Source organism: Siniperca chuatsi, linkage group LG16 (genome assembly GCF_020085105.1).
Source record: "Siniperca chuatsi isolate FFG_IHB_CAS linkage group LG16, ASM2008510v1, whole genome shotgun sequence".
Classification (NCBI taxonomy): domain Eukaryota; kingdom Metazoa; phylum Chordata; class Actinopteri; order Centrarchiformes; family Sinipercidae; genus Siniperca; species Siniperca chuatsi.
In genome coordinates, this window is record NC_058057.1 from 19,490,571 (window position 1) to 19,634,749 (window position 144,179).

The following is a 144,179-nucleotide window of genomic DNA, read 5'->3' on the forward strand; positions in this document are numbered from 1 at the left end:
ATGCTTTTGATGGTTACATACATGATAGCATTCTAAGTCACTGCTTCACTGCTCTGATGATGCAAAAAAGACTGAAGCTATAGGTTAGAAGTCCCAGGTAAAAAAGTCAGCATCTTCCCCAGTTGATGGATGTTGAAGTCAAGGAAATAAATGGATTGTATTGCAAGATAGAGCAACTTAGCCCTAGTACAGTACTTGAAAATGTCATAAGTCAGTCAATTGGACTCCTCAAGCCAGAGCCATTTCTGATGTCTCAATTATTAACCAAATGTTTTACAGGCTTCATAAAACTGTTCAAGCAATTGAGGCTAATACCCGTCATGACTACATGAAGTTTTTAGGTATAAAAATGTCTTGTATGTTGCCCTGAAAGAAAGAGTTAAAATTCAAAATGTCACAGCAACCTTCTAATTAGTAAGCAATGTGTGGCACTTTCACCCTTTGTACTCAATCTACCTGACCCTTCACCAACAACCTGATAGGCAAACACATGCAAGCAAAAGCACAATGTTTTACAACCTGGCGATCACAGTTCCACCCTTGTCCTTGGAATCTATCGCATTCAACCTGTTCAACCCAATCCTTACAGCAATGTGACCAGGAAACACGACCAGATTTCAGTGTTAACAACATCCTGGTCGTTACACCTCTGCCACTCAGAAATAACAACAATAACAACTTGACAAAGCAAACGAGTAGGGTCTGGCAGTGATGTGTGACTAATGTTTGCACTCTGTCATTTTACCACTGAACATACAGTTCAGTTCAAGTTCAAGTTTGAGCTGTTAGTAGCTTATCCAGTGTGTGGGCACTGCTTGGGAATTTTACAGTGGATAATGCACTAGATGGGTGCAGTCATGTTAACGTTATGATTGTAAACAGCTGCATGGGGACATTTTCTGTCCAAGACTTCAATTTATTATTTAAAATTGTGACACAGATCTGCAGAGATGATTCATAGCTGAAAGAAAAATAGCTTTTGTTTTGACAGGAGAGATGTGATCAGGAAGGGGAGACAACGAAAACAAAATGTTTGGCCATGTTTGAGAAATGGCTGACAACGGAGGACCAGTCAAATTGACAGCCAAAGTGTTCTCATCCTTGCTGACTTTTTGCCTCTGTGCTGATGCACAGTTTGACTTTTTGCAAAAGTTTGAAATCATAAGCTTGGGCCTATACAGTTCCATCTGTGTTTGGAGTAGTTTTTAAGTATCATGCATTCCAGTTTATGCCATTTATCATTTTAACTGAGCAATGAGCCATGAGAGTCTGTTTTACTGCAGCTTACTAACAGCTGAGGTGGAATTAGGTATCACATAAAGTGAAAAAAAACCCAAAAAACCCTTTGAGCAGCAACTAAAAAACACAGTTGCTACAAAACACTTGCACCATAATGTGGTGATTTTCAGCCCTTGTGCTGTGTGTCAAAATGAACAGATAGCCATCAAAGGTGTGCATTTATAAGCAGTTTTACATCTTTGAATTCGACTCATCCAATAAAAATGGAGGACTTAAACTATCAGATTAATAGAGGAATTTTACAGAAAATAACTATTTCCAAAACCAAACCTCAGCCAAATTAGAAGGCCTGTTTTATTATCTGCTATTAAATCCTAATTGTCAGATGAATCTTTACGCTCTAAAAAGTTAAAAACCTTCTGTCTCTGCACCATGGACTACAACTCTTACTTTTATTTCTGACCAAAGACCTAACCTGGAGGCCATTTTGTTTGGAGTGTGGCATTGAAATCTGAACTTTGTATGACACTGCACCACCCAGGGATTGTTGTTGTTCAAGGTTCAGGCTTGACAGAGAACATACTTAGTGTAATGATGCATTGGCTGTGTGTCTAATGAAAAAATAGATTATATGTGGATGCTTGCCCACTTCATTGACTTGTTAATGAGCATATTTGTTTGCATGTATGTGGGAGTCTGCATGGTAGTGTGTGTGTGTATGTATGTGTGTTTTGAATATATAGCAGGGGAGCATGCAGTATAGCCAGCCTGAAGAGGAGGGGTTAATGAGCCAATCACAGTCCATCAGGGAAGCTATCAAGTGCCCAGATGAGTCCACTGGTCAGTCACACTGTCTGGTTCTTTTACTCTTTCCCCAAACTCCTCCAGCCATACCTCCCTTCTCTTTCTTTCTTGAAAAGTCTCCCTCCTTTCCTCCATCTTTCCCACTCCCCACAGATTAGTGTTAATGAGGATATTAACCATGGCAGTAAACACAGTCCCTTTCTCCAATCCATTTGGCAGTGAGGAGGTGAAGGGAGTACGGGTCTCACTTTCGCTCTCTTTTCTAGTCCCCTTGGCTGCTGAGGCAAGCACTACTAGTGTGTAGTGTGTGTGTGTGTGTGTCCATGGGTAGAGACTGCTTTGAGGTTTAAGACTTGGTTTTAGGGTACAGGTTACAATTAGGTTAAGCATTTAGTTGTGATGGTTAAGGTTAGGGTAAGGGGCTAGGGAAAGCATTATGTCAATGACTGGGATAGTGAAACAAACATGTGGGTATTTATGAAGTGGTAGCGAGCTGGAGCTCAGGATGCTTACCTGTGAGGCAACCCACTCCCTAGCCATTTAGCAGTCTTTCAGTGCGCCTTAACTACCGCTGCAATATTTTGTGCCCTGAAACATGGACCTCATCCCAATTTTGTTTATTTATAAAGTTTGTTTTCTCCAGGGGAGGAATCGACCATTTCTATCTGTAGAGAACAATACATTTCCCCGAGGAGTGCTGGAGTGGTTTAACGAGTACCTCAGGTTCACCTTTGTACTCCCCAAAAAACAAGCACATGCTCTTACACACGCAAATGGGATGCGGTGTGTTAGTGCGGTGCAAACCCTGTGGGGAGGTCGCTTTGATAGAGAGATTTATGTACCTCCCAAAGGGCCTGAAGCAGTGCTCGCAAAACAGCCACAAATCAATACCACACACATCTGTCAGGGTGTGATTAAATTCTCATATTCCCTTGACATCACCCACCGCATACAGTCAAACATATATGAAAGTACACATGTTCACACACACACTAATTCCCTTAAATACACTCTTTGCACTTGGAAGGGGGTATATTAGGAAAAAAACGAAATGTGAGAGGGAGTTCAGGCCTGAGAAAAGGTTAGCATGAAGTGTTATATTTACCCCAAGGTACAAAGTCTGTATGTGTGACCTCAAAAGCACAACTTCACATCGAAACAGAAACTTACAGGCTATTTTCCTTGACCCTGGTCAAAGGCTTCAAGTGACATGTTGACATTTGTCCTTAGGGTATGTGCAGTTTGACTACAATTTTAAGGCCACGGTGGCACAAAGAGACAAAGACTGACCTAAATAGATGGATGTGTGCATTGCTCTTTCTGGACACAATGGGCTGCCACAGCTGAAGTACCTAAGGACAGAGAGGAAAGAAATTCATCAAAAAGCAATCATCAGAGCTAGGTGGTGACTGATCTAGCGTGGCATCCATTCATTATGTAAATCTCACAACCTAGCTTTCTTTATCATCAAAGACCCTCATTCTGAAAAATTAGCCACTCTCCGTCTGTGGAAAAACAACAGAACACCAAAACTGGACTGTTGCTATGGAAACTATGTGGAAGAAACCATTTTAGGAGAGCGGGCAGCAGGGGTGTGTGTATATATATATATATATATATATATATATATATATATATATATATATATATATATGTGTGTGTGTGTTTGTGTGTGTGTGTGTGTATTCCGTCAGCATGAGGAGAGCAGTGTTAGCAATCAACAGGTGTACTGGCAACAGCAATATCTGGGCCCCAAATGTAATGGTAAATTAGATTTACGATGCTGTGACATCGGACAGTGGATTAGTCTGGCAATACGATGCCGTCTGTGTCAACTAAGATTGAGTATTAAAGTGAAGGTGCTGTACCTATTGTCACTGCTGCAGATGGACCTCATTATTAGGAGATTAGTCCACGGCTGCACAAAAAAATAATCCTATTCATTGATGTCTATCAACATTGCAGAGCTGCAAGGAAGGAACCAGCTCACACTGTCATGTAAAGCAAATGTGGAATTCCTATTGAGTGGGGAAAAAAAAGAGGCTAAAATAATACAGCAGGGTATGAATATTGCACGATATGAAGAATACCCCTAACCCTCAGCATCATGCTTACTTTTAGCCAACTGCAGCTAACACCAACTTGATAAAAGATTCAAAGGAGAGAGAGAGAGAGAGAGAGAGAGAGAGAGAGAGAGACTACCTTCAAGGGCACATCAAACCCTGAACGATCATTTACATTCATGAATCAATAATCCTTGTCGGATGAAAGGGGGAGATAAAGGGTTGTCTCATCTTTGGGGTAATTTCTGTGTTGAGGGACCTAATTTTCATTACTCGGGATGAAACGCACCAAAGCGTAGGAAACCTCCATTTGCCCAAGCATCGGTCATCTCTGATGGCGCCCTACCTTTTCATTTTGGAATTTATGAGGGCTTTTTATTCTCCCCCTTAGCCATAATTTAGCAAGGTTTGACAGCAAACAATGTTCTTCATGCCGGCATCCAGGATGTCTGTGTCTGGAATATAAAATGTGATCTGTAGCGCCGGCAACTGTGTTCACAATCTGATAGGAAAGTGTTTAACACATCAACATCGTATGGGAGGATCAGATTCCGGCCAAGCAGTTTGTGTTTCTTTGTACCTTTGGTTAATGTAAGCTTGGGGTTAGAGCCAGCTTCATCCGGGATTTGTTCTCAGGCCATGAAGGATTATCAGCACAGAGAGTTCCTCTGAAGTGGGCTGCTTCTGTTGACTGACAAGAACACATACACACACACAAGCATACATTGATGCACACTAATACCAGATGTCAGAAATACATTACACAATCGGATTCTTCCTTGTAGAATTACATCTTCATCAAATGCGAAAAAGGAAAAAGTGTGTTGACAAGAAATATAGCCAAGAGTAAGTGGGAGGAGTTATTTTGGAGGTCCAGGGTTCTGGAGGTAAAAGTCACATTCATTTCCTGCATAGACATTGTTAGGTGGTTGGCAGTTAATAGCCTGGTTCCAGACCTCTGAATCGCTGCCCACATTTAAGGTTTGTTCAGCAATAGTTTTGGTCTTGTGCCCACTGACTGTTGTTACCGTTGGTTAGAGAAATAGTCAATCAAAACGTAGTTGGCAGGATTAACGATCGGGACATCATTTTTCTACATAGGAAGCTAGTTACCTACAGTAGCTACATTCATGAGAAGTAGCATCAGCAAAATGGTGACAAGCGTAGATGAGACTGACTGGAGCTGTACAGGATGTTGTAAGTACGTGTACAGAAATAGTAACACTTAAATCGACATATTTCTTTGAAGAATGTGACAATAATAAGCCAATACGCTAATTGCTCCTCGCAATGGCTACCGCAGCTTCTGGGTCTGTTGGCGGGACAGATATGTAAAAAAAACCCTATATAAAAATAAAATAAACATAGATTTCCGTTGCATTTGCCACTACTGATTAATTAAAGCTAAAGATTACACTTTGTAGAATACATTTAGCAGTTAAAAACAGTTCATCTTCAGACAGTGACAATGTTAGATCAATTTAACAACTATGTGTGTTCTATTTGTGTTTTGTTTCCAGTTATGATAATGAAGCTCTCTGAATTTGCTATCAATTTGTTCTGATTTACGTCTCTGAAGCGTCATAGCAAAGGGTGCTGAGGCTGATGGGTACCAAAGCATTTGCCATAACAAAACTGACAAAAAAACATGACTTTTCAGAAATTAAGTCGAAATACATACAACTGATGGCTATAATATAAATCTATGGTATTGTTTCATTATCCTGGAGATTCCTTTGCAGCTATGTTGGGGAACATTAAAATGACAATTTAAAGAAATCTTTCTTTCAAATGCTAATTTACAGTGGGGAAACATACTTCAGGGACAAGTGCTTCCTCCCACTTTGCTACTCTATATTTGTATACATGTACAGCACACCAGGACAACCTCCAGGTATCAGTCTCAATCCACCACTGTGTTATAAATCACTCTGATGTGAAACTGCTTACAAGAATCTACATTTTTCATTGTAATATTCTTCCTGATTCATGTGCCATAAAGCAGCATCATGAGCCTAATCCAGCAGCCACCTGGGAGCCTGGCTGGTTGTCACAGGATAAAGAGGAGGAGGAAGAGGAGGAGGAGGAGGAGGAGGAACCATTTGGGGGAAAAAATGAGAGAGCGTGGTGCACTTCAAATGATTGGGTGAGGAAGACAATAAAGAGGACGTGTGTGCATGTGTTTGTGTGTATGTAGGGGGCACAGATGAGCGATAGATTGGGCATCGTGCTCTGTCACCTACTCAGGCCCCACAACAATGTCATCATAAGCCAGTGCCTGAGCACCTGTCACACACGATAGATGGAAGGCAGCCGAGTGGAAATACCTGTGTGTATACCTGAGAAGTGAACATTGCAGTCCTTTCAGCTACTGATAAGTGTGGGCGTTAACAGCTCACTCCCAGCGTTTGCTGCTGCAGCTGGAGCCTCTTCCCTTCTCAGCCACCTCCACAGGGGGAGATTGGCATGCACTGAGTTCACCTCCATACCTGTATGGTGAGGAATTATTCAGATCCTTAACTTGAGCAAAAGCCTTGCACATAGTTTTTTCTTAAGTAACAGTATTTGTAACAAAATGTACTAAAGCATTGTACTTAAAGCACTCCTGTGTTGGATCCCGTCAGAGTATTAAATAATTGATGCCTTAACATGTAAACAGCAGCTTAATTTTGCAGCTGGTCCAGGTGGAGCTAAGCTTAAAGGCCCTGAAAACCCATTTCCTTAATCAGCTTTATACCATAAGCGATGGGGTCCTACATGGACACACTATTATCAGCTAAAGTTAAACCCATACTGGTAATTTCACATGAAAGATTTCTTTATTTTTGTCTATGCCTTTCTCTGGTTTGAAGTCGGTGGAGGTTTGTTGGGAAAATATATGCACTTCCATTGACCAATCAGAATTTAATGTAAGAATGAATGTAAGAATAAGAATTTGATGACAGTAGTGGGTTGTGTTGCCAAGGAGACCACACCCACACAGTTCTGATGAGAATCAAACTTAAACTGTTGCTTATTTAGTCCAATATTTATTGTTCCTGAGAAATATAAAAAAATAAAACATTTAAACCAATTTTTCAAGCGTTTGACAAAAAATCCTAACCCTTAACTCAGGTCCCCTTACTTGTTTTTTCCAGGAGCTTTCAACAGCTGTTTTCACTCTGACTGCGACATGTGGTTGATGGAAAAAGTGAGAAAGTGGAATTGTTTTTGTTAAATACCTGAAAGACCGTGAATCCTTCCCAAGTGGGTGGGATTTGGGGAAGATCATGACATGCAGCTGAAAGCTGTGTAAAAAGTAAGTTGAGCTGACTTTTGTTTTGTCACCAAACTACTATTTCCAAGATGAAGAATAAACTCGCTTGTGAGGAAGCCTGACCACAGGATGGTGACAGGAGGCAGACTCAGAGGTGTTGTCAAAGACTAAAAAAAGGTGACTTATTTACACAGCGCAGCCAAAGTACACATGTAACAGCAGTCAAAAGAAATAAAACAAACTACTAAATTATAAACTTTGCTTAACTGCACTCAACGGTAATCCCACAAGCACCCAGCTACACAGACACCCTTGTCTCCAGAATGACAAACATCTCCATTAAATAGGCCCTATCACTTTAGTCAGAACCATGTTTCTCTCAGGGGTGTCAAAGTCGCTCACACCTGCAACAGGTAAATGACAAAATGTTACTTGTATTAGACAACATTATCTGTACAAACAAGTCTTCAACATTCCTCACCATTTTGCAAAGAAAACTTATAATAATATCAGTCAACATGACATTTAACTCAATACAAGCCCCCCCATACTTGGATTAACCCATGACATCACTGATGATATCATGAAGAGCATAAAAGCAGGAAGTGTTTGGTTGTAGTCCCCTTTTTCCTCCAGGAATGCATGGTGAGTATGAGTACAAAGGAAGCTAATGGTTAACACAAGAAAGCAATAAACAATGCCTGAACTTAAACAGTCCTTGTCTGTGTTTTTATTTAACCAGAAAAGGTTGATGATACAAAAAAAAATCACGCTAAACACAAACAAACACTGGGTATTAAGCGGTAGCAATGCTATGGATTAAGGTGGTACTGGCTAAACAAACATAACAAGGTAAGAAATACTAATGTTTAAAAGAGACCAATAGTATGAATTTACCCACTTTGTCACAACGCTCAAGTTTTTGCTTTAACTACTTTTTCTGATTTTAGATGATTCATCTATAAAATTTGTTTTTCATCCTGAGTCTTTGTTAAATGACTAACTACAGCTGCCAGATAAAAAGTAAAAAGTACAATTTTCCCTTTAAACTGTGAAGTAGATGCGTAAGGGAGCATAAAATAGAAGTACCACTAAACTGTACTTAACTAAACTTGTATACTAGTAAGTCTATGTAGCTATTCCTATTGGCTCCATGTTGTTTGTGTCAGATTCATCTGTCCAATCCCATCTGTTAATGTTCTTCACACAATAGCTTTAAATATTCCTTGATTTGTTTTGCTTGATAGTGTTTGTCTGGAGGCTGTTTTGTAGTATCTGGTTTTGGTCCATACTCAGAGTGTGTCCTAGCCAGCACAGTGATCAGTGTGATCTCATGAAGGATATTGTGGCTTTGCGTCTGAGCATAGAGCTCCTGGCTGGATATCTTGTTGAGCCAGAACACAAGGCAATTGTTTCTTAGGGATCCGTTGTGGAAAGTCACCCGCTTTTTCATGTCTCGACAACTTTCAGATCCACACAGAAAAGAACAAATTTCACATTTCTGACTGCAGGAAAGAACCTCAAAACAACTGTTTGGTCATCACAAAATTTTAATATAACAGAGCAAATCACACCATTGTGCAATGCATTACATTTCATTTTTTGTGCTTTTCAAAATGCAGACTTTATGCTGTCAAACATAGCTTGAAGTTAACTGCTGTCTCAGCTACAAAGATGCCCTAAATATAAAAATATGGATGTGACAAGTTTGAGGCAACATGTTTTTGAGGGATTATTTCCTGGTGGAGATTTCATCTCTTCCTGTGAGTTTCAGGTGAGTGACAGTATAAGGAGCATGAGATGATATGTATACTGATATAAACACTCTGCATGGACACAGAAACACTGGCAAACCCCAAATGAAGGCTTCCTCTTTAATTTATTCCACTCTGTGAAACTTGATTTTCATACTGTAAAAGAATGCATGGAAGCACATGGCTTCTTTTGAGGGGAATCCCTGTTATATTCAACTATGAATTCAACTACAAATGCATGTAACACAAGCAGTTTATTTGTGGAGCCCTAAATCATAGATGTAGTCGTTAAGGACTTCACAAAACCCGTGAACAATGAATAAAAGTGAACCTCAATAAAATAATGACAAACTCAAATGTAGGGAGAAGAGAAATGTAGACAAATGGTTCAAACATATACAGTAAATGTTTATTTTTAATGTGACTTATATGAAGGCAGAGAAGGACTGAATTTAGGCAAGGAACACATGCCCATCATGCTCGGCTGGAAGCAGTACCATAAGTGTTAAAAAAAACCTTCACATTTTAGTCAAGACACCATCATCAATTTTTGGCAACAATAACATTTGTTAGGCCGTATGGCTCCAGCACAAGTCTGTACACACTTTCCTCTGAGCTCACAATCCCGCTGGCAGAGATCCACAACAGTTAAATGGATATAAACTCGTGTTGAATAGACAAACATGCTGAATTCACATAAATCTAAATCCTAATACAGGAAGAGGTTGAGGAGGTGGAGGGACTTAAACTGCTGGGAAGCAGGCGGTGGCTGGAGCAAAAAGGATGCAGTGCTGAGCTGTGGAGTATGCAAAAAAAAAAAAAAAAAAAAATCTAATCTATTTATATGGATCGCCTAGCTGTCTGAGTAAGGTCATAGTTATATATGATTGGAAGGAGCATGTGACTTTAATGCCGGGAGGCTCTGTGGATGACTGCACTAAATTACATATCTGGTGCATTCCAGGCAAAAAAGTGGCAGCTTCAAGCCAATGGGATTTTTCTGTTATATTTTAGTGTCATCTACAACCTGACCTTTAACCTTTACATTGTTGTGTTTATTGCCATACCTTGCACTCAAGAAAACATCTCAAAGACTTTTAAAAAAAACATATGCCTCAACATTACTTCATGGTTTTGCTTACACCAGTGGTTCCCCTTAAAATGATACAATCAAAATTTTTCGTCTTATTCCCTGTTTTGTTAATCATCTCGTGAGCCCTCAGATTTATCAGGCTCTGTTACAACAGACCTTAATTTATCATCATCACCGTAAACCTGAGAGACCTCCACCTCCCCCCAAGCAAAGCTGTGTCCTGCGCATCTTTCTCTAAACACTCTCCACTGGTTATTCTGCTCACCATCTCCCTGAAACACTCTAACAATATTGCTGTTTCTGCAGTCCTCTGTGACAAAAACTCTCTGACAGCCTATCAGCAGTCCATTTCTTACTTCACCTTTTGGTGTGACATCAACTTCCCAAGAGCTTAATTGCTCTAAGACAAGTGAACTTTTCATCAGGCTCCTCCACCATGTCTGACAGATCCCACTCATCAACTGTCGTCAGCCATCATTAACAGAGAGACAAAGGAACCGCTGGAGGCTCTAAAAAATCTTGTATCATGCTGGCCAATGACTTCGGCTTTTAGCATTGTTCTGCCAAACATTCATACACAAAATCCATACACACTGTCAGGAAACAGACAAGCTGCATCCACATCCACTGATGGAGAAAGCATGAACCTTCACACATGACAGGCTGTCCTAATGTATATGCCGTATGTAAAAGGAGGCAAAAAGTAGTATATACTCTCTTGAGACATCCCAGTGGCCTTTTGGTTAAGACACATACTGTATACCTGTTTGAATCACTCTCTCTCTCCCCTTACCTGCCGTCAACTCTCAGCTGTCCAAAATGCCCCCCAAAATACTCTCCATACACAAGAGCAATGACTGAAGTAAGGACAAAAGAGAGGAAAACATTCTAATAATAACAACCACAATCTTCATTTGAACAGAATAAAAAAGGCAAATAAATGAGGCAAAAGACTAAATTAATACCGTTTGTTAAAGTGTGTTTTAAGATAAGTTTTAAAGGTGACGAATGGAGTATTTTCATTTCATCATTGTCATCATTGGTATGATTAGCCAGTCCCATCAGTGCTAGTGTTGCTCAAAACTGAAGTACCTTTCCAATTGTTCACAACCAGATTTGACAAAAAGGTGAGACCCCATACGAGTTACAACATTTAATAAGAAAAATGAGAAACAAAAGCATAACATAAAACAAGACATAAAACAAATCTGTAACACTTAAACACAATAAGGTACACAAAATACCTTGCCATTATAAAGTAGGCACCCTTGTAGCTGCAAAAAGGATGCTGATACTGTCTCTTTTCCCCTTTTATTGTGTTTTTTCTCTGTGTTGAAATTGATTTTTCTCTGCCATTACGACACTGTTTTGTCCTCTTGTTTTGTGCCATATAACAATCCACTGAAGTGCAGTTGGTGGAACACAAAGTCAAATGCAGTGTGACATCCAATATTCTGGTGTAATAAGTCAGCACTACAGTACTTCCACCAATAAATAATCTAATGTAATGTTAAAATGGCATTCATAACTCCTTTAAACACCCAGACAGGTGTTTCTACTTATTCTAGCTGATTCTTGCTCTGCTTGGGTTGAAGTTGGGTAGAGCTATGCTGGGACTTAAGTGAAGTCATCAATCTACAGTAGATGTATCAATAAAGCTGCAGTCAGACCAAATTTTGACTTGCGTGGTGTGGCAAAAAGCAGGAGAGGATAGGAAATAGTGTGGGTAGGGTTAACTGTAAAAAAAAAAACTAGGGGCTAGTATAGCAGGCTAACAACAGAAGTAAAAGTTGTGAATTACAGCGTTTTATCAAACACTTTGTCATTAACCTCTGTCACTGCCCTTGCACTCACTGCAGCCAAACAGCATCTTCTCTGCTGCTTGTATTATTTGTCCGTGCAGTTATGAAATATCAACAAACAATATTTCCTGAGTGAGAGGCCCCTCCCACTCTCTCACACAGTCTGGACATTGGAGAGCCTCACAATTTCACGTGGCAAAGTTCAATCAGATTGAACTCAGCGCAAAGCTAAAGACGTGGGGTCAAATCACAACTGGAAGTGAATGTGTTGTGGCGCTCCACAAAGAAATTAATGGGAAGTGAAATCCATCTGACTTCACCATGAGAATGAGAAAGATGTAAGTTGACCCACCCTAACAGGTGCAACAAAGCTAACAGTTTCAGATAAAGGCCCACTAAGCACAGTCTTGAAACACCTGTACAGTCAGGAAAAGAAGGTCTAATCAAGCACAATAAGCGAAAACACTTGTGTTGGTGTGCCATGGTAAAGGATGACATAACACTGCGGCAGCTTATTTTCCTCAGGGGGTTTTGAAGTTTAGGGACCTGACCGACAAAAGACTTTATCGTTTTCATACACTTCAGAATTGCCAGGAAGGTCCTGTCTGTGGATTTAAAGTTGCTCTCTGGCTTGTACTCGGCTTATCTTTCTGTGAGATATGGTCAGACAAAGTCAAATACTTTCACTACACAAAAGGAAAATGACAGAAAACTGAGAAAAAAGAATTTAAGAGCCTGAGCATGAAAACGCTGATGATTTAAGTCAAAAACTTAGGAACTGGAAAGACAGGTATATGAAAGCAGCCGATTAGTATTGATAATACATATTCTGAAAAATAACTTTTCATTTAATCTTTCATAACCACAAGCAATTTACTTCAGCCTGTTATTACAACACGTACACACAATAACCACAGGCAACTGCTCCTTAAAAGGTACAACAGCGTTTATCTAACCTTAGCACTGATCAAAAATCAATAACTTCAGCCAATAACCACTATCGTCTATTCTAAGCAAAATAAGCATACAACAATCAGCAAGCATATAAGGTGTGTGTGTGTGTGTGTGTTTGTGTGGGTGGGTGGGACAATAGAGAGGGGGGTGCAAGAGGGTGGCGGACGTGACCACGTGGGTGGTTGCCACGCACAGATCCAAAATGGCGGGCATACCCGCAAAACTCAAACAAAGGGGGAGAGACGAAACAGAGCATAGCTAGTTATGCTACTACTCTATCTGGGTCGTTTGAGATGCGTGTGTATATATATATATATATATATATATATATATATGTTTAAAGGTGTGTGGGTTAGTGGAGAGGAAAAAGAAAGAGAAGCACACAGAGTAAGGCACAAGAAATCTCAAATGCCGTGGCAAAGCACGATAGCTGTCCCTTTATCACACAGTAACCTGGCAGCAAACTTTTGTTCAACAGCCGTGTTACTGGACTCTGAAAAAGCACAATTATTAGCCTCCACAATGGCTACCTACTAACATAATTAAACGGTCCCGGTGGGGTGAGGGGTAGTGGAAAGTTATTTGTTGTCACTTTAAACAACAAATAGGTAATTTGGTAGTGCCTTCCAAAGCTATCATATTCATATTCATATGATTATCAATCATATCGTTTTGTGATTTGCCACCTCTATGGTTAAGACTTGATTAAGTTTAGACAACTAAAACTCCTTGGTTGAATCTGCTCTAGTCAATTAACAATGGATTAAATGACCCTGTATGATGTGAAAGAGGTTGCCTGTCATGACAAATCCACAGAGATTTATCACCAGACTCTGTAGCTCTCCTCTGCTCTTTGGGGTGTTTTAGCGTCTTTCAGCTCATTGTTTTCCTTTTCCGGCTTGCAGCTTTACCGTTTTCTCTGTCTCACCACGATCCATAAATCTTGTTTCCAGATGCAGCAGGCAGCTGCCAAGCTCCAAACAGCAGACAGACAATGTGAGCGAATAGCTGGTGAACATAATGGAGTATTTGGGAGCTAACGAGCCAGATATTTCCCTCAGGAGTCGGTGGAAACCAAAACAGAGCTACTGTAGAAGGAGAGTGAATATTATTAGACTTACATTCATCAGGTGGCAAGAAACAGGACTCCATATAAATACTAATGTTGCTCCATGTCTTTTGGATGTGTAGAGAGGCAACTGTGTGCTAACATCTTCACCGTATCAATTTAATAAGATGGTAATATGTCAAGCTTTGGTGTGCTGCCCCCAAGTGGCCACATCAAATACATAAATTGATGCAGATTTAAAGTTAGGGAAAAATCGTGGCTTTGGATAAAATAAATCAACACTGACTATTGGTAGGGAACAGGATGAAGACATTAGTTTCTGGTGTCAAAGTCAGGCACTTTGCACACCTTGATATCAACTCTAAGAGGTTTTGTGGCAGTTTAACAACAACAACAGAGGACAATAATTATTAACATGACACGAGGACGCTTGTAAGGAAAACATAAACATAGGTTGGTTTAAGCATTTGAACAAAAAAACGATGCTGTTGTTTTTCTGGTGAGGACAGCCTCTAAAATTCCCTAGTTAACCTTGAAGCTTTTTGTTCCCACATTGGAGTTGAATCCCCTTAACGCGATTGTCCCCACAATTTAGTTAATGCAGGTAAACCCACTCACTCACACACACACACCTCAGGGCCATGCCCCCAGCAGATGGACTCCCATGTGTCCCCAGGCCTGGGGATCCAGCAGACAGCCAGCCTCTCTGTATCTCTGTGAAGTCAGCACTTTAGTGTCAGATCAAATAATTGGATTCCCATTTGTCAGCAGAATACACGTGTACCCCCACACTCAGCAGATCCCAGCAGGAAAGAGGGGGGGATGAGGGGATGGAGGGAGCGTTATTAAAATTTCCATGTGAAGGAGGATTTAGACAAATTCTTCAATTGTGTGATTTGCCAAACAGGGAAATATTATCACTAGATAGAAGATTTGTTTAATTGTAAGACCTCATTCACAGCTAAAGAGCACACTTCTCAAGCAGATTTTCAAAAACAGTACTGACACACCAGATTTGAAGACACTTTTAAAGTAGACCCCTGCAGTGCTGTCAGAGACTTTCAGGACCTCACTGAGATGCTGACACTGGTCTAGTTTCAGTGGACGCTGGTAGAGGCAGCTGTTAAAAGCCTCAATGCAATAAATTCCCCTTAGGGAAAAAAAATCGCTGTTGAAAATCTGAAAATTTCAATGATTCAGTGACCCGTTGAGGCTAAAGTGGAGATTATAGTCTAATGTGATATAGATATAGATAGACTGTGAAGACAACAAAGTCACCACATGACAAGTTAAAAAACTGCACCTGATTATTGTGCATACAGGTAATATCTCGATTAAAGCATTCACATTGTTTACAGTAACTTGATATCACTTGTAACCCAGGTTGACAGAAACAAACTGGTTTGTTTGATAATCAGGTTTGTCTGACAGCCTACAGAGAGCATTTCCATGCCTCAAAATAAGAGTAGGAAAATAGACTTCACTGGTGTTTCCTGGTTTTCATGTTGTTGAATTTATTCTAATTATCCACAACCTCTAGCCATGCAACATTTTTTGTAAACTAGCAACTGTGACCTCTCTGTTGAATGTGTCATATCTAATGTGGAAATGATATGGTAAATTGCGTTACTGGTATGTTTGCTAGTTATAACTGAATTATTAGCAAATTTTCAAAGGATGTGGTCACTGAGATAAAACTTCCACTGGCTGTCTTTTGTTCTCTGTTTCCTTTCACTCTCTCTGGTGACCTTCTTGAAGCCAGCTTATAGTGGCCATTAAAAGAAGCAGCTCAAGGCATTTTTCCATCAGTTCAGCACTCAGCAGGTAGCAGCAAGTAAAACATTGGGCCAAAAGTTGAATCAATTTGAACCCAGTGTGTCAAAGTGTCACAGGAAGTGATGTGAATGAGAGACAGAGATGAAGAAATATTGGCTTATATATGTAGAAACAGGCTTCATGCTTGTCTGAGTTTCTACAACTCCTAAATTTTACCTGCATTTTGTAAAAACAAAAAGTGATAGTATTGATATTCTTGCAGGGCTGTCAGGTTTGTGGATTCATCTGAGATTAAATAATTTAGAAATTTTACCATCCCATTGACAAGAGTAACAATTTTTCTATATACTACTATTTTATCTTCTCATTAGTTATTGTAATTCTGTCTGGACTAGCACTCATCTAAATTACGACTTATCTTCAGGCAGCAGAAACATGCAGTAAAATACAATGCTTCTGCAAAACTAAGATACACACATTACCTCTGTTCCATAAAAATGGTTTATTAAATGTTTACCAAGTCAGTCACATGCAAGAAGCTCAATTTGTCCATGGCTCACTCAATAAAACCTTTCTTCTTTTTACCCCTGATAATATTGCTCATAAATATACTATCAGATATGGTTTTCAACCCAGATTTCCTCAAACATGCAACCACTGTCGAGTTCAGCACGGAGATTTTGACCAGTTATGGAGATTTTGTTGAATTTTTTGCTCAGTCCCACATTTTGGTCCATAGTGAAATATTTCGACGACAACTGTATTGGATGTAATGCCATAAAATTCGCTAGAGATGTGTTAACATGCCATCTGCGCATTCAACTCAGCTGAGCCAAAGTTTAGGCTTAGACTGATGGAAGTTGAGCCAAACTTAACATTGTAGAGCTGTGTGGTCAAACCCTTTCATTTATGGAACATGGCCTTTCCTCTAGTGGCACCCTCAAGCCTTTTTTTTTACCCCACTAGTGGTAAATATCAAAATCAAATTTTTTATCCACCTAACAATTTTGTTTCTTTGGTGTGTAATGAGCATTGCGGCCTTATGGGACTACTAACAAAGCAAGATACTATTGGTCTTGTTGTTTTTTCCCACTACTTTTGCTTTGATTGCTACATTTTATGGTCTGCTTACTTTTGTTTACCTTCATCTGCATGTGTGTTTGTGTGTGTGTGTGTGTGTGTGTGTGTCAAATGTGTGGCAGAGTTGACTAAGGGTATTGATGTGATAAGTTTTGGCACAATTAGGTATCTGGTAATTGAACTCCTTGTTAACTTAATCATTTCTTCTGCATATCTTTCTGTGTCTTTTTCTAGCCTGTTTTAGATGTGCAAATAAACCAAACCATGTTCTCAACATACTTGAATCCCAGCAAGATTTGGTAGTGCAGAGTAGCTGCTGCAGAGTTCAAACACTACACAGTGTGATTAGCATTACATGTGAATGATCATTTTTCATGTGCACAGAAAAATACAGTGAAATATGGTGGTGGGGATTAAAGGGGGCACTTTATTTGGAACTAAATTGTTGCCTTATGGCAACATTGCATGAATACTGACTACGTAACCAAATTCTGTATTACTCTAATATTGCTTTTGCTCATAAATATTGTACTTGATATATTTCTGAGCAGAGTTATCATTTATAATAAGAGTAGTTCTCAAAAATATGCTGCCTTACCATAAAACTCTTTTCTATATTTCTTATCTTGACTTGAAATAACTAACACCATGAGGAAATGGGAACACAAATTACTGTAACATTCATATTATATTAAAACACTTTGAAAATGGTATCATACATCATCACAGTGCATAGAGACACCAACTCTGCATTTCAGAGTAAATGGTTCCAAACATGACATTGCCATATGGAAACAGTTACATGTTATAAGTTTAAAAAAAAGTGAAATGATCTAAGCATTTTTTTGATGAAAAATGCATCTTAACTAACAACAGATTGTGTTCATAACGTTTCAGATGTATGTCTGATTAGTATGTTTGATGCAAGATTATAATGAAAAAGCAGGTTCTTGTGAATGTGGGGATACGGGTGACAGAAGAAAAATGGAAAGTAAAATTCTAAATGTGAATGTGTGAGTTTTTCCAACATAAATCTCATAAGCCCAGGAAGAAATATGGTTTTGTTACCTACTAATGTCAGAGAGGCACAGAGAGGCAGAGGGAAGAGGAAGCCAAGTCACTTTAAATTATGTGTAACAAATGAGGATGGACAACACTGGATGTCCAACTCTGCAGGTAAAACTTACAATGAAAGTTGATCCATCAGACTGTCAAGAAAATTCCGCTGTGTGTAAGTGAAAGTGTTGGTTAGCGGTCACTTAGCAGTTGTTCTATGCAGGCCTTTTGTGACCTGAGAATTTGGATGGAGCAACTAAAAGGCACAATGAGAAATCCTGAGGCTGGGTGGCAGGACTTTTGTGCTGTCAGGGGACAATCCTTGGATTCTGTGCTTCTTCAGCTGGTGATCTCTGACAGTTTCTAAAACAGAAAGGGGAGTCTGGCATTTTTTCATCAAGCAACAATGCTTCCTTCTTTCTTACTCTTGCCTTTTTTTGTTACTGGTTTTCAGTCCAATGTTAGCATACTTGGCTAGAGAAAACTAGGCTTCACCCATTGGGATTACTTCTGCCTTTAGTGCCACTATCCCAAAAAATGTTTGTTAAAGGTCCATTGTGTAACATTTAGGAGGAGCCATTGGCAGAAATGGAACATAATATTAATAAATAATAAGTATTTTCATTAGTGCATAATCACCTGAAAATAAGAATCATTGTTTTTTCGTTACCTTAGAATAAGACGTTTATATCTACATAAGGAGTGGGTCCCCTTCCACAGAGGCCGCCATGTTGCACCGCTATGTTTTCACAGTAGCCCAGAACGGAAAAACCAATCACTGGCTCTAGATTGGGCCGTTCACATTTTTCGCGAGTTTCGCGGCCACCGTAGTTTCTCCTATACGCTTGGAAGGGGAGGGTGAGGCGAGCGGTACTCAAATGGTTGCAAACTGCAATTTCACCGATGCCACTAAATCCTACACACTGGACCTTTAAAGGAATAGTTTGACATTTTGGGAAATACACTTATTCGATGTCTTGCAAAAAATTAGATGAGAAGATAGATACCACTCCCATGCCTCTACTAAGTATGTAGCTAGAGCCAGCAGGTGGTTAGCTTAGCTTATCTTAACTACTGCAAAAATGGATGGAAATGAATGGTCCAACAAATATGTAAAATGAGGATCATGCAGACTTAACTCTAAATTATGTCAATAATTTATATAAATGTATAATTAATTCAACATTATTCCCTTTATTATGCTGTACCTGTGATGATACATGAGATATTTCTAGGAGGCTAAACAGACACACGTTTAGAACCAAAATGGGTCAGTTTCAGATGTTGAACAGGATTTGCTGGACTTTTTTATGCCTCAACAAGGTCAGACTAATATCTCACTCCAAGTGTGGGGACAATCACAGCTCTCTGATCCATTTCTTCTAAGCATTCCCAAAAGGTCAGAACCTGTGGTTAGAAATTCATGAGACTATCAAGCTTGTTGTTGGTTAAGACATCCGATTTACACCTAGCCGATATGTGTTGGGTGACCTGCAGTTGCCTAAGGCCCTCCTTGTGCCATGAGTGCACTATATTACATGGGGTAAAAGTATTTTTCTCACAAAGACTGTAAGTCTGGAATGAACCCCAGCTAGTGTAAAGTTCATGCAAAGTGTAAAAAGACATATTAATCTACTTTGCAAATATACACACAACATGAATTTTTAATGATTTAAAAATTGTATTTGGTGTTGCCCAGTACCACAAAAAGCTTTACTTCTGTTTTATTTGATTTTACTTTGTCTGGTTTATATATCATTGAAATATTCTCTTATTCTATGTGCAAAATGAAATAAAACTTTAATAACAGAATATAGCCTCTTTTCAAATTAGAGCACCCCTTGCCACTATATGTGCTGCTTGTGCTGCATTCATTCTACATATTCCCTAAATAATGTACAAGTATACACAATTGGCTGCTGTCGAAGAACACAGAAATACATATTTGTTATCACAGATATTCTTAAGTAATTACCTTCTTTCATTTTTTTTTACAAAGTACTGTTTTTGACATTTAAATCTGGTATCTACCTTTTGGTTGCATATCACTAGTGCATCCTTGTTTCAGTGCTGACAGATTAAAAACACACAGTGTCATTCTGCGCATTCTGTCAATACAGGTGATGCAGGGCTTTTGCAGGTTATGTGAGCATAAAGTGTAAATTATGCACCTGCATGATTGCCTCTGTATTATTTAATTCCAAATCCATACCAGTTAGGCCAAATGAACCAAAATGAATTCCATGATGAAATATAAATGTTCATTAACCATATGAATCAGGCACTAGGCGGCTGGATAATAAGTAAGACCTGCATGCTGCCGTGTCCCAGCTCAGTCTCCCACCCTCGCTACTTTGTCTGCAAGTCTCCCGGGATCCCAGAGAACTCATCTATCTGTAAGGAGCGAGAACAAGGTTTTTGATTTTATTTTTGGCGTGTATAAATTATTCAGAGTGCATCCCCCTACATTTATCTACGATGGAGCCCGGTGTCGAACGCTCTCCATCTAACTCTTACTCCATCTGTCTTTCTCTTGCTCACTCGCTCCATCTCACAACCCCCACTCCTTTCAAACACACACACACACACACACACACACACACACACACACACACACACACAGTAGATAAGATCTGTCTTTACCTCATCTCAGAGGGGCCTTGGCAGGCACTCTCAGGAATATTGATCATGACACCCTTGTGTGGCAGGCGTTCTCTGCAACTGCGGCACACAGCAGATAGAGCAGGAACTCTTTTAGGACGGCTAGACTGGGATTTTAGCAAGCTCGGTGGCCCACAAGGCACAGCAGGAAAAGCCTTTACATGGAGGTACCAACATTCTGTGGCGCTCTCAGGGGCTTGGATTAGTCGTGGAGACTCTGAATAGTGTCACTGCATTATTAATCTAGAAGGAGGCTGAGGCTTACTTTCTGTCTTGTCCTACCCCACAGGCTAGACAAACCATTCTTGGCTCCCTCAGACCAGCTAGGAAGAACCTGACAGAGAACGAAGACTCGACTGGTTTGGTTTCGACTGCACTAACTGCTGCTGAGGTGCTTCTGAGCAACAAATTTGACGCTGAATTGCCCAAATGAAGCTGCTTAGCATCTGACAGTGGAACACTGTGATTGCACTGGGAAGTTCCCAGGTGGGAATCTACTGTATATAGGAGTCAGACTGTGAAGTAGAGCAGAGCTAAAACAGAACAAGTATGCAAAAGAAGATGCCTGCACAGCAAAAACATTCCCTGGATGAATAAAGGCTCAGCTGAGTTCATTCTGTGACAATCTGAAGACACAATTCTGCACATTACTGCTTTGCATCTTATTATTCAAGTTGAACTGTCACATATAGTATGTACCCATCACAATCTGCAGCAGGGTTACAGTATATTTATGTTGTATCTGCAAAAGTCAAAGTGAAGCCCACACACACATTCCTGTTTTTGAAGGAGCATGTCACAAGCAGATAATTGTACACAGTCATGGTAATTTTAATCCCTTAAAGCTCACCTGCAGATGGGTCAGTCTTTACAAACTCATGCTGTGCAGCCAAACATAGGACATCCCAACGTTTACAAACCAAATGTGTCAGGTTGCATTTTGGAGAAATGTGTATAAAAATGTGAAAAACAACTACAATATTTGAGCCTTGGGTTTGAATATTTCACTCGGGTAAACATCTCATACAGTAGCTTAAATGAAGAGCTGGAACAAGCCGATACACATTATATATGATACTGTCAGTCAGTGTGGAATAACATGGTTTTTCTAACCTTAAAGCTACTTAAAGTGAAAAAGGGGAAAACTGTATGTGAAGTGTCACTACACTTAAATAACAACAAAAACATAAACTCACTTAACCGCTAGCTGTATCCAACCAGCCATGGAGCTCGCTGTCAGCTGTTTTCTTAGGGGCTTTAGCTTCAGTAGAAAGTAGTTTCCATGAAAACTGTTCACAATGAAGTATATATGGATTATCCAGGGACATTTAGCCTCCTGCAAGAACGTTTTCATATTCTTATCCTAAACCTCTTTTTTTTGTGAGGTTTGCTGTGTGAGTGTTCCAAGTTGAATTCACAAAACCCTTATAACAGCACAAACGTGTAAATCGCTTGTTTCAACTTGATGATTGCCACTGTTAATGAGAAGGCGCCCATTTGTGAGCTTTGGTCATTAGCATAATCCACACACCCAAATTGCTATATAAGGCTACATGTTCTGCTCCATTTGTGGGAAAGTTTCATTCACAAAAATGTCTCACAAGAGTAAAAAGAAGAACTTTACACAGTAGTACTTGAAGTGCTGTTTTTTAAATCAGCAGTAAATTTAACTGTCAGTTGTGATATTTGGGGACCAAAAGGGAACAAAACATTAAAAACGCTGTCAACACGATGTCATTACAGAGCTGTAGGGTGACAGAAATAAAGAAGAAATGGTTTGACATTAAGTCAGATGCCAAAAATGTCTTGCTAAAGGAAAGTGGTCCACAACTTAGATGGGAGATGGTCAAGGGGATGTGACAGTCCTCAGTTCCTTGACTTGCATGAAGACCCTGAGGCAGCTATTGGAGTGTGACAATTTTCCTAGCTAGTATTGAATTGTTGTAGCTGTAATGCCAAAACATTTATGCCAATACAACCTAAGAGCAAAAACTCTGCTGTCAAACTCTAAGCAAACTGGCAAACCACAATGCACAACACACTGATATGATAAACAGAATGTTAAAAGTTAAAGTTTTATTTTATTTAAGTTGAGTTTGGTAACATATTGAAACACTAAATTCATTCAAAATTCTAAATACAAGAAAACTGGTGAATGGCACAGGTTCTCTTAAATCACTTGTACCAGCAACTTAAGAACAAATCTGTTCATATGAGTGGATATTGCATGAGGCCCATTGTTTCTGGAAAGACACGTTGGTAATGAATTTTTCACTGCTGTGAGCACCACAATCAAAACTGCATTCACTCCCACTGTGTTGGGGTGGATGCAGAAATTGCAGGGACAGATATCTCAAAAACCAGGACAAAGAAAACCAAAACTATCTGTATGGTGAGATACCACTGGAGGTAATTTTGAAAAAATGCCTTTTTATAATTTGGGTGAGCCGACCCTTTGAAGAGCTTTGAGTAAAAAGGTGTTTGCAGCATGCAGTTTGTTACACCCAGACTCATTACTGAACCTTCGCTGTGTGCCCCTTTGGCTGTGTTACATTAGAATTATGTCATATTGCATGGAAACTGACAATCAGCCTCTCATTGAGTAACCTGTGATTAGCCGGGGAGCTTATTTACTTTGGGGTATTGCATATGTTATGGATGTTAAGTAAATTGGCAAACATCTGGGATGATATGAATAACCTGAATTTTCCACTAAACTTGGGAAATGAAATAACCCCCACTGTGCCGCTGATGAACAGCGTGCTCAGGCATCCTAATAAATACTTGCTCATAATTTCAACCCGCTCGCATGCTGAGAGAGGGTGACAGGGGCGGCTGGCGAGGTCTCACTGCTTTGAATGGGGGCATGAGAATTGAACACCATGTGTCAGATTTGGGTTAATTTACTGTCTGTGCTCTCAATTCAAAAGGCAAACTGAAACTGCAGTTGATAAAGTAATATTCCTTAATGTTTAATTAATTGATAGAACATTTTTCTTTTTTGAACATTTAGATATACGAGGAAACACACTAGCTAAAATGTTATTTGACCCCAACTGTAATGTGAGTGAAATTAGACCATAGTGAGAATAAAACAGAAAGTTATATGCTGTATGCCCTTTCAACAACATCCACAAAGGGAGCAAAAGTGCCCATTGATCTTGAAAACACTGTCACCAAGGCCACAGAGAAATACGAGCCAGTGTAAAAGCCAATGCACAATCTGCAGGGCTAACAATAGACTCGGAGGGATCAGGCAGGTAGGATGAAAGACAGCGATAAAAGAAGGCAATATGACAATTTTTCCAGGTCATCAAAAAAGAAGAAAACCCACAAAATTGTACGAGAGCTCATCCATGTGTTAACATGTGCAGACACATTCTGCCCAGCAGACGTGTCCTTCCTCACACATGTATACACAAACACACTCACAGTCTGCAGCCAGCAGCCTTAACTATACCCGAGATGACAGTGGCTAGGATCACAGAGAAGCAGGTAAGTGTCGGGTCAAGGGCGAGGCCATCATCACAGGGAGACTGGAGCTTAAGGCAGTAATCTAACAGCATGTCTAATCGAAGCTTCAGACTCCATGACTTCACCCATCTGCATGGGGGGGGGAATGGAATTATAAAGCCTTCACTGGGCCAATAAGCTTCAAAAGCCAGACCTACATGCTCATGTCTTACAGGAGAACATGCCTCACAAACTGACTTTAGAGGGATAGAGAGGCTAGAGACCAGAGAGAATATTGTGCTTTAAAAGAAAACAAAACACGCTCAGATATCAGGTTTTTAGTTATCTGCCAAAATCAAAGAGTTATACCCTGAAAATAGCTAAAAGCACTCTCCTTTAATCCCCCCAAAAGAGAAACAAAACTAAATGATGGAGAAAATGTCCTCTGTAGAATTACTCTGATGACTAACATGGATGGGAACATTAGGGCTTATTCATAATAAGGCTTATAGGTAATACCTTTCATCCAAGGCCCCTTTAAACACCTGCTTCCTTTAATATTAACTGGATAATTGTGGGGCGATGTCAGATACATGTGCCTGAATTAACATATGATTAAACTGTGCATAATCAAAGTGACATTGAAACCTTTTTTGGAATTTGGATTTTTTTGGGGGGTCTATTAAAAAAAAAAGCCAGGCAGTGAATTTATCATAGCTGGGGAAATTTATGAATTTATGAAGTCTTCAGCTGGTTGGGTTCCAACTGGCAAAAGTGGCTACTTTTCCATTGAAATACCATAAGCACAGTCCATCACTTCCCTGGTGTTAATGAAAGACATTTTTTTACAGCACTTCAATTATCATACTCCATGCTGTGCAATTAGAATTTTGCCTTTCTGCATTATTCGTTTGAGACAGAGACAAATGTACAGTAGATGAGAAGAGAGGCGGCCAAAATAAGCACAGGCGGGAATTGACACGCTTGCCTGGCTGCTGCAGGGACTGGAGCTGTGATCTTTTTAGTCATGCCAGTGTCGTTCGTTCGGTTGGCCCACCACTTTGGTCCATACTGAAATATTACAACTATTGGAAGGATTGCAATGAAATTTTGCACAGACATTCAGAGGATGAACCTGACATTGGTGAAATTTTTAGTTTTTTCGTGAAATATCTCAACATTTATTGGATGGATTGCCATGAAATTTGATGCAAATAACCATGGTCCCCACAGGATGAATCCTAGTGTCTTTGGTGATCTTCTGACTTCATCTAGCGCCACCAGCAGGTCAAACTTTTCATATCTAGAAATGCACTTCTTAGAGAAAGCCTGTTAGACGAGAGGTGAAACGTCTTCAAGAACCTAAAGCAAATTCAGCTGCCCATGACTTAACGATTCTAGATATACCATGACCTGGATGAGATAAGTTTTCACTTATCCAGTGAATTATTTAGACATCCAGTGGATAGATTGCCATGAAATTTGGTACAGACATTATTGCTCTCCTTGGGACGATTTGTAACTTTGGTGATCCCTTAACTTTTCATCGAGCTCCATCACAAGGTCAAAATTTCAATTTGTTCAGTACTGCAAAACCATCAGCCTCAGCTGTACTTTGTTTAGGGCCAATTGGCAGATGTTAACATGCTAACATGTTAAACTAAGATTGTTAACATGGTAAACATTATACCTGCTAAACATCAGCATTGTCATTGTTAGCATGCTGACATTAGCATTTAGCTCAAAGCATCGCTGTGCCTAAATACAGCCCCACAGAGCCGCTAGCATAGACTCTTAGTCTTGTTACTCGAGGGGTTTTCTCTTTCTTATCAATCCAGCCTGATCATCTGAGTACAGATGTCAAATGGACTTGAATGAGGCCTCAATTCCTCTGATTTACTAGGTACAGAGATGACAGCATATTCCTCACCCCAGCTCTGCCAATGGCAACATGCACTCAAGACTTGGGCCATAATCTGCCATCAGGAGGAATGTATGTAACCTGTGCAATATATGTAACTACATAGGTGCTTTTCACTTTTTGCTTGGTCATCAGGTTTTGATGGGACAAAGGCTAAAGGGAGTGAGGGGAGATGGAGGACTGGGAGGTAGAAGACAGAGAAAGGAAAGAGATGCACGTCGAAAAGAAAGCCAGATGAAGAGAAAGAGCACTTTTCTCTCAGCATATGTCCGGTCCAGACACAAGAGAACTTTAACTAATGCCGAGGCTATTCTGCTGTCACACAATGACACCATAATTACAGAGCAAGGACTAAAAGAAGACAGCCACTGCCCACTTAGCCTGTACAGTGGGAAAATCAGCAAGCAGGGGCAATTATACAACTCCTGCTCCACATCTGAATTTAACCGCCTCTGTCTTTACATCCAATCTCCTCTGGATCTTGAGTGTGTTTTCCTTAAGATAACAGCCATTTTTCTCTCATGCCCTAAAGATAGCAAATATTTCCTCACATATGCACATCCAAGAAGGATGAAGTAATCCCTATTCCTGCTGGAGGCTGCCAAATATGTTATGGCGTTGAGATTTAATCACCAGTCTATAGACATGCCAAAGCCTTCTGAACGATCAGTAGGAATGATATTTCTGTCATTGTTGTTGCCCTGCTCAGAGGTAGAAGCCCTCGACGACATATAATGCTTTTTTCTGTTGAGGAATGATAACATCTCCAGAGCTTTTATTAGTGCACCTACTGTGATTAGTGTTTGGCACTGTGCATGAATGGTTGATGTACGGCAGCCCTAGGGGATTATTATCCCCACCACATTCATCTCACCAAGACCATCGATTTGCAATTAGTCCAGGGGTGATGTTACACACTCAGGTCTCTCTTTTACAACCAGGTACAGTATCTTTTGTGTGCTGTGCTCAACTATTGTTGTTGAGTCCCACTGTGTCGCCCCGGGCTCTAAGTCAGTGTGGATAAAGTATTCAGCAAGTGTGGTGTTGTCGACTTCCACCGTGATCGTCTGAATTGCTGTGTGTATAAGTATGCAGGTGGAGTGGCGGTGTGTGTCTTCTCAGTCTCCCGCTCCTCCCCTTTCGTGAGGTACGCAGGCGGTTTTATCAAACCCTGACTGGGAAGACAGATGGCTTTGAATAGGGGAGCCTAATGTAAAAGTGTGTGGAGTATGGCGGAGTGGGAGATAAGCAGCAGCCAGCCATTTCTCTCTGGCTGTGTTGAGGTACAGGGCCTTAAATCACCTGTTATCTCCTGCAGCCTCAGCCAGACGCTAATGGTCATCACAGCGGGCTGAACGCCGCAGGCAGCAGCAGCAGCAGGGGGAGGCGGGGCAGGGGCTGGAGCTATGGACTCTCATCTCCACCTCTGCTGCAGCAGGCTTCACGTGGACACACACACAGAGGGATAGTGGATGTTTCCGCAGCAACATTAGTCTTTGTGCTGTACAGTGGCGCAGACGTCCCGTTGACACGAAGCCCATTAGGTTACTGTAAAGTATGACATCACTATCCAGGCAGAATTATAGCATCAAAGGCTGCATTTTAAAGGAATATTTTGGTTTCTTACAAGTTGGGCCTTATTTTCTGAGTTTTGGCCATCATTCTAACATTTTACTCACTAAAGTAATTGCTGAGATCTGGGAAAACAGCACCATCGTAACAGCAAAGTCCAATGGGGTAAGAAACACGAGACATTCTGACAAATTATGAATAAACCCAGAGTTTAGCCAGATTATCTAAACCCGGCGAAACAGCTGTGGTAGCTAATTACAGAGAGTAACTGTTCACACAAGAAGATCAAGTTAGACAGAGGGTCTCTTATTAGTTTATTTGTGAGTTCACAAACACATTCACCAATCATGTAAGTTTTAGTTCAGGTGTGATCTCGTTTTGTTTATCCTCCCGACACATAATCCTTAATATCAAGTCAGAAAATTACAGAAAGAGACAGAGAGAAAAAAATAGCATGTAAGAGAGTGAGTGGATGAGGATGAAATGAAACAAAACAAAAAATGGAACCCTTATTTGATCTGTATTTCATTGTGGTTAATTACTAAATAAAAGCAACACTCAGGTAGTGCTGATTTCATCTGCTAAATGCTGAAATGTGATGACAGACTGGTTACCTTGCATGTTGATGACCTACTGTAATTAAAAATATGTATATTGTTGTTGGAGGCGTAACAGGGAGTGATGAGGAAAAGTGCAGCACAGACAGACGGCCTCAAGTTAAAGTTAATTACCACAAAAAATGTATTTCCCTTAATAGCATATGAAGTTATATAATTAGTATTCAGGGTTTTTTTGCCCAATCGTTTTCTACCAGCCCAGTAGCATATGATCCATGGTCCGGTACTTGTCTATGGCCTGCGGATTGATAACCTCTTATCTGAACCACTTTATTTAATGGTAAAACTAAACATTAACAGTAATAATTCCTCATGGCACAGGAAAACCACGTGTGCGCACAACTATGGTAAGTACAGTTGGTCTGTCAACTTCGATGAATGTTTACTACGTACAGTTTGGGGAATAATTTCACAGTTTTCTGGGGGTTTGTTTACAGGCCCTGACGACTTACTGTGTTTTCTCAGTCAACTTCTTACTATGAGCAGCGGCGTCTGCCATACATGTACACACACATTACAGATTTCTGTATTTCTCTTTTTCCTCTCTGCTTTTCTCGCTGGTTTGAAGTAGGTGGGGCTTTGTTGGAAAAAGGTGATGCCACATATGTCTGTGCACCAATCAGAGTTTAGCAACATTTGAATCAGAATCTGATGATTGAGCTGTTCAGTCACTGTCGATCAAATCTGATGAAACCACACCCACACATTCCTGATGAAGCATTTTATCTGAGTTTTCACTGTTGAACTCGTAATAAATATAAACTAAGTATGTAGTATTTTAACTTTGATTTCTGTTTAGTCATGAATATTTAATGCTATAGAGAAATACTGAAGACTCAAAGATTTCAGAGGCTTTAAAACCTGGATAATTGCTCATGTTTCTTGCCATGCCAGACACATTCCCAGATCTTAAAAATTACTGACAGGAAAATAAAAAATATGAATATGAAAATAAGATGTATGTTTTGTAATAAACTATACAATTATCCTTTAAAACATCATCATATGCTATCATAATATTACATTCACTGCCATCATTACCATGTATTAATATGCACTATTATTATGACATCATTGTCACAGTGCTAATAACACACTTGGTCTTCATCAGGCTGGTAATATAAAGTGCTTTGTCTGTTTTACAACAAAGGGAGCTACAGAGAGTCGAGTGACTGCAGCTCCATTATCAGTGAGACATCATAGAGCTCTCAGACCAGCTGTGTTCTTCATAAAACTGTCAACAACTCCACTGTTGGCACATACAACGCATGAAATTGTTGTCAAGCATGTTCTGCTGATATTTCTGACAACAATCCGCACACTACTCTCAACCCGAGTTAAATATTTACAGTGATACTTAATTAGTTACTTAAAATGTGTTTGAACGTTTTATCACCTACTGTTATTCTTGCAGGATGATGGCAATATGTAGAACTTTTATGGATTGCTAGTAGTATGTTACATGAATATGAACATAATATACAGTATGTGTCAATAGATTAGACTAATCTTTTCAGTCTTTTAGTAAAAATAATCTAGGCACAATTCATGGCAGAATGTACAACTGAAAGCTTAAAAATATAGTGTTCCTCTACAATTAAAGCAGTCAGGCCAACGATAAAATAAATAAATAAATCCTTGAAAACTTTGTGTCAAAATTCACCGCAAGGGTCTAACAATCAAAAAGAATCTAATTGGTTTTAACTTGACTTCCACCTGCAAAAGGAGAGTGGAGTGGCTGTGTTAGACCCGCTGTATGAAGCAAATAAGAAAATACACATTCTATATTTCATTCATAAAGATAGGCGATGTGGTAGCAAAATGTTTTTGTAGAATTTGAAGAGGTATCTGTTTTCCAAATAACAATATAGTCCTCCAGTGTGTCAGCACTCCATTAGAAACACTGATTTACTGGATTCACAGCAGGGATCACAGTTAAGTACAGTATGTGTGCCAAGCAAAACGCCTTTGTTCCTGTGACTGATGATGTACTCCTTGCCGGCTTAAGTTGGCCCTGTTCTGTGCCAAGTATCAGGTTTATAGTGAGTTGAGATAACAGGTGGGATTAAAAATACAGAGCTAATAAAATCCAAACTGCCAATTGCTGAGTTGATTTAAGGTGAAGAGGAGAAAGATTGACACCCTACAATTTTCTTTGCCTTGTGAAAACCTGACATTTTCTTGTTTGAGTGCCTCCCCTCAGCTTTGATGTGGGCCAGGTACCGTAGGGCAGACTTTGTTACTGCTGCTGTGCCAACAAAGTACTGATTGGAGCCGGCCAGGACTACAATAATCATTTCCATTTCTTCTCCCTTTTTCATGAGTCAGTCAGAATTAATTCGACTGCCCTTTACAAGATTAGAATTCCACAAGGCGATGGCGTACCCACTTATCTCTGTATAATATGAATTCCATCAGAGTTACACGGCCACATTGAAATCTTGGTCCATATTCTTGGAGCATTAAAGGACTGGTTCACATTTTTTCAACTTGTCCATATGTACAGTGAAAGTTATTGGTCACTATAATTGTTCGTCCTCACCATACTGGCAGTGAAGCGATTCCTTCCTAAGGCGAATCCAGTGTAAGAGATGGGGAAGTCTTCAAATTTATGCAAAATTTGTCTTTATGGATGCCATTGCCATAGACTGAAGTATCTCAACAACAATGGCATGGATTGCCTTGACATTTTGTACAGACATTCATGGTGCCCAGAGGATGAATCTTAATGACCTTGGTGATCCTCCAGTGCTACCATGAGGTTGACATCTGTGGTTCAGAGTGAAATATCTCGACTATTGGATGGTTTGCTATGAAATTTGCTACTAAAGTCCCTAGAGGATAACTTCTAATGACTTTGGTGATTCCCTGACTTTTCATCTAGTGCTGCCATCATGTCAACATTTGAATTTGCCCAATATTTTGGTTTACAACTTCATGTGGGAGCTGTGCAACAATTAGACCACAAATGCAGAGAAAGAAACCCGCCTGCTAAAAACCTGAATGCTCTCTATTAGGAGCAGAGTCCAATTAACAGAATAATTAACTGAACTAACGTCTCTCTTAAAACGACTGTTACAGGCCACTGTGACAGCAACAAGTGTATTTTAATTAAAGTGCCCTCCAGTTAGCGTGTGCATTTATAAAGCCCACGAGGGAGTCTTTCCCAGTGAAAAGAGATGTTCAATGAACTGCTATATGCTGTGTGCATTGTGAACGCTTTGTCAACATAGGCTAAATTGGTTGCGGATTGTTGTCAGGCAGGGGAAAAAAAAAAGCAATAAAACTATTACTCTCCCTCGCACACACCAAAAAGCTCATCTCTGCTACCAGTGCTGCGACTTTCCTTATGGGTGTCCAATGAAGCATGCAGATCAGTGTTGAAATTAAAGAGGGATCTGTAATGAAACTCCCAAAGCCCCCTCAGTAAGAAAGTAACAAGACAGCCCATAAATAAGACACAGAGAACGAGATCATAAACGATTTCGACACGCAGGAAGTAGGAAGAAGGAAGTAGGACACTAGACAAGAGCAGGAAGCTTTAATGACGTACCTGCGTTGTGAAATGTCATGTCGCTGTCACAAGGCATATTTAAATTAAGGACGGTAATGTCTCCGTTGAAGGTACTGATGTTGCTCTTCAGTTTGAAATGTAAATCAAAGACAGAAGAGTTTTGCTCTGAAATTAGAATATGGATTCACACTCTTACTGAATGATTTATAAAACAAACTACTGGTACTTCTTGAAGGTAGGAGGTAGCTCTAATCCTGGGATGCCAAAATGATGTCAATTTTACAGGCAGTGTCCTCCTTTTTGAGGATATATCAAAAGATGAGAACTTAAGGTAATGACTTTTACGCTTCAAAAATAGATGGATACCCTTCAGGAAATGAACTCTTCAAATATAAAAAAAGCTTTGATTTTCAGTTTGGAATGTGTGTAATGTAGTTGAAGCATGTGCAGCCTGACTGAATGAGCAGGTGTCGCCCGTTAAGAGATGGAGGAGCAGATGGTGAACAGAATCAGACCGTAAGGAAAAAATGCTGTGTTGGTTTCTCAAGTTTATTCGATCTGTGGTTATCAAAGACAATGCCCAAGAACATAACTTATGAAAAAAAGGTCTTCATGATGGGGACTCTTGAGTTTGATATGACATAGCATTTTCATTTTTAAACATAGGCATATTTTTCCTCATTTATTTTAAAACAGCAATGTTAAAAGTAAAAAACAAACAAACAGATGGACAGAAGAGACAGCAGAGATGCCGAAAAGGACATTATCTCAGTGGAGTGCTTCTTTTGGTGAGCCTCGGGACGGCTCCTGTGTCTGTGTGTGTGCGTGCACCATGAGTTCACCATACTCCACATAATCTTACCATTGTTCACTAGAGGTCACCAGCGGAGTGACTGGAGTTCACCATTGTTCCAAGTGCTGGGGGCTGAGGACAGTCCCCACTGTCACCGCCAGTCTCCCGCTGGCCACACAAACACTATTCAGTCGGGAGGAAAGCCAGAAATAAAAACACACACTGCTCACCAATAACCAGGCACCAGGTCGTGACATGGCCCCTTAGACTTAAACAGCACACACGGGCACACTTGATCACTCATACATCCATCCACACATACGCAGCAGACATGTGCAAGCACAAGCAAGCACACACACACACACACACACACACACACACACACACACACACACACACACACACACACACACACACACACTGTACAGTATACAATGCACAAGCCCCATACACACAAAATTAAGACCGTTAAAAACACTTGATAAAAGCACAATATGGTATTATAAAATAAAATTAATTGCACATGTAGAGACGAGATGGAGGAAGCACAGTGAGTGGAGCAGGAAGGGGGGAGGGACAGCGGTGAGCATGGCAGAGAAAAGGATACAGTACATTCAGTAAACAAAAAACAGGAGAAAAAGAAAAAAAAAGGCAAGATCAGAATCAAAAAACACTGAAAAGAATTAAATAAAAATCAAAATACGTTTTTCCAGTTTGTCATTTTTTTTTCCTTCAGTCATTGATTTGAAGCCAACTCTGGGGTGTGCCAGTCTTACAGTAGTCCCAGTCTTGTCTCCGGAGAGCGAGCTCGGTCAGTTGTGTAGATTTTAATTGTTTTCTTGCTTTATTTAAAATCAATGTTCAACGTCTACATCTCTACAGACCCAACGTCAGAGCATCGGGCGGGGGAGTAGTGGTAGGGTGCAAGTCTTCCATGACCTGACATATGCACAGGCATTTACACAAGTGCACACACACACACACGTTCGCGCACACATACATACACACACACACACACACACACACACACACACACACACACACACACACACACACACACACACACGCTCTAACATAAACACACAGAGTGCATTCTCATTCCTATCACCCCTGGGTACAGGCTTTTTCTTTTCTTCTCAGCTTAGCGTACTGACTACACCTCTTGTTTCTGTACAAAAGCAGCCTCCTTCCCTGGAATCGGAGTCTGCGTGTTTCTCCTCACTCCTTCTCTTCTTTTATTTTTTTTTCATTTCTTCTTTTACTTCTTTTGAGAGTTGAGCAGTTTGTCTGCTTCGGGGTACGTCGGGTACTTCACGGTCTCAATTTTCTCTTTGACCTTGTAGGAAGGGTAGAGGCCAGTGCGGCCCAGTTTGCGGTTGATGCCTTTGGAGTATCCGTCCCAATGGTTGCCGGCCACCCCGATCACGTCGCCGGGCTCCAGGGGAATGTCCTCGCTGTTGCGCGGTTGGTGAGGGTAGATGGCAATCTGGTTGTGGGCGTTTTGACCTCCAAAGTAGTAGATGTCATCCAGGGAGTAGAAGAAGGAGGAGGCGTCTGGGTGCAGCATCTGCATAATTTCATAGGCCACACGGCAGACCTGAGACAGGAACAAAACCGGCAATTAGTTTCATACTTAGATCTACAGATGTACATAAATGTATTTGTCTTTATAACAAAGCTGTAGAGGCAAGAGCACAGGCTGGTCGAGGGACAAAAGGATTTCTCACTGTAAGACATATACATTTTGTTTCAATCCTGATAAAAAAGGGATAAAATGTGCTAAGCGACTCATTCCAGTCAGATCCTTGAAGTGGACTAATAAGACCTGAGTGCGAATAGGAATTATGTGGCTCACACATTATTTTGAAGGTTGGCAGGAAGCCCGTCCACGCCGTGTTATAGATAATCAGAATAATGGATGTCAAATGCCATTGTAATGTCAAAGCCGTAATAAATGGGCTAATTGTTTCTATGCTTTGAAAGGTGAGTGAAAATGGGACAATGAGGTTGTTGACAATCATATGATTGTGATTATCGAAGTCCATTTTAACATAAAAACCTTTATCAGTTTGACCTGATTTAGTTTTCTAAAGCCCTTTTCATAATTCATAATATAATCAAGGTATTTTTGTTTTTATCTGATCTATTTTTATTTGTAATTCTTTACCTGCTTTCAAAAGTGTGCTATTAAAGTTAAGGTTATTGTTAAGTTACTTGGTTATTCATATTCTTCTTCATACGTGTTATTATTGTTAATTCAACAACAAAAAAACAACAACTTTCAGCTCGAAAGTCCATTATTTATCTTGGAAACAGTAGTTTGACAAAAAACAAAACAAAATCTAAGCATACGGTCCAGAGCTTTCAGGCACATCTGGTGGTCTTCATCAGCGGATGGAATTAGCTCTGTTTTCATGGAAATGGTTAAATTGTTATCACGTGATCTAAGCACGGATGTTTGGTCAAGTGACAACAGGTGATCACATTTAGGTCATGTGATAACAACTAAACCATTTCCGTGACAACTGAGCAAACGTTGATGAAGGCCATGAGATATAAGTGACAGAAAATTTCCAGTAAGTGGACCTTGTGTTAAGAGTTAAGTCTTGTAAGTCTGGGAATAACTACATACCAATGTAAATATATTTAACAACAACAACATGAACAAAACAACAATAATTGCACTTTTTTTACTATATATCCAAACATTATTAATCCATCCATGCCTCCTTGTCTACTAGCAAGTGCACATCAAAATTCCAGTCAGCTCTCCAAGTTAGTTTGGACTGCTTTCATCTCAACATCAAATCCATCCCAAACTTCAGTTTCATGCGAAAACACATCAAAATACCATTTCATGCTGTCTCTAAATGTGGACTGAGGAGAGTGGGCTGACCTGTGAGGAGAAGGTACAGACCAGGAAGTCAGTCTGAGACAGGAAGTGGATGTCCAGGATGACTCCTCTCAGTGAGTTCTCGGTGTAGCGGTTGTGAAGGCCTGCCGACCACGAGATGGAGTTATCACTGATGAACTCATAGTCTGGATACCTGGAAGGGACAATAAGGCAGGAGTAAGAATAAGTCACAAGACAAGAGAAAGTAAAAAATGCATATGGTTAGATACTTAGACAAATATAAGGATACAAAAATACTCTCACATACCCATTGGACAGACTCATAATGGACATTAACACACACACAGACACACAGACACAGACACACACACTCCTGGACACTGACTTGGTCTTGGCCTCCTGCAGCAGGGACGGATCGTCAGTGGCCAGGTAAACTCGTTTCTTGTCAATGTGGACACGTCTGGCCAGATGTTGGAACTGCTCCTCCACATGCAGCATGTACTCCTCTATGGGGTGGAAGGCTGCCTCCGTCCCCACTTTATCTGTCCTCCTCACATGGACTCTACAGAAAGACAAACAGGGAAACAGACAGGGTTACTGTGAATGACAATCTTTTCATTCTATTTCACTGCTTTTTTTTTTGGTTTCATGTAACTTTTGAAGCTGGTGTTGAGTTTTGGACATTTACACTCTCAAGTTAGTAGGGAGTATTAAAACAGTTATGGTGGTGGTGGCCCTCATGCCCTCACAATTAAGTATGCAATATAATGCACCTGTTCACTTGGTTGGTATGTTTGGACAGCGGGAGAACAATGGGTCTTACAAACTTAAACAAAATTTCAAGGTAATAAAAATTCATATATCAAACAAGAAGTCTGTGGCAGTTGGCTGAGCTAAAGTTACCATAAACAAATTGAACCACAACTGGTAGCTTCTGTCTGACACCAGGGCTATTGTTAGTGCTAACATTCACAAAATGAAGGATAACTTCCCTATAACATTTTTCCATTATGATGGAGAGAGGCCTTACACTTCCACCAAGCCTCTTCCAATTAGGCTGCCAAGAACTTCCTGTTTTACACCATGAAGCAATGTTTGTGGTATAAAGCAAAACAGCTTTAAATTCACCAGTGTACTTTTAATAAGCTGCTTAAATGCTGAGCCATGAAGAATTAGTGTGATAAGAATAAGTGTGATATCGCTTAAAGTTTCACTTTAAATAAAGAAATGGCATCTTGTCTGCTTCCTCCAAATAAATGTATGTGTTTAGGCATATGTAGGAAAGAGCACTTGGACAAAATAGAAAACTTTCTCAGACATGCAGGATTTGCAAATGCTTGCATTGATCTATTGTCACGTGCATAACAAGACGACAAGATTTGTAGGCTGTCCTAAAGCATTGTATTAAAGAGTGGATGATCTTCAAATGAATCATAGTTAAAGGAAAACAAGGTGAAGGAAAATCATTGACTGCAGATAAATCAATAACAACACTGAGGACCTTACTTCTGAAAAACCTACAGTGGTAAAACTAAAAGGGAATGACATTCATGCACCTGTATGTTTTAATTTAAAAAGTTTTTTTATTCTTATTGAGAGAACCTAGTTTTAACTCCACAGTCTGTTTTGTCATTGACGTGTATACATGTGTTGTAACATTTTAAAATACTTGATCACAACATTAATTCTTTTGCTGCAAAAGTAACATCAGCCCCCCCCCAAAAAAACGGCACTTCAATGGCATATTTGGGGTTATCTTTCTATTGTTAGTATAAACACAAAGAAAAAAATGAAATGGACAAAAGACACAACAAAAAAGGAAAAAGAAAAGGCAAACAGTGATAGAAGTTTAAGAAATGGAGTAAGACATAAAGACGGGCGGACAGAAAAATTACCAACACAACAGTTTTTTTTTTCCAGTGTCCTTGTCATAGCTTCCAGTAAGCAAGGACAAAGAAAGAGTGCTGTCTCCGGCTGTACATATGAGAAAAAATAGCACATCTTGTAAACAGAACAAAGGATGGGCGAGAACAGAAATATTTCCTTTCCTGACACAGAAGCATCCCTCAAACTGATGGACGCTGAAATTTTATTCCATCCAGAACTATTCAATTACAATATTACCCAGACACATCTGCATTGTGACTTCTGGCCTTGAGGAGCAAATTAAATTTCTAAATCTAAGAGGAAAAATTGTTTTTTTCAACCTTCACTTATTGAGGGAAAATTTAGTGAATATGTACACTCCCCCTCCACATTCACATAGTTCCATCTGGGAGCTGCTGAGTACAACCAGTTGTCTACTGCTGACCAAGGAGCAGCTCTACTGGAACATCTCGGGTCAGGAGCATTTTTAAAGACACTCTGGTTAAGAATATGTCTTTTACTTCCCCCATTCAGAATTTCCCAGTTGCTTTAGGGTTTCAAACTGCTTCTCTAATCTCAAGGCTGCCTCTAAGTCTTTTGTGAGAATGAGGTAGAGGTAGAAAAAGTAAAAAAGAAAGAGTCAGACGTTTAGTGAAAGAGAATAAACAGGCTGTACCTAATTTCTACCACTTGCCAGTGATCAATCAGTGACTATTGGGGATGCTCGCCGGAGAAATAGACCCTTTATTTACGCGGCAAATGAACCCCAAAGAATGGAGTGCGAACGAGTGAGTGGCAGGGGTGTCGGAGTCTTTCATTCGGTCTCTGTCTCTCTGATCAGACAGAGGTCTTGACTCCAGGCTTTTCCATCCTTTGTCAGGCTCCCTCTCTCCTGCTTCCACGCTTCTTTCATGTCTACTGTTTGTTGTTCTTGTGAACCCTCTTTTTGTCTTGCCCTTTTCTCTCTCCGTCAGAGCAGCAGAGGCCGCACTGAGGCACTGCTTAGCTCTTATCCATCTCCTCCCTCCCTTGGCCCCCCCAGCACTCTCTCTACACACTACCGCCACAATAATTCAGTTCATTTCTGTCTATTCATACAGTACTGGCAAGGCAGGGCAATCCTCATGGTGGGCGTAAAAGCCTACATTAATGAATCAAAAAACACCCACACTAGACACAGCAAGTGCTGATTCTGGCAGATTGTGACAATGACACATAGACCAAATACATTTCTTGTTTGACAATGACCTCAGTGCTCTGGATGCCTATCAGCTGCCTATGAAGAAGAATACAGCAACTCTGGGCTACTTGGCTTTTGAACTGTAGCTGCCATTAGCATTTAAATCTTTAGAAAACAGCTCATACCATATTACATCTATACTTGCTGTAGAATCACTGCTTATGCAACATTTAGTTTGACATCAACACATGTCAAAAGTTGTTCTTAAGATTTACCTTTACTGTTCATAGTTACCGATGGGTGAAGTAAAGGAAATGCAAACATAAAGTGTCTTGATAAGGTGTTGGGCCACCATGAGCTACATATGACTACTTGTATGTGAAAGGGATTGTTCGTAGTGAGTGTAGGGAATTATCACTTACTCTGCAGTTCCCCTCAGCATCTTTCAGTTCATTGTTTTGATTTTAAGGCGTGCAACAGTACTGTTTTGGTTCACTCTCATCGTTCTCATTCACGTAATTTCCCCAAATCACACTGTATGTTGTCTATCTAGCTGCTGAACATAGGGGAGCATTTTGCAGCTAACAGCCAGATATTTCCCTCAGGAGACCAAAACAAAGCTAAAAGGAGAGTAAATATTGTACTTGCATTTATCATGTGGCCAGAAAAATGACTCAAAATGAATGATAATGTTATTCTGTATCTGCCTAATGTGTAAATAAGCAACTGTTTGCTAAGAAGTTCATCATCATCAACTCAAAAGGTTGTGTTTGCAGCTTGTTTTTGCAGTTAATGCAACCTTAAATTTTCAGAACAATACAACTGAAGCATACTTTTATTACTAAGATACCACTTCTTGAATAACACTCATCATTTTCTGATTTTGATCAAAAAGTACCTGGATTTTTTGCAAAGTTTTTTCATCTACATTTTTTTGTCCCCATGCACCCATATTCTGTTTCCTGCTGCATGTCTACTACTGTAGTTTTGTAGTTTACTCTAAATTACCCTCTCTGGCAATGATTAACAGCTCAGAAAATCTTATGATATTAATTGAAAGTGAGTTAAAAAAAATGGTGAAGAAGCACGTACCATTAAGGCTGAGTCCTTACCGCAGCGGCCAGGGTTCGATTCCAACCCGGGGCTCTATGCTGCATGTCATTCCCTCTCTCTCTAAACCCTAGTAACCCTACTTTCTTCCTCTCTCTGACTATCATTACTACCATTAGGAAGCATTAAATGGTGGCAGGATGGAGCTGTGCTGATAGCTGCTTTTAGTCAGTGGCCTCCAGCCTTCCTGCAGCTCATGTTCTAAGGGAGCAGCAGAGAGAGTGGTGTTGGTGACTGAGGCATGGGTGGTCGGCTGGCGGTTGTTGGATGCTCTGGGGACAAGCTGAATCTATCCCTTTTGGTACTCTCTCTATCAATCCCTTCATCTCCCACTGCTGCCAGCTTCTCGCTTTTCTCTTGCACTGACACTATGGATCTCTTTCAACCCCAAATTTACATCTCACATTCACCCTCCCCTCACTTTTCCATACACACACACATATCGCCTTCCCCCACAGTGCTGATAGAAGTGCACAGGCACTTTGTTGCAACATCAGTGCAGAGTGGAATGGATGTATCAAGAGCTGAGGAGGGACGGGAAGAAGTGGGATAAAAAACTTTGTTCTACCCAGCACTTCATTTTCAATAACCCTTTCCCCAGTGATATGGAGGGAGAAAAGGGTGGGATATATGAGTGTATGGGGGTGTGTGTGTGTGTGTGTGTGTGTTGGGGGTTGGAGTGGGAAACACACAAAGCAGTGATAGAGATGTGTGTAAAACTATGAGAGCAAGAGAATTGTGGGTAGGGATGTGCGCCCAGGGAACGTGACGGAGAGGTGAGTGTGAAAAATCTTGAAGCAGGATGAACAAATGAAGAAGGAGCAACGATCACAAATGAGAGGATGTGAGAGGACGGGAGATTGAAAAAGTTGGGATGAGTCACAGAAAATAAAAAACGAGAAAAAAGGGGGGAGGAGAGTCAAAGAGGGATTGGAGAAAGAGATGGCAGCTGCCAGGGTGATGAAAGGCAGAGAGGTAAAAACCAAAGAGAAGAGCATCTGAGAAAAGAGAGACAGAGAAAAAAAAGGGAGAGAGTGTAACAAGAGGGAATGAGAACTAAGCAGGGCAGGACAGGAAAAGTAAGGAACAACAGCGACGATCGCTTGCAGCAAAATGTTAAGAAGAAGGTGAGAAAAAGGAGTTATGAAGGGCGAGAAGAGGGCACAGAGACTATGAACATATGGATGTGAGAGATATGAAGGGGATGACAGAACTAAACCAGGCTGACTTCACAAACTATTAGAATATAACTCTTAGCATTTGTTTTAAACTACTTCCTTTACCAGGCGGGTGGAGTCAGCCTCATGGGATGGTGCAGAAACTTTAGACAATCTCAGCAAAGTACCGGAAAGTCATTGCACATACTTTCCCATGTCTAACAGCTTACCAGCCATTATGTGCATTGTCCTAATATGGTAAATCCCCTCCCATCTGCTAGACCAACTAGTTTAAAACAAGTGAGGAAAATTATTTGCAAAGACCTATTTGATCCAGGTTTGAAATGCTGCTCAAAGATGGGTGGAATTATTTATGAGTCAAGAGAGGCTGGCAGACAGCACATGAATGTTCGTTGACTGAGCGCCTGACAGGGATACAGAGAAAAATAAACGAGTAAATAAACAGCTAAACGGGCCCAATCCATTTCTTAGAAGCTGCTATCAAAAGTGGCTTACAGTATTGTGACTGCATACATTCCCACAAGGGATGGTCCTCATGGGAACTGAGCACCTCACACTGATGAATTCTTTCCAATTATACTGGACCATATGAAGTCCCAAGTCAGTTTCAAGTTGTGAAAGCAGAATCTCTGGAGACAGCACAATGCTGAGTAGTCACAATCAAAGCTGAGACAATCAAAGACTGAAATCAGACCTAATAATGGCATATGTGGAACAGTTGGTATCATCTCATCTATACCATTTATGCCAAATTTCATGAAAGGTAATACCTAGGTGGTGTACTCAGATATAAGGACACTGAGGTGCATTGTATAGTATTGTATATGGAGACCATCCTGTCTGCAGTGCTAAAATGAACTTCCATGTGGATTGTTAAAAGATAAGGATAGCATTATTCTATATTTTTAGACATTAGATGGATACTATACTATACTATTACTATAATACTTAGTATTTGACCAAATACCTCCAAAACAAATGACATTATCATCATTATCATCATCATCCTCAGCTGTACATTGTGTTTAGTGCTTTAGCAAATTTTGCATGCTAACACGCTAAACTAAGATGGTGAACATGTAGTCTTGTTCTTAGTGTCAACAAAGACCAAAACCAACAGTGTGTTAGTCTGTCTCTCAATACTTATCGACTTCTCTCCCTTGTCTGTGCCCCAAGCCTGTTCTTTCCTACTGAAAATGTAAATCTTTAAAAACAGGTCTATAGTAATTTCCCAAAACAGCAGGGCATTGTAGTTTTTTTAAACATTATTCAAATAGGTGTAAATAATACATTAGTTGGGGCTCTTTTCAGTGGAGGACTAATACTGGGGTCAACTCAAAATAAACTACTAAACTGTTCCTTGTAATGAAGGAACATGTCATCCAGTGCAACAGTGCGGCTCGTTTATGTGTCTTTAATCATTTTTGGACAACAGTGGAGCTCTATGGCACAGAGGAATAAGCTATATAAGGCTTTAGCTACACAGACAGTAATTGTTAGAAGGATATATTTATTATTGTTTCTGGTCTTTTCATGGCATTTGATGACAACAGACAAAGAAAAATACAGAATATAAAAAACCTTATCCTTTAATTAACAAAGACCATTGAAGATAAAGAAAAATCTGCCATGCTATTCATTTTAATGCAGTCATCAACTGTGTCATAAGCTTCTCCTTCCTTGTCTTGTTCGGTTTTACTGATCAGTCAGCTATTTAGTCAATATTCAGCTTTAACTGCTTTAACAATAATATCAGATCAGTGTTTGGTATCAGCAGATCCTCAGTATTAAATGACTGCTTGGATTGGACTAGAGATCTCATGGGGACATAATACATAAAACAAGACAGAATCAGAAATCATACCACCACTATTATAAAAAACAGAGTGATGAGTACAGAGTGATGAAATTTCTTTAAACAAGTTAATTTGCATGAATATGAGCTGTATGAGTGTAAAGCAGTGAAGTAATGAAAGAGCAAAAGCCTTCCAAGGATAAATAAGGTAGAAAATTAACCAAACAAAACACTACCATCAAATTAAGTTACTTTTCATGCTATTGTATTAACCTCGTATTAACCTCACCCAAAGCAGTGTTTGTATTCCACCACAGCCCCTACGGCTAAGTCTTTGTTTTCTTCTTCCTATGTCTTCTGTTTGCTTTGATTGTGAAGCACTTTGTAAACGTAATTGTAGAGATATGCTATAGAAACAAAGTAATTATTATTGAAGTGTTTATAACCACAGAAAAAGGAGAAGACAAAGCCACACACACTGAAGTGATAGCTGAGTATCCTTACCCGATGATGGGGTGTTTGAAGCCCAGCTTGGCGGTGGTCTGTTGGATCTCCTTCTCCAGCCACGCCTGTGGGCGCACCAGGTACTTGACAAACTGGGACACCCACCAGACGGAGGGGTCGCCGTGCAGACGATGCAGGCGTGGGGCCAGGTCCTCAGGGATTGCCAGGGGCAGGTAGGGGGGCCGAGGGTGGAGACTGTCGACTATAGGCAACTCCACGACCTGGACGTCCTTATCATGGGCCTCTCCTGGATGGTCCAAAGAGGAGCATGTTGAGTATAAGACACTCAAGATTCAATACTTATTCAACATTTTTGACAGCACAGCTTAGGTTTAGGACTGTAACTAATGATTAAGTTTATTATTGTTGATGCAAACATTATTTTTATCTATTTATCAATTGTTTAGTCTATAAGTTGTCAGAAACTAGTTAAAAATGCTCATCACAGTTTCCCAGAGTCCAAAGTAATGACTTCAAATTGCTTGTTTTGTCCGAACAGCAGTTACAGAGTAAACAGTAGAAATACGTTGTTCGCGTTACAAAGGTCTACCAGGAATGTGCGCTTGCACCAACCAACACACGCCTCGCCAGATGACGTTGCATTGTGGTCCAGCAAAAGTTTAGCCTGGTTCAACTTTGGGGTGCCAACGCAGTCCTCTGCGTTGGCACCCTGGCATTTCAGTGTCTTTTTTACTGAAATACAATAATAACTATAAATTATGTTACTCTGTTAAAAATGTAAATATTGTGATGCAGTGAGATATTTCAGCATTATTCCTAAGCCCTATTATATTCATTCCTGTTTCCCGCATGAATCCAAATCCCCCAACCCCTGTGAGTCCAGCTTTTGTGATTGACAGCTGCTCTTTGACTGTCCTTGTTTAAAGGCCAAGGTAAGCTCCTTTCTATCAAGGCTGTGTAGGGCCAGGTGCTGATGCAAGGACCTGGATTGGAGGGGTTGGGGTGGGGGGCTGGAGGTCTGGCATAAGCCCCTACAGGCTGGATCTTGCTTGGCAGAAGCCTCTGGGCAGAGGGTTGAGCTGGGCTGATTACGAAGGTCACCTCTCTGAGTGGCAGAAAGCCCCCCGTGAACTGTCAAGGCCAACTGTCCATACACAAAGGCACATACATGTGCATGATGCACACCTGCATGTGTGAACAAAGGTAGAAAACATACACGCATGCACGTACACACCCGCATAAATGTACACGGAAACACACACACGAGAACATGCAACTGTACAAGGTCTTGTGGACAGTAGGAAAAAAGGTGATCCAACAGTGACAACTAATGGGGATCCAAATAAAACAACAATAAAAAGAAATGTGCATTCACACACACACACACACACACACACACACACACACACACACACACACACACACACACACACACAAAAAGGCCCAGCTAATCTCATCTCACCAGAAGGGATATGCCTGGCAGACAAAACCTTCACTCTCTTTCAGTCTTAAAACCCGAGGAGAGTTTTTTTTTGTCCGTGTGTGTGTGTGTGTGTGTGTGTGTGTGTAAACCCCTGATTTACGTAGAAACAAGTTTGAGGCCCGTGTTCTGTCAGACTAAAGTGGCTTCTCTAACCGACACAGACAGGCCCTAATACAGCTGCAAACACATCCACGACACACTTCCAAATAAATGGCATAATGAGTCATTAAAAATGGCCTTTCACAGAAAGGGTACATAAAAAAACATGTTAAAAACAAGGACAGAAACAGAGGCTTCAATTTGTGTGTGTGCATGCCTGAGCATGAACTGAATATAAATTGGTAGAAGCATTAAATATTGAACAGAAAAAATATTCCCAGGCCTGTCTTTGCTTATATAACAGCATTGGCATGATTCACATAAGGGGGAATGGGCATATTTTGAGGCCTGCTCTTCTTGGCACAAATGTACAGATATGCAGTATGCCCTCCCACAGCTACTTAATTAGATCACAAAGCTCTTCTAAATTTCATCTGAACTCCAAAGCCTCTGCATATATTTCCTGTATGCATCATGACATATAGCATACAGGTCTGCACTAACACAGAATTCCTACACTGTATTTTAAGCATATGATGTATACTGAGCCTAATCAATATTTCATTAGATTAACATAGCTATGAAACTGGAGAACCAAGAGTAACACCATCCAGACACAAAATACGGAGCCTCTCCATTCATAATACATTTGAGACTGAGTTTATGAACTTGGAGAACTCTTGTTCCAGTCTTTACATGGTAGGGAACATTATGTTTCTCCTGCTGCTCTCAGACTCACTCATAAGGCAGTAATATCTCTACGGGGAACCTCAAAGGAATACACTCTCTTTGGCAAATTAGCTCTTTGATCAACGAACTATTGTTCCACAAGAAGACTGGTTTTCCCTTTGTGTGTTCAGAATTTAGTCTGTTATACCAGGCCTGTGAGATGATGCTAAGCTCTCTCATGCTGTCCATTGAACATAAAAGTTGTAGTAAAACCAGTGGGCTATATAGACAGTAGGGCTGGGTAGATTCAGATTTGTAGTCTTAGTTCATAGTTTTTGTATAGCTGCTTGTGTTTAGATGGTGTAAAACATTTAAGAACTTTGGTTTCTTTGGTCAATGGTTTATATTGACTATGTATTGTCTTTATCTGTATGTTGCTGTGTTTATATCTGTGTGTTTCTATGTTGAACTGGCTGTGAAAACAAATCCCCCTCTGGGACAATAAAGTCTAAATCTAAATGAAAACAAAAAAAGGTTTTGTAGAAAAATATGTTTATATTCCTAGAAAGTATTGTTTTGGTGTCAGAACCAAAATTTGGGTATTGTATCAGCACCAGTATCCAGTCCCAAGAGAGATACAAGATGGATCAACCTTTATCAGTATTCCCATTACATAATCATAATCTAATAAAACAGATTCAGATACGTGATAGTAGTTCCTAATTAAAACCAAAATTTTGCCAATTTGAGATAGTATTTAGTGTTTTATCTAGGCCAAGTTTTTGTAAGGTTGCTTGTGTTTAGACAACACTTAATGTTTGACACCTTTGGCTTCTTTTGTTATATGAGAAAAACATTTTTATATTTCTAAAAGATATTGAAAAAAGTACTGTTTTGGTCTCAGAACCAAAATTCGGGTATTGTATCAGCACTAGAATCAAAAACTTCAAACAATATCCAGCCCTAAGAGTGGGACAGGCCACTGAGTAAGACCAACTTTTATCATTATTCTCATTATTTGCTGATAATTACATATTAAATACATATTTTTATCCTTCCTGTAACATCGACATACAACTTATTTTCTCCTCTGAATTGTCGTAGTTTTGTGCTTTCTCGTCTTTCTCCTCTCTCCTTCTGTCACTTTTTGCAGGTATTCATGCCACTGGAGCTATCTGCTCCTGCTCTCTCTCTCTCTCTCTCTCTCTCTCTCTCTCTCTCTCTCTCTCTCTCTCTCTCTCTCTCTCTCTCTCTCTCTCTCTCTCTCTCTCTCTCTCTCTCTCTCTCTCTCTCTCTCTCTCTCTCTCTCTCTCTCTCTCTCTCTCTCTCTCTCTCTCTCTCTCTCTCTCTCTCTGTTCAAGGTTTCTGCCTGTTAAAAGGAAGTTTTTCCTTGCCTCCGCCGCCAAGTGCTTGCTCATGGTGGGAATTGTTGGGTCTCTGCTCTATATGAAAAGTGCAATGAGATAACTTCTGTTATGAACTGGCGCTATGTAAATAAATAAATAAATAAAATCGAAATTTTTATTTTATTTTCACTTTTTTCGGACACAAAGCAAATCATAGAGGGGTACCCTGTATGTTATGAGTATTTTAATGTGGATTTTCTCACGTTGTGTTTTTCCCATTTGCGAGAAGAAAATCAGCAGGCTCCATAATGACTTTATCACTATCTTTGATTTTTCCCCCAAGCTAAATGTTTTCCTGACAGAAATATAGTCAGTAGGGTTGGGCGATGTATCGAATATATTCGATATATTCAAATTCGAGGGGTAATACTCTAGTCAGCCATAAAGTGTGTAGATAAGCTCAGGTTGCAGTATAATAGTGAAAGGCTGTGTGTTGTGTTTGCTAGCGCAGAAAAGAAATAAAAAGTCCTTGTTTATATAAGGTTACTACGGCGTCCTCTGCTCTTCGCAGCAGTAGGTCCAGACTCATAAAGCTAGCTAGTTAACAGCTAACTTTATGAGTGGTCTTTGCTGTCAATCATCTGGCTGCTCTGATTACTCTACCTGCGGTTAAAGCTCCACAGCTCCAAAACGTATTTGGGAGACCTCCGGTTTTAGGCTATTTTAATTGACCTTAATTAGCCTGATTCGAAGCTGCCAAGTAGCTAACGTTATCTGTTCGGGTCTGTAGCAACTCTGCTGTTAAAAGACAGAGAAGACGCCGTATTAAGGATACGTAAACAGGGTCTTTTTATTTATTTTCTGTGTCAGCAGAACATACACAACACACAGCCGTCTAGTAACGTTAACTATTATACTGCAACCTGAGCTCATCTACACACTTTATGGCTGACTAAAGTAACGTGAGGGAAAGTCTCACTTTCATAACAACACTGCTTCTCACCCACAAGGCCACCTTCCTTAAACGGGAAGGCTCGGCCAGTAACACAGGTGCAGTTAGGCTGTGGGTGTGCTAACCAGAGGTGAAAGAAGTATTCAGGTCCATTACTACTACAAAAGTACTAATACCAACCCCACTGTGAAAATACTCCACAAGTAAGTTCCACTCAAGTGCACAGTAAAATGGTCCCTGTCAGTGTTTTACTATTATATATGATGTTTCTGGATTAATATTACTAAAGCATTAATGTGTGTGTTGCATTTTACTGCTGTAAATGTTGAAAGTTGAGCTGATTTTAACAGCTTTATATACTGTTGGGTACTTTAATCTACAGCAATGCATCATATTCTATAAGATCATCATATGTTTGCACAATTGGAGAATTTAAGGTATGTTATTTTAGAGAAAATGTGTATGTCGAGATATATATTGTATATCGCGGCATAGCCTAAAAATAGCGAGATATTATTTATAATCCATATCGCCCAGCCCTACTTGTCAGAGACGCACATACCATGTATCCTCTCTTTGTCTATAAATGTCTCACATCCTAGAGGAAACACTTAACAGAAAGTGGGCTAACCATGTAAAGATAAATGAGGAAAGGTGGAAACTAATAGGGCTGCTACATAAAATATCAACACACAATTTCCCACATAAACACCAGGTTTGGCAAACAATACAAAGAATTTCTCAGTATAGAACACCCAAAGCAGAATGCACATTTCTGTGTGAAGGTGACCATAAAGGATTAGTGGCATCGACCACTAAATGATACAGCAGAGACAGGATAAGGGTTCAGGAGTAACAAAATACGTCCTGAAGGGGTAAAGCTCCCTGCCATCCAGGCACTATGCAAAACCCTTTATCATCTCAAGTCATTTGCATGGTAGGTAACAAACACTGGTTAACCACAAAATAAAAGGCCAGTATAACATAACACTTGCAAATGTAGGTGCTTGTATTGGCACCATTGCAAGTTTTCAAGATCAGTATTCACTACATTCACGCTGTAATTGTACTGGCATGGGTGAACACTTCCACTTAATTAATGAGATATTCAATGTATATCTACTTATTAATCCAAGGGTTTAGCATCCCTTTGTGGACCAGTGCCCCAAGGAATGTTCTTGCCTGCACTGTTAACAAAACAGGCATGACCACAGGCGTAGCAAAGTACCCAAGAGGCTTACATTAGCTATGCCTAGCTAGTTAGCTGGCTTGTTCAACAGAAAATACTGCCTCTACAGATTGGAAAACTTTATAAAGACAAGAATTCAGAATGCTAAAAGGCCTGGATTGGGGAGTGGCATTTGTAGTGAGTTTGCATTTGGCTGCTCTCAGCCAGATGGCATATATGGATCTATAGGAGGCAGTTTATAAGACAGACACCAGAGACAGACATTAGATAGTGAAAAAGGACACATGAAAGGCAGGAGAATAAGAGAAGCAAGGCGCTGGGGATAAGAAGGGAGAGCCCAGGAGAGCACAAGTCAAATTAAGCGAAAGGAGAAAAATGAAGAGCTGAAAGGATGCAGCGATGAGAACATGAAAGCAATGAGAAAGAAAGTGATAGAGAGCGAGAGGCACAGTCTAATAGTAAAACCTCCAAATCATCACTGATCTTGATTTACAAATGGTTTGGTTTTGTCAACTTAGCAGAGGCAAACACACTCATACTGTAGGACTTTCCATTAATCATATTAAAATCACAATTACGATTCATGCCTCTATGCAATCTCATTCATAAATCAATCTGCTACCTTTGCATTAGTAGGGAGATCATTTCCCTCAAACAAGCACATCGATCTTTGGTCTAAGGTATTCTGGTACCAGGTATACATGCGAACTACCTTATGCTTGAACATGGTGTTCATTATGGACAGTCCATGACTGGCGCAGAATTCTAACAACACGCCTAAATAACAAGAAAAAGTCTACAGCCATGCCAGGCCAGGCCCCATGGGTGCAGGCTATCATCTGCAAAATCACCTCTCAAGCCTGGCTCTACAAGAGGTCCTCTCTTTCAAGGTTAATCTGAACAAATCATTAAGGCTGGGTTTAGACCAACAATAGCCCTCCAGCAAACACCACAAGGCTGTGTTGGTGTATGAGTGTTGCTACACATACCAGTGAGAAGATGAAATATAAATCAGGAAGTTCAGTTTGAAGGCTAATTACATGCCAAAATCCTGCATAGATGTGTACACTCCTTTGACGCCTCCACTGGGAGATATTTCAAATTTCTTATGGCAAAAATAAATAAATACAAATAAAATTAAAAATTTGACATTTAAAGCGAAAGGTTTAGCCCGAATTTTATTTTGCATTAACATTAAAAAAATCAACTAACATTATCAACAGAATGTGAAGAAACAGTTGTGACGTCATGTCAGTGACGTCAATGTATTGTGTTGCAAAGATATCTACTGAAATTAGCATGCTAACCTGCTAGCCCTGGCCCGTCCTGTGTTGTAATACTACTTGTGCCTCAAAAGGCGATATTCCAATAGTATATCTCAGGTAGTTCCAGCTAGGAGATGTGTGCGAGTGGCGTGTTCGCTATGTTAAACAAGCTCTCTTAGCTTTTTTAGTCTAATAAATAAACAAAATATAATCACAAAATACCAAGAAAGGAAATATTCTTACAAGTATTTTCCATATCAAACAGCAAAATACAACCATTCCGGTTTCTCTCTTTCACCAACCCGTTCTCATTCCCAGGGTGTCATATAGCAACGTTATGTTTATACAGACGCACTGTATATGCAGTATTCAGTGTATGCAGTGTGTTCGGTCCCGGTCTGGCTGTGTTCACTGGGAGGCTGCTCATCCCGGTTCTGTTGCCCGCTCACCTGGCTCTGGTTCTGGTGCTCAGTCAACTAATAGGGCTGCTAAGTTAGCTGCAGGGCTAACTAGCTAACGGCAGTTAGCAGCAGTTATGACCTGATATGTGATATGCGGCCCCCTATTTTTTGGAGTATTAATTCGTCAGGTGGAGAGTAGTCTCAGTTCTTACATATACCCCCTTTAAGGTTGAATACTAGTAACATTTGATTGTAGTGGACCTATGCTTACAGGATTGTCAGTTCGAGTAGATTTTCACTTACATGCGTTAAGAAAAGCACAATTTTCACATTCAACACTAGATTAAATATATTGATGTCAAAGTGGATTCTCGGCAGGGAAGCTTGCACGATACAAGCTTTCAATGTGAAAATATAAGACCCTTTAGTCAGTCTATGCAACAATCTGGGGCTGCAACAGACACATACATGCAGTCTTCCTCAGAAATTCATTTCTGAAAGCTATTCTTAATGTACTGGAAATGATGAACCAAAACTTTGCAAGGAGCCTGAGTTAACGAATAATGATCAACACGCAAAAATGATTCCCTATAATCTCTGTCTCTATCAGACACTACAAGTAGAAACTTACTGTAGGTCAGAGGAGTGGGTTGTTTACTGAAATCAAGTCACAGGATTTCTTGGCAATGAAACCTTTGAACAATAACCTGCTGCTGCTACATTGGCTGCCAAAGTGCTTTAACGGGAACTGCATAGTCCTGCTTAGCCAGGGAATTCACACTTTGTTTTCGCTGTAGTAGCACAAAAGGAGGGGTCTGGCAGACCTTATATTTTAGCTGGGATAGTCAAAATAAAAAGCAAGGCTTATTTGATTATTAGGCAACCAATCATAATTGTTGCAGGCAGCACTAAGGCTACAACTGTGTGTAGCTCACGAGGGCACTGGTATGTGTGTGTGGGTGTGTGTACCTACCTGACCAGTGTCCGGTGGTGGCCCCAGAGCGGTCGGTGCAGGTGTTACTGACGGGCAAGAAGACGGTCTCCCAGCCGCCGGGGGCATAGCGCCAGTTGTGGGACTCCAGGATGAGTGTGCGCTGGGTGCCATAAGCGATCATGAAGCAGTAGACAACATGGTGGAGCTGGCAGCCATAACCACAGCCCTTATTGATGTTACACACTAGCTTTCTCGCCTTACTGCAGTCTGGGGGGTTCTAGGAGGAGGAGAGGAAGGAATGTTTCAACATTTTTTATTGCTTGACCTTCGTCTTGTATCTCTCAAAGCCCTGCTCTCTGACTTGTAATAACACATGGCTGATGTTGTTTTCTTTGTTCCCTTTGCCTGTCTGTCTCATATTCCACTTCGCTCTAATTTTACACTTGTTCGCTCTATTTCTCAGTTTGCCTTTCTCTCTTTACCTGCCAGTTTCTTTTTCTCTTCTTCTCTCTCGATGATAACCTTGCAAATTCCTCTGTTACTAACATTCCCCTTCTCTTTTTTCTTCCTCTTTCCTTCTTACTGTTAAAGGATAAAACTGGTAATCTATATTTTCATATTTTAGTATTGTCTGTGTAGTCAAAGGCTGATGCCCAGCTGTTTTAGGAAATTACTGTCTTTTTGTTAAATAAACTATATTTGTGACCAGCTTTTTAAGATTGAAGTCTTTAGCAGGAACCAATGGGCTAAGTGCCAATGCCAGGGGGAAGTTCAAAAGTATTGAGAGATGGACTAACTCGTTGGGTCTTTTCCTGGGATTTGTTGACAATAAGAAAAATATAGAATATCACCAGCCTTTTCCCTTAATATCTCTTTCTCCTTAATCTCTTTCTTTGTTTCTCTTGCATTCTCTCATTCCTTCACATTTCACTGCCCCTTTTTGTCCTTTTCCGTCTTTTTCATTATTTTTCCTGTTCCCCTCACTCTCTCTTCCTCCTGTTTTCTACCACTTTCTTTCCTCATACCCCTTTCTCTTTGATACAGTCCCCCCTTTTCCTTTTCCTAACACTGGGGGTTGGGCGCTGGGGGAAGAAACAAGGATTTCTCTTTTTTGCATAAAAAAAAGAAACCAACAGAGTGACACATGCTGTGTTGTCGATATGTCGCATCACAACCTGCATCACAACCCGCCCAGCAGCCGGTCTGAGCGACTCCGCAATGCTCGTGCCAACCAGCTTCCTAAACAGCAATTACCGGCTGATGGGAGTGTTTTCCTCATTAGACTGCTGCAGCTGTGGATGGTTCACAGTAATCAGGCCGCACGGCACCCAACGGCTAACGCTGCCTATCACACACTAGCAGGAGAGGAAGAGGAAGAGAGGGAGGAGGAGGAAAGAAGAGGGAAGCGATGAGGAAAAGAGATGAGAGGATAAAAAGGATTGGAGATAAAATGAGAAAGAGGACAGGAGGCAATAGAAAAGAGGGGCAAAGAGAGGAAATGAGAAAAAAAGAAAGGAGAGAGGAGAGGAGAGGAGAGGAGGGGCTTCTTTAGGTGCTGAAAACTGCCCCAAAACCACCACTGCTGTTCAATAACATGAACAGAGTACAGCAGCCATCGAGCTGACAGAACAAGCCACACAGGTATTTCCTCTGAGTTACAGGCTGCCGGTTCACTACTAGCCCCACAGGTGTTAGATAACTTACTGTACTAATAATCTACAGTGGCGTCCTGACAAAAGACCTTGCATAGAGCTTTTCTTTCGACAGAGCTCGGCATCTGAGCCACAATGTCTGCATGAGATCAATGTGTGGCATGAGCCATGTGGCGTGGAGGCCACAATTGGATCCTGGGTTGATAATGATGAGGCTGGAATGACTCTGAAGCACTGAGAGACTCGGTTAAAGGATAATGACGGCAGATGCGTGCACAAAGGCAGCCTCTGAGTACTGCTCTGTACTCTAGGTTAAGTGCCTGTTTAAATGGTGTGCTTTTTGAGTGTGAAACAGAGGCAGTTGCAGAATGATTCAGTTCAGAGAGACAGTAACAGTAACATTGTTTTTGTAGGGAATATGCCTGAGAACCACTGGATATGAGAAATAGTATGTCAAGCTCAGGTAATTATCTACTGTGATGCCCACATATAAAAACCGTGGTGGAAGATGAAAGGAAGCTGTACACACTAAAGTTAGTGTGAGCACTAACATCCACAGTGACTGAACTGTCGAAGAGCTTCACCTAGAGAAAACTCAAATTTCATTATCAGAAAATCCAAGCAAGAAGATGTTAAAGTTTTTATCATTTCATCAAGGTTTTTATTATATTAAACCCTATTTTTTGTACTATTTAATGCTGGCCATGTTTCTCAGCAATAGTCATTTAATGTTTTGCATTCTGTAAATGCCTCTTTATAAATCAGATTTCATTGTTACTTGCAGAGTTTTCCTTTTCCTGTTCCTTCACACAAGGTACACAGAAAAGGACGCATGTATGCACTGGATGAAATGTGTAAAAAAATAAATAAAAAATTCAGTGCAATGCGCAGATTTCATATAATGCAGAAGACAACATTTGATCAAAGGTTCACAATTACTGTGTCAGAAACAGTTGCCTATTTACACATCCATGGAGTCGTATTTGTGTCCACCTGACTAATGTCAATCCAATATTCACTCTCCTTTTAGCTCTGTTTTGGTCTATGTCAACATCTGAGGGAAATATCTAGCTCATTAACTGCTAAATGCTTCACTAAAATCGATAACTTTGTCTGTCTGCTGTTTGGTGCTTTGCAGGTAGTGTACAGCTGGTTTTTAAGCTTTTTCCACAGAAAACAGCTGCCTGCTGACCAAAAATGATGCTGATGAGAGCAGTGAGACTGAATCAAAACAGTAAAGTTGTGGTCGGAAAACCAAAACAATGAGCTGATAGAGCTCCCTTGAGCTGAGGGGAACTGCAGAGTCTGGTGTTCATTCCCTATGGGTTTGTGACTATGAGCAACCTCTTTCACATGTGCTCTATTGATAATATAAAAATACTGATTATAGCTGCTTTAAGGATTATAACTTTAAGGTACTGGACACACTCGTTGAGTGACAAGTGATCTCTTGGAAATGCAGTGCAAAAAAGGAAAAGATCAAAAACACGATCTTGCTCATTACTAAATAATATCACTAAAGGCTCATAGTGCAAAAATAGATGAAAAGCATGTCCAACAGAAATCCATCTGAAGAAGCCAGCCATGTTCACTGACTGTTGTGAGTGGACAGATGGAGCAGACGCAGAGATGGAGTTAGTTAAACCAGGAATGAAGGGAGAGGCTGGTCCGGGTGGCAGAGACAGTGGGATAGGAGGGAGGAGTCTGTCTGTGTGCATACATATAGATGTGTGTGTGACAGAGATAGCAAGAGACGCACACACACACACACACACACACACACACACAGGGCATCTCTTTGCGTACAAGTGCATCAATCTTGTGCCTGAACGTGTGCGCCAATTGCTTGCATAGGTGTGGGTGAATCCATCTGTGCACGACTCTGTGTGTGTGTGATGAATTAGTGATGGCAGCTGGTGGAGCGGTGTGATCCCTCAGCGCTGGTGACAGCAGCTGTTAGTGGTGCTGTCTCCGCCCAGCCAGACTGACTGGGTCCTCTTCATCAAACACACCGGCTCATTAATGCTGCAGGGCCCGGTGCCGCGGTGCACCGCCCCACCCGAGAACCCGGCAGCACCAGAGCTGGGGAAGGGGAGCGGGGTGGCTGGGGGTGAGTAGATGTGTCATGGATCTCAGGTTGTGTATGTGTATGTGGAGCTGTAAGCATATGTGCATCAATCTAAGCCTGAGTAAATATGTGTGTTTGTGTCTGTCTTTGTACTGCGTAGCCGTTTTTGCATTTCTGCATATGGCTGTCTGCCAATCTGTCATTTTGCAAGTTTGCATGTGTGTCTATGTGTTTTGGAGCATGCGCGCGCGTGTGTGTGTCACTAAACCGCTGACAAGTAACAAGAATCCTGCTTGTCAGATCTGACTGCTGAAACAGTCTGCTATCACACCCCTCACCTGCTTCTCATGGAAACTGATGCTGACAGTTATGGATGGTGCAAATGAGACAAGCAAGTGTGAAAGATGTCCTCAAAAACGCATATGTGTGTTTGTACGTGCGAGGTAAACATTCGCATAAATGCTTACCACGTATTTGTGTCTACATGTGGGTGAGTATATGACTGTGTGTGTGTGTATGAGTGAGAGAGTACAAGGCCAGTTGGCTAAGCAGCAGGTGTGTCTGTAGATACCTGTAGGTAGGTGATTCTGTTCTGGACCAGATCCGACAGGTCTTTAGCCTCCTTCATTCTCCACTCGCCCACTCCGTCCGCCTGGCTGAGGTAGAACAAGTCTGTCATGATGGACCTGCAGCAACATACACATTTCAACACTTTAATTATTTAGATAACGAGCTAAACAGAGACACTGACTGCTACAAACAAGAAAAAAAATGCTTATAATACAATGTACAAACAGCAGCATATTCTCCAGATGTGGCCATTGTCAGTAACTGTTGGCAAAGAGCAGTACGTCACCAATACTTTTTCTTTGGCATCAGTGTTATATGCAAACAACTCCTCATCAAATCTATGAACATTGCACAGACTGCCAAATATAAGTACAAGCAGCCTAGGTTCATATTCAAACAGCAAAACTACATCTCTGAAAGGTTGGTACATTTGCAAAGAACCTTTCTTACACACTGTAATTAAACATAACTCCCCATTTTCTGAACAGACTCTTTTTCTCTCATTAACAATAATAATATCTGGCCCAATAGTTAAGCTGTTAGGTTATCACATCAAAATTGTACTACACAGAATAAACATATTAGGGACTTCTTGACTAAATGATGAAACATGTGACCATATGTCCTTAACACATCAACAACTCTATCATGCCTTGCTTTGTAAAGTGCTTTATTCCCATAGTAGCCACTTAGAATGTGTGGCAAGGATTCAGTAACAAGTTCATGGTCATGATGCAATTAAAATAGTTGGGAAACCAGAGAGAAAAATGTAACACTGTGCTTCGCTCTGTGTGAAGAGAAAAAATGTTTCCTTGGATATAGATTTTGGAGATATGAAAATATATACTGTCTGAGATTTTTGAGTCTGAGATACTGTTTTAGGTAAGTCTTTACAGATCCACTCAGTTCCTAGTAACTAACACCTGACCAGTTGGGCTGGGTCCAAATTCTGCTCACTCTACTTGGGTAAGGTAGGGTACCGCTGTATTGCCACATGTCCCAGGGTTGTGTCAAAATGTTGATGCTGTGATGAAGTACAGTACCTTAATTTTTCAGTTATCTAAAACACCTGGTTATTTTAATCTATAATTAATCTTTATATATATGTACATATATTGTCCATATCAAAATTGCTCACTCCAACTTGAATATGCAGACATGTTATGTCAACATGATCTTGACTAAGTGAACCTGCATATTTTATGTCTCGCATTACATACTTGTATTTCTTGTCTGATTTGTGTACTCCAGCAGGTAGATTGTGAAGCCGACCCCCTCGCCTACAAAAGTTCCCACAGCATTATGTGGCGCTTTGGATAAGAACATCCACCAGACAGCATATGTTAACAGTATACTGTGTTAAACATTACCAAGGCTTAACATGCTTTCAGATATTTATAGAAAAAGTTTTGTTCCTGTCACACTGACTAACGACAACAGCATCTTTCTGGTTGTTTAGCTCTTTTTTGGATTAAGTCTGCCATCTGCAAGCCTTTGACAGCGAATTTGTGTCCATGTCACACACTGCCAAATATCATGACCATCCACTTAAAACATGCGCAAGAGCTCTGATATATGCAGCTAAGGGCAGATGCAAACACGTCACACACTCTCTCTCACTCACACACACACACACACACACACACACACACACACACACACACACACACACACACCCACACCCACACACACACACACACACACACACTTATGCAAGCTTAATTTATTACTCATGTCTTTGACCCAAATCAGTCACATCCTGTGTGACTGAGAGTTCTTATGCACATATTCAGTAGTGCATGCAAAGACAGACGCACACACGCATTTCAGATAAACGTACCATGTCCCATTTAAACAGCGTGGCAGGGTGAATAGTGACTTTCTCTACTACGAACATAGTATCATCACTCAATGTACCATTTTGAAGCTGGAAACACAAAGTGTGAGCGGATGTCAAATTCGGGGAGTCATCACAGACCCTCTGTGGGAAGGAAAGGCAAACCTGGCTGGCCACAAAACTTAACAAGAAGGAATCAACAGACAAGCCCTGAGGGATTTGACAGCAAGACAGGGGAACACCACATAGCCACGAAGTCCTGCAGTCCCAACATCCTTATGGGGGTGTGTATGCTCTTGTGTGTATATAAGTGCGTGTGGTCTTGTGGTTGTGCTTCTGATGGACTCAAACTGCAGACGTTCAGGCTGCAGCTGCTGGGCTTGGCAGCAGAGCACAGCTTTTCTGAGTACTGATGCTGCACCAATAAGAGAGCAATTACAAGGTTTCAGATTAGTAAGACAGAGGATGGGTAAAAGGGAGGAAAGACAAAAGGTACCTACAGTGTGCTGTTTTATGACATGATGTGAGCCATTTGGTAGGAATTTGAAACTGAATCTCTAACTTGGGTTGTTTTCGTTTCCTTGCTCTACCTACAACACAACAGCTTCAGCCATATTGTCCTATCCATCTTGTATCTCAACAATAGTCACTAAAACAGCAGTAACTGTTCTCTGCCCAAAATTCAATATTTCATTCTTTATTTGTTTTACTTTGTTTTATAAGTAGATTAGAGCTGCAAAAATTAGTCGATAAAATGATTCATTGCTAAACAGAAAACAAATATCTAACAATTATGGTTACTTATTAGTCATTTAACAAATTTTTAAAGCAAAAATGGCAAAAATTCACTGTTTCAAGCTTCTCAAATGTGAGCATTTTCTGTTTTTCTTACTCCTCTATGATAGTAAACTGAAAATCTGAATAAAGTTTTCATTCTAGAAAAGTATATATTAAGATACTATACTATTAAGATACTTGAAAAGGAAATTATCAGCAGACTAATCGATAATGAAAATAATCGATAGTTGCAAGCCTTACGTAGGTCAAGATCATTAGATTATTTTAGTAAAAAAAAAAACCCACCTCGATGTCCATTTATTAGCTCTTTTAGAGCCTTCAATCATATCACATAATCTTCATCAGCAGATGGAGTTTGCCCAGTTGTCTTGGAAATGTAGATGTTTATAATTTTTCCATTTTTTACTATTTAAGTAGCTTTTAACTTTGAAACTCAGCTAGATTATTTTAGTTCAATTTAAGTGCTTACACAGAGACTTGATATCAAGATACACTGAGATATGGTGTTTTACTACAGTATACTGTATATGTTACTGATACACTGGCACCAGTGCGATCATTTCCATTCCTTCATTTCCTGTTGCAGACATTTGAACTTTGAACCGTTGTGCTTTCTGGCAGATCTCTATGAACCTTCACACCGTTTCATTTCAGCTGTCTATAAAACTTGGTGAAAGTGAAAGCTCTTCATAATGCAGTGATCATTTTTCATTTGGAGAGGTGGTAAGTAATTGCATACTTTTTAAAAAATGTGCTACATTTTTATTTTACTTTGGAAATTTTTGACACAAGGGCCTTACCCCCTTCCTGAGCAGAATTTAAATGAGGGAGCAGTGCATTTATTCGAGTCAAACATTTTATTGCTCTTTCCACCTCTGCCCCTATCTGTGCTGGCTCTCCCAGCCTTTGCCTGCAGCACACACAAAGAAAGCTGGGGGGCTTAGATGGAAAGTGAATGCATGTGAAAGTCTGTGATTATATGTGTATGTGCGCGTATATGCGTGTCAATGTGGACGGGTTAAGGAATCAGTCTTTGGAAAGCTGCTTAGGTAGCAATGACTAAGACAATGGGCCCTGTAAGCCACTTCAGCTGGATTACAATGAACCACTTGGCTAAGTGACACCAGGATTTCCTCAGCTGTGTGGAAGCTGGCCATCCAGATGACAGAGAGGGTGTGTCTCTTGCTTTAAAAGTTACTTTAATGATTAGTCAATTATCAAAAATGTTGATTTATTCACTATCAATTCTATCTGTGTATTCTGTTTAGGTTCTGACACACACATAATACAAGCAAGTTTGATGTGTCAAGCTTGCAGTTTTACTTTAAAATCGTCATCAATACCTTAGTTTCAATACTGTTAACTTACTTTTAGAAATATAAACACTTTTGTCATTTAACAAAAATGTTTTGACTAAACACAAGCAAGAATTTTGCCGACATAAAATTGTTAAAATAAAAATGGTTAAATTGATAATTAAAATCAGGGACTGTCTGATCAAAGAATAAATAAACATGGTTACCAAGCTAACCAAGCACTCAATGCCGACTTCTGGTACTTGACAGTTTGACAATCTGTGCTACGAATAAATTTATTCATTTAATGCTCAATAATATCAGTTAGGCTAATGGAGTCGCAAACCTAGATATTAGTGATTTGTGAGACTGAACATCACTATCAACACTCAACACTCACAGCATTATAGAAGTAAAATGACTTATTCAGAAGCTTTCAGACCACTATACCGGAAAGGTTTATATTCACTAATAGGAAATACATCCTTAAGGGTTAGGGTGTTTTAATATTTAGTGGGATGTATCATTTCAGTGATGTTGAATATTTTCCATAACTGATCCTCATTTCATGAGTTGTCTCCAATTTTGTTCTGCATGGTAAGGCGAAGAATAAACACATAGACAAACACACAATCACTCTCATGTATGAGCAATTTGGATTTTTCAAAATCACCTAACGTGCATGACTTTGGACTGGGGGAGGAAACCTTGGCAGACATAAGGAGAAGATGCAAACTCCATACAGGAAGGCCCCCAGCCAGGTCTGTTCGACCTTCTTTCTGGAGGTGACAGCGTTATTCACACAATAATCAATCTGTTTTTTTTTTGTTTTTTTTACTGATTTCAGTGTCAGCTTTGCCATGGATTTAATGGTTTCCTTCAAATCCCTGTGGAACATTTTGACGTTTCCACACTTTGACTATTTCCCACATATTCAAGAGCCTATATACCCACCTCTCCTGGTGTCCCAGGTCCTGCAGGAGCGTGTCGGCATACTTCTGCCTGTCACTGGGCTCAGCGTTGGCCAATTTCTTCACCTCACTGCGAACAAAGTACCAGAACTCCTTAACGCCGTTCTCCACCCTCCTCCGCAGCTCCTCCTGAGTGGGCCCAGGGCCTGCGAGGGGGGGGGAGAGAGAGAACAGCTCACAACAAAACATAAAGATACTCGGCTTGCATGACATTTGAGGCACAGGTATGATATAAAACAATTAATTGATGACGTTAACTTCAAAGCACCTCCGTGGGAATACAGCTGAGGAACAAGGTAGGAAAGGATGCCAAGAGGTCTTTAGGAATGTTTGAGCATTAGATTATGTGAGCCTAAATAGGCTAATGGCACAAAGCAAAATTTTGGAATATAACCATTAAAATATTCCTCTTTCATACTTTGTCCCTGCGTGTTACTTTGACCTCATTAAGGAGCACTTGATCACTGTTTTTGTGCTTCATGGCTCTCGCTCATGTGTTTTCTCACACAGTTCTACGGGAAAGGAACTCTATACCCCACCCAAGCCAAACAATATGGAGTAACCCACATGGATAACACAGCTGCCTGCTCTGGTTTCTGCGGAGAGAAATAAAAAAATCGAGGAAAGGGAAGGACAGCCTCAAGCAGGAGGAGAAGGAGGTGGTGGTGGTGGAGAGAGAAAAGCTCTTATTTTACCTTCCTATCTCGCACTCTCTCTTCTTTTCTCACTCCCTCCTTGGTGGAAAAAAGCTGGAGGGTATTTTTAGCTTTTTCTTCCCCTGCGGCAAGATGGAAAGGCTGACCCCGTGCTGCCCTCCACGCTCACATATCCTTCTTTATTTTCTCTCTGTCTGTCTCTTTTCTCTCCTCTCTCTCTCCCATTTTGCCATTGGCGCATTCACACTGCTTCCACTTCATTCACACATTTCCCCACTCACCTGACAGCTTTCCTGCCCCTCTGACCACTGCTTAAAGTGGCAAATACACACATAACCCTGCCCATCCGGCTACGTGGCTCTGCCATCATCGCTGCTGAGCTACAGCAGGTTTAACATTGGACTAGACTGAGATTCTCGCTGCGGGCGAAAGCTCACAAGAGCCTTTGACTGGTTTTATACCATATATAGTCAACACCCGCACCTTCAGAATCAATCCTTTCATATTTCCAAGCTCTGTGCCAAATCCTTCCCTGCAACCTTTCAGATGGCCCTGCCCTGCTCTGCTTACCATCTCCAGTGAGTTTCTGGAAGCTGTGGATCTTCTGTTTGGCTCTGGTTAGCTGGTCCTCCAGAGAGCGCAGCCTCCCTGCAGCCAGGGACCCGACTTCGGCCTGACCCTCTGGTATCCTGGGGAAGAAAGACACAAGGAGAAGATGTGATGGATGAGCATGGGTGCATATGCACATTGACAGAAGGAAGAGAGAGCAAAAATGTCCTACTCTGCAGAAATACTCTGCTGAACACCCAGTAAACAAAAAAAATCTAATGAAAATCTAGTGAAAAATAATTCAGTTAAATTGCACTCAGTACTGTTGCAAATAATTATTACTTTCATTATCAAAGCTATCAATTATTTTTTTGATTGCTCAGTGATGTAAAAAAAGACAAATCATGCCCATCATAAGTTTCCAAAGCCCAAGTTGACATCTTCAAGTTGCTTGTTTAGTCTGAATAACAAAAAAACACTTATTAAATGTATAATGATAAAAAACAGTAAATCCTAAAATTTGAGCAGCTGTTTGGCATTTTTACTTGCTAAATTCCTTAAAATGATGAAACAATCATTAAAATTGGTGTCCATCACTGACTAAGCAACTGGTTCAGCATTAACTTGATGTAAAATTACTGGATCACTTGTAAAAAATGTTATTACACATATTTCCAATGCAATACAAACCAGACAAACAAACAGAGTTCAGACAGGGGCAATCCCACAATTTCTGCTTCACTCATTTTGGTCTGCCCACACCATGGATGAATAAGAGACGGACGCCATTTTAATTAGGCTGTACAATAGATGATTGACAGGTTTCTCCTTCACTTAGACTTCAACATCTACCATTCCTACACCTGCCTGGATGTACGCACCACATGCTTTGTTGCTATTATTCTTTGCTCATGATTTTCAATCTGGAAAAACATGGTGGCTGTTCTGTATCATACTGTGGTGACTTGATTCTCATTTGGATGTTTCTAGACTTTGCAGTGAATTTCATTTGCTGAGACACCACAGTGGAGCCTCCTGGAGCCCTGTCCTGGTTTATTTATTTTAAGCTCAAGATTATGTACAAAGTACTGAATAATTTTCTATGTTTGTCAGGTCCAGCCTACCTACTTCTGAACAATACATCCAAGAAATTGTATCCTGTTTCAATATCCAATGACTAGTCTATGTACTGAATGTCAAATTAGGGAGACAAGTGGCAGTTAAATGCCATTTCTTTGTGACTTTGAAAACTATACAGAAAAGAAGAAATTACTATTACTATTCTCCCTTGACTTTGGTTGATGGCTCCAATAATGCCTGCCTGTCGTAATGTAATGAGCAAACATTTTAACTCAATAGTAAATTTAATTTAGTGGGGGGAAATACACAAGTCAAAACATACTCATAAAATTAACTTACCAATTTAAAAAAACACAACTACATCAAAGCTATGCAAGTGCAGTAAATAGATTAAATAGATGTATTGCTGTGCTTTGACCATTTATCAGTAGCCACACTGGATATCTCCTTTTATTACTGTACATACTGTATGCTGATTGGTTCTGCAGTGGTCATGGTGGCCTGTTTCTTGTATGTGTGAAGTAGGACTAAAAAGATCTATTGTCAAACAAAAGATGTACATACATCACAAACAACAGATCATTCCCTTACATAATTTTTGCCATTGAGGCACAACTCAGCTACATGGTTTCTGTAGCTCTTTGTGGCTTTTTCTTTACAACATGTGAGCATGCATGAGTGAGATCTGTGCTCAAAAGTGTCAAACTTAGAAAATGTACATCTGATAACCTTGCAAAGCCTAATTGCTCATTATAGTTGAAATGATGTTTGGGCAGCCTTTCAGTCCATTTAATGTATTCCACATTAATGTAATAAGCTTTTTTCAAGTGTATATATGTAAACCAATGTGTTAAAACTGTATGTTTTCAGTGTGTTGTCAATTATGGCTCCCTGATAAATACAGATATAAATAAAATACAAATAAGCATGTTCACAGCTCTGTGTCGATGAACTATGAGTAACTAATGCATGCATGTAATGAGGACACAAATGAGCACCCTGACATGCTCAGAACACAGAGTTCAAATCAGCCAAGGAGAAAAAGAGAACAGCCACTGACATTATACCAAATCAATTCCTCTACATAAAACTATTAAAAAATGGAATATATTTGAATGCACAGGGGCATTGGTGAAGTGCTGCAAAGGCCATGTTAATGAGTCATCAAGGCATGCAAACTCAATTTGCTCCCTGAGTGAGGAACATCAGTTGCTGGCAGGCATAAAGATGAGACTTTTAAAGTTGCAACAGCCCTTCTTGCTGCACAACTCCCCCTTCACTGTTCAAGCCTCAGCCCCTGAGAAGCCCTGGCCTCCCACTTCACTGAGCATTAACTGAGCATTGTGCTTCAAACCCAGGGAAATAACTGAGGAGAAAAGGGAGGATATTTTAACTCCTACATTATGTAACCATATGATGGACAAGGATAAACCTTTCCATACCTTTGTGGCATCACAGGTATTTAGATGCTTGTCTTAAATTCATGCTTCTTTTCTCTGTGAAATCCGTGGTTTGCCCATTTCAGCTGCCTGACACAGATCTTTTGAAATAATACCCAGGTGTATTTCCTTTCCAAGTATCAACTCTACTCTGTTCAAAGTCTGTTCAAACAATATTCAACAGGATCTCCCAAAGGCCACACCCTAACCTGCTAGTTCCTCCATTGTACAGGAAGTAGGACTATTTTCTAAGTGACATCATTTCCCAGGGGTTTTAAGTGCTGCTAAAACTGTAACATAAAGCAACATGATATCTCCTTAAGGCAGAAGAAATAGGCCAGACCAGCACAGGCTAATGAGTAGAGACGTAGTACAGAGGTTAGCTAACATGCTCCAAAGAGACATAAACTGCTGAGACACAATGCTGGTTCAGGCAAAATACAAGCATCCCCAACCAAGATACATAGATATAAAATATATCCAAGCACTCAGCGGTATCAAAACCCACAGACACACACACAGGGAGGCGGCAAACACCGTACTCAAATACACAAATGATCCCTGACGGTATCTCTAGAGGACCTGAAGAGGAGACTAGACGAGGCAGCTGGATTCAACAGCGTAATCAAACAATACAGGAGAGGTAACAGATGAGAAAAACTCTGACTCGGGGGAGGTGGGGCGGAAAGGTGGGGGGAAATACTGCAGAGTGAAAGACAAGCTATGAAAGCAGGGGGTGATGAGCCCCACAGCACTAAGCACTGAGCCGGAAAGCAGGTGAGGTTCAGCATGCAACCCAGTTTCCTCTGAAATGCTGCCCTAGCTGTCGCTCCATTGGCTCCTGCCCCTGCACCGGGTAACCATGGAGTTCACAGGGTGATCAGCGCCGGGCGGGGCAGTTTGAATGGTGGGGTCCTGGGTGGCACTGCGGTGCATACATATTTCCGTGGTGAGATTTAATGTACTCTGGTTGACTTCAAAAGAAAACCTATGAGCTGGCCTGGGAAGCCATACATATGGATGGAGATGTAAAGTGTTCTGGGAGGAGTAGATGAAAGCAGACTACATGAAGGCAATTTGCCTTTACATTAAGAAGGAACTTTGATACACTGTTCCTATGCTCTGCACGTGTATATAAATGTGCGACTCTGTGCATCACTACACTGTGATGCGTCAAAGACTGGACTCAGCCTTTCCTGGTAACTCACTATGTCTTACACCAAACCACTTGACTCCAATAAGTCAAGCTAATAAACCACAGGAATGTGCCAGTGGGAAAAGGCAAGTAAACAGAACATATGAGTGGAAAAGTCTGGTATTACCATGTAAACCTGCTACCGCTGCTCATAATTGGTTTGAAGAACAATGCTATCCCCATATACAGTATATTGTCTGACTGTATTACACTGTATTGTATATGTACTACGGTAGATGTGTGTATCTGTTGTGTTTGTGCATTGTGTCGAATCAGTTGATGTTGTCCCTACTTGTCCTTCCTTTGCTTTATCCGTGTTAAGTCCACTGACTCAAACAGCATAATTCCAAGTAAACTGATTCTGAATGGTGCATTCTTGCTTTGCATGCTTCAACGCCTCAGTACATCCAGTGCAAGCCAATTCCGCTCTGAGCCCTACTTGACAGAGATGTCCTGACCACAGACAGCTCCCACAATGGGGCTGGTGTAGACCTTCCCTTGCTGTGTAGACCTTCCCTTGCTGGGCCTGAGCGACGACCGGGTGGATGGGAGTTCAGGTCTGGAAGCGTCAGCAGCATGTGTTTGGTGGTGCCGCACTGGGTTAAAACCATTATAGGATAAACAAGTCCTCTCACTGTCTCTGTATACATGGGTGGACAGAGGCCTCACCACACCAAACTACATGTCTGTTTTTACAGTTTACATTTTTATTTTACTTGAAAGATAGGGAGCCATATGAGGCAGACATATGCAAAAAGTACCATGTGTAGACAAGTTTTTAGTGTCTCCGCAACTCTTCTCATCTCCTCAGTCCTCATTTTCCATTTCCTCTTTGCTGCTCTTTACTTGCAGTCCTCACACCATCCATCATGCTCCCCTCCTCTTCGCCTCCTCTGCATCGCCCCCTCCCTCCCTCTATCCCTCTGTTGGCATGCCTAGGGGATCGATCAGGTCCTCATCGCTCAGCCCAGCTGTCACTCTCACCCCTCGCTCCCTCCGATGTCACACCATCAGCCTGCCGCGTGTCATTGTCTCCGCAGGGGCCGTGGCTTCGTGCCCGAAGTGACTGACAGCTGCAGAGAGGGCGGAGCCAGACAGACTGAGCAACTCGACCTCGTGCTCACCTCTCATTAATGCTGCTGGGTGATTGGTAGGTTGGCAAGCTGCCTGTCACGCAAATCACTCAGTAATGGCCTGAATAACCGAATCACTGGACTGAATCTGTAGGCCAGCCAGGTGATACTAATTTGAATCTGAGCATTGATTGATAGATTGATTAATTTCACATGACAATTCCATTCTAAAAACTATGGAGAGTTCAGAAAAAATTAAGTCAGACATGATCAGTAATGTGTACAAAATTTGCAATTTGTGATCAAGAAAATAAATATCCCATGCAAACTGCTTCAGCATGACTATCACTCTCTATCACAAAGCGAATGAACAAGATCCCTTCAGGTATGTAATGAATGCACAACACTGCCCAATAATGCATTACACATCCATCTAGTGCTGCTGTGGTGTGAGGGCACTAACCAAGTTAAATCCTACTCTGAACTATAAATCAATCTCAATGCAGTGGGTTTCTACTGTGCAACAACTCAACACAAAAGGTGTAATAATGTCAGTTTTATGGGTTTAAATCTCTCTGAGGCCACTCATAAAAAATGAATGCACTAATGCGAAGGTTAAGTTCTTTGGATGAAACCTTCTTTATTATCCGATGTCAGCGGGATGCTTGCAAAGAACTGGTTCTGCTTCTTGTACAACATTCAGAGATTCATGTTCTCAGTCCAAATCTGCAGAACAAGTAAGTCAGTAGATTGGGTTAGGCATGCGTTCAGCTAGACGATCAGTGAGCTAGTGAGTTGTTACATAGTCAGTCAGTCTGTGACAACCTGCCGGCTGGAGTCTGGCTCGGCGCCATGCCTCTGTCAGCCGTTCGGTAGTGGAATGAGGCAGAGGAGGAGGAGGAGGGAGGTAAAGAAGGAGTGAAACAAGGAACAGGAGGAAGCAATGGACGCAGAAGGGAGGGGCTGTGGCAGGAATGATGGGCAGCTCACTAATAGCCTTTTTGCGTCTATTAGGGCTCTAATATAAGGATAAGAGACACTGCAGGATGAGGCAGTGGTGGAATTCTCTCCCGGGCCTGTATCTGACCACACACACACACACACACACACACACACACACACACACACACACACGATTCATCATTGACATAATGCTTTCCCCAGTCCCTTACCCTAACCTTAATCATCACAACTAAGTGCCTAACCTTAACCCTAACCTAATTGTAACCTGTACCCTAAAACCAAGTCTTAACCCTCAAACAGCAGTCTCTACCCATGAGGACCTCAATTTTTGTCCCCAAGTCCCCATGGGTTAGTGTGCATTCAGGTTAAAGTCCCCACCGTGATATAAGAACATGAAACACACACACACGCATGCAGAAAGACACAAAATTTAACAGGACAAACCAACCCCTTTCTCTGTCGATAACGCATATAGCTTAACCTCTGCAAGCCAGTTGCCTGCTTTTGGCTTGCAGTGCCGGATACTTAGCTGAAGCTTAGAGGGACTTGAGAAGGCACTGTAGCGCTGCCCCAGTAAACAACTGTGGAGGCCTCGGTCCCAGATCAACAACCGAACTCAATAACAAGCAACAAGCGTGCAGTGTGTCGGGGACCCATCTGGACACTGGTCGACTGAAAGCTGCACTTGTTTTTTATGCCATGAATTCCACCTTTGTTTTTGAGCCAATTTTGAATAATTACAAAAGCAAGGGATTTAATCAGGGACCAGCTGTCTGAAGCAATGCGTACGTGTGTGTTTTTATGTTTGTGTGCACTGATGAGGGCCCTGCATCAAAGTGAATTGGAATATCACAAGAAGAGCAGCAATGGCAATGAAGCACATGCATGCACACTCACAGACGCACATACCCATGTACAGAGACCCAGTGTTTATGTGTAAAGAGAAACACTGTCAGCATGCGGAGATAAGAGCAGAACCATCTGTCTCTCTATTACACATAGCTTGAATGTGTGAATGATGCTGTGTGGTTAATGGGCTCGTACAATGTGCTATTGTCTACCAAAATAACACAATGAAATCTTGTGAGGTGTGTGACAGTCCAACCATTTGTCACACACAGCATCTCTGACACTACTGATCAGCTTTTGATGAAACTTTGTTTAACTGTACGCGGCACAAGATGCTGATTTAAATCAGATGCTGATAATATTTTCACAAAAACTAAAGAAACAATCATCTCATTGCCATATTTTGGCATTTGTAAAATGACTTTGATTGGACTACCAGGGAGCTAGAGGCTGTACTTAATTGCTGGGCTTTTTAAACTTCAAAAACATTATTGACCAGGCAAGCAAAAGGGGTGCATTATATTGGTTGGCTCAATTATATGCAGAATCTCAGATCCACAGATGCAGTAATGCCAAAACTCTGGGAACTGATGTGCTTTACCAAAGCACTCAAACTTTGATGTAACATCGACTGGTTCAAGCAGGACCTGCAAATACAGATCAAAACTATTCTACTTTACCACTCATGCAGATGTTCAGAAAAGCTCCTGCTTTCTTGCCAAAGCAAGGCTTGAGCTGTAGATTATAATGGAAAAGCCAGATGGTGATGAGGTTAGTTTCTGATATACCCTGCTTACCTTTCATTAAGTATGTTTACTTGAACACTAATATCCAGATTTTTTGTCTTATCTTAGTTTTGATCATATTTGGGAGATGACGTTTAAATGGGAAGGAGAAACCTGGTAATTTACGTATATCCTTGTATATATGATTTTATGAGCATCCAGGTTTCTCATCTTCTGTGTGCAGGTACTGTATGTGTTTTCGCTCCTCAACATCTAGGACACACACCATTATTCCTGTACCGACTTAGTTACCTCAGTGGCTAATGATGAACCCACTTTGGTTTCTGGCTGCCTGGACTCTGTTGCATTTACCACTCTGCTGGATTTGGCTTTTCTGTTTAATCACCAGTAATGGAAACAGAGAGCACTAATACAGTTTATGCTCTGCATTACCAGTGTTGTGTCATACTTTCATTATTCATCATTTCTTTCTTTTACTGACTCACCACTACATAACTAAAGTTGTGAACGCACATGGCAAGCAATGATCTGAAACCTGGATAAAGGTGTTGACATGCCATATACTGGTTTCAATCACAGTACTCCAGCTAGCATATTCAGGTTTCTCAAAGCCAAGCCAGGTAAGAGCTTATCCAAGTCATCCTAGTTTCTGAAACTAGCATATGATTTTACATGTGCAACCAGGATACTAGTATGCATGTAAACACACTTATTTGAAGAAACAAATGTTTGGTGTTGTTAGAATCAAGCAACTCAGTTCTAAAAACATCTAGCGTGTTGTTACCTGAGCGATTCGGCCATGCGCCGCAAGTCTTCATTCTGCTGCTTGAGCCGCTCTAGCTTGGCCAGGATCTTGGAGAGCTCCCGGCTGGACCGCTCCGGGTGCTCGCTGTCCCTCACCAAGTGACCACCGATGTAGAAGAGGAGAGTGCCCCAGGCCAACAGGACCAGGGTAATCCAACGCCATGAACCCGCCCAGGGCCGCATGGTTCAACTTCACCCACCCAAAAATGCCTCTTGGTGTGCCTGTACACCCACCGACCCACCGGGCCTGCCTGCCGGATGTGCACACACGCTCTGTGCCCCGTCACCACAAGTGCCACAGCGCCAATCTTGGTATTGGCATATTTGCAGGGATGGGGTACAATAAATGACAGATGAGAGGGAGATGTGTGCGTTTGCAGCTCAGGAGTGTGGAAGAAAAGGCAGCGTTTGTTTCTCCAGCGATCAACCAGCCTTTCCTGTGTGTGCTAGAGCATGGCTAGCATGCTCAGAAGTTTGTGTTTTAATAGCCCGATTGGTGTCTTCTCCCCTCCACCCAGCTCCGTGTTGACCACCTTGTCCCACACCGTCTTGCTGTTTCCTTCCTGTCCCACGGGATTCTTTTATTAAAGTTGTGTCCTGTAAACAAAGACAGACATGGTAGTTACTTAAGCTATTTGCCCAATGTTTTATCTTGCAAATAGTTTCTGTGCTTGTTGGTCAAACAGAGGCAAATTAAAATAGGAGAAAAAAATAGGAGAGCAAAGCAAGAGACATGCCTCATATAGCGGCATATAGAAACAGAGTGCACAGAACAGGGCAGACAGACCGACAGATATAGCCATTATGCTGCAGACTGGTCCCTGTCTCAGCAGCCTACAGAATTGATCAGCATGACACTGCAATTTGCATTTACAAAGTGATATGCAATCCCTGAGCTATGCTGCATTGCTGTTGAAGCAGGACAGGGATGTTCCACTTTCCTCGTCCTGCCTGCTTGCACATTACACACACACACACACACACACACACACACACACACACACACACACACACACACACACACACACACACACACACACACACACACACACACACACACACACACACACACACACACACACACACACACACACACACACACACACACACACACACACACACACACACACACACTCCAGTCTCAAAAAGCTCTAACTCACATACACGGCCATCACACAACCAAGAATACATCTTTTATTTCATCAACACCCCATACCACATCCGCAACCACAGCCTACCACAACCCGCCTCCAACACTTTCTCCCTCGCTCTTAGTTAAAGCACGACTAAGCCCGACAGTTAATGGATTTGTTTGGAGACGGCTAAATCCCACAAAGTTCTCCCCGAGCATATTCCTCCTTTCCAAGTGCCTGCTGCCATCCCCGTAGCCTCTGTGACAGAATGCAACATTGTCAAGGTGATAAGGTGAGCTCAATGGGGCAGAGGGAATGAAAAATCCCTGGATCATCACTTCCCTTCATCCAAAAGCAGCGGGGGAGACGGAGATGGACGCGTGCCGGGTTTATGAAGCAACCTCCGCTGTCAACTCCCCAACAAAGCTCTGCCACGCAACTGAGACTATTCGTGTGATGGGATGAAGACTGACAGAGGTGTGTGTGTGTGTGTGTGTGTGCGCACACAACATCTAAGTGTGTGTGTGTGTATGTGTTCTATCATCTCTGAGTGTGTACCACAGCGTGCTGGAATAATGCTAAACATCTTAGACTTTATGTGAGTGGTGGTGGGGTGGGGTTGATTGACACGTCGCAGTGTCTCTGGTGCTTCTGCCTGTGAGCGTTCATGACAGAGGAAAGTGTTCCTGCTGGGGTTCGCCTGGCAGCACAGAAGTAGGTTAACAGTAGCTCATCATGTTTACCATGGCAACATAGTTGATATGTAGGACATAAATGGTGCCATGCTGTAATACCATAGAGACTGTTCATACTACATTGGTGCAAACTGCCCAGAATGTAGCAGCTGAGATCACTGAAACAATGAGGTGCAAACTATTCTCCTTCATTTCTTACTGAATGATGTGGGATTATTGAAATCGGTGCAGACGTTCCTTCCTTGCCAGTGCTCCTGTTGAGACTAACCAAGGCTGACACAGGGGTGGCTCCTCTTTATGCATGCAGCACAAGGATGTGCTGAGCTGTGTTTTATTATGGAAAATAAGAGCTGCGTGAGGGTAGCACTCCACCAGCTAATGCACAACTGGGACTTTACTAAAAGGCAGGCTGCAAAAACCTTTGTCACTGTGTTTGAGGAGCCATAATGAGGTTTGTGTTCAGTAGACTAAAACTGATAAATATAAAACTGTTGGATGAGGCAGGCAACTGCTTCCAAATAGGATATGGGAATTTTTTTTGAGATAACTGTTCCTGTTAGTTGTTCTGCTTATACTTGAAAGCCAAGCTAAGCTAGTAATATATTCCTGGTATATTAACAGAACTTTGGGAAAATTAACATGAATTCCTTGCAATTAATGGCCTACCTAGCCTCAGTCCAGATAACAGAGAGGTAAAACCTAAAAAAAAAAAAAAATGCTACATTTTGCTATAGAATATAGAATTTCTTCAGTGGCCTTAGAGGAATGTCTCTCCTGTATGACAAAATAACCCTGGTGATATCATCAGGTCTTCAATTAAGCTTGTGACTTCAAATATTTGACAGAAAACCTGGGTTACAAACTGGAGGCATGGAATTTAAAAGATTAGGGCATTTAACAGGCAGAGAAGGTTAAATGCTTGGGAATAGTAGGATCCAGCTTTTCTGAAGCTTCACTCATACTAAAAATATGGATATCTCACCCTCTGCTGCTTTGATTTTGACTATCCTTTTTCTTTAATTTGTCTTATGCAAGTCACCCATCTTTATGGAGGTGGCTGGACTGGTTGGACTGGAGTGCCCCTTTAATAGCCTTAAAATACAAAGCTAACATCATTTTACAAGGTCAAGAGGAAAAACCATCAGCGTAATCAGATATAAAAGACCAAACACATTGAAAAACACATCTGCCACACTAAAGGTCATAAATGTGGGTATTTGATTGTTGGACATGGCAGTGGAGTCTGCTGACCTCACACTTTTGGTGAAATTGGTACACAGTCTAGCGCCATTAATAGCAAAATCAAATTCACCCTAATGTTTGAGTCTAGAAAAGTGTGAGCTAATCTGGTCACATTACTGGGAGCACACAGTGCGTAGAGTTTAGGTAACAGAACCGCCTGCAATTAAATACTGGAAACACCCCATAATCATTATTAAAGAGATGTACTATACTTCTGAGGGTACAAACCCTGCAGGACTATTGGTTAATTCTGTTTTAAAATAAAAGCCATCTTTACTAACTGCACATTTTGACAATTATCAAATCTAGTCAATGGCTTCAGAAAATGAGTGAAGAAGGTTTTACAGTTTCAAATGCCTTTTAGCTTAGCCTTGGTTGTAATGAAGTGGCAAAAAATGGTGTTGTGCTGTGTTTTAGAACTAAAAGAATGAGGAGACATCTATTGAGTTCTGTGTCAACAGAATGTGGCCTGATTAAAGAGAAAATGATACTCTTTTACAATTTATTCCACTGATGAAGATCTGGCAGTATAATATTCCACCAGAGATATAGCAGAGTGCGAGCAGAGCGCTGAAGATTTTAGCATTTTCTCAAACCTCTCACATCTGCCCTTGAGTTGCCACCAACAGGGGGCTACATAAATAATGGAAATTAGAATAATGTCAGTTAAATAAATAAATAAAAGTTCCCTACTGTGGCACAATAATTTCTAAGTTGGACTGTGTGACAGATATGCTGACAGTGGGATTTTTGAGAAGTTGGCCATATAGTGCCTCTTTTTTATTCCACTTTCTTCCACCAAGCCCCTCCTCCCTCATCCTCCAAGTAAAGTGGAAACATGATTGTGAGGTCTTAGCTACTCTGGACAAAATTAAATATATCACTGCTTCTTTTTGAATGTGCAGTCCTCCTACTTTATAAGTGGAAGGAGGAAGTGGGTCTGTGCTGTTCACAAATGGGGACCCCTTGTCTGCTCCACCTACACACTCGTTCCCCAAATCTTCATTCGACCTTATGTTTCAAACACCATCATTCACCCGCAATGCCCTTCACCTTGTTGTCACGGCATCCGAGGGGGCTGCTCGTCCGGTAAAGGCTGGCGTGGTACATGTGGCACTGTGGGGCCGACTGTCACTGCTGTCACAAAATGCCCCTGTGCTGCAGCAACATGCAGGAACCTGAGGGGTCAGCAGATATGACCTGTTTTCAGTCCTGCTGGTGAATCTTCAACGTGACTCAGGCCGCAGCAGAGGTCATCTATCAGCGCGCTCTGGTCTCCAGGCAATAAGCACTGCGATGAGGTCGACCACTAAATTATGCATGGAGCTCAGCTGAGGATGGCTTCTATTACACCAACACGACCACCCCAACTTGGGGACAACTGGAAGGGAGCGTCATCTATACCTATATAGACACACACATATATGTTGCTTGTCATCTATGTTGGAGCAGGAGATTGTGTTAGTGTGTGTTGCTAGGGGCATCCCTAAGGGGGATGTGCAGCAAGATGTAGTACATGTTATGGCATGAAGCATGGTGGCAGATATATGATGTCTGTGTCTGGAAAACAGACAGGTAGGAGGAGATCAAGACAAAATGCATAGCAGCATTGAAAAGATGCCAGTGGGAAAAAGCGAAAAACATCTATAGCTGTGATGCAAAAATATATATTTGACAGATGAAGCTGAATGACCTACGAATGGATAGGAGCTGTATTTTTGTGCTGATACTGTCAAAAGTGTTTGAAATAAATTTTGGATTGTTCATCCCAGCATATGACCAGTTTGAGTCTTAATATCAGTTTATGAGCACAACAGAGGGGGCAGCTTGCAGGTGTTTGGACTACAGAAATGCAGCAAGAGAAACATCAACTCCAACTCTGGCAGCAATTTTTTTACCATTATTTATCCAGGAATGGTTTGCTGAGCAAGCTGTTCTTGAGAAACAGCCTTCTTTATGGCCATAAAGCTACACTCATTTCCACCTGATTGCTGCCTGGTGTGGCCACAGCTTCCTACAAATGGCCAGTGAGCAGCTTTTCTGGCTATTTTCTCAGCTGGTCTGGAGATTCAATCCGGCGACTTTCAGCCTCTACCCCAGTTCCCAAGGGATGGATCACACTAGTGTTGGGAACACAGGGTTGACACATTTCAAATATAAGTACCAGAACCTACATAGTAGTGGATCCAACAAAGACAGAAGAAGAAAAAAAAAAGAATCAGGGGATCATAATGTATTCATTCCAAAAAGCAGAAGCAAAAGGGGAAAACAACACAGATGTTTCAGGAAGAAGGACTGTAACCTGAAATGTTTGCTCCCCTGTTTCCTGCCATTTGCAACAAAAACATTACCATTAAATTTTGAGTGTGATATGAATATCAGCAAACGTCTGATTCATCCAGCAGCAGAGTGCTCCCACTCCCAGTGCTCCTTTTCACTTCTCAGTTGGCTCAGAGCCGAGATGCGGAGACACCCATAGCTTTTTGGGGCGCCCAGGCATTTTATATGCATGTGTGTGCCCATGAGTGGGTGTTTGCGGGAGTCACCCGGCTCAGTCAATTATGCCTGACTGCACACACATACACAGACATGCTCCCTCACACACATACAGGAGAGTGGTGAATATTTCATGAGCTGCTGTTTACTTCACAGCATTTCTTAGCTGAATGTAGAGGAGTCCATTAACTTAGGCTAAATGGCAGAGAGAAAGCCTGGCGTGAGGACAGGCGTGGGGAAAGAGAAGAAAACAAATAGATGGCGACCTGGGAGAGTAAAGGGCATGACGCCCAAAGTAACTGCACTGGGTTTTAATACATACACATGGAAAGGCCCATAGCTAACACAGAGTACACCAGGCTCATGTCCTCAGAATTGTTTATGGGAATTTGAGGGTTTTAACGCACTGCGAAGGAGGTGAGGCATTTTTTTGGAGTCAATATCTTTAAATGTGACTGTTTCTAGGCAAAACAATCAAGTTAAATTGAAATAAAATGGAGGGATTTAGTATTTGTCCACCAGAATTATACTTCTGGCAGAGAGAAGAATTCTTTAAGCATTCTTTTAGCATTTAGACCATACAGTAGGAAGATAATACTTACTAGAAAACAACTCAAGAGAAATGATAAATATAATGTGGAAAAAACACTGCAATTTGTTATTGTGGCAAAGCAAGCAACTGCCCCCTGGCCCCAGACCTCGAGGGGTCCCAAAAGCCCCAGGTTCACTGCATGTCAGATGGTTTTGTTAAGCTTTTGTTAAATTTGCACCACTAAAATACAGTATCAACTAAGGCGGGTCCTGCATTATTAGCCGATCTTGATGCCAATTCTTGTAGAGGGGCCCTGTGTCGAAATCTAGTTTTAAGAGCATTATTATTTTAGTTTACATTGTGCTCATATAATTACCACAACACAAATTAAGTATTATCCCAGCATAGGTGTACTGGTTGCATTTCACTTAATGGGAACTTGTAGGAACTTGAGTACACATACACATTGCACAAAAGATGGTAGATAGGGGGTCAGTAGGGGCTTTTTATTTTGCTCCGGAGCCTCTTAACAGGTTCATTCAGCCGTGCAGATAAAGTATATCAAAATTGGTCAATAAAGTCGGCCTGCCAATGTAACAGTCGGCCTCTAATGGAGACATGGTATAATTTGGACAGGATTACCAGAGAGTATAAAAATCAAATATTTGTCAGCTCTTTTCAAAGAGGGCTGTGTATTCGAAGAGCGACACACTTATCATCGAGCACCAACTATCTGAGCAGGGCCGCCACTTGAGCACTGAAGGCAGACCACCTCATCGCAACTTTGGGATTAAGTCTTGCAGAAGTGGCTAAAGGTCTCAGAGAAGTTCTAGCAATGCAACCGCTGAGCCTGCTGCAGCTTGCCATTCAGTATCAGAGCTAAGCACACAGCCTCTCCTTCAAGGTTATCTCTGTGGAGAATTCGCTGACAGGAGGATACACATGCATGCGGATTCACACATGCACGCGCACTCACACGGTGACACAAAGATAGGTACCCACACACACAGCGGCACACACACACCTCATTGGCCCGGGGGAGGGGCAGTATGTTTGTGCTGCGGGTTATGCAAACAAGTTTTTAATTGGGAAAGAGGGATATATGATTAGCAGTAAAATGCACCAATCATTCCTCTGTTTTATTACTTTTTATGTCCAAATAAAAACATGGACCTGGGCGGGGGCCCCACCTGCCAACCTAATCTGTCTCCCGACGAGTGAAGGTGGATCTTGGGGCTCAGACGTGGTCAAGGACAGCATTGTAAATTCACCGTGTCAGTGAGGATGATGAACTGGCTCTGCAACGGTGTGCGTGTGTGTGTTTGGGAGAGAAGGGAAAAGAGCAAGAGCCAATGCCACTCAAGCAGCTGCATGTATCATGCCTACAGCAGAGAGGACATTAAGTGTCAGAGTGTGTGTGTGAGAGTTTGAGTGTTGTGGAACTAAGCATCATTACGAATTGATAATTTACTTTATGTACAGCAGTGTTGAGAAATACAATCCTCTGTGAGCCAGAGAGCGCGCTACAAAGAACGTTGACCGTCATTATTTGCAAGAAACAGAAAATGGGAAGCTCAAGTTCTGCGTTATCCATCTACCTTGAGCTACAGTATCTTGCTGTTGGATCCACACACACAGACACACACATACACACTTCTTGTCTGTTCCAGTTTCTGTTCCTCATAATGAGTCCCAATGACAGCTGACCTTTCACGGCCTAGGGTGCCAGGGATAAGCTAGAGAGGCGGGGGCAGAGAAGGAGGGTGGAGGGGCCTGTGGTGACCCCATACAGAGGGTGCCAACCTTCATTCAGTCACTTTAAAGAGGCCTAATGACTGACTTAATACACAAGAGAAAAGAGAGAGTGAAAAGAAACAATGATTTGAAGAAAATCAGTGGCCAGAGAGGGAGGGAGAGGAGAAAAAATAAAGAGGACAGAGAGAGAGAACAGCTACTGTTACACTGCTAAATTGTGTGATTTTTATCATCTGAATATGCAGTGACGCATAATGTGATACGCCTGGATCCACTGAATATGGATTTTGCTCAGATTACAATCAGACCTTTGAAACAAGCCTTGGAAGTGGTCAGGCTCACATTATCATTACAGTTCTATGTAATTGGCTGCAATCCACAATGAGAACTACATAAAAACATGGAAAAAAGGTGTTCTAAACAAAGTATTACACACATAGAAGATATAATAGGCATTTTCAGGTTAAGTGTGGATGCCCAGCTGTGTGAACCAATGAAACACTCTTTGTGATCAGGTATCAAAAATCACACTGAAATGGGCTAACGTGTAACCACAGTCTGGGTGACAGTGCTGGCAGGAAAGTAAAGGGAGAAAGTCAGAAATGGCACCGCAGTGAGAACAGACAGAGAGGGAATGTGTCAGAAGTTAAAGCCAGCGGTTAGGGGAAACAAGCAACAGAGGAAGACAGTGAGGAAAAATTGTCCTGATCTCCTATCGCAATCTCCCAATAAAAGCCAAGATTGACGAGAACAGGGGGCCCGGCGGTCTCTTGTGCAATAAGTTACGTTTCCAACACAATAAGCAGTGCACCCCACCCTTGAACACTCTCTACCTCACTCATCTTCTGCGACAGAATTTATGGTAAGCGGTTAACTCCCATTATACCCTGGCTCAGGGCAAAAGTAGCCCCCCACAAGCCACAAGTCAAAGTGTCTTCTCCACGGCCAAGGCTTGAATGATAAAGCAACGACTGAGGGAAAGAAAAGATGGAGAGGAGAGCTATGGCAGAACAGACCTAGGCAGCAGTAGAGGAGGAAGAGGAAGAAGACTGAGAACAAGGAAAAGGGAAAATTAAACAGCACAAGATTGCCCAGACAGCAAGAACACCAAGAAAAAAAAAAACTGTCTCAGAGATAGACAGAGAGGAAAAAATTAAAATAAGGAAAAGTGAGAGCGAGGGAGATGGTAATCAGAAGAAAGATGGCGGCTGTAGACACAGACAGAGGGGGAGATGAAGAGTGTTCCCCGAGGGGCCCGAGTCCTGACTAATACAGAGAAGGAGTTCTATAAACAGCAGTAACACACAGCTCCCACCGATTCATCGCTCTCTGCTACGTTACCTCCACTCTCTTGTCTTCAACCCTTAGCTCCTTTGCTCTGTGACCTTATATCCCCACACTGCGCAAACACATCAGCAGTAACAAGTGACATATTTATTCATCCTCTGTTCAGCCTTAAAATCTTGCTTTTTCCAAGACAAGAGAGAAAAAATATCTGCCAACCACAGGAGACAGTTGATTACAAGATAACTTCCTAGACATTTGTTCAAACAAATGCCTTCCTCCTGAAATAAAGCACCATTCCATATATTTTGAAATGTCACCCATTTAAAAAAAAAATCTTGCATAAGACACATTAAAGCGGTTTAAAATGACTCCTTTAAGACAATTCTGCAGATATTGAAAATGGCCTGGTGGTTCAGTGTCAGTCAGGATGTCACCTCCAAGCAAGAAGTCCCTCACTCTCAGCTCTGGTCTTTTCTGCATCAACTTCACCCTCCATGTTTGCTCTTCCCTTTGAGTTTCTTCCAGGTGCTCCAGTTTTCTCCCACACTCCAAAGACGTGCATATAAGATTAAATGAAAACTCGAAATTGCACACAGCTGTATGCATTGGTCTGTCTGTATTGGTATTGGTGATGGACTGGCGACTGGCACGAAATTAATAATTGACAAGTTGAGATGGTTGTTTTTTGTGACGTGCTCCTGCCTGACTGCTGTCCTGTCAACTCTCTGTTCCACTCCCTATTGCTTTATTCTGGTCGCTGGCTTCCTCTTAACTTAATTTCCTCTTCCTCATCTTTACAGATTTCTGTTAGAGCTTGACATTAAAGCCCAAACCCACTGGGATCTGCCTAAAACAGACTTGGGTAAGCTTGCGCTGAATTTTCCATTTAATTGCTTTGCTTTGGGTCAGGATTGTTTGAAAATGTTAAAATACTCTTAGCCTCACTTAATGATGAGAAAATACTTAGCAATGTTGGGATTCAGTGGGCTTGGATATAACTGAGTTTGGTTGTAGATTAGACTAAATTACTAGAGTTTGGGACAGCTTGGGCACAATTTAACAAAAAAAGTTAAGATCCAATTTTTGCACCTCATAACCTATGCTTACCACCCCTCTGTCCTTTTTCTTCCATCTTTCTTTAAAGAGCCTTGCCTCTTCCCTGTCCCTCCACCACAGCAGCCTGCATGCGTCACAACACAAGTCATATTGACAGAGCTCCTCGTCCCCGTCAGGCTGTGTTTTCTGCTTCGGGTCCGTACTCGTTTGTTTGCCTGACTTCTCCTCCATCTCTTCCACTCGGGCTCTGCGTCTGGCACTGTGTGTGTCTGCTCAGCCCATCAGCATCCGCTTGGATGCTCCTTCCACTCGATGTGACCTGTTTATAAGTCTTTTGTAGTTAATGTATAGATTGTCTAACAGTTCCATGTGTAGACCCTCATGTGGAAGGAGTTTTTTTTTTGTCTGAGATGTAGCTGCGGTGGTTGGCATGATTTCGTTTGACTGGTTCAGAAAGAGTTTATTCGAGTGTTGTAGGAAAACAATCCTGTCATCAGCCTGAAGGTTTTCTGCTTTGACGGAGACACTAATCACATTCACTACATTCAGCCTTGACTGGCTTGACTCAGATATACCATTGGTTGTTAGTGTAATGAAACTGACAATTACAGGCTACAGTGCAAACATTCCCTCTGTGGCTTTTCAAAACCAGAGGCTTTTTTAGTGTAGTCATTCGAGCTTGGCCATAAATGGTTCAACTCTGCATTCCTCCAGAGGACAATAAAAAAAGACACAAGACTCCTGCCTTACCTCTAGGGGATGAAGTTTCCTAAATGCGATTAAAGAGAAATACTGGCACACTGTCTTCCCTGACCCCTATTAACGGAGCCTGAGAAAACAGCCACCACATCTCTCCTCTCCACACACCCTGCCACTAAGCAGGACATGTTGCTCAAATCACATTAAATAACAGCAGATGAAAAAACTCAATACACAGCATGCCAGGCTGTGCTAACGCTGAGCTGATGCAATCACACCTACAAACACAATCGCTCCTTTTACTACTCCGTCTCTCACAGAGCAAAATAGAGAAATGAAATCACGTGTTGCTGCAAAAGGGAGTATTTCTGTCTAGGCTTGTCCTTCTTTCTATCCAGTGCAGGCACTGCTGAGACCTTATTAATGCTTGGTAAAGACATAGCAGTTTACAAACCCGAAAGCTGAAAGTGAAGGGAGAGACTAAATACTTCAACTGCTGGCGGAACATTGTAATCCAACAGAGAGCAGCTGCATCCTTGCTTCAATAACACACCAACAGCAAACTGCCCCCCTTCCAGTTGCGAGGATCAGTCGAGAGACAACCCGCAGGGGAGACTCTGTTGCCCTTCACCCTGCTTTAGGACACTACAGTACGTGTCTGACATATTGCACTTAGGACACGATAGCAATGTTGCATATATGTAATGTTACATGTGTGTCTTGTCAACTGACAACAACTGACACTAGTCTAGACATCACAGGGAACTCCATCAATCTTCCTCTGGGGAGGGTACCGGTTTGTTGCTTATTCAGTTCCCTTGTGCCATGATTGGGCTTTCACCCCCTCACTTGCTTGCAGCTCCTATTCTCCGAGTGTGTAACCAGCCACTGTGCACAGCTGTCATGTGTCTGGTGAAAGCGGTGTGAGTGACACTCATTGTTCAAGATTGAATATGCATTTCTCCCTCCAGGACTGACGCATGCCAAATGAAGGACATTCCCCTGATTGATTGCATCTATTTATAATAGAGCGCTCTCTTTTCGCTCTTGGACAGACATTCTATTTGTCTCAGTCTGCCATGCTGACCTATGACAGGCCCAGAACTAGAATCCACCACTTGATAAACAGAGGGAGCTGAACTTGAATGCCAAATCCAGAGTTATTGGAAATCTCTCATAGTTCACCCAACTAACCATTAAGGGGTGAAAAAATTCACCTTTTTGCTGCAGAAATTATGCATGAGCACAGGGAAGGGGGGAGGAGGAGGAGGGGTACTCCTGAGCACCAAGGTTAGATCACAAACATAATCAATAATGCACTGCCTATTGTGTTTCGGCACTGCAGTCAGCTCAGCTCAATTCCATTCAAGTGAATCCACAGTGCCGGACTGGCCGGGCCTGTGCTAAGTCAACAGTCCACATGAAAGATGGGTCTTCTGGAAGGCAACAACAGTAGAAACAGCAAGGAAGGGGAAGAAGGGATGATGGCCTGAGCAGATGAGAGGGAATGTGGGCGGACTTGGCAGTAGAATGATGCACAGAGGGAGTGCTTGGTTGCCACTGCTGCAGATGTTGTTTGTGAGTCTTCACACAACTTTGCACTCGATCCGCAATCCACCAAAAGGGTAGAAAACTATCGCCCTGGGCTGAGGCACTAGTAAAATAATGATAATAATATAGTTAAAAACACTACCATCTTTTCTAGTACACTCTCAGTACAATAAATACTTCATTTGATACATTTAATTTGATGTAAACTACTAAAATAAGTCTTGCTTGTGCCTGTCTTTGCACTCCTTTCCCAGCTTGCCATGGCTCACAACAACTTCCCTGCCGCAGCCTATCGATACTAGCCAAGCCGAGCAACGAAATGCTTCCTCAATGGCTAATCCACCCCTCAGGGTGCATCGATGGTTTCATCTTCAACTCTGCAAACCAAAACACTGGCAGGTAAAAATGCAGTAAACTGCATTTGTGTCCTCGGGATTCTGTCGGTCATACTGCTCATTGTTTATGGGCCTTTGTAGTGCCTTAAAATGTATATTACTATCCATACAACATCCTTATCCACACATTTATTACTACATGACAAGAGTTATTCCCATTGCTTTTCCTGGTGACCATGCAATGGGCATGATAACAAACAGGCCATTCCGTGTTATTGCTGCTATATTGCCTTGTAATGCAGATGGCTCATGTGTCTCCGTCTGAGTTATTGATCTGCTCATGTGTAACGTAAACACAATAAACAGGCATGATAATACCTCTCTGTCACAGCACACAGGATATGAGTGTGTGTATAGATCACTAATCACAGATAAACATAGACCATCTGGAAACTACTAAACATATGAGATCATAGAAACAACTCAACTGTGAAATGCATTCACAAATTTCTTCCATGTACTAAAACACCACAGGCAGGGTTTGTTTTTATTTCGTATCTTGAGATAAAAGCGAGTCTTACTTGATTGTGTTGGAAGATCCTCAGCTAAGACTATGCCTATTACAAATTTCTCCAATTCAAACAGCAGTTTGGCTTAGAAATTCTAATCACATCCCTGTGAATAGAATGATCCTGGAGAACCCACGTGCTTGTGTACGAGTCGGCAATGGTCTTGTTTGGTCTCTCCTCCCCCCTACGCTCCCTTCTTGCCTCCTCAGTCTGTCGGATCTGATCCTCCCAGTGTGTCCTCTGTGGTGTGTGCTTTTGTTCCCCTTCCTGTCGGTAAGCTGAAGGCCAGCAGAGGGGAACAGGTTTCCAGCGCCTTGGCCTGGTAGCATGGCTCCCTACAGCCTAGTCATTATTGCTGGCTAACAAGCAGAGAGCGAGGGACGTCTGCGGCTGCTCTTCCCCTTAACAAACAAAGAGAAAGACCTCACGGTTAACTGTGGTAGCAGCAGCAGCACAGAGGCACAGGCTCCTGCTGGACCCTTAATGGTGCTTTCTCATTATATACTGTCTCTGGGGGGAAAAAAAAGTTGTACATGCTGGGCTACAGGTCCTTTCAACTAGGCACTGTGGGACTACAGGGGTAGAGAGGAAGGAACATTATGTGCAAGACCTGTCATATGCCACTGCTTTGAATTATCTTTATGTAGTGATGCGTGCGTGCGTGTGTGTGTGTGTGTGTGTGTGTGCATGTGCATGTTCTGTGTCGTCCTCACATGCAGTCAGCTGGATGTTTACGATTCCTTAATGTCATCTTATATTTTTGTTGGTGCCGGGGGGGGCATGAAATGAGTTTGACTTGATTTGATTTCAGTGGCTCCATTATAACTGGGGGTGACATAGGGGGAAGGCAGGACTCACAGAGCCCATGCATACTAAAGCATACATGGTTCTAACCAAAGCACAGGTGCACATGCTTCCAAAAACATATATCATCCCAAACACAGACACACACAGAGGCACATACTGCTTTCTTTAAGGCCCACAAACTTGTGGTACATGCAGCGTTTCCCAATAGCTGGCAGTCAATTTCAGTGGTGGGGGAAGGAGGTGTGGGATATGTTTATTAAAGACTTGTAAAATACTCTTAAATCCTCGGCCCACCACTTGTTTGACAGTTGTTTTCATCAATTTTCAGTTGTGTGTCCATATTGAAGTGGGCTGTATTTTGGCAGCATTTTTGTTGACATTTCATTTAGTCAGCTCAATATCTCATCTTTGCTCAGGCAAGAAAGTCTCTCATTCTATTATAACTAAGCTAACGAGACTAGCATTACCTAACTTACTCATGCAAATTTACTGGATTTACTATTATACTCCAACTGATCATCGCCAGTTTTGTGAAACAAATGTACAGTCAATTATCTTCATAGCCTCTTGTACAGGCTATGGTTCAAACGTTTTCATTGTATTCAATATATGGCCTAGTGACGACTGTCTCCATATAGGAGGTGGACAAAATCATATAAATATTGTAAAATCTGTAAATTCTAATGCAACCCAGTGCAATAGCCCTGGAATATATCTACTTTTGTGAAGGTTATAATAGTAATTTTTGAAGCTGTAGTTTGTGGTGGTGTTGTACTGGATTACATTATAACATTATTATGTTGTCAGTTTTCATTATTTTTTCGATATAACAGAAACACCATAGTTATTTATTGCAATATACTGTTAGGTGTTATTTTTTCCATTGGACAAAATAACAGAAGCACCATACATTATAACCAACTGTGACCTCAAAACTGACTGCAGAGTTTGGTATCTATTAGAGTTTGGTATCTAAAGCGTGTAGGAGAAACTACAGTGGCTGCAAAAACGCGAATGGCCCTATATAGAGCCGGTGTTGGTTTGTCCGTTCTAGGTTACTGTAGAAACATAGCGGGGCAACATGGCGACCTCCGTGGAAGGAAACCTGCTCCCTATGTAGATAAAAATGGTTTATTCTAAAGGTAATGAAAACACAACAATTCTTATTTTCAGGTGATTATACACTAATGAAAACATACTTATAAATATTAGATTTCATTTCTGCCAATAGCTCATCCTAAATGTTACACACTGGACCTTTAAGGGGTCATTAATTTACCTGGACCAGCCGCCCAGTTCAAATCAATAAGTGTAAAAATGCAGAATCAACAGCTGTTGTTACCCTCTTTGTTCCTTCTGTAGCTCATACACCAGTGATACACAGTAGACACCAGTTACCTCCAGGCATGCCCCCCCATTTGTACTCAGGTCCCGCAGCTGATCTTTGACAGGTTGCACACAGAGGCCTGCACAGAGCCGCCCCGAGAGTGCTCTGACCCCTGGTAATGGGTCTCTGGGGGGCTGGGGTTTGGGGGAGCCAAGCCTTTTCTGCTTTGTACAGTTGTAAACTGGCTGGCTCCTCCTCAGGGACTGACTCCCCCACGCTGCAACCTCACATCACCTTCCCTCCCTCCTCCAACCTCCACTGCAATGAAGCAAAGTGACGCTGTTGCCAAGGTTACTTGGGGATGGGAGGGGGCGGGGGTTAGGTGGTACAGATGAAGTGGTTTGTTATCTGCCTACATGGTTGATGTGAGACAAAATATGATTGTGTCCTGGTGGTATAGGTAGCGATAGGTTGATGGAGTTATAGGAATTTTGTACTAGTGGGGGCATACAGTATGTTTCTGACAAATTGCAAAAATATAAGTATATATGGGTGTGTGTGCGTGTTAGTGTGTGCATGTATAAGCAGAGCAGAGGTTGGTGAAGCTTAGCCAACTCTGTGGAATGTAAACTAGCCACTGCAGCAGTCCTGACTGGCCTCAGTCAGTCGATGCCCCCCTCCCTTCGCCCTAACACAGGCTGGCACACAGGGCCACCATCCCTGTTAAAACTACCTGCCTGGCACCCACTTTGCATTCCAGTTGCCACAGTAATTCGCTCGCATTGTCTCTACTTTCAAGCATGTGCAGATAAGTACAGTTTGAACAAAAGCGAGCAGTAACTTACCATGCATTATCATTTCAAAGCTATTTGATACCTGTGACTCACAGCCACAGTTATCTCCCTAGATGACTGCCCAAGGGAAGGTTCAATGCTTTAATCTGATGACAAATGATTTGATTAACTTGGCCACTGATTAACCTCTTCCTCTGTGTTTTGTGCACCTATAGCTGAGCAAGTCGAATTTCATAACCCCCCGCAAATGTCAGTGATGGCTGCATGTGTCACTGACTTGATGCATTGTGTTGTGCTGTGTGTGTGTGTGTGTGTGTGTGCGTAACGGTGGCTCCGCTGCACCCATGGCTCACCAGCCATCTGCAGCCCACTGAGGGACACATGATGATGATGACGGCTGAGTCACCCATTAGCCCAAATTAGAGCCATCCTTCCACCATTCAAGACAGGGCCGCTGGCAATGCCACGCAGTCAAGGCCATTACAGAAAACACGCGCTAAACTGATTTTGCTCTGCAAATACCATTAGCTGGTGCCCCAAGATTATAAATATCCGAACTCCCAATCTGACGAAGAAAATGAGCTCGGATGGGGAACCGTGTTAAGAAAATCCTGCATCAATGTCATGGACTTCTTCGCTGGTTGCCAGAGGGCAGAGTGAGGAGGGTAATGGCGACGACAAGCCAAAGATGAAGGAACAAAGACAAAAAGCGGTGGTGAGAGAGGGTTTACATGGACAGCTACAGTTGCTGCTGGGGTAGTTTTGTGAGTAAACTGTGTTGAAGACACATGGCGTGAAGATAAAAAATTACAGCTTTGTGTTTAGCAATCAAGGTACCCTCTACATTTTAGCAATCAAAATAGTTATATGTACAGTAGCTTTACAACACTTCAAAAATTCACTGCTATCACTGTTAGAAATCTAAGAAAAAAGATTTGAAAGTTTAGAGCTTCAAATAAGTGCTTTCTAAAATGGCTGCAATAATGGTGGGCCACGCTGTTCAAATGGCCTTGGTTTGGTAAACAACTGTCCTGTATGTGGGCCAATTTGTCAAAACAACATAGCCACTTCAGGCCTGGGGAAATTGCCATTTGGTCCATACAACCTATTTCGATCCACTCATGTTTCCGTTTTGCCACAAATGCACTCCAACCCATCCGCCTCTTTCACCATTTTCTTTACTTGAGGGTTCCTGTCAAATGCCAACAACTGTTCCTTAGCAACTAAATATTCACCCTGCAGAGATCCGCTAGATTATTATTTCTTTCCAAGTTTCACATTTCTATGAAAAAAAAAAAGATATCTTTGTGATTTCAACTTTACAAATCCCAGTGGTGCACAAGCAGTGGTATGCTCTTCAAATGAAATGCACAACCCTCTGTCACATGTTCAGAGTGAAACCGTTGCAGAGACACCACGGGTATTTTAGGGCAGATGTAAGAATTAGAACAGTGTTAATAACCACTAAAACCAACCAAATGTACTGGTTGTAAACACCACATTACAGAAGGTCTGCTGTGCATGTGATGATGTTAAGTGAATACAAATTGGAAAGAGGATTTGAACTTGGAGGGTTTTTATATTGACCTGTGAGATGCACAAATCAGAATGCATCTAGGCATGTTTTCCTCAACATTTTCAAACACTGCTTGGACTTCTAAAGGAGCTCTGAAGGAGTTAATTACCTAGCAATAGTTAAAAAGTTCCCTCACCTGATTTAACTTGTTATACTTTTGTTAAACGTACAGTATGAAATCTCTACCGCTAGGGGTCTCTCACATCAAAACAATAACAAAAGATGGACTTTTATGCCCTGAAGTAGTAGGGATCAAGCAGTTGTTGTCTTTATTGTTAAATAACCACCATTGCCGATGAAAATCTATTTGATGTGACTCAGGCAGAAATCATGTTCACAGACGCGGTAATGTTTTATAGGGACAGCTTCAGCGACAGAACACACAGCAAATGGCAATGAATAATGATGCTCCAACACGAGTGAGAAATACAAACAATAGTAAACAATAGAGTGGCTAACTAGCTAGTTCGCCGACTTCCTTCCTCACTCTCTGACATATCATCTGTGTTTCCCGTGTTTCCCGTGGGATATGACGCCATTGACAGGCGACCAAATGAAATGCACCTTGAACCTTGTTACCTCGAATAAAATTATGGATTTCTCTGGATTTGAACACTGTTGGAAACATGTGGGATAATGTAAGTACACAGCTCAACAAAATATATAACATAGGTAATGCAGAAATGCTCCATATTATACCTTTAAGCTGGTGTCTTTATTGAAATACATAACATCTCAGTTAGGTAACTCTCCATTTCTACTGTGTTTATGATGCTTTCATATTTCAACTGACTTGTGGTGTTCCCGTCCAAATGCTGAAGTAGTGAGAATATTTTTCCCTTGAAGACTAAACGTGGGCCTGTGGCTAGCTGTCAGTGTGGGCTGAACCCTGGACTCCCAGTAATATGCCTATTTATTAAAGACAACAAAGGCCCTCAGTGATAAATACCATTGGGTCGGGACTCACAATGCTCACAGTCAACACTGAGGTAGAGTAGTCAGAATGTGTATCTGACCGCTGCAGAATGTGTCTCATGCCACAGACAGCAATGTTACCAATTTATTTGTGAAAATCCATTTTTATGCTGATTGTTAACTTAGATTTAAAAAAATAAAATAAAAATAACGATGCTTTGATGGCTCATTTGTTTTACTGCATGTTTCTTTGCTGCTTTATTGTGTACCTGTTAGTAACAGCTGCAGGGACATTGTTTTCTTTAATCATGGGTACAACAGTAATGCGGCTTAATACAAAGTAGAGACAAACTGTTATACACATAATGTACTGTCAGAGATAATTAAGCATAATCATCGTTCTCATGTGTATTTTAGCTTCATACAGTCACAGATGCATGAGTAATAAAAGATTTTCTTTCCAGTAATACACATGTTTAAAGGGAAAAGAGAAGGAAACAACAAAGATGACAAATTTAAGGGGAAAAATCATACATTCGAGGGAATTAATTACTTGTTAAAACAAATTGTTAATTTGAGGCAATAATTTTGGCAAAACCTGCTGGGCTCTGTAAAATGAAGATGTTCTGTATGTTGGTGAAATGAAATTTGCAAGTGTTGTTTGAAGATCCTGATGTGGGCAAAAGGCCAAAAAGTGCCATTTTAGCTATAAACTTGCTGTCAATGCTACAAAGTTTGCTAGAGAAAGGTGTCAAATCACTGACGTTTTAGAGAATCAATCTCTGTCCTCATACCAGTTGGGATGTACTTGAATCAATTTTTTTAGTAAAATAGATTGGACCACTTCTGTAAAAGGATTTAATGATGTATAGGAGAGTTCTGACGCTTGCAGTGATACATTTGCACATTCACCGTCGTGACTATGCACTCAGAGAAGTCAGGGAATAAGTGTACCAATACAGACACATAGAGGGGCCTGTTCTTTTTTATAATTAATGATGTTCTTCTGAGACCTAAATGAGTCTGCTTATCTGATGTAGGCTCTATGCATGGCTGCTAATTAGGATCATGCCATATCAATCTCATGCAAAAATATGAAAATGACCTATGAAAGAGCAGGTTTGGAGCTAGGAAACTGACTAGCATGAAAGGAATGGCGTCACAAGCCTCTCAGTGATGTTCTTATCATCAGATCCTGAACCTGGTAGCTATCAGCCCATCAGAGACATGCCTACTGCTCCTCAGCTCCTGGATATATATGTGGATATTAGCAAACCACCACCACTGACAGTGTGAAAAAAATCCAACATGGCCACACCAATCTCTGGCTGTCATGGAGGCACACCTTGTGCATTTGCGCTTATGCAAATATTTATCTGAATTCACACTTGGCTTCATTTGACAAGAGCAACCCAGTCTTGAATGGCTTTGGATGCAAAATGGTAATTACTCCTAAACCAAGCTGGAATAATTAACTTGTTAGCATGCTCAGCCTCCTGGAATTCATTACCCAGCTCGACGCCACACTCCTGATGAAGCAAAACCTGATCGGTTTTCATTCCCAACTGCTTGAAGGGATGCTCTGAGGGGAGCCCTTAATCAAACAGACATGTTGATTGTGACATGTCCAGAAGCCACTCGAAACTACTTGCATACATACAGTGGACACACATACAGTATATCAGCTCATCTAATGAGACTGATTGGTCTTGTCCCTGCTTCCTACTGTCTCGTGATCACACGCAGACTCTTCAGAGAAAAGCATGATCCATGCAAATCAGAGGAAGGCAGAGCAAGAAAATCTTCTAACTTAACCCTTTAAAACAATGTGAATGCACGACAATTTCAAGCCAGCAAACAGGACTTGATGATGGCTGTTAATATCTATTTCACCAATTAGACAACTGAAAATATTTTCTTTTTTTTAATAATTTGAGTGGTATGGGAACTATTTTTGAAACATTAGCTCTCTGGGGGAATATCACACTTGCCAAAAAGGACATTTTCAGCATAATTTGAGGGTTTGCTCATATTTTACACCTTCTGTCAATGTAAAATTAAGTTTAAAATCTTTTCCATGCATGCACCCTGATTAAAGATATTTTCAAATCACTTTTACCAAATCTCTTCATTGCCATTTAATTCTAAATGCCAAAGAAAGCAACACTTGAGACTGAATTTCAGTAATCCATTTTGAAAGACGCTCCAGCTTCAGTTTCATATTAATGCGTATATTTGAGAACAATGCAGGAGCTGAAATGAGACAGGAGGAAGTGTCTGTCTTCCTCTTTCTGCTTATTTATTTTACACAAAACACTTTGTGGTTATCTATGGAGCCGCCTGCTGTTTAGGCGAAACAGACAAACCAAAGAGACATGCTTTCACAGTCTACAGTATGCAAAAGTAACGCTTGATTTTACATAATTACAGCCTAAAATAGCCACCCACAGTAGCATTACACTGTGATAATTATTCAGAATTTGATTCCACATATTGACAGTCAAAAACAACTAAAGCAAGTAAATTATACAAAATGCAAGAAAATTGGCTGTGATTCAAAACAGTACAGGAATGCAAAGAATAATCAAAAACTATTGAACTGGAATTGTCCTTAAAGAATTTATCCTGGCTCTTATTGCCTGAATGAAGCAAACTGCTCTCAAAGCACCCCATGCACTCATTCTCTGCTTTGCACAGGCTCGTTTTCTCACTGTCTTCCCTACCAGCTGGGTCAAGGACAGATCAGGGGCGACATGCCTCCAGTCAGCATTTGTCCTTTTTATCTAAGGAAAATGCTCGCAGGCACTCTGCCTATTTGTCCAGTGTTTGAGTCAATCACACCCCTAAACAGGCTTACAATCAATGCACACATTGCTGATTACATTTCAGATGCGTATTTGGGAGGTAAACATTTGAATGACAGTACAAACAGACACAGTACTGTGACAGACACTGTTTTGTGCCTTGCCAAGTCTGTTACACAGCAGCACTGTAGATTCACAATCACATTCTGCCACATTGCAGCTATGCCAGTTCCTTGTAGAGACTGATATTTATGCAATATTGGTTCCCTCTAATGTTGGCAATTTATGACTATGAACTAACTCTATCGTTGCCCTCCCTGTGACTCACTCTGGATACAAGCATTGGCTAAACGCCTAATATCTGTAAAATATAACAGCTTTTTACCAGTATAATTCAGCACCTAGAAGTGAGGGAGCTTTATTAGGGTTGTAGTGTATCTAGTGACAGCTAAAGAGATTTTCAGGACCGAAGCATTTAATGGAAACAGCTGAGCAGCATGTGGGTTAATATAATGGCTTTGCATGTTGAGCAGAAGTGGTGCTAAGCTCAGGCTATCAGAGAGTCATCGACAGAGCAGACCCGCCACTCCATCTCTCTCACACTCAGTCTCGCTGGCCCCGTATCTCCAACTCTCCTTTTTCACTCCCCTCTAAGCACCCATCAATTGAGGCAGTGAAGCCATCAGTGCCCACGCTTAGCCCGCCTGTCTCATTGCTTGGATAGCCATGTGTGTGCGATAGAGCTTTAGTGTTTGAGGGTGCTTGTGTGTGGAGCCCCTTGATTGGACTCTACAGCAGAGGCTGTAGCATTAATGAACACTGCCTGTCACAGTCCCAGTCCTCTTTGCAGATCTCTCACCCATCACTCTGGGCAAGGCCTGATCTAAATGGGCTCTATTTTACTTTTCTCTCCCCGTGGCTTGCTCTGCTGGCTGAGGTTCACCGAGATCAGTGGAGGCATGTAATCCTGGCCTCTCATTGGCCTCTCTGCCCACGTCCCTGAAGTGTTTGTTACATCTACCTTGGTAGTGTTCAAGTCAACTGATACTCATACTTGGATCATTCTGTGAGATTTTGACAAAACTTCTGGGAAGGATACACCTCAATACAGTATGGTTTTCAAGTGAAGTTTTTCAAGTTTTGAAAATGGCACCAGCACACCAAATGCACCTACATGTACATTAATAATCTAACACAATATAATTTGGATTCTTCATCCATTTGCCAGCAAGGATTTTAACTAAATGTCAGTGATGCGGCAGGGATTTCATCATTAACATTTATTGTCTGATGAAATGAAAATGTTACACAATTCTTTTACCGAAACTAATGAAAAAATAAATAAATTGAGGAATACAATAAACCAAACTGGTATCAAATATTGAACTAATTACGCAGATCAGATGTGACTGATCCATATTAAGTACAGTTTATCTGTTAGTGTCATTACAAAATGTTATGTTTCAGCTATTAGTTTCCTTCAGTAAGTCACAGTGGGCAGTATACTCAATTTTTAGGGGCCACAATCTCACAACTGTCAAGACCAAAATGCTTGAATTATGCACAAGTCTAAAAATATTGATGGTGTATGAACATCTCCACTTATAGCTAAGAAGTAATATGTTACTTTCTCAAGTTACTTGCAGTGTGGAGGTATTATACTGATTTCAAATTTGGGGGAAAAGTAACTGTTCATTTACATTTTGAGGGGGAACATTATTTAAAAAAACAATTTCTCAAACAAATTCCTTAAGAGAACGAAATTATTACTGTCAGGAAGTACCAGGGAAATCCCAGCCGACTGAATCTAAAATGAACAGTTTCACCAAAACAATGAGTGTAGCCGTGAGTTCCCTAATATGACCTCTACTATAAGTGCATTTATAAAATTTTAAATTGAAATTCTTCATTGCATTTCATTTCTTCGTTACACTGATGTGCATGTGTTTTGAGTGAAGAGCAGTTACTGTAAATACATTTTTGTTTCACAACACAGCAAGTTTTTGGATGCAACCAAATTCTATCCTGGATCCTGAACAGAAAAAGTTACTGAAAAAGTCAAGAATGCAGAGATTGTTAACACATCGACACTCGGCAGTACCTCAGCACAGGACCACACAAGGTCAAAATTAGTGTGAAAAAAAGTTGAAAACAGAACTACTTCGTACTACAGCCCTGCTCGGAGTCTGCAGAACAACACCACACACTCAAATTAGGACCCAGCCACATAATGTCAACTTGCGTAACATCCTTCCACTCCACATTAGGAAAGAGCGATCATTATAAATATGCAAGGTTACAGTAGAAGCAGGCTTTTGTCCTTACTGCCATGTTTTATTTAATGAGCCTGGGGCTGGTTTGACTTGATTTGCATGTGCTTGTTATAGAATCACGCAGTGCCACTGCTCATGCCCACACACTCCCCAATATAGGGACATTTTGATTCCATTTTTCGCTTGGCTTGTCTGTCAGTTTACGCAAGCAGAAGGACCATGACTCAATTTTCCACCAAGGAGGTTGCTGGGGCTTTCATTTGGGTGCACTTTTGCGTCAAGGATGGAGGTTCGGCTGTTTCAAAGCGTATTTGCGCATGTGATCATATGCACGTGTGTGATCCGAGGTGTGTCGTTTGAAGCAGAGTGCGTGGGGGAGCAGTGGCTCCCCTGTGAGGGAAAGCTCTGAAGAAAATAGTGCTGATGTGGTCCCTCTCTCCGACAACAGCCAGATAATACCAAGTGAGGAGACAGCAGGATTCAAACTACATGAAAAGCCTAAAAAACTGACGCCAGCCAGAATATGTCTTTGAACAGAAAAACTAAAAGAAAAAGACAAAGATGTAAAACTCCCTTGTCTTCTTCCCCTTTTAATCTGGAAATGGCATGGATGAAAATATGGCTCATATCATACTTGGCAATTAATAGCCCCCGGGGCAGAAATGTGTCCCACTTTGATGATGTCATTGCTTTGAGGAGTGAGGGACAGGTCAGTGCTAGCGTCACGGACATCAGAGGCCCTTAGCGCTGTGGCGAGATGTCAGCCCAGCTAGCGCCATCACCGTGTGATGAGGCCTGGACAGACGTGCAGGGGGGCCAAACGTGACAAGGCAAGCAGAAACGGGGATGATTCAACCCTGCAGTAAGGATGGAGGCAGGCAGGGAGAGACAGAAATGCAAGGAGAGGGAGAGGAAGGAAACAGAGAGCACTTGGCAAAGAGAAGAAAGACTGAAAGGGAGACGAATAGAAATATGAGTAGGAGAGGGCAGCGGGAGAGATGATCATGATAGGGACAACAAATGGGGAGTTTATATATACAGTACAGAGGAATTCACCAGGGGGTGAAAGGAGGAATGTATTAATAGAGAACAGCACGGAGTGAATAAGCAAGTTAATGAAAAGGGGTGCTGCTGTGCTGAGCACAGAGAGCGATTGGGAACACAGCTTTTGAACAGCTGAACCTCGCAGCAATAATGACTGAAAGGCATGATGATGGGAACCAAATTAAAAGAAGAACAAGAGGACTGAATCAAAGTTGAAAAATAGAAATCAGCGACAAAGTCAAAGAGATGATATTGTGACCAGAAGTGGCCCAGCTGAGGATAAATAACCCTTTCCCCCCTCCCTCAACACCCACATGTACCCACAAGCAAAGCACATACTGTACTGTCCAATCTGCTCCAGTGTAGCTGCTCTGTAGCACAAGAAGAAAACAAATGTGTTTCTCCTGCAGAACTCCCCTAGCGAAATTGAGTTGCTATATGAATGTGAAACAGGGCATTGCAGAACAAGAGCACACATCCTCTGCAAAATTTCACTGAATAATTTAATGATCTGTGTTTTAAGAAATAAAAGTCTATTTTTCTATTTTCTGCTGCTGACTGATCCAACGCCATAGCAATTCAATCTAAAGGCAGTTTGTGAAAGCTTTTTTTATTTTCTCTTATCAAACAAATAAGTGTCTTGTAGGTCCTTCACAGGTAAAAGCCTCCTGCACACAGAAATTGCTGGTGATCGTTCCTTTTTTTTGGTCCTTAAAATGGTCTTGTTTGGCATGTTTAAGTTATTTATAAAAATCATAATTTAAAAAATGCAGTTTAAAAAGATAAATATATACATTTTCCAAAAGCGCAAAGGCATATGATAAAATTGCAAACACTGCCTGTGGCTGAAATTGGTCAGCCAGCCTTTTCAGTTTTTTGTTTAGGGTTTTTGTTTAGGGTTTAGTTTTTTATATTTAATTTCTTTCTAAAAGTTTATCAGCCCAAAATCAAAAATACATAATTTTCCTTTACCTGTAGTGCTATTTAACCGACTAGATTGTTTTGGTGTGAGTTGCCGAGTTTTGGAGATATCGGCCGTAGGTATGTCTGCCTTTTTTGAATAAAATGGATTTGGTGTGAGCTGTTTTGTATAGGAACTACTTTCTTTCTACCAACAGTTCCTACATGAAACTGCTCACAACAAGGTCTGTGGATTATCTTGAGTAACCGGGTCATGATTTCTGGAAAGAGACATTGCTGTTGAGTTTTTCAAATGTATTTTTTTGGCACTTTGAGCACCACAAACCGAGTGCCATATAGTCTCATTATATTTGAGAGAAGGCAGACATCTCTACGGCTGATATCTCAAAACTCTGCAATTTACACCAAAACAATCTAGATGGATAAATAGCACTACAGGTAAAAATATGTATTTTGATTTGGGTGTGAACTGTCTCTTTAAAAGGAGGACACCATGTTTTTGAGAGACTAGCCTATTAGTTCACTTCTGCTAATAGGTCAGGCTACAAGACTGGGTGTCAGGCAAAGGCTTACACACCTTACATATTTCATGTCATTCAAGATCATTTCCCCATTCATCATGTAATCTGAAGTAAACTGTAATCATCTGTAGTGTAAAGAACAACTTAATTGTGAGTGTTTCGTCTTGTAACACGTTGTGATATTGGCGTTTTGACCTCTTCAGACTATTTCCCTTGTCCATGCACCATGGACATGAAGTTGTGCCAGAAATCCCTAAACTGTAATCACTGCCATGCTAATGCTAATGAGGAATTTTGTACAAGACATCTTTCACTTAATTTGTAATTGCCTATTTTGTTACAGGGAGCAGGGGGTGTGGGCGGGGGTTGGAAGGATATAGGGAGTGTCGTGTGGGCAAAAGGTGTGGTGCTGACACCATGGCCATCTGGAAGGCCGGTGGGAGCTGAGGACCTAACAGTGAGAGCAGACTGCCGCCTCATACACACACCTGATCTCCGGCCAGTGTCTGTCTGTGTCTGAGTGTGTGCGTAGAGAGAGAGACAGAGAGGGATTGAGCACAAGAAATATTACGGATATCAAGAGGAGGGTGTTTGTATGGCCATTTAATACAACTCTATATATCTGTCAGCTGCCTGTGTTTATACATCAGACCAAGTGAAAGGAAAATGAGGAACAGTGACAGATGGAGAGAAAATGAGATATCACAAGTGTGTTAGATTATATTGACAGGGGTGTCTCTAAACAGAACTACTGTTCCTTTGATATTAGTCACATGACCATTTGTGTTCATATAACACAGAAACCCTAAAACAAATGACAAATATGATTAGCGAGAATGATACAATAGTGTAGCAGAAAAGGGGAAATCCCAGAATGAGAAAATAAGAGCAAAATTCCCCAACATTATATTTTGAAACTCATGGACATGGAATGAAATGGGATTAATGCTTCGTCTAAAAAAAGGAAATAGCTAGCTGGACAGAAAACTAGCTAGAAACCACCATTATTTTAGAGCAGGGTCCTCTCACAGAGTTCACTCCTACTAAAGCCAATGGTAAACTTACTGTGAAAATTAATTTCAGCGGTTTCTTGCGGACAGAAGGAAGAATTTGGGTTAGGGTTAGTGAAAGAAAACAAAGCCCTGTATAGGCATTAGACTCCACAGTGTGGACACGCAGGCAGGCTGGCTAGACCAGTCAAATCCTTTGCAAACAGGTGCCCACTGCATGCCAGAGTGCAACTGGACGAAAAACATCAGAGGTGCACCAGTATCTGTAACATCAGTCAGTACTGGTGCTGATAAGGCACCTTCATACTCATGCTCTGAATTAATTTCTTTGATGCACACTTTCATTTACCTGCTTGATCCATTTAATGAAATTCTCAGGCTGTTTGTATGGTTTATATGCACCTCTATTAAACATAAAAATTGATGCTTTGCTTTGCAGAGACACTTTATATTTCCTTTTCTAGGTTCAGTGCTCCCCCCCCAATTCTATTTGGCAACATCCTATAGTCAGCTTTTTCAAAATTAATCATTTTGAGGCATTATTTGCTTAGCTTGTTAAAAGGATATCTTCTTTTTAGCCAACCAACTCCTCATACCTGTATTCTCTCAACTGCCCATGTTGCTATTTCACCAGAGCCACTCAAGGTTTACACAAGGTTTTTGTGTAACTGTGGTTGTAAAAGAGACTGATACCTAAGCTCATACTGGTAGTGCTGCAACTAAACATTATTATCATTATATCTTATTATTAGTATCATTATTTTCTCGATCAATCAACTGATCATTTGGTCTATGAAATGTCACAGGCCCGTGATTTCCAGGCCCAAGGTAACGTCTTCAAGTGGCTTATTTTGTCTCACCAACATTCTAAAACCCAAAGATATTAAATTGATGACTGCAACTAACAATTATTTTCATTACTACTGATTTCAGATGATTGTTGTCTCCATTAATCGTTTGGTCAATAAAATGTCAGAAAATAGTAAAATAAAAAATAAAAAATGCCCATCAGAATTTCCAAATACTCAATGTACTATCACATACAATAAAGAAAAGCAGCACATCTTCACATTTAAGAAACTGAAACCACAGAATGTTTGTTAGAATTGTTGTTTAATTTTCTGCAGTTCAACTAATAGATTATCTAATAATTTCAGCTCTATTTCCTGGTTTCAATGTGCTGTAATTACCTCTTTATTCCTGCACCATCATTGCCATGGAGTGCACATAAACAAACAATACAAAGCTGCCGTAAGTGTGCACAAATTTGTACGCCGTGCTGTGTTTGACTGTTTCTACTTATGGCAAGTTCGACTTTGCTATCTTACACCACTGCCTTAAGCATGGTTAGAGCAGGTCTGACACAGTCTGGGTTTATTGCTTCTTGCAGTTCATGTAGTTACCTACATTGTAGGTCAATGCGCACACCAACATAATTATGTACAAAAACACACCAGTATGCATACAAACACATACACAGTGAGACCCCTTGGCTATACAACCACTCTCCTTGCTTCCAATATATGTTGTTTGTTTGCTGGATCTGAGCTAGCCAGCAGCATTACCCTGATGCAGCCAAGCGTAGCCTGCACTGGACACACACTCTGTCAATGGCAGTAAGCAAGCAGAGTACTGCATTGCCAGAGATATGGAGCAACAAATCTATACCTCTCACAGAATGGGAGGGTGTGGTGTGCTACAGTATATGACAGAATTTGATAAACAGCGGGGGTCAGGAGGCAGGTCAGCACACCATTAAGTTATTCTGACAATTTTGATCCATTGCAAGCAATACTGGGACGAGGCACTGGGCATCACCTAAGAGGGGTAAGAAAAAAAAACGAATGGAAAAAAGGAAAAACTGGCAGGAAGCATAAAACAAACAGAGACTGTCTTTACTGCAGTAGATGAGAAGAGATAAGAGACATCAGAGGGAGAGTCTGCTTTATCAGAATGCAACGAGAAACCAGGAGGAGAAACCCACTCCCTCCAGGGAGAGGGGAGGAGAAGGAATGGGCAATATAGAGGGGGACAGCTGATGTAAAACTGTATTATAAATCATGTAGAGATGCGTTAAAAGAAAACTAAACAATAATACCTTTTGACTTATTGCAAGATTGCAATACTTGTCATGACAAAAACCTGTGTGTGGATTCTTTTGGATATCTGAAAATACAGTATCTTGGACAATCCAAAGGTATGGAAATTGAGGGGAAATGGATGGAGTGTTAATATTCTGCTTTTTACTGTATATTTCTGCTCTTTACTGCATATAATGGTCTTCAGCTCAGCAAGGAGAGCTTGGGACTCGAAGGGGGAAACTAAGGCCTTTGTTTTAATTAACAGTTCAATTATCAGGCAGCTAATGGCTTGGTAAATATAATGGGTTAATAGCTCAGAAAACAAGATCAATCATCTGATTTTCACTTTGTGAAGCTAAAGAAAGTTCCAATTTAGGCATGCACAAGCACGCATGTATATACAGCATGTACTCTGTGTGTGTGTGTGGGTATGTATGTGTGAGTGTGTGCTGTCTAGTGAAGAGCACAGATCAGTGGTCATTCCTGAGATGGGTTTTCCATTAGATTTTTGTGTGAAGTAGAAAAACTGACCCAGTATCAACTCTTAGCTGTACATCTCGGGAGGTAATTTTCTGTAAGCTGATGATCCTGATGTTTGGCAGTCTGTCATGTTCACAAAGTAGCTATTAGCAGCTTGTAGAGTGTAGGTCAGCTCTTTAAACTGAAATAAAAAAGAAAAACTCTCTCTAGTCTCTATAATAGCAAAAATTTTATATATTTGTAGTTGTAGCCTTTAATATCCTAAAGGTATGTTAAATCATGGTAGTTTCACGATAACCTTATGTACAGTGGATTCATTCAGATGAAGTATTTCAAATGTTTGTGTGTTTGAGGCTGTGCATATGGGCATGAGCCCAATAAGGCAGAAAGCGTGCCAGTAGCCTTTGAGGAAGGAGCATGTGTCCAGCATCCACCACTGTTGTGCTGGGTCACAGATGTCACCTGCTCCAGCAGCCTGCCTCACACCACTCGCCCTCCCCCACCACTTGCCCACTTGTAAACAACACTATACCGGAGGCGAATACAAGTAGCCCACAATGTTGTTAGTTATTTGGATTCTAAATTATTGTTTTGTTTGAAAAATCGGATTCAAACATGGGTCACAGAATGATCACTAGTGTCCACAACAGTAGCTCAGATTAAATAAGAGAAATGTTATCCAGAGCTACTGGCTATGTTATGTGGCCATGGCCTTGCCAAGTACTGACACTGCAAGTTCAACTGAATTAAACACTACTGGCTGGTGGGTTGGTAGCATTAAACACAGTAAATTTGCCTGGAAAGAAGCCTGGCAAAGGAAAACATACTTAGATAATGTCAGCCACAAGAAAAAGTGTGAAACCACCATCCCACAAAATAAATCAGCTATGAGACAAAGACGTGCGTGTATGTGTTTGTGTGTGTCTGTCTGTGGCGAGAGAATATAGACTCTGCTAATCTTTCAAAAGAGCTCCCTTGCAATGGTGTGGTCATCTTTTTGAGAGGGCCTGAAATTCCTTTTGCACGCCTCACCACTTGTTTGCTTGAGAAGCCGAGAATGCTTTACCACAGGAATCCTCCATGGAGATTATTGATGTGTGCATCTTTCTCGCTCGCTCTCCCTCTCTCTCTCTCTCTCACACACACACACACACACATTAGATGTGCCCACCCACACATCACTGACATTTCTTTTTGGAGCATCTTTAAATTACCACGCATATTAGTAAAGCACTGCCAAGACCCCTTTTTATTATTCCTCTTAATCTTGTATGTTTATGGGGTTAGTGGCTGCCTCCACTCCACCCTACGCCTCTCCCCTCCCCTTCACTCCTCCGCCTCTATGCTCTCCAGCTCCCCTCTGCTAGCAGAAACAGACAAATGGTTACACCCAGTCTCCCATGGAGCCCCTACTGCACTGCACCGACAGATCAGGATAAGATAGCGTGGCACGCTGCTGCTACATGCCAACCAAACTGACTTGCTACCAACTGTGTCTCAACCAGCCAAGCAGTTCTGCATGACAGTTCAATGTGTCATAAATTTCTGATTTCCAACAACAATTAAAGCATCAGTATGCTTTAAACAAAGCACTTGTTATCAAACAGCGTCTGAAATCCCCTCCCCTATACCTTTCCAAAGTCTGTATTAAGGGGAATGCATCCAACAATTTTTGTAACTTTCTGTAACAATTTTTGTTATCTTCCGAGTGCCTTCGAAGAAAGACTGTCTGGAAGTGTGCGCTGTTACCTCCAATTGAACGATTCATCACGTCATGTCCCTCTCTATGACAGCAAGCTTTTCACCCCACCTTTGACTGTGGACATTCAGAACAGGTATAAACACGTATTTGTTGTTGTTATCAGTTTGTTTGAAGCATACTGAATCCTGTGCCCATACACAATTTACTTCAGAAAGGCTGAAGGGTTTGTGCACACATTTGAGGACAAAGTAACTTTCTGGTAAAAGACACAATCAGGTAAATAATGAACTTGTAGACCAACAGTAAAGCTAGCAGCTTGTACAGCATGCTCCAGAGCATGCTGTACAAGCTGCTTGGACAAAGTTGGCAGATGTTTTTGGGTTTAGTTTAGCTATAAAAGGATAGCCTTCAGTTCTTTTGAGAGAACCTTTATAAACATATCAGACACACATTATTGTTCCAAGAACACTATTTGTATGTTTTAACACGCCTGGAGGGGATCTTTAACGTTTGGAACAGAGTGCTAAAGTTTAACATTCAGGTAGTGTTCATAATACAATGGTGAGGTAAAGATTGTGATTTTCTCGTTCTGCCTGTAAGAAACATCCAAGGGCACGAAGAGGGTTCACTCAAGTACAAAGGCAGGGGCATGAGCGCAATGTGGGGGCCTGGTGGGCGCTAGCAGCCCATGCTTCTAATCCCAGTTAAAACAAGCCCGGCAGGCGAGCAGACACAAAGGAGCTTGGTCCAGTGTTAGTGGAATTAAAGCAAAGCCTCTCCTCTGTTGTTATGCTAATCCACAAGACAATGATTATCTGCAGGGCAACGTTGCCACGGTGATAAACATGGCTCAAGAGTGCCTCAATTAGGGCGCCGATTGCCAGAGGAGAGCAAAGACCGAGTGAGGCCGATGCTGCTGCTATGAACGAAAAAGAGTGCAGAAGGCGTTTTGTTATTTCAACGGAGTAGATGGTTCAGCATTCAAATAGAAGGATAAACTTACAGATGAAGCTCGACCCTCACAGCTTGACCTTGGCCAGGCTTGACCCTCTTCATGCTGTAAAGACTTCCCCACTCACTGGGACAAGTACTTTAATAGCGCAACATGTAATTAGCTCTCAAATGCAGACAAGATACGTTATTCTGCAACATCTACAGGGTACCATTATGACTCTCAATAACATGTTCTCTATGCTGTGCATGTGGATTAATGATGAGTGAGTGTGCCATACAGTGTTGTGGCTTGCCTCATTCATTCTCTAATGTGACAGCACAGCAGTTCAGGTGGTTGCACTGTTTTAGTTTTGTTTAAACATCAAGAGTTGGAGGACAACCATAACACTGGATTCATCTATAATAATCCTGAATTTACTCCACAAATCAAAGTGAGGAGGCAGAGCCCTCGCCGGGTGTTTAAAGCTCCTCACTGAGTTGATGTGCCAACTTCAATTCTTTGCTGTTGTCACAAGATCAAAGAAAAGTAAAAACCAGGCTAGGTGAGGCTGTTTTCTGTATCTGGAGCGGCTTGTCACACAGCTATTTTACAGATGCATATTTGAAAACCTGGTAGCATGGCTGGCATCACACGAATGTCTCCTTGATCCTCGTCAAAACCAGCTCTGGGTCACCAACAGACAGTTTACATCCCACTGGTTCAGAATACCTCCATCCTGTCTATCCAGTCCTCTGTCGCACTTTCCTGCTGTTTCCATGAGGAATGTTTCATAATTTCTTTGGTGTGTTGTCAGTCACTTGCTCTTGCTCTCCTCCTCCTCTCCTTTCCTCATCTGTCCCACAGCTCCAACAGCATAATAGGCCTTGGACTGCTGTGTCATCTCATTGAGTCCTATTAGGGGCTCTTATATCTGACTGGCATGTTGTTATTGCTCTCCCAGACCACAACTAAAACTGAGGAATGGGTCTGCCAAGTGGGCCCTTTAAAGTCCCCTCTGCACCGATAGCATTGGCAATGAGGAGCAGTGGGGTTGTGGTGGAGGGTGGTTCCACAACAACATGAATAGAGAGGAAGGGGAGGAGGTGACACCATGTAATGCTACACTCCTGGGGATACATGACAGGCATCTCAGATGCAAATGGTCTCATGCTGGTTTGCTATGGGCTTTGCCATGGGCTTTGCCATAGGTGAATGCCAGTGCTGCCACTCTCACAAATGCTGAAGGAGGACTGGGGGGCATCGACAAGCTTGCAGAGGCAGCAGGAACCATAATATAAAAGTGCTGATTAGGGAAAGGTGATTAGAGTTGGGTGAAAAGACACATCACCCTTTAACATCACTCTACGACTGTGAGTGAACTTTGTTTCTATAGTACAATTGAGTGGCGACTCATCTCTAGGAGTAGTAATCTGATCGCGGTACGTTAAATACAGGAGAGTCCCAGTTAAACTTTTTATGCAAATCAAATCAATATCAAAAATCTGGTGTAAAAGTCAGTGTGTTACATCTGTTATTTCAGTGTATCAGAACAATCACTATCAATCAACAATCAACATTTCAAAATTGCTCATCTCATTTTTAGGTTGTGAAAATTAATTAGGCTAGCTTAATTAATGTAAATGTTGATTAATCTGGTAGCTACCACTAAAAACTGCAGTATTTCTGGCTTCTTGCCTGACAACAGGCGATCACAGATCTAAACTGAGTCTTTCAGTTGTAGTTATTTTTAACTTTAGTTACTTGCAAATAATGAAAGCTAAACTTAATGAGATAAAGGATTTGAAAGGATTCGGATTTGATAAAATGCTATCGAACCCCAACCCTAGTGCTGATGTGGTAAAGCAAAGTTGACTTATGACTCGGACTGGGAGCTAAACGCAAGTGTTGGGTTTGGACAAGAGGTCCTGTAGGGTTCACAGTCTTGCCTTACCAGACTAGCAGAACAAGATGTTACAGTTGAAATGTTTTTTTGAAAACAAATCAGAAATGAAGAAACAGCAAGGAGGGACCAGAATAGGGACAAAGACAAACAGGAAGGGAGGGGAAAAAGAAATATTGAGAATTAGAGGGTGTTTTGTTCTTTTCCCCTTTCTGGGGTTCACGGAGGCTCAAGAAGCATCAAAGAGAAGCAACAACTATACTTCCCAAATCCCAAAATGATAAAATACCACACTATCCACCTGCCCCTCAAACTCACAAAATCTTGAGGCTCAGGCTCATGCTGGTAAGATCACACTCCTCCCCACATGCAACCAGCTAAACTATAGATACACTATGTCTGGCTGATCCTTCAGAGACACCAGAGAACACTTAACCCCCGACTGTGTCAGTCACTAGCGCTATGCTGAGAGAGATTATATCTTGTAGACGGATAGTTTAAGTTGTACCACTCTGGTATTGCAGAATTCCACACTGCACTCAAAATCAAATATAACACAGGAAGATGTCTGTTTCTTCAACATTATTTGTGAAGCAACTGTTCTGCAAGGTGCGAAGTTATAGCAAAGATGGCAAGGCTAGGGGAAGATGTGACAATGATAATAAGTCAAACTTGCACACAGATTTCTGGCAATTGTACAGTTCAATATACCCTTAACATTTTCACTTCTGCAATTATTTATTTAAGAAGTGATCAGGAACTGAAAAATCAATTTGCCCCTTTTTGATGTAAAATCTCTGGCAGCCAATGGGGTCGGGCTGTCTTGAGAGTAATACATGTTACTTTACACAAGACATGCACATTACTTATATGAACTGCCCCTGCAACCCACAACCACCTGCCGTCTGCACTGTAAAAGGGCTGAAAATTCGTATTGATATTGCAGTATAAAAGAATGCAATATCTATAATGCAAAGCCTACAACATGAGCATTATAAATTCATTTTATAACTCAATCAATAACTGAAACATTGGGAATGAGACTTTTCTGGCACACAGAACTCCTTCATGCCCAGAAATATCATTAAGCAACAAGAGATTGGACATCACTGAGAGGTCCAATGGGAGATATTCCCACAATTATCCAAAGGGGAAGCTCCTGGAAATGTTTCAAGTCACATCTATTAAGTTAATATAACCTAAAACCTATTCTTCAAATGCACTGCAACTGCAATATATGTCAAAAATAATGCTGATATGATGTTTTGTCCACATTTTGCAAATCTAGCTCTGTGGTACTCTCTTCTGTCTTTGGCTGAGCAATTGCACAGGTATGAATTAATGTAAAATCACTGAGAGGATCACGGTGTGATTCACTCTAACATTTCTGTGATCCATTTGTACAATGAACATGCAGATATTTCTGCCTATTTTCAGGGGCGTGCACGCAATGAACAAAATTAGAAACACCAGAATTGTCCACGTCCAAGTACTGCTGTATACATTTAATGACCAGGTGTATCCAACTCAAAGCCAATAGTTCACAGGGTGATTAGAGCTGAATGGGGCAGTTTGAATGTGGTATGGTGGAACAGTAGTATACAAAAAAAAATATTTGCTACATCATGATGAAACTGATTTGAATCTGTAACACAAAACCTAAAATGTTAGGTTCAGGGATTGAATTCAAGTCACGTATGATTACAAATTAACACACCATTCACAGTTATCTGGTTAAAATTCTAGTCCTTCTTCGTAAAATACCACACTGATCCTTTGCTGATGTCTTCAATTAAATCCACTTCAGCCCAAAGGAGAGTTGTGAGAAAAGAACTAAAAAGAATAACTTACCCTCAAATACTCTTATACTGATGAAAATCATCAATATGTGATGAACAATGCATTCCAGGAGTTATTCTGTGATTGTTATAATTACCATTTTGTTGTACCCACTTTCGTTCAGCCTTCCTCTTCTAATTTGACTTCAGTTAGTGATTTCCTATATTTCCCAGAGTGCTTTTCAACAACCCCCAGAGAAAAGGCCTGACAAGCTCAATGGAACAAGCTGTTTTATTCAGCTGTGGGTTATAGACCTATATGTAGGGGGGAAAGATAGTAAGCATATCTGTACCACTACCATTAATTCCTAACCGTTTAAACTGTTTTAAAGTAGACTTTTCCATAAAGGGAATATTTTAAACACTCTTAAAAGAACTGAATCACAGATTTGGCAAATGTTGTTTACAACTTGGTATCAAGTGGTGTATCCATGTCAGGTCAGACATTTAGGTGCTTCTGATGACAAAGTTCTAAATGTGCATGTCCCTTCATACCTGTCTGATCTTCTTAAACCTTATATTCCATCCTGTGCTCTCCGCTCTCAGAATACAGGGCTCCTGTCTGTTACCAGCATAAAAAGTCAGCAGGCTGCAGGGCCTTTTCCTATCTTTTCCTATTCCCTCTGTTTGTTGTCCTACAAGCAAATGAGCACCCAAACTGTGTGCCTTTCTCTCTCTCTACCTAGTTTCTCCTCCTTGTACTCTCTTTTCACTCAGGCTTCTCTGTGCTGGACCATCGGGATCCTGGGACCTCTCTCTCTCTCCCCTGGCTGCCGGTGCCTCATTCTAGATGTTTTGGATCTGGATCCTCTTCCTCCAGGAGACTTAGCCTCTCCTCCAATCTCTCTCTCTCCCTCTCCCTTGTTTGCATATTGTCCTTGTCTCTCTCTCCCTCTATGTGTCTGTTCCTTTCTCCTATCTGTGTGAATGGTGTGCTTGAGCTTTGCCTCTTGTGTGATTGTGTAGTCTGTCCTCTTTCCAGGTCTCCATGGTGGAGAGCAGGTTGCGAGGCGGCACCTTGAAGTTGCACAACGTCCTCCTGATTCCATATTTTTCATATATGTTACTGAGGTTTCCATTTCTTTCCCCCGTTAAAGGGTTTTTGAGGGATTTTTTTCTTCTGAGGTGGAGCCGGTGAACAGTTTTAGGTTCCTGGAAATCAGAATCACAGAGAATGTGTCATGGTCATCTCCACGCTGGTAAAGAAGGCTCAGAAACGGCTGTATTTCTTAAGGAAACTTAAGAAGGCAAAATTCCCGTGCCATGTTCTTGTTAACTTTTAAGTGTTATTTCTATGACTTATTATTTATTCACCAGTCCAATGTATATATTTTTTGTATATTACATTTGTTTTTTTTGTTTTTGTAAGTAGCTACACCCCTGTGTTGTAAAATTATAAATAAATCAACCTTGTACTTTGTACAGATTGTAAAGCCCCTTGAGGCAAATTTGCGATTTATGATATTGGACTGTATAAATAAAATTGACTTGACTTTCAGGAAGTTTATCTTGATATTCTACAGTAGATGTTTGTGTCTGCAGTTGGTGAATGCAAATTTTGCTGTATATTCACAGTGTGACTGCTGGCTGATTGCTACCCTGCTGTCTTCCAGAGCGCCATGCTGGGCCAGGTGACAAGACTCCTGCAACGGAAATCCAATCAGGCCAATCCTTTACGATCCTTCACAATCCTCTCAGCCACCACCCTACACCGCCAACCATCTGTAACACACACTGCACATGCCACACACACTTACAATGAACTCTTTGATAGATATGAAGATGGACACATGCACATTAACCACCTCACCTCCTGTGAACTTGGCACAGGCATTGGGGGGCTTAGTGCTAAGCGAAACACTGAATCCCTTTCGGCTACGAGGACTACGCAGCATAGATGACCCTTCATTCTGACCTCTCAATGGAGGTCACAGAGATTAATTTACCCCTTGGGGATCAATAGTGTAACAACAAAAATCCACAAACACTCCCCCCACAATTGCAAACAAACCCTCCAGAAAGCAGAACACCAGTGACATAAATAGACCCCTGTCTGGGAGAAAGATAATGCAGGCCTTTCATTGTAGTCCAGGTCCCACTTTCCATGGGCCTGGGGTTGAACCCTCTCTGGACCTGTGCAGAGATCACACACATGCCACCCAATACTGGCCAGTACTGGATCAGATACCACTGGCTAAATGGAAGCCATTGAATAGTTCTCATGTGTATGGGTAGAGGTGGAGAGGCTGCTGGGAATTTCGGCTTCCTGTTGAAAACAGAATAATATCCACAAACCCCCGTGCAGAGGCAGGCCTGTCACACAACCTTTCTACCCAAGTGTGGGAAATGCACCCATTCTGTCAGATGAGCTCATAGTCTTGTTCTTTTCTATTCCTATGTGTGTGTCTTTGTGGGCTTGTGCATTCTGTGTTCTGGCTGCAGAATGAATTTGGGCTATTGTCACTGTGATCCTAATGGCCAGCATCTGGCTCTCTGGCGCTCTTTTTTAGTTTGTGGCGTGGGAAGAGTGGGGGTGGGAGTGAGGTGGGTGATCTGACTGCTTACGCCTCAAGCTGCACAGCTGTCCCAATTACTACCTCTCTCTTCTCTCCTAATTTCCCTTCCATACCCATCTGCCTCTTCTACACCCCAAATCTCTGTCCCATCCATGGGTAGATGCCACTAGTGTGGATTTGTATTTTCAGGAGGCTCCCATGTTAGAAAGAGCCTTTTAGAGACCGAAGTAGGTTTAGATCCTGTTTTAAGTTAGACGCTGTGGGGTGCATAAGACCCAGACAGTGCAGTATCTTGTCAGGCAGCTGAGAATTTCTAGCAGCATCCCTGAATCCCTCCAGCCCTCAAGCCTTCTCTGATCCTGGCCTGAGCTGTGGACTCAGAGGGGCTGACAAGACTGTTTGATGGGCCATAGGCACTGAGCATCAGGGGATTTTGCGGGTAGGTGGGTGGGTGGGTGGTTGGCAGGGAGAGGGGGGGCTGTTTGTGTCCCACAGTGAGTCCCTCAGCAACTTCTGATGAGCTAAAAATTCTCTGTGTGTCATGCCCATGTGAATTCAGTTCCTCATGCAGAGGAGGCACCACAAACTTTAATGCATTCTTCTTGTCCTGGTGCTAAGCAGTCACAGTATCTCAGTGAAACTGAAAAACTAGAATAAATACATAGACATGTAGATATATAGATACACATATAGCATATACATAGACATAAATTAATGCAAAGGCACACAGGAGGCTGTGCAACAAGGGACAGTAAAGTGCTTAATACTGAAAAGGAGAAAAAAGGGGAAGGAGAGAATTTCAGCACTGCATGTGGACGGGTACATGCCTATTTCTGGACGGCTCCAATGAGCTGAGAAGAAATGTCGTAAGACCCACTTCCCAGCTCAGGCTGCAGCAGCAATAACTCCCAGAGATACAGCAAAATCAAGCACACACAAGTGAATGTGCACACCCACACACACACACACACACACAAATACACATCCTTTCTGATGTGAGTGCACTGCAGGCTGGGCAGCCTCCCTGCAGGGCCAAACAGAGATGGGGCAGCACACTCTTTGAGGGGGGAGTCCAGGTCAGGATCTCTGACTGGTCTACCCCTCAACCCAGATCCAACACATATTCACACATCCTCCAAAGTCACCCAAGACAGTTGTGGCTAAGGCATTATGTGATCTAGATCCAGTCCCTGCACAAATCCAATCTGATGCCACATGGCTATCGGGCCAAGCTCCTATTGTGCCTGTCTGACTGAATTCCTATTTCAGAACTCCCCTTCTTCCACCCTGTCTTTAGACATTCAGCTGAGTAAGACAGGTAGACAAGCAGCGAGACATTCAGACAGGCAGACAGCAGGGCAGGCCTGCTGGGGCCTTTTCTTTTTCTGCTGCCGGAGAATGCTATCAGCCAGGATCAAGCTATAGGCTGCTCAAGCTGAGCTTCAGCAGCCTCACGGCCCGGCCGCTTTTCTCCATGGAAACCTGCCCCACACTCGCCCTGTGATTGGTTGGTACAATCACTAGACAGACACTCTGTCTTACAATACAGATAATAATGGCCCTCTGGTAGGATGAGAGCAGGAGAAGAGTGATGGCAGAAAGGCATTTTTTTTTTTTTGCCCTTTAGAAAGGCTGCATCCAGAAAGCTTACAAGAAACTACAGACTACAGGTATGTTCCTGCACATGGCATGCAGTTGGTTAGCATTACTGTCCCTACTGTAATGCACAAGACATCACTACGATTCTCCACAAAGTCATTAACATCTTTATCATGTATTAAGTGGTGTCTTCAAAAGCCTAGAGGGTAGAGGAGACAGAGAACAGACATTAAACACCAGTCCCACATGAAAAATGCCAGCCAAATGCCAATACTGGATATACAGTGATTGCTCACTGAACCATATGCATGAAACAGCTATTTATTATCTTTCTTGTCTTGACAGACCAAGTCTTTAATAATAAGACTCAGAATTGGGTGTGTGTCCATGTATCCATATGTAATAATTTAAGTCATTCCCTTCCTCAAAGCAGGAACAAAAAAAGCAAAAGCTTCTTTTCAATGGCTTCTGCTCTATTTACATTGTCAAGAACTGGGGAGCAAAAATACCCTGCACAGAGATTAACAATACCAACAAAACAATGCTTCCAGATGAGCCTTCCTCTTTTGGTAGCATTGTTACAGCAGCTCGCTACAAGCATTGCCGTGTCTTGCATAGCCTCTTCACTTCAATGTTTTTTGTGTTTGTAGCATGAGGCCCCAAAACTGGGAACATGTCTTCAAAACGTGTTGTTTGTTTCCTCCATAGCACTATTCAGCCTTCTTTTTTCATCCGTCTGACGTTTTCAAAAAAAAAAAAAGGATATATCTGGGACAACAGTGTGCAAAAAGGGGATGTATAAACAGCACACTGAAGCCAATATCAAGCATTATACACACACTGTACAGTGCACCGAAACACTCTGATGCTTGAAATTAGAATGGCTTTTCATGCAAACAGAGGCACTTGCTGTGCAGGTGACAGGCTGGTATTGCAGACAGAACTGAAATGAAAAACAAATCCAACTGCTATTTTAAATAAAACTCCACTTGGCAGTGGCTTGCTGCGCTAAACCAAACAGAGAAATGGAGCTTGCCACGTGACAAATGTGCACAGTGTTAAATACAGATAAAATTATGAAATGAGTCACCGCCCATTTTTGCTCACCGCACCGCATCTAACCTCTTTGGCAGAGCAACACTAATATGTTTAATGAACTCATTAGTCAAAAATGAAGACAGACAGTGGCACAAGGCATGGAAGGTAGAAGCACAAAGGGCAGAGACAGAGGGAGGGAAATTAAGGACGGGGAAAGAGAGAAAATAGACCAGCTGAAGTGAGGGGAGGGCTACTTCTCTAGAAAGCAAATTCTCCTGTATTATAGATGCAGTATCATGTGTTACAGTAGCTACATGGTAACAAATGCAACATTTGTCCAATACAATCAACTCAGCAAGCAGACAAACACAATCTGTGAGGCATTCTGCAAAAAACTTCAAACCTGCCAAGTAAATTTCAAGGGTTAGTTTGAGTGTTATCACTACTATTTCATTTAAGTGCTTCATCAAAAATTACACAGCCTGGAATGAACTGCTCTAATGTAATTATTTGCACTTGGCTGATATAAATGGGTCCACCCATGGCTATGTGTATTCATTTCAAAAATGGCGAACCCCAGATAACAGCAATTTGTTGCCAAAGCGTGAGTCACTTTGCTTTATGTAAAATAACTGGCCCCTGACAGTTTAAAACAGTTCAAATTCAAACCGGTGTCTGTCTGAAGCAGCACATTCCTCACCACTGGAATCCAAGACAGAGTTCCCCTGCCATGGCATAGACTGCTGTCACTGCAATATATATGGCTGTTTACTTATTCATGAATGGGTTAGGGCTACTAACTCAATCAATCTGCTTCCAGTTACCAAGGCTGACTTTATTTGATAACATTAATGATGCATTAGTTGTCCATAGGTGTTGAGTTTCTCCCTTGTCAGCAACTACACTTCAAATGAGAACACAATGGATATTGGCTGCAAACGGATTGAAACTTGGGGATAATTGTGGCACTATACAACACTATGTGCTAATCATTTATTGTCGGAACAATATGCTGTCAAAGAAAGAAATATCAGTGTGCTTCACAGAGTTGAAATATGCCTTGTATTATCAGCTGCAGACATTAAGTAACATGAACTGCATACTACAGTGAAGGTGAAAAAAGCCACACGTCATCCATATCACAAATTGAATTCATACAAAAGCAAAATGATATTACACTTATCTTCCATAGACTCTGTCATATCCAATAATATTAAAAAGAGCCTTACAGTATATTGTTCCTTGACATGCTTTGACTTCAGCAGCTTCAGTTATGAGATCATGACAATATTACACCCATTCTTATACTGTGAGTTTGCAATGTGAGCTGTACATTTATCACAAGCCATTTGGTGGCACTTTAACATCACTAGGAAGGCACACAACTTGTAATGGGTGCCTCTGCTGGGAACTGAACCTCTAGCCTTACCAGCACTGACGCCAGACTCTTATCAGTTGAGCTACACTGAACACAGAGCCACATAAATTGTCTGTGTATGTAGGTGCTGCCATCTATATTATGGTCATCTTTGTAAAGTGAGTGTGAGGAGGGGATGGGAAAACAGAAATGACCCTGCCGGCTCCCTCTGACTGTCCTGATGTGATGAGTTGAGCCGTTTTATTTCACGATTACGCATCAGAAGGCCTTATTACAGATTGACCACTCCTCCTGATACTGAAAACAAACGCACGCCTGGCTGTGGTAATTATTACAAAGTAATTCATGATACTAGCAGCAGTGCACTGAGGCTGAAACACAGGCAGCTGCTTTGTCTGCTCGACACACATAAATACACAATGACGGAAAAGACACTGAAGGATACACACGGGGTGTCAAACATCCATGTCATGTGTCTTTAATTCCAAGTTGTGTGTGCGCGAGGGTTCAGGTCAAATGCATTTCACTCTCATCTAACGGTGAGAACGCATGTATGCACCAGACAAACAGAAAGCATACGCACACAGACAGCTAGCTTATAGGCTACACGCTTTTAGCTCTGTTGATGCCTTTAGCCGTTAATAAGCCTGCCAAATTAAACCACTTTAATACCCGTTCATTCACACTGCTCAGCCCAGGTAATGCTGCGGTCTTAAAAGATGTTTCAGGTTAACTACCGTGGTTACGCGGTTACCCTGTAGATTGTTTTGAACATGCTCACTTGCTTCTCGCTACACGGATAAGCAACAAAGGGGAACGCGGGGCAATGTATGTATGTAACGTAACGTAGATAAGTATCAACTGAACATCCCTCTGCAGCAGAGAAAAAATATCCGAGTAACGGTGCTGATATAACGGGACCAGAAATCCCTACCTACCGTGACCGCTATTTGGTCACCGTGATCTCAGCAGCGACGCAGTCAACAGGCCGGGATGTAAGGGGGGAATCTGTAGCTGAGCACTGCCTCCGTTAGTCCTACATTTCCGCCATGCACCGGGGTTATTATCACCTACCTTGACATGATACACCGGCTTCCAGCGGCATCCGACCGAGGCTGCGGAGGCTGGGTCTGACGCAGCGGCAGTCGAGATTTGTTCCTCCAGAAAACTGAGTAGAAAGGCTGCGGCGGAAACAGGAACTGGGAGAGCTGGGATCTCTGAATACGGCGGTCGAGTCTGCTCTGTGCTGTGTGACCGGTGTCATCGCAGACCAGAGAGGGGGGACATGTAACATCCGCTCACAACTTTTCAAATTAATAGGCTGTGTGGTCACTATGTACAGCAACTTACACAATGTAAAACTATAGCTTAGTTAGTTAATTAGTTGCAATTGACTGTGGCAGCTGCAATTATATTATTATATAATTAACACTACAATGTTAAATTAAATTAAATTCAAATGGCTGTCCTCTAAGTTTGAAGTCACATGTGAAATGTTTGATAGTCTAATTTTAATATACATTTTTGTATAATTCTTTGTTGAGCTTCATTTAGGTGTTGTGTATATTTGACTACTTCAGCCTAATGGAAATAAACCTGAGTTTCCCATTTTGTGTTTGGGGACCACTCTAAGTTATTTAATATAAGCTATGCCTTTAATGTAGGCTACCAAATAATAAGTCACCATGTCTTGTATGTCTTGTGTAAATCCTTATGTATGTCCAGATTTAGACATTTGAATGGGGACTCGTTTTACATTCTGTGACTGTATTCCCCACATAATTACCTACTTTTTGTTTAGTCAAGTGAAGTCAAACCTTATTATTCCACCAGGGGAAATTTGGTTGCAGCCAGGTATACAAACACATTCATTATAAAAAACATAATCACATAATACAACACTCAGATCAAAGGGACAAACAGTACAAATGTGAGATCACTTCAAATGAAGACAATGCAAAAAACAGCTGGAGTGATCAGGACAGTCCAATATGGCCTGTGCCTTCCTTAGGACCTGCCTATAGCAGCTGACTCGCCCCAATAACTTTACTGGCCACTTTGATAAGCCAGCAAAGTCTGTTCTTATTGGCTAGATTCAGGTTCCCAAACCATGCCACAAAACAGAAGGACAGGGCAGACTCAATGAAACTTCTATAGAACAGAGTCATCATCACAGTGCACACATTAAAAGAGTTAATTTTTCTCAAGAAGTACAGACGTTGTTGGACCTTTTTACATTTGGTTGGAAGCTCAACTTGTTGTCAACAACACACAGTACCCAAATACTTGTGATTTCCCACCAGGTCAATTTCATTCTCCTCAGTATCTGTCAGTTTTGGGTTGGGTGCCGACTTCCTAAAGTCAATGATCATGTCCTTGGTTTTAGACACATTCAACTCAAGAAAAGACTCCTTACACCATGACACAAAGTCGTCAACTACTGGCCCGTGACCTAGTTCCTCTCCTTCCAGGAGGCTTAGCATAACAGAATCATCGGCCAACTTTATAATGTGTCTGTTCTAGTATTCACTTTGACAGCTGTTTGTGTAAAGAATATAAAAGAGGGGAGACAGAACACATCCTTGAGGTGAACCAGTGAAGCTTGTTTGAAAGGACACCATTAACTCTCATACAAGTTTAGAATCCATCCAGTCACATTAATATCAAGATTAAAATTGAAAAGAAGTTTCTCTGCAAGCAAATATGGCTGAATAGAATTAAAAGCAGAGGATAAGTCGACAAACAGAAGCCTGGCGTGAGTCAACAGACCATCAAGGTGATGATACAGGTAGTTCAGCAAGGTCAGAGTGGCATCCTCTACCCCTCTTCTGGCTCTATAAGCAAACTGTAGATGGCCAAGTAAACTCTGGACCTGCTGTAGAACATCCTGTTTTATAATCTCCTCAAAAACCTTCATAACTAAAGATGTAAGGGCCACCAGCCTGAAGTCGTTTAAGATTAAGCAATAGGGACAATGGTGGAATGTTTCCATGTTGCTGGTATGTTTTGTTGTTTGAAAATAAAATGAAAAATACTGCCAAGCTGTTCTGCACAAGTCCTAAGCCACAAATTTCACCCGAGCTCTTTCTACAATCAGTGTGCCTGAACAGCTTTACAACAGTGTCAACATCAGTGGTAATTGCTTGGTTAGACTTAGTCTTGTTCTTCAACTCATCTGTTTGTTCTTTAAAATCATGTTTTTCAAGCCTCAGATATAACTCATTTAAACTGTGAACCATGTTGTATATTAAGAGTGGGTAATCGTTGGGTAATTTATTTTGAAGGCAATGTGGTGTGATTTCCTAGTTGTGTCTGGCTCTCGCTGGCTGACTTGACTCTGGCTGATGCAAACCCTGATGGGAGCAGGATGGAGTGGAAGCTGCAGTGCACACACCAGTGTCAGGTTGTTGTACTGCAGTTGGGTGACAGACCTGGTGCCACCGGGGCGACGGAGGAGACGACTCCCCCCCTGAAGGGTGACACTCTGCTTGACCTTCAGACTCTGCAGAGCAAAGGCTCTCGGACACCATCCTACTAGGGTTTATGCACTAAAAAAAGTCCTCTGCTACTCTCAACATGAATGTAAAGGACATAGTATTTGTAGGCATTATAAAATAAATCTCATTTGAACCTTCAGTCCAAAACCTCTCTTAAAGGATGGGGTAGCCTAGACTTTGGCAGATTAATGTTCACCAAGTGGGTTATTGGTTAAATTTCTCTCACACACACATACGCTCGCGCGTGCAGAGGACACGGGTCTCCTCAGACAACTGTCAGCTTGTTCTAATCTAATCTAATAACAGTAGCCTACACACATTAGCCGACAACAACTCACTCTGGGGTTAAGGCTGGGGTAGTTTATCATGAATTGAGCGTTTCCACTCTCCGTAACCAGGGCAACGATGACGGACAACTTATCATTCTAGGCGTCATTCTGTTCCGCGTATTCTGATTTAATACTTCTCCGCTATGTCTCGTGAAACTATTTGGTTGCCCCCCCATGTGTCTCCAAGCATGTGAAAACGTATGCATTAGAGTAGGGTGTGCACGAAGATACGGGACAAATCGCCTTGATTTATTCAGTAAGGGACAGTGCATTTTATTTTTCAATTCGGGACAAGTGGCAACCATAATTACAGCCTTCTGTCTTCAAATGATCGTGTTACTTATCGCTCCCCAAGAGCAGCACTCTGCTCCATCACTTATCTGTCTAAGATTACTGCTTGCATATTCCCTTTCCTCAACATAATCAGCATAGTTCGATTCTTTCGATTTGAGTGATAAGAGAAACTAAATAGCTTTCTATCTTGCTCGATAAACTCAGTTGGGAATATGTCTGGACAGATGAAGCAACCTTTTCAACAGTTTTTTCACCAGGTGGAGGAGACTGGGGAGTCACATTACACTGTCACTGCTCAGATGTTCAGCTCAGATAGCTTTTCCAAATGATGATGTTAACATTTTATATCTATCCGTCAGTCGGAAATGAGTGGTGTCACTATCTGCATGGTACTCAGAAAATGACTTACTCTGTCTTGCAGAGCATTGGTTTAGTTGTAATAATAGTTTGAGTCAAACTTAGCAGACTTACAGTGTTTATTTATTCGTGTTGGTGTGTGTATGTTTATACTTGTAGCTATCACATTGTGGGGACAAAAATGTACACACACAATAACATTATGGGGACAACAAACTGGTGCTCTCACTGTAAACCATCAGAGTCAAGACTTGGTTTTTGGTTATGGGCTTAAGGTTAAGGTATGTAGTAGCTATGATTAAGGTTAGGGTAAATCCCCAGGGAATGAAAGTCATTGCAATGCAAAGAAACCGAAAGATAAAGTGTCTCCATAATGGCTATTTTTTACTTAAGAAGAAAGCTGTTTTTTTTAAAATCTCAGAACCAGATTCATCAGTACTTAGGGCAAGTAAAACCAAAACTCTGTGCAATGTTACATACTTGCTGTAAGAGCAATTACATAATGACGACGTAGAAAACGTATAGCAGAAAAATATTAGACATCAATTATATTTGGTTTCACTGGCAATTTGCAGGAGTAAATGAAAAAGCAATATAAGAGCAGTGAGTTGTTGCTCCCAGCACAAGTAGTATAGCTTATAGGATGAGTATGAACACCAGTCTTCTTGTCTTTTTACATAATGCAATTTCCAACTATGTCAGCTTTCTGTGAAGTTGATTATTTATATACTGTAATAAAAAAGACATAATTTGGGTGCAAAGCTCATCTGTTTACGTTTCAGCATACCTGAGTGGACAGGGCTTCTGGACAAGTCATCAGTAACACAGCTATAAACCACTGCCGTAAAGGTCGGACATAATCATGCTCAGCAGTCTTCCTGTGGAGACCTGCTTATTCAGTGATTCACAGTCATAGTTCAGATTGCATGACATTAGCTGGTCAACTTTATACAGCAGAAATGTTCATTGATTTGAAATTGACTCAACAGACACATTTTTCCTATGCTTTTTCAAGTTAGTACTCTTTTACCACAACAATAAGAAGAATATTAGTGCAGTCGCTTCCATTTAGTATGGATAAATCCATTTAATCCTCATAAATTGACCCCAGTTGGGGTTAAGTATGTTTCCAAGTAAAAGGAAAGGAAAGAGAGGCCAAGGGCTGAGTGTGTAAGTGTATGCGGATGGGTGCTGTAAAACAGTAAACAGGCTTTCAGGTTACCCTTGAACATGTAATATACTGTACCACTCTCTGTGAACTGCTGTATTTGGATGTTTTTCTACCCCCCCATTTCCGTCTCACTTGAGAATTAAGCCACTAAATCAAATTCATAATATCCAAAGGCTTTTCAGTTGTTGTTGCTTCTCTAGCCATCTTTGAAAAATATCCAGCGTGCCTCTGAGAAGTCTCACTCCCGTGGCGAGGAGATGAATCACAATAACAACCCCCACCTACATTTGGTACACACATATTTTCCATCTTACTTAGCGGTCTTGACTCCCAAAGCTGATGCAGTAGCGCCATCATGTGATGCAAAGGCCACAGTGCACTGTCTCTGAGAGGGATGGGGATAAACCAGTCTGAAGCGTTTCCTTAGTAGTGTAGATGTTAGCTCAAAGAGTAAGTATGACTCAGAAGACTTTTCAGATTTGTGTCATCAACTAGGCTAATCTTATACCCAGCAAAATGACTCAGGGTTCAAAGGGTCACCTATAATTGTCAGGATGACAGTGATTGTCGCTGGCACACAAGCATGTAAAACACAAACTGTACATGTGCTGATGCAGGGAAACACCTGCCCCCACACACCCCACCCCCACCCTCGCATCCACACCACAACAGAATTTTGTCAGTCAGCTGTGGTATCATCATCAGCGTTGTTCTCAGCGGTGCGGAGGCAGGACGATCACTCCTGACCTTTTTGTCTTTGCTGACCTTTTCAGATTAAGACACTGAGGAAGGGTTTCCAAAGGAGCACATGTGAACTCTATTCACCTGAAGGAAAAGCTGTAGTCAGTCTGTAAGCAGGCTAGCACAAATGCATATTGGGGCAAGTGTCACTTTCCATGCCATGATTTCCATCTCATGCTATGAAACAGAAATAAAATGGAACAGAAAAATTAAAATATCATTAGAGTGTCATTAAAATATCATTACCACATTAATTTGTAACACTTGGGAAGGAATGCATCATAATGGCACTAAAATGTATTCTGTGCTACAATACATTTCATGAAATGTGTGACAAATTGTAATGAGAAAAATATATTAAATGCAGTCGAAGATCTTAGATTCATAACATGCAACTGCAACATCCCTACTTAAATTCTGGCCGGGGAGCTTTGTGGTTGAGCAATTTGGGAATTGTAACATCAGCATCAGAGACATGGTTAGCAAAGCAAGATCTTGTAAGCTTGAATTCTTTACACAAAACAATTCCTGGAGTTGGGGAAATAGTCTGAGGTTCAATACCTGGAGGTGCGGCAATAGATTGGAATATTAAGTATGATCCAACTGTCAGTCTTGTAAGAGTAGTTATTGAGTGGGGCAACATGAGAAAATGTGGTATTTTTAATATCTACATGGCATTTGTAGCTTATCAAAATGTAGTTGAATTACTGGCTTCTATAAATTATTTCATTGAGGATAAGACACAACCTATGTTTATGTCATGGGGGACTTGCAGAAACGTCAGACTATAATTTGTGATTTATTTCATAAAGTATTGTTACCTGTAAACAGTTTTACATACTGAAGAAACACAGTATCATGGCTTGACTTGCTGCCCTATTTAACATAGAGATTTACAGTATTACAGGATGGCTACTAAAGGCTGTATGACTGTTGTTATGACAGTAAATGGTGAGACCTTACCTGCATTATTTACTGAACAAAAGCAACAGTGGAAGGCTTGACTGGTCTGGCCTTAGTAAAAATAATGTAAATTAAGTATGCCAGGCAAACTGAGCTACTCTTGAATAGCATGTTGGTAAGTGATCTGCAATAAATGTAAAAATAAAGCATATAGTGTTACACTGTGTGTGCTAGAGTCAAAATGAAAAGAAATGAGAATATAACAAGGACTGATACGTTTGCAAGGAAGTTGCTAATTAAAAGTTATAATGAATTTTGGAATGAGGTCGGAACCAATAAAACCCCTTTAACCTCTAATACTGATGGAGTGAGTGGCACAGATGAAATCGTTCATCTACGGCAGAAGCATTCTTATGACTTGTTTAATTGTGTGTCACACCTGTTGTTAATGTTGTTGACTCAGAGTATGATAGTGAGGTCTGATGAGGTGTGGCTACCCATGATCCTCAAATAAAAGTGCTAATAACACACAGTGAAAATACTCCACTGCAAGTAAAAGTCCTGCATTCAAACCTTACTTAAGTAAAAGAATGTAAGTATTATCAGCAAAATTTACTTAAAGTTTCAAAAGTAAAAGTACTCATTCATGCAGAAAAATGGTCCCTGTCAGTGTTTTACTATTATATATTATGCTTTTGGATTAATATTACTGGTGCTATGGCGATACTGTTGGGTAGCTTAATCTACAATGCATCATATTCTATAAGATCATCATATGTTTGTAGCGTTACTGTCCTTTGAGAACCACTTATGTCTAACAAGAGCTTTTCTTTTCATGACCTCAGAAAAACAGTCCTGTTTTCAGCTTTGGACGATGCATTATCCAGCTAATCCAAGGGGGTTTCTACATAGTTTATTTATCTTAAGAAGTAGGAGAATTTTCTCTACCCATAATGGAAAATGTAATCCTTTAGATTATCTGAAAAAATTAAATTCTAAATAACAAAATTTGGAGATTCATGGTTTTTACTTAGGCAGTAGGTGATTTGAGGGGAGATGCCATCCCCCTGTTAGCAAAATAACCAAAATACATCCCCCTTGTGCTTTGTGGCGCTTCACATTGTCGCTTTTATTCTATTCTATTCATTTTGCCCCCCAAAAGAGCCAAGGACAGTAAAAGAAGAGATCTATGGCTTCAGGCCATACACACAGAGGATGAAAATGGTAAACTGTGAGACCTGGCCAGTCAATAGTGTACCTCTGGGGAAATCACTTCATCACAGGTTAGTTAATGATGTTACTAAGTTACTGGCATTTCTGCCGATTGTGCCTGTAGATTGAAGCGAATCAGAAAAGAGTCTTAGTGATGGTGTGACTAAAGTTTTTACTGTGAAAAAATATGCCCTACCATAAAAAACAAGCTTTTAGAATGGAGTTTGGTTCAACAGTCTGTCCACTCGAAAGACCAGAGAGCAGAGGGTATTTTAATGTTTAGAGTTAACATAAACTGAGCTGACCTAAGTTGTAATAATGAACCTTGTAGGAAGTGGGGCTAAAGCCGACCTGTTTTCTACTTCTTGGCTCGTAGTAAAAGGATGTGTAACAAGCACAAACGGCTATCAAAATAGAGACAGGGGTCGCTTCGCCACAGCGATGTTGTTAGTTTACAGTAACTTCACGTTGGACAGACTACCAAAATATAAAAAAAAAAGTGTCTTAACGATATAAAAAGTGACATATGTCACAATACATTACCTGGAGATTCAATACGGTATGTCAGGTTGGTCCACTTTGTTCGTTTTATTGAAAGGACACTAATCAACCCCTATTTCTTTATTTTTCTCTATATGACAACACCGGTCATTGATCGGCAACAATATAACATAATTGTTTGCCTGACTGGCCATAGGATTTGGGCTCTGATAGCTAAAAAGCAATGCAGTATTACAGTATTCTTATGTATGTATGTATGTTATTAAATTGGCAAAGACCTCGGAATTTGCATTTACCGCCAGTCAAGTTAGAAGGACTGCTTTCACCCGAAAGGGGGCGGGGGCTTGACGCAGGGGCAAAGTACCCGGATGCGCTGCTCTCAGCTATCAAATGGAAATACTAGAGTAAAGTACAAGTACCTAGAATCTGTACTTAATACAGTACTTGAGTAAATGTACTTAGTTACATTCCACCACTGAGTAAACTGTATGTCATCAACTCCACATCTCCAACATGTGTTTACTCTTGCCGCCACAGGGGGCACTGCTGCACACACAGAATAATGAGCATCGAGCAGAAACTGCTTGTAAGACAAATTTCAGATGGCAGGCTAACCAAGCCTGTTAGCTCTGCTAGAGACAGCAGTCCCTAAAGATGGAATCAACTGACCTGTGCAACCAGCTAGCTTAACTGGTGCACCCTTGAGCTTTTTGTTTTCAAGTTGGGACATTTGGCCTAAAGAGTGAACTAATACAAAGATGAATCTGCTCAGTGGCTCAGAATCTTATGTCTGCTTCTCTACACAGGAAGGCAAAGAACAAACACCTGCTTCAGAGTGAGACAGCTCGCTCTGTTATCGCCTCTTTAATGTTTATTGCTGGTTTAATGAGCAGTGCAACAGTTTGCGATTTTGTGTCATCAATGCTTTGCTAATCAGTTAGCAAGCAGCAGTCTCTATTTAGTTTCAGTGTGTGAAATGCAGCTACCAGGTAGTGTAATTTAGGTTTTATATAAGTGTGAAACTGATGGAAAATAGAGCATTTGTTATGATTTATCAGAAACAGATGTATGGTGATTGATTCATTAATGTGCACTGAGCGAGGCTGTTTCTACTTTGATGTTTCCCTGTGGCTGATTAAATCCTGTATTGACATTCAGGTGCTTGTGAGGGAAGATTTGCCTGTATGCAATCAGCCATCTAGGGCAGGGAAATTACTCAATGTTCTTGTATATTAACTTTTGGTGGAATTGTATTATGATGACATGATCATATTGTGTTTGACAAAATTCTGTTGCCAGTATGATTCCAAGTGTTTTAAAAATAGGAAAATCAGTCATTAAGGTTTTTCTTTTGTATGTGTGAAGAGATTTGTCTGATGTAATGCTCACAGCAGCAGTGGAGCACAGTTCATTGCAGTATTTGAACTGTGCATACATTTGCCATATAATATATGCACCTATATACCCCTAAGCGATGGATTAGGTATAGTAAGAGAAGTATACAGACACCTGTGGCTTCCAGTAATGTCATGAGGATCTGTCTGTGTGTGGCAAGATTTTATAGCGTGAGTCATATATTGGTCAACATGAATGCACCCATATATCAGGCAGTAATAAGAAATGTTAAGTATGTGGACTGGAGATAGAATAAGGTAGAGAATACTGTCCATAATGCCTGCCAAGCTGCACTCTGTACACCACAGCTACGTGGTGACCCTTGTTTTTATTTTATGTGTGTGTGTTTGTGATTTTTTTTACACTATAGCACTTAATGCCACTAAACTGCAATTTGTGTGAGACTTAGGCATATGATGATATATACCATGAGAGGATATAAATTTGCCATACCATACTGTTTACACTGGGTGTGTTAGGCAATGTTACACATCAATGAGCAACTGCTTTGGTAATTTTACATGATTTTATGGATTTTTTACATGATTTAAGCATCAATGTGATTGTGAATTGAAAAAGTATTTAATTTGGTGGATAAGCCAAGAACAGACATCCTGGTCTGGTTATTTGATCCATAAAGTTTCCCAATGAATTTTGAATAAAAATTAATATATCTCGATATCTATAGCGATATCACAATATAAAATTATATACACTGTGATCGAGGAGTTTGTACCATCAAATGCATTTTATACACAGTAGACTCCACAGTGCATTTTTCCCAAGAATTGCAAAATTACTCTGGTATTCATACACCAATTATGTGTATTTATGTTCAATGGCATCTCAGACCCTGAGATACATTTTTGTGCATGTCACGAATTTCATGCCACATTTCATGTTATAAATGCATTTAAATGCAGCCTGTGATCCTTGGGGGCCTGCAGTTTAGTAGGACAACTTGTTTGCTGAAGTGTAACACGTGTTTATGCATTTCCTAAAAGTCCGGTTTTAATAAAAAACAAAGATGATCATCTGTAAAATATTACCTTATAAATTCCACTTCTGAGAAAACACAATATAAAGAAAAGATGTCCATTTAATAATTACCCAGCACTTTTTAAATAGTGTTTCATATGCCAGTTTGCTTAAATTATCTCCTGCCAACTGTTTTAATGATAGCAGATATTGTCTAATTTTTGCTGTACCAATACAACCAAATTCTGTGTTTAATTAGAAAAGAAAGGCCAATTGTGAATGTTACCATGTCAGTGTTTGTACAGAGATTGAGTTTAACATGTTTGAAATTAAGGTTAACACAAGTTTGGAAAAAGCAATTAAAAATAAACAAATATTAACAAATAAAAGAGTAGTAAGTAAAAAAGGCATAATTACAGGACAAAGCAAAGTTGTAAAACAGCTGTCACATGAAATATCAGGATCTGAACCAATGCACTTTATGTACAACAAACTGCTTTTGGATGTGGAAGCAGCCTCTAGGAATGTAAATATTCAGTGACATTTACCTTTAATTTATTATCGCTTTTCAAACAGTAGATGGTGGTGTTACATCAAGTCTGCACAATGTCAGTCTGTATAACACTGTAAATCCAGCAGACCCCAGCAGCATCTATACATGTTGGTCATTAAATTTATATAAACTGGACTCTGTGCATGGATTATACTCTGTGAAATCTCACTGTTTCACATCATGTACACAACCTCACCAAGGCTGCCGCTGGGGATATGTAAATGTGCCTAGTGGTCAAACTGACTGAGGAAAGAAAGTGACTCCTTACTGTTGGTCAAATTCAGATAAATGCTGCAGTTACAGAAGGCTCTCTCTCTCTCATGCTTGTCATGCTTCCAGCAGGTGTCACTGGAACCTCAACATAGCTCTCACTGCAGTCTCCACCATACCCCTCTGTGGCCATGCCTTTATCTTCGTCCATTCTCACTGCTCCCCATCACCGCTATCATCATCGTAATCATCATCATTATCATCATCCGTCTTCAAATCATGTAGGAATTTGTCATGATGGCATGCTTACATATACATATGGTACGATGATGGCAGGATTACTGAGGTGCAAAGACATAGGTAGAGTGGTAAGTAGAGAATGTTGCTATAAATACACTGTAAACTTTAAAAATGATTACACAACACCATATACAATGTGGGGGTAGTGTTTCAGTTAGTTTTGCGCTGCAGCTATTTTCATAATCAATTAATCTGCCGATTTTTGTCCATAAAATGTCGGAAAATACTGAAAAGTGCCTATCACTTTTCTCCAGAGTCCAAGATGACGTCTTCACATTGCTTGTTTTGTCCGCCTAACAGTCTAAAACCAAAAGATATAGCAGCAAATCCTCTCATCTGAGAAGCTGGAGCTAGGATATGTCTGGCATTTTGTCTTGAAAAATGCATGAATTTATTAATCGATTATCAAAATAGTTGCAAATACATTTTCTGTGGATCAACTAATCGATTAATGGACTAATTGTTTCAGCTCTAAAATTGACTGAAAACATGAAACTGCATTGGATATAGTGCTGGCATGACGAGTCCATTAATTAATGTTAGATTGGCGAATAAATAATTGGCAGTCAATTTGATAATTGATTAATTGTTTAAGTCTATCAAACGAAAATGCTTGCCGGTTACAGCTTCTCAAATATGAGGATTTGCTGCTCTTCTATTTTATATCATTGGCTTTTGGACTGTTGGTTGAAGACAACAAGCAATTAGAGGACATACCTTTGGCTCAGGGAGATTGTGATGGCCATTTTTAGAGATTGTCTGACATTTAGCTGACTAAACAATAAAAAATAATCAATAGAATATGTTAATTGATAACGTTAGCTGCAGTCTTAATTTGAAACAATCCAAATTTGCACCCCTCTGTATTAAGTAAGTGAAAAGCTGTATATATTTGCTGTCAGACATTTCACCACTCATTCATAAGGGTTCATTAATTCCACTGACTTGTGGCGAGTGCCCAGCATTTGTTCATTTTTACTGCACACTTCCCAGCATTTCCAATGTCATCTCTGTTGTGTGATTCACACCTTTTATTTCTCATAAAAGCTGCTGAGTCACATGGCAGTCTTTGCACTGCAGAGTAAATGTAGTGATTGACTGTGTTGCACACTGCTCCACAATACCTTGAGGTCAACAACTTGCAGTATTTTGAACTAAGTTGAGAGATTTCAAGGTTTATGATATGTGATTTTAAGGGTTCTCCATTGGCAGTGAAGCTGACATCTGCTCCCAAATCGTTCTACCAGTACCACTTCATGGTTGATGGCAGTACCTGTGTTTACTGTCACAAGCTAGGTTAATGACTCTAGCTCTTCCATCTGTGGCAGTGCCTGACATTTAGACTTAATGAGGAAGTAAAGCTGTGCAACTATGAAACTCATCAGTAGCTACATTCAGTTTGAAAATGCCACCAATATGACTGCATTGTAAAACAAGCACGCGAGGTCAACCTTTGTACAAAAGGGCATTTTCAAATCAGATACTGTACTCAGCACCAAGACTTGCCTTGGTGGAGAATCCTTGTCACCTCTGCAAGAAAGATTGTGCTAAAGCACCATCTCATACTCAGCATGTCAAGTGGAGTTTTAAATTGAATCCTGGTGGTTGAGACTGTCACAAATCTGCAGCCGTTAAAGAATGTGCTGAAGAGGAGCTGGCTGAGTGACTATTCTAATTTGTGAGATAGTGGGTTATCTGGGAGATCTCTTGCTGTAAATGGGAGGTGCAGCGACAAGAGAATGGTTGGAGAGATATCGTTTATATTGTGTGCACTGTGTGTGTGGCAGGTATCAGCGTTTACTGCATGCCTGTGCAGGTTGTAGACTGCATGAGCAAATTCTGAAGCACACAGAAAGTAGTGACTATGTGTTTATTTTAAGAACTTCAAAATGCTCTGTATTTGGTAAAGCAGGAGTGGAGGAATTAAGGAGAGTGACTTTGACTTTGAACTGTCTTTATAGTATTACAGTAACACTGTGTAATTACAGACATACTGCAACATTCAAAAACACAAATAAATTGACAAAACAATAGCAAATGAAGAAAACATCTTCACCACTTCACCAACACAAACGTTGCATTTTGAAAAAATACTGCAAATAAAACACCAGCCAATAGCACTTACACAACCAAATAGTTCCAGGAACTGTGGAGCCACAGGAATTAAACTAAGAAACTAAACAAGGAACTAAGGGTGCTTTCACACCTAACCTGTTTGGTTCAGTTAAAACGAACCCTAGTGCGTTTGCCCGGTTAGTACGGTCCGTTTGGGCTGGTTCCAAAGCTGTCAATCGGACCAAACAACCTGACCGAGATCACTTGAAAAGGAGGGTCTTGGTCTGTTTCCAAGAGGACTCTGGTGCGGTTTGTCTGTGGTGTGAAAGCAAACAGACCAAACACTGGATTTTTTTAATAGTAAAGTTTTAGCATGATTTCAAATCTATCGATCGATGGCAATCCCACAGTAAAACCCCCCTGGAATATTGCTGTACAAGACATCTCTTTTTCGTCCTGTATCTATCCGTTATTTAGTCATTATTCATTACATGCGGTCGATTTCCATTCTAATAATATTTATAATGCTTATAATCAGTTATTTTGTCATGAGCTCTTTGTGCCACCAGATAACATAAATATGCACAAACATTAAAATGCTGCATGACCTGCTGTCAGTCACTGGAATTTGATTTCTCCACGTGAGTCCTTGTGATGCGCTGATGATGCAGGATGACATCACCACAATTGTCCAATCAGTGAGTTACCTGTCTGTACAACTTCATGTTCGTTTGTAAAAAGTCAGTGTGAACACGAACCAGACCAGAACTAAAGTGCAACAATGTATAATTTTTTTTGCCTTGGTCTGGACCAAATGAACCAAACTACAGGTGTGAAAACATACTAAAAGTCTGTTACCAAACTCAAGTGACTCTGTACTATCCCTGGAACTAAGTACCTTTTTGGCACCAGAAACTATGGGTGAGGCACTAAGTTTAGACCCTGGCTCCTGTTGAAAATGCTGGTAAGGTTCATTACTGAAATGGTTCCTGGGCCCCTGAAAAAGTTCCTGTGGTGAACAAGGGCTGTAATAAAAAAACAACTTCACAAATTTGACAACTCATACGTGGCATCAAAGTTGTAGAGAGCACAACAGACATAAGTTACAACACAACACTGAAAACGGATGAACACGCTAGTAATTAGAAAAAGGCTAGTGCTAGGTATATAGCCAATACCTCCAACAATGTCACAATCATGTCAGAATGTTAATACTAAAATAAAGGACGCTTCATGGTCGCATCCATTTGTTTCACACTATTCCACTGACCGGCAGTTGTTGGCGGTAATGCGCCAAGAAAGGTAGCAATACACCACCAATATGAAGAAATGAATACTTCTGGCCTGATGTAAACATGGATATAAACAGTGCAGGTTTCATAATATTAAGAAAAATCAGCTCTTCAAATGTGTTATGATGAAAAATAATGCATTCACCGCAATCCTTGTTAGGCCACAAGGATCCACACAATACATTTTGATGACAAACACTGAATGCATATAACTGTGTTTACAAGAAAGTATGAAAAACTATTAAAACCCCATTTACTTAAGTATTTAGTATTCATTGTACTAAACCCGCTCACCATATTTCCATGAGTTAGCCAAATGGCCAGCTGAGCCTGATCAAACAGAAAACTAACTAAAACTGCATTTGATTTTCTTCTAGCACAGTACACAGACCCAATGATAAACCCACTCACACATAAATCCTCCCCCAGCTTATCACACAGACCATTCAGCAACCTTAAAGCACACTGAACTCTACGACACTAAAGAACAAAACAGTTTTAGACAGAGGGTGAGAGACAGCTGCTAAATCAGCGGCGGAGTTGCCACGTGTTTCAATTCTCCGTGCTATCTGCCTTCCGTTAATGATAACACACCCAGCATGATAAACATGGATGCAACGGTGGCCATGCTGGCTTCAGTCTGCTAACCAGCAGGATTGGAGACAAGGCTCCTTTCTCACTGATAGCTATGTTAAAGAGGGCACAAAGCAGAATAATGACAAGCCACCCACAGAAATGCACCAACGATACAGAGGTGTATCTTTGTATGTCTGGACTTTGATTTTGATGCATTTGGAGGGAAAGCAAACAACATTTTAAACTATCAAAGCAACTCGGCCGACTGTCATTTCATTGTGATTTCAGTGCTAAAAACAAAGGAACCAAAGTATGACTTCATATGATAAATGGACATACTTTGAGCAAACATACATTTACACAAATACATCCTTTCCGTCCATAACAAAAACAAATCCTTGGTAAATCACCGTGACTCAGCACAATGTGAGAGTGTGTGGTGTAAGCGTATGCAAAGTCAGTGGAGGATGAAGCTGTAAAGATGTCGATGACCGTCATTGCGCCAGCTTCGTTTGGCAAGGGCGTCTCCTCCCTCTGACTGAGGAGAGAGACCACTCAATAAAGCTGGATGGCAATCTGGAGCCTAAATTGAGCCACGTCTCGGCCTTTGACAAGATGAATTCACTTAATAATGAGAACATTTGGGATTTATGGGTAACAGCGAGGTGAGACCCATCTCTCAACGGGTACAGGCTCTCAATTCCGGCCAAATCCACTGACTCACGCCCTCTCTGTGGATATCATACATACAGCAACTTTTCAATCTGTCTGCACTGCTCAGCACCAGCGATGGCAGTTCCTCGGATGAAACCAGTCCTGCTCTATATTTGCAGATCATAGTGAGAAGGCCCTGTTGCCAAGAAAACAAGACCGTGGAAGAAATATCTGTACAGCTCTGGCAGAAATAACTCTCTCCTGTTTTCACTTGCTAACTTTTCAATACTGCACAGGTATCAGAAAAGTGGGATAGGCAGAATACACATTTGCTAAATATATTCAAACATTGATTATACCCTTAGGAGATGCTTTAGGCCAGGATAATGCTGTGCTCTTGCCCCAAAAATAAACAGTTTTTCCTCTGGGAAGTGGTTTCATGTCATGGCAAAACAATTTAAGAGCAGACACCTGACACTTTTATGGCATGAAGCAGTGTTTTCCAACCAGGTGGTCGGGACCCCCCAGGGAATCGCAAGATAAACTTGAGAGGTAGCAAGATGATTAATAGGAAAAAGATTTATGCTACACAAAATTTTTCAGACATCTAATCTTTGCTTTTTTTCTTGTCTAGTACCAGATAACTTTACCTCTTCAATCCTCTAAAAAAATAAAACAGAAAAAAACCTCTGGTTGACCTGGTTATAACCCATAGACATATGTGACATTAGGTCACAAGCAGATATTGATTTAATATAAAAGGATAGTTCAACAATTCTGCTATCTTTTCTAGAGTTTCTAGAGTGCCTAGAATGTTTTTTGTTAAGTGGTTACAGAATGTAAACTTCTGTGCTATTGCACATGAGTCTCTTATTTAGTATTGAGACAGAAACAAAACTTCTAATCCACCATCCATCTGTGTTAAATGTAGTAAATGTAAGAAGTGAACACATTTACTGTGGGAAATGTAATCATAGCATGATGATACGGCTTGATCACATATGATACATCCTATGTTGTGTCAGCGCAGGTTTTGATTTTGGTCTCGGTACAGGCACGGTGGTACCAAACCTGGGGATGTCACTGTGATGACAAGATATTCCAACATGTAACTTCCCTGAAACCACAAACTGTCATTTTTACATTTCTGTTTGTGTACAGGTTAAACAAACACAATAGAACATTTAATTAGTGAGCTTCAGAAGTGTTTGTAGGTGTATTTTATCCCTTTAGACAGACCCAAGCTAGCTGTTTCCCCCCCACCTCCAATCTTTATGCTAAGCTAAGCTAATTTTACTCTCATAAACAAGCAAATAAACATATTTCCCAAAAATGCTGAACTATTTCTTTAAGGGATTACATCCCAAAAAGGTTGGGAACCGCTGGCTTAGAGGCAACATGTTCATCTTCGAACTCACAACCAGAAGTATTTCCTGTTTTTGCCTGACATTGAGAAAATATGTTAATATTGAAGGTGGAGAGGAGCAGGCAGGGAGGCCACAGCAGGATTCTTAAGTCATTACTGCAGCCAGGCCAGACAGAATTGGTGTTTACTGTAAACAGAGCATCTTCTTTGTCATATCATTGCCCAGCAGGCTCATTTTCTCTACTTCACCCCATGTTGCTTTAAGGCAAAGCTTTGTACTGTATATAAGTCATGCAAGACACACCACAGTGTGCCTATATTCATATTGTAGGAATATGATGAATAATTGTGTGTAGTGAATACCCAGTGTTTCATTACAAACACATGATGGATTGGAGTCCTGTTGAAGACTGCAGATGGAAGCTGCAGTTCTGTTTTAGCCCAGCTAAGTGCAGCTCACCCTGCCTTAACCATTGTAAATGAGTTCTCGCTCACAAAGGAAGGCTGCCCCGCTGCTCAGCCTCACCGGGCCCCGCCTTGCTCCACTGGCCCCTGGACTCGCCACTCAAAGCCTCCTTTTTCCATTTTCCAATGCGGCCAGGAGCCAGCTGGCTTTATTGGAGTTTTTAAAAGCTATAGCCTCAAACATTCATCCTCTGTCTCAACACGTTCTAGACAGTTTCCCCTTTTCTTTCTGCCTCACTTCATCTTCATTTCTCGCTTCTCTCTGTGCTGTAGACTCTCTCTCTCTCGTTCTAAACTTCTTTCCCATTCTCCTGTTCTCCCTTTTTCCCTTAATCCTCCATCTTATCCCCAGAGCTGACTCCAGTGGCTCAGTTTGGCCTAGCTTTTTTAAACCCCTCTCATACAGACTATCAACACTGCCAACACAAATGCTAGTTTCGGCCATATTAAATTCTCCTCCTTCCTTCTTTCGCCCTGAAACAAAGTCCTTAGAGTACCGGGGACCTGCTCTCATCCACTTAGATTTAATTTAGGTTTCACAAAATGATACAAACACATTCTGCTGTCTGACTCATGTCGAATGAAAGACCTGAGACTGAGAGACTGGCCTCAATTTTCTTCCTGTGCTTTATTATTATTCTGCTGGCAGCGTGTCCCAGGGCAAGGTTGTGGTCAGCGCCTCTCTGCGGTGCTCCAACAAAATAATTACAACGGACAATTGGAGAAACCACAATCAGTGGCAGATGAGGTGCATTAGACACGGTTATTCTTTCAATTTGACTCAGTTCTGTGCTTTTATGAGCATGTGTGCTCACATTTTGAACATTCAATAATGTCCTTGAGACTTTATTCTATGGATCACACAACATTGGGTGTTTTTCCTCTGATTCCAACCTAATTACCACTGGAACTTGAAAGTGACGTAAGGACACAGTTTGAGTCATAGAGCAGTATATATATATAAACAAAATTCTTGCCAAATGAGACAGGATCTCTCCCCAGCAGAATTGCTTAGCGGAGTATTTCTCATCATTAGTGGGGAATATGTCCAAATTCTGCACAGAGGCATGTCATTTCCCCTTGCCTAGGGAAATGAGCACATCTGTGGGGGGTTAGAGGCTCTCGGCGAGGCAAACAACGCAGCATCTGTGTTCTTGGAGATGCATATCCGCAACGAATAGGGCCTGCTTCAAAACCCCAATGAATCCCCTAAAAAGAGAGACAAATTGGAATGACATTTGTAAGATAAATTGGGATGATAATTCAGTGGGAAATTAGCTAAATGCAAGTATGAATCAAAGCTTTGTAACTAATTTGGACCCTTATGCCATCAGTAATATTATACTCAGATAAATGGTTGCTATGGTTGCTTTTCAGCTTTCCATATTGTTTGTTTCATCGTGAGGCAGTAGTCTTTTAGTATGTTGCCCTGACATGGAAATGAACTACTGCTGACTTGCAGGGATTATTTAGACACAAAATGTTAGTTTTAGCCTGCCACTAGTTTATATTCCCTCTGATTTAGACATCTTGGTATTTTTACTGTCATTTTCACAATCATCATCATATTCCCCATTATATCTTTAACAGCCACTCACTAACATCCTCCTGTTCATCAGAAAAAAACAATTTGTTAATATCATATAGGAAAAGTTTGGATGGGTAATAATGACACAATCGAGTATGTTGGGCCAAATACCCCCAGTTAATTATATAATGTTGTTTTGGGGTCCTTTCAGAAGATATTTGTTGAGAGACAATCCCAAGTAATGTGGTTTTATAGACTAATCTGGGTTATAGGCCTAGAAAAACAAGCCCCTGTTATCGAAGTGGTATGTAACTTGTAAACCTGCACAGTAACTCTACTGCATGTAAAGGATTTTCCTTTTTAAGTGCTTCCATAAGTGATCCTGTATAACCCAGTATGTGCTGAAATGTAGTCGCCGTTGAAACAAAGGATAGGCCTATATGTAATCTAGACCTCTAACTTTTAAACAACAATTTGCCCAGTAAATAGACACCTAAAAATCTTTTCACCTACAAATCACCAAAACCAGCTTACTGGGCTGTGCTGTTATCTACTGTTCAACAATAAACTTCAACTTTGGAGAAGGCAGAATCCATAAACTCCATTCAGTCATTTTCATTTAGAATAATCTCCATGAAACCCTTATGTTGCATCTACAGTATAACATACACTTTGCAAACATGTTTGAGTATATAGTGAAGAGAGTTCTACTCCACAATTTCAATTTCATATGCTTGTTTTTATTAAATTCTATATTTATTAATGTGCTTCATCTGATTACACTGCAAGAAGTCATTGATTGAAGTTTGTTGATTTGTAACCGTAAGATAGCAAGTTCTATGTAATGCTGGCTAGGTCTTAATTACTGCACAGCAATTTAACAATACTATGTAGCAGTCAGACAAAAGTGGTACATCAATGTTGTTTTTTTCTCCTAAACCCTGTGTCATAAACTACCTCAGACTCATGATGAATAAATTGCACATTCACATAGGTTTCCTTGATGTGTCAGAGGGGGTGATTGCCAACCGTGATCAAAACAAGCATCTGTGCATTCACAATCAGTTGAATTATGTTCAGTTTGACTGCCACTGCTGTGCTGTTGGTATCACAAGAGGTTAGAAAACTGTATCATGCTGTGTTATGTGTCATGTGGCCAGAAAAACACCAACATTTAAGCTATGCCAGGATATTATAATAGTACTGGACATTACCTAGTCTCATATGGCAATCTGATATTATAGCTCTGACTAAAAGCCTTAAAAATAGCACAGAAGAAAACACACCTCCTCTCCTCACTTCGCTGCAGTCATGCTCATGTCAAATCCCCAAAACACCAAACCGGTGCAGGTGAGAAATAAACCTGTATGAGCCAGACAAACATTTGACTCCTCAAAATAACTCTGTATGGACTCGTTATTATTAAAAACCATATTACCTTCTTCCTCTGTCTTCCTCAACTTATTTGTCATCATTATTACAGACAGCATATCACCATCTTCATCAGCCTCATAATGATCATGGCCATTATCCTTATCATCATCATCATAAATGTCATTACTCCTGCTATAACATTAGTATTATTACATTGTCATCATTTTCTTGCTCATCATCAAAAGGCTTTGCTCTTTGAAGGAGCTCTCAAAGAATTCGAGTACCAACAAGGATTTAGTTGAGAGCAAATGCCCTGTTAATAGACACATAGTAATCTTAGTTAAATCAACAATGACAAAAAAACAACAACATGAGGACGAGGTTGGGGTGGTGGAGGGACCTGAGGCATGCAAATGGCATTGATGTAAGCGTTTCTGCAGAATAATAGTGAGAAATGTCAGGTAAAAATGGCTGCACACCTGCATGAATATCATTGGACATGACTAGTTGGCTGGTAGCCAAACAACTGATGAATGAGCCAGTGATTGTGAAGCATGAATCAAACAATCAGCTAATGCAAGCGCAACTTTAACTAACGCCATGCTGCAATTATTGTTAACATTACAATCAGCCTTTACGTCATTAAGCTCTTCATCATCATCATCACCGAATTAGATTTAGACTTAATTTCTTTATCTGATTATTTTATTGTAATCCAAATGCTAACAACATAAGCACAGGAAAACTAAATGAAACTTAAAAAAATATTTAATACCTTGTGGTATCTATTTGGTAATGCAGATAGTTTTGGTTTTATTTGTCCAAGTTTTAAGATGTCTGTCTCTGAGATTTCTGTTGAGTGACACGGTGACACTGTTTTAAAGTCATTTTTCAATGCAGTGAGTATCACAGCAAAATTCTATTCACATCCATTGTGGGAGGCAAAAATCTCAGACACGGATATGTCAAAATCTGGGTAAATAAAACCAAAACTACCTGCATGGAACAGGTAAGTGAGAAAATGTTTTATTTTTTTGTAATATGGGTGAATTGACGCTTTAACATTTAAAAGAACAAGGTATTAAATCCTGCTACATTAACATTGTCAGCATCATCGTTACTATTTCTATTAGCTGCATCATGATCATCATTATGTGCTCATAAAGAGATTTTCATCCCAGATTGTCCTCTGGCTCTTCATCATCTTCATCATCACTGGTATTGCCTCTGATAGTCTGCAAAGGTGCAGGAAAATGAAATGATTTCCCTGCACCATGTAACAAGGATAGTGGTGGAAATGTCAGAATAAATAGCCTGCAGTAGAAAGAGAACAAAACAAACAGGGGCGATAGCGAGTTTGATCTGCTATTTATGAGAAAGCGGGAAAAACAAAGCAGCACTATGAAATCGATAGCTTCCTAAATCACCTAAGAGAGGGTTAGCAGAGGCTCCTGGGCAGCCCTCCAGCTCAGGGACTGGCAGTTTATGGATCCTCTGTCGCATGCACACACACACACACACACACACACACACACACACACACACACACACACACACACAGGCATGCGCACACACAATCAGCAAATCCTAAAAACACACATATCTTCATGTGTCTCTCAAGTAAACATACACCCACTTGCAAAACTAGAATGCATACCTTTCTGTTTCTAACACACACAGACAGAAAAATGTACACCCACACACATACAGTAATCCCCCTTTCTGTCACACATGCACACACACTCTGACATCCACAGTGACAATCCCTAAAGAAAGTCTTGAAAGCACGTCTCTCTCACGCACACATACACATGCAAATACGCACACACGTCACACACGTTGACACCCACACGCACTCAACCCCACTTTCACACAGAAAAACATAAATAAACAACCTCCTCTCTTTATCTTTCCCCTCTGTCACACACCCACAGACACACACACACACACTCACACACAATGCACACGATCACACGCACGTTACTGCTCACTTTCACGCACACACATCACACAGGCGCTCATACTCACCCACACAAAATCATGAATGCATATCGTGTCTCTTGTCACACACACACACACACTCATAAACACCACACAAACACCCCTCCAACTCGTACACAAACACAAAACCCTGCTGAGATTGAGTCAATGCAGTAAAAGAAAAATCTAGTTTCACCTGGAAACTATATTACGTTCGTATTTTTAGGTAAAAGCTGTGTGTTGAAATATGACACGGGGGAGGGGTTGTAAATACACACAGTAAACTGCAGCATGGAGATATACTGAGCAAATAAAAATGATGTATTCAAGTTTTGATTGTAACTTGCGCTTGTGTACTGTTTACTCACATCCCAGCTATAAATAGCTAAGCTGCAATTTTTTCCTCCTAAATTACCTTTACTGCCATGCTTTGACACTGCTTTAGTGTTTGAGGAAGTGAGTTTCAGGGCAGAATGAGCACAAAGTCCATTAGTATTTTTTCATTAGAGAGAAATGCACTTTTTATGTCGAGCTGATCCTTTCTTGTCTGTGTTTGAAGTCTGTTCTATTTCGTGTGTTTGTATGTGTTACTACAGCTAGGCTACTCTCTGACTTCACTGAGGGTTCCCGCTTTGTTTGTTTACGCCGTCGGGTTCACCGGCGCTGCTCACTCAGCACTTTGCAACCAGTGTCACGGAGTGTTTAAGGTGAACGCCTGGTCAGCTAAGTTTAGGCCTTCCACCAAGGGGAAACACTTGAGTCGTATTCGCAGGCTCGTCTGCATAAATAATCATGATCAGGGATGACATGCAACCAGAGCATGCTTCCACACTCCCTCAGCGGGTGGTAATTACAGCCACAGCGCTCATCACGTCCCAGAGAGACCAGACGAGAGTGACAGGTTAGAGAAGGATGAGGGAGAGAAAATGACAGACGAGAGGAAGTGAAAGGGACGCAGTGTCAGAAAGAGAAGGAGAGAGAGAGAAGGGAGAAGAGTCATAACGCCAGATAAACAAAGGTGGAGGCGAGATGTTTGTTGTGCTGAAGAGATGCTGAGAAAAAAGCGAGAAGCTGTGCCTGCATGCTGTCATATCTGTGTGAGGGCCTGCTGGTAGAAGTGCAACTGTGAATAGGGAGAGGGGGATGATGAGGGAGAGACAGTGGAGGCCAGAGCTGTTTTCTCCTGGGCAGGAGGCAGGATGTGAATACCTAATCAATAGCCATCAGGACTCAGGAGGATTTACTGTGCTGCAGGACCCAGACACCCCAAGGCAAGCTGAGCACTTAGACCAAAGCAATGGAGCATGAACGCTCTGGCACAGAGAGCCGCTGTGATACAAACATGGAGGAGGGACCACAGAGGTCGGAAAGGACAACCAGCCTTGTTTTTTTTCTAATTCTGTACCCAAACAGCATAAGTTCTGTCGTGCTGCATACAGCTAAACATTTTTGGATTGCAACCACTGTCTTCCTCTTTTCAAATATGAACCCTTCTGAATACAAACCATAGCCGCGTTTCCACCCAAAGTACCCAGAACTTTTATCCCCAGGAACTACTTTTCAAGGAACTAAAAAGTTCCTTCAGCCCATTGTTGTGTGCGTTTCCACTGCAGTCTAAAGACCCGAAGGTTATTATATAATATAGATTATAAAGATTATTTAACCAAATTATTTAACCTAAACTTTGTGGCATTTTTTTACCTGAGTGAGTCCCTGTTTTGTGTCTCAAGCTGAATAAAAACAGAACTTTGTTTTCAAGAAAACTCCACAGGACACATTTAACCCCAAACAACTTTCACTGGATAATTTGTATGGTGGCCGAGATGTGTTGAACAAACTACATATCCAAAACGCTTTGCGAAAAACACAAGCGCAGTAACAGAAAACACAAATGCAAAAGTCACAACATAACAATGTTCCTCTGCCAAGGAATGTGTTTTCCCCGTTCCCCAATATCCCGTGTTAGGAATGATGTCATTGCCCAAAAAACACAGGTCTGTTTGCAGGAGAGAGTGATTTACAGATTCATAATGCTTTAGGACAGAGGGTTTTTCATTGTGACTCCAGATTTCATCATCATGTAGGAAAAGCCTTTTTTCAGTTTTGAGGTTAGTGTTTCATATGTTAAGAGAAGCTGCTGTCAGTGATGAACATCATGGTATTAAGGAAATTGCAATAAATAAGTTATTTCATGTATGCAGATGTTTTTAACCAAAAACAATAATTACTTTATTGTATAGTATTACTTGTATAGATAAACTGCAAATCCTGCAGTACTTAATGATGACATATTGGTAGGATACTAGTTTAATTGGCAGTTATAAAGCCTTTAATTTTGGAAGCAAAGACAAAAAAATTATTACACATGCATTACCAAGCTTCAGCAAAAGGCTGATGTTGAAGGTTTCATCTTTAACCAGGTAACTAGTAATCTGTTTAAACTGAAATCCCCTTACCAGTGAGCAATGATGACAAGTCAAGCTCAAGGGATGAAATTAGAATACAGAACATGAGGAATGATATTGTCTGTCTGGCACCAGCTCTTGGATGAACTCCATTATGAAACTGCAGACAGTTAATAAAAAACCCCAACATGTTATTGTGGGTGGCACAGCATGGCTACCACATGGGTGATAATTACGAATAATTACAGACGATACTGTTTGTTTTTGGGTTGTTCTGCCTAATTTTGAGAACAGAAACCCGCTGTTAATTACTTACTATCTTGAATTTTCAGTGAATTAATCTCAGCTGCTCATATGGGTGTGTGTGTATATATATATGCATCATGAAAACAAATCAAACCAAACCATAGGTAAATGGATTGAGTTAATTAAGATTTCAAGCTTGATTTATGTTAACAGTTTGTTAACAGTTTACTCTTACAACCTACAGGCACACACACACACACACATCTACAGGCACGCACACACACACACAAACAGCTCTCCCCAGAAGACCCCTCAGGCCACGCCAGAGTGGCCTTGACGTTTATGCTGATCTAGCATGGCAACAGCAGATATTGCTCTGCACTCCCTCTTCATATTGTCTGTGCTCGGCCCGGCACGGTTCACTTACTCACCGCTCCACAGCCTGCCGGCAAATAGACTGTGAACATCCAGACTGTCCATCATGGCGGGGAGTTTGACAGTCCTCTGACAGGCACGCTGAATTGATTCTTCAGACCCGCTGTTTATTTTCACCTGCCTTGCCAGCCCGTTTCTCTGGCTGGGTCCGGTCTCTTGCTTGCTTGAATTCAAGGTCCAACCCCCAACCTATCCTTGTCACTGCGCTGAATAACTGACACTGACAAAATAGCAGGGGTGCGTGTTTCCCTCCTCTGTTTTCTAAAGCTATTTGCAACATGACAATGAGTTATGAATGGCAGCAGCTGGTAAAAGTGAATGTAGCACAAACTGAGGTCCCTCATTCAAACATACGCATGTTATCCAATTTACACATATCAACCCAATGCACATGACACAAAAATGATTCCCCAGGGCAAACCTTCTACCCCGTATAGATACACATGACTCATCAACATACTGTTGTGGGAAGTCAAGCAGGGGAAACAAGGGATTGGACCCAAATGCAGACACAGAGGCAGAGCAGGTGTAGTTGAATTAAAGAATTGAAGGCTTACAAGGATTATCGGGCAGGCAGTAGTCAACACCAGGGAATCAGTCCAACTAAGGCAAAGAAGTCCCAGGGAACAGGCAACAAACAGAAGCCAAAAAATCCAGGCAAAAAGCACAAACTGACACAGAACAAAGGAAGCACACAGACTTAAAAACACTGCGAGGAGATAACAAGACACAGGTGAAACTGATCAGAGTGGAGCAAACAATCAAAACTGGCGTGAAAAGCAAACAAAGACAAGAAATAAAACTACTAGACACATGAGGGGGGAAAAAATTATGTTGATATACAGTGTATATATAATAAGGACATGCTTATGGTAAACGCATCTGCACCCAACTGTTCACACACCCATATGTTCTGCTTATGTCAATGCTCACACTGCTCCTCAATGTTCCTGCTGTACCTGCTGCTTGCAATTGAACTTCTTCCACCTCCCCAACCTTATTATTAAGTGTGGTTTCTTTGTGCGTTCATGTTCATCAATGTTGAGGTTTGTGAGCTCAGGGACGATGTGTGTCAAGCTCACTTAGATTTGTTCCATGAGCAGAGTCACACCATTTTTGTCCTGACTGAACTGAACATGTCTGCAAAATGTTTACTGTTGGCCTGCAACTACCGATTATTGTCATTGTTGGTTAATCTATGGATTATTTTTTGGATAGTTTTTTAATTAATTGATTCATTGTTTTGTTCATAAAATGTCAGAAAATAGTGACAAATGTCCATTGAAAGTTCCCAGAGCCCAAGATGAGGTCTTCAGATTGCTTGGTTTGTCTGTCCAACGTCCAAAATCTGAACTTGTTTCTGGTGTAAAACCTTGTGCTTTGTACACACCAACATCCTCCATACCACTTAAAAATAACACACTTTTTGGAGTGGAAAAAAGATTACCAGTGAACTTTGTCTGGGCAGCAATTACATTGCCTCCAAAACGTATTTTGCAAGGCAGGTTAGTAGTATATAACATATTTTGTAGTAAATAGAGTTTCCAAAACTCACATACACACACAAACTAACTGAACACAACCCCTGACCCTTCACTCGTCCATACAGAAATAATAAATAATAAATACATACTGTATCTTGCCTGTACACACAGAAATGTATTTAGTCTCACAGAAATATATTCACATAAACTCTAGACAATTCACTGAGCAATCTCAATCTGTCTCTGGCCTTTCCCACAGCATCAGGAATGCATGAGCGAAGGGCGGCCATAAATATCTAAGATAGCCCATTCATATTCTCAGTCAATACACTCTCCAGTCAGTCAATCCGGTGGTAATCAAACTAAGAAGTCAGTGCTATGACAATATCACCCAGACCTCAGATTCATCCCGCGCAGCCACCGTCACAAGATCATACTTCGTTAGCTGCACCACCATGTACGGCCTTGACATCTTGACTGTTTCTCCACGAAAAAAAACAAAAAAACAGACAGGCTCTTTTATGTTTTACATCACTGACATCAGGTTACAAGAACAAAGAAGGATTTTCTGTGGGAGTCTTTAATCTTGTTAGTTTTAATTCAAGCACTGTAACTTTTATTTATTCAGATGGGTCCTCTGGAGGTCAAGTATTTTCATTCCAGCTGGGGTCTGGCTTGAGACTTTGTAGCATGTTTAATTACAGACAGAGAATAAATAAAAAAGCAGGATGCGAAGTACAGGGGAGCCAGGGGGAGCTTGGCTCCCCTTAATAAGACATGAGCTCCCCTGAAAACACGATTTGTAAAAATTTGGGGGATCTCTAAAATATTGACAATATGCTGTTTTTGCCATGCATTTCTATTTTTCTGTATCTTCATAATCATGGATCATGCATAAAATTAGGCTACTGATGTATGATTCATGCATGAGGGTGAATCATCACTAATTAACTCTAATAAAAGATACTTGCTATTCTTGTCATCACCATCGAAGCATGGTGGCACAATATTCTAAACTTTATGTGATGGGTAACTTTAACTGTTGTTTATAGTACATCACTCTGCAGAGTAGGCCCTGCTTTAGTTGGCCGTATTGTATCATACTTGTTTGAATACCCGTGTGGCGTTTTGATGTGGTTGATTATTATATATCAGATGACACAAAGCAAGAAGGCCAACATGTTTGCAGCTATGAATGTTTCTTTGCAACAAGAGTCACAGTCAGTCAGCGAAAGCGTCCCCCTATGTTAAAAAAAGTGAGCTCCCCCAACAGCCATGATATAAATTGCACACTGTTAAAAAGCATTTCCTCATTAACTGCAGTATTACAGAGATGTAAGAAATACAGTCATTTAGGCATGAAGTATTTATAATGTAGACATCAGTTTTCATCAACCACTGTTACCACCTTAGTTTAGCGTGTTAGCATAAGATTTGCTAATTACTGCAAAGCATATTAAAGTACAGCTGAGACAGATGGGAATTTTATTCATTTTGAAGGTATTTGGTCATAAACCAAAGTACTGAACAAATAAAAATTTTGACCTGATGATGGTGCTAAATGAAAAGGCGATTACCAAAGTTCAGAAAGACCGTGGATATCTGTAACAAATGTCAACATGACCAGAACAGACCAACATCGCCTTCTAGTCACTAGCGATTAGATAAGGTAAGATAAATAAATAGACAGACAGACAGACAGACAGATAAATAGATAGATAAAGAAACTATGTGGCACATTTTGGAACAATATACTTAATTAAAGCATTGACTAAACAAATCAAAAGACCTTTCCAAATTTATTGTGAAGCGAAGGTGCTGTAGACTCACGGTACGTGAGGCGGTGTTGGCAGCTATGCCAGTTTGGTTTTCGGTTTCACTCCACAGGACTACAAGCTGATATTGGCAGCGTGGATCGGTCTCTGTTTCAGTGCCATTACTATTTTTACCCTCCATCCGTTAAAGCTCCTTCTCTCTCTGATGGTTTCTGAGAGAAACAGCTGGTAGCATCTGCATTCAAACCTCTGTAGTTACATCCCACCTGTTTCCATGCCAAAATACGCACACACTTTTAATTATTAGCAATAAAGTGTATTTTTACAATGCCCTCCCTCTGCTGTGATTTAATAGATGTTGTGCAGAATAAATCATTAAAACTTGTTTCAGTGTTGAGATTTTGGAAATCTTTCTCACTCTCTGTTTTTGTCCCAGTGGTCTGATTCTTTGCGTTGCCTAGAACAATATTCTTTGATCGACCATAATACTTACTGTCTTTTGCTGTTCAAACTCTACCCCACATTGACCCCACCCGTCTTCTTTTCTTTCCATCACTCCAACTGCCTTCATTCATCCTCTGCCTCCTCTCTCCTGCTCCCTTTCTAACACTGTTGTAGAAGTAAAAACAAAGTTGGGTTAACATTGAACTAAACTTGGTAAGCATGATGTGGAAAAAAACACAAAAAATATACTTGTACAGTATACAATTATAAATCTTTAAAATGCTGTACATTTAAATCCTAGTTTTAGTCTCATATTTAATGGTTGTAATTCTTAGAAATCATGTAACACAACAATGGTAAATTGCACATTTCTTCAAGCTCTTCTTGTAGTAGAGGTGGTAATGTAGCACTCACTTCCTAAGGACAGTTTGTCACCTAGAAAAGTGTCCAGAATTTATTTTGGGCGATGGTGGAGATTCATCAAGACAATTTGATGTCATCTGGTTTACCCCGAGTCCTCCAAGCTCATGTCAGAGTGCAGCAAGGTGTCTCCACATCCCAAAAAGGCCCTCATTGACTGTGACTTTCTTCTTGTCAGCATAGTTGCGATGTAGCCGGCAGCCTAGCCTGCTACAGTTTACAGTCTCCATGATCACACCACATAATCTAGGCTACAGAGTGACTGAAAGCCACTAATGATGAATATTGTAATATGTTGCCAAAACATGTCAGCACATCAGCTTTTGCCAATATAACTAGAGCCACCAGTTCTTCATAACTTAACCTTAGCCTTAGTAACTTTACTAAGTGGAGATTTAAGCATCACTAAATTAAAACGGGATGTAACACATAAACGCTTACATAGACATTAATTGTTACTAAACTGTTGCACAGGTAACTGAATTAACTGACAAAATTAACATTAGCTTGCTAATATATTAACCAATTTTAGTGAAGAGTACAAGGTATTATGGAATACAGTCAACATATCTGACCTGCCACTTCATAAAAAGCTGTTTACTAATCATGTAAACTGGGATGAT

At 41.0% G+C, this 144,179-nt stretch overlaps 1 protein-coding gene and 1 long non-coding RNA gene across 4 annotated transcripts; one reads left to right on the top strand and one right to left on the bottom strand.

Annotated features, from left to right (window-relative positions):
• The first annotated feature begins 20,519 nt into the window (after positions 1-20,519).
• On the top strand, positions 20,520-33,506 carry LOC122862880. Its single transcript, XR_006374861.1, has 2 exons — positions 20,520-20,568; positions 32,828-33,506. It is a non-coding gene; the product is annotated as an uncharacterized LOC122862880 (long non-coding RNA).
• A 100-nt stretch (positions 33,507-33,606) lies between these two features.
• Positions 33,607-113,889, bottom strand: fut8b (fucosyltransferase 8b (alpha (1,6) fucosyltransferase)). Of its 3 annotated transcripts, none has more exons than XM_044168723.1 (11): positions 113,691-113,881; positions 73,932-74,282; positions 69,789-70,405; positions 61,681-61,799; positions 60,438-60,600; positions 55,555-55,669; positions 51,303-51,540; positions 42,965-43,211; positions 35,717-35,893; positions 35,374-35,524; positions 33,607-34,074 (listed from the first exon to the last, which is right to left on the bottom strand). In XM_044168723.1, exons 3-11 carry the CDS (start codon positions 69,989-69,991, stop codon positions 33,736-33,738), a joined length of 1,752 nt encoding a protein of 583 aa, XP_044024658.1. In that variant the 5' UTR covers positions 69,992-70,405; positions 73,932-74,282; positions 113,691-113,881; the 3' UTR covers positions 33,607-33,735. The 3 variants fall into 3 exon arrangements, with proteins under 3 accessions (XP_044024658.1, XP_044024657.1, XP_044024656.1); XM_044168722.1 differs by lacking the exon at positions 73,932-74,282 and adding an exon at positions 83,171-83,559; XM_044168721.1 differs by lacking the exon at positions 73,932-74,282 and having other exon boundaries at positions 113,691-113,889.
• Between the last annotated feature and the right edge of the window lie 30,290 nt (positions 113,890-144,179).

Coding starts and splice junctions, on each gene's coding strand:
- fut8b (XM_044168721.1), bottom strand. CDS start 69,991: ATGCGGCCCTGGGCGGGTTCATGGCGTTGGATTACCCTGGTCCTGTTG. Junction 61,800..69,788: donor CGCATGGCCGAATCGCTCAG/GTAACAACACGC, acceptor TTTCTTCCCCAG/GATACCAGAGGGTCAGGCCG. Junction 43,212..51,302: donor CACCACCGGACACTGGTCAG/GTAGGTACACAC, acceptor TGGACCATCCAG/GAGAGGCCCATGATAAGGAC.